This window comes from Ixodes scapularis, unplaced genomic scaffold (assembly GCF_016920785.2).
Source record: "Ixodes scapularis isolate PalLabHiFi unplaced genomic scaffold, ASM1692078v2 PGA_scaffold1__304_contigs__length_218370807, whole genome shotgun sequence".
In the NCBI taxonomy this organism is placed as follows: Eukaryota; Metazoa; Arthropoda; class Arachnida; order Ixodida; family Ixodidae; genus Ixodes; species Ixodes scapularis.
The window spans coordinates 2,722,741-2,854,300 of NW_024609846.1; the positions used below are offsets into that span (position 1 = coordinate 2,722,741).

Here is a 131,560-nt window from a genome sequence, read left to right on the forward strand (position 1 = left end):
CAGTTTGTTGAAGTTTGTAGGCTTGTCAGGTGAGATTGGATTGGAGTACTATTTTTTGTACCTGGAGAGGTTTCTTTTTAGTTTTCAAAAAACACTGCAATTGGTCTGAAAAGCTGGATTATAGCTTTGTCATTCCTGCCAAGCACGGATATTTTGATGTAATGCGACTAATATATTGAAGCAGGCAGAAGCAATAAATATGGTGCACCAGGCTAGTTTCAAATCAGTACTTATGGCAACATTACTGGCTTGTTACAAATCTTCACAATTTGTCGGGAGCATGTGATGAAGCACACAAGCCTTCTCCTATTAAAGCTTTTGTCGCAGTGTAATGAAGCCACTTACCTAATAACTTACTAGAATATAAATGATATAATTTGAGTAATATTCTAGCTGACAATTATCACGCAGTCTTTATCAGAAAAAGATTCACTGCTTCTTTAAACATTTTATTGACAAGCATTTGGAGCTGTACGTTTTGCATTTACGCAGAAGAAAAAAACGGTTTGAGTTTTAAGGATTTAGACCACTAGCCTTCAGTTGTAGCTTTTCACGTTTTAATTTCACGTATGGATGTGATTAATTCTCAGTCACTGCATCTCCTCAATTCATGATAATTACTTTTCAAAAAATTATTCATTTTCAAAGAATAATTACATCACTCGCAATATTGCTGCTTACAAATGACCTCAACATATCTTGTGACAATGTTAAACAAGTACAGCATTCTTCCATTTAAAGCGGGGGTGCAACGATTTTCGGACTTCGGTCAAAGATTTCTAGAAGTTGCCCCCTGACACTTCTGAAGTAAAGAACAGAAAACCGATTTCGCCTGCGTGTCCTAGTTGTTGCGTAAAAAAAAGATAAAGACTGGCATTTCGGGCACCCCTCAACTCACTCCCAGCCTTCAGGGTCACACCTGGTCCCCCTCCTAGTGACGTCATTCGGAGTGCCGTGTAGCTTTCCGTGTGCTCTCTCGGAGGACGCTTCCTCTCCCTCTCTCCGCTGACATTAGCGGGCGTTATGCTGCAGCTCAGAGCCGAGCGAGGTCACGTAATCTTCTCACCGTAGTTCCTTCGGCTGCCACTTGGGACTGCAGGTGGGGGAAAAAGCTCGACTTTTGCTTTGCGATTATGCAGCGGAATCGCGACATTTTTAATGAAGGAGGTGTTTTCTCTATCCTCCGGGACACGATAAACAACGTAAAATGACGAGATGCAAATTCTTTTAATTTTAAAATCGTTGCACCGCCCCTTTAACGTTGAAAATTCGACGCCGCAATACTTTGCCCCAGTAATAAAATTAGCTTCCGAGCTTACATTATGCGTGCAGTCGCAATTTAGCTGTTTAAACAAGCTTGTGTGGCTAAAAACGCCCAGCTAGTACGGCCGATCTACGTGCGTTGCCCTCGCTTCGTCGGTTCGACGCGCGCCCACAATGGCCTTCCTTTGCGACGTTACGAGGATAGCGCTACGGCCTTGTCTTCTAGGAGGTGTTGCGCAAGTGGAGAGGAAGGACACTGTAAGAGGGAACAAGTATTGGGACATTGGGAGGACGAAAGAAAAGAGAGGAGGAGGGAGGGACAGGGAGGAAGGAGGAAAAGGGGACAACTGCAGGTGGGTGAAGGGACGGATTGGGAGGGAGAGGAAAAAGGAAGATAGGAGAAAAGGAGGGTAAAGGGAGGGGTAGCGAGGGGAACGAAATATCGTATTTAAAATATTCTATTTTGGGGAAAGCGCGCGGCGCTCTGCCCAAAACGTGAGCTACAAGCCTTCTGGAGCGATTTAGATTTTAGGCGGTCGCGAGTGTTGAGCGAGAGAAACCTAGATTTTCAGTAAGACAGCGCTCGCTTGACAGGCCAGCTGCAATGCTCTCGGATTATGTGATAAGAAACATGGACCCAGGAGAGGGAAAGAGAGGAGAAAGGAGTGCTAGCCCGCGGCTTGCCGTGGCGCGGCGGTCAAGAGGAGAGGACGGACATGTACGAGGTTGAGGGGGCTATTGGAAGAAGGAGGGAGTAAAGCGAAGGAGAGGCAGAGCGGGAGCAAAATGCTCGACCCCTGGTCCTGACACAAAGAGGCTGACAACGAAGCGGCAACTAGAGCGTTGAGCCTGCGAGCATATGATCTGGGAAGAAGGCAGCAGTGCTACATACTTGCAATTAGCTTGCCCTCAACGCAACAGAAGCCGCTTCGAGAACGAAGGAAACAACGTGCTCTCGACAGAGACTTTCAAAGTGACAACGAACCAGCTAATTTATTTTTTATGAATTTCTGTTTGTGAAAACAAGTGTGGCATCTAGGCTTTTCAAGAACTGATTTTGTTTTTCATTTCAGTCTCGTCAAGGATTTTCTACGATTTTGCAAAAAGTACCATATATTTCTAGATTCCTTTATCACAAAAAAAAATGCTATGATGTCTTTTTTTTTAGGTAGAACTCTAATAGGTATGAACATCAATCAAAATTTTTAGACTCTAACGTTCATCCAACAAAAAGCTTCATTACAACCTCATGATGATAAACTGATATGAAACACTTACCGATGTAGCACATCGCCAAGAGGCAGAAAATAAAACTGGAACGCATTTTCAGGTGGCTCTAAAATCGCAAATGCTACTGGTACACGTTAAACAATTCCTTTATATACCTTATGCATGCCTTTTTTTCTTTCATTTATCTCAATAAACTAAAAAAGACGGATCCCGTGTGCGTGTGCTTTGTGAGCATATGCATTTTTTTTTTCTTCGACTTCACTTTTGTGTCTCGTGCTTCCAGTTTTTTTAAGTAGACGACTCACGCACTCGGATTCAGTTTGCTCTTTTTATTTGAGTACCTGTTTTCTTTCTGTAGAAGATGTGCTTCTCTTTCTGCTCTGTTTCTGGGATTACTGCCATGCTGTATGAATAGCATGTCAAAACACGAAGCTTTTTCAACGGTTTCTTCGCAGTTGTAGTGTTTCTTTTTGTAATAGATTTTATGAGATCGTTTATCGACTTAACATACTCATAAAAACATTTCCCACGCCTGTGTACTTTGCAACCACGTAGAATGGTTGTCTTTATTATCAGCAGATATATTTTAATCTTTCAACCACATATGAAATATTTGCTTTGATACTCTTTTGAACATTGAGAAAGGGTGGGTATACCTTACGATGATATTGAACTATTGTGACGGTGGTGTTATTTCCTTCCTACATCGGATGTCTTTTTTACACCTAAAATAATGAAAAATGGCACTTGAAATAGATGATTCACCCAATCATCTCTTTCAAATGGCGTTAGATCGCCTTTTGCTTCCTCAGCCTAGGTGCAAAGTCTGAATAAACATATTGTTAATATTATTATCAAAAAAATATTTCTTTACCAGTAGCAACATCCCTCAGTGAGAAGTGTGACGTCTGTCTCGTAATGAATATCAAAATTTAGCTGCGTGACTTCGGCACACTTCAGAGATTTGAAGCCCCAAGTAAATATATGTAAAATCAGTTGTTATATTTTGGAAAACTAAATTCTACTGTGTGCCACTTACGGGCGAATTTAAGGTGTGTGGAGCTACCCTCCTCCGCGCTGAGCCTCGGCGCTCAACATTCCAGCTACTTGGATTCTGTCGTTGGCCTGACAGAAGCCTAACGTGCTCAAAACCTCCGAGATGTGTCATTCCTCAGGGCAGCTCCGATGGCCTCCCGCACCTGAAAATCCGGCTTCACCATACCGCAAATCCAACTGACGTCACGTGACTGGCTTCTCGAAACAAAGAGGCCAAGGCTTGGAAAGGGACGCGGGACAAAGGGGAGGGTCTCTCGAAAGGCGGAAAGCAAGGAGCGCGCAGCAATGACCGGAGAGAAGGAAGGTTGGCGCGGGAATCGACGGGAGACGGACGCTGGCGCGGGGAGTGCGGCCGCGACGTCGAGCTGCGGACTAGACGGAGGACCGGACAGCGACCCTGGACGACGACGTCCCCCTGACGCGGTGTGGACGACCATCGCTGGGATATGGAGCAGCTGCAGTGGCAGCGGACCTCCCCCCGGCCTCGCTGTTTACTGTTCCCCGATCCGGAAACTCCCTAGGAAATAAGTGAGTAAATAAACCCTTTTGCCGAGAGCAAAGTACTGCGGTGTCATGCTCATCCGGCGACAGGGTCTGAGGGAATCGGAGTTAGAAGCCCGCAGGTGGAAGGGCCCACGGCACCAAAAACTAAGGCGTACGAAAAAGACAAATGTCATGTTCAAAAGAGACGTCGGTGACCACTGCGAAAGTGAGTAACAAGTAATTGTGAGCAAATCTTGCTGCGGCGCAATCTCTCTCGGTTTATTGGCCGATTTAATGGCTCCTCACAGCATTGACGTCACTTCAGATTCAGAGATATTGGTGTCTTATTTATCTTAGCTTTGGTTATAGGAACTTTCGCCTACGTACAGCCTAGAGCGAAATTTATTTTTGGAATACCTAAAACCTGCTGTGTGGACAGTTGTCACGACTACCGTAGCTAGAATTTAAATAGGTCAGCAAAGGTAAATTGTCCAAACGTTACTCAACCAATTTAAGCGGTTTGTCTTCTTATTATGCCATATCACTGAATTGCCGCTATTCATGCCTTTAATCAGACGGAATCATTTGTTTTTCTTTTCAAATTTTCTATTCTAACGATTTACACTCTGGACGCATTGCGAGTATCCTTGAGCCTAGTATGTCTGTTTAGAAATGACGAAAAAAATAATACAAAATTGTCCATGATTCTCCAAATTGTCCAAATTGCCGCGTGGCTCTTGACCTTTGTTGATGTTCATACTGAACTTCAGAGCCTATAAAAGAGATTGCATTCGTGTACACTAGGCTGGAAGTACGATGGGAGATAGAAAGCACCGAAAGAAAAGGCGGAGTGTTCTAGTGATTAGCATACTTCGCCGATAATGAGGAGTCCTGGAGTTCAATTCCCGAAATTGCCAAACAATTTGACTTTCGGCGGCTATCTAATCCTCATGTGATTTGATTGGTGCGGTTAATTCATTTACATATTGCCGCGACCAGGGCTGAGAAAGCAACGCTCGGTAACGGACCTCCAGAAAGTTCTCGTTTATTCATGTACCGCATGTAACTTCTATCATTTATTCCTGCTTTTGTTTTCTAGAAAGTGCGTGTTCATTCTCGCCCGATCACGCGACGCTCGAGCCGCTTTCGCCGAATCTTCGAGATAGCGACGCACTCTAGATAAGAGGCCGCCCGCGACCTTGTCGAGTCAGTTTCGCCTCAGCGTTCGACCTTGCTGCTTCGCCGCCTTCGACGCCCGCGACGCTCTGTTGTTATTTTTCTATTTCCTTTTATTTTTGGCACAAGTTCGCCACATTAAACGTCTATTTCTTTCTGTGTATTTATTGTTTCTTTTGGTCACCACCCGTGACATTTTGGTGGAGGTGCTGGGTACCGCATGCCCCTGCCGCGTACCCATCCGAGGGCCCGCAGTCCAAGTCCGACGCCTAGCCCACGAAGAACCAACGAAAGCACTTCCGAGATCCCGTTCAGTCGTCGCACCCAAGGCCTACACCCGGAATTCGGACCTCTGCCGCCCAAGACTAAGCAGCCAACGAGACCAACGATGGACAGCCAGTCGTCGCAGAACCCGTCCACCGCCAGCGTCGTCGTCCTGCCCGTCGCACCCCGGACTCCGACGCCTTTCCACGGGGAGATCCACGAAGACATCGAAGACTGGCTGCGACACTACGAACGTGTAGCCCGCCACAACGGATGGACGACTGAGCAGTGCCTCCACAACCTTTACTTCTCGCTTGAAGGCACTGCGAGGCACTGGTTTGAAAACCACGAAGCCTCCTTCCCCACATGGGAGTCCTGCGTCGCCGAACTCAAACGAACATTCATTAACCACCATCGTCGCCAGCGAGCAGAGGACCTGCTTCAAACAAGGGTGCAGGGCCCCAATGAAAGCCTGACCAGCTTTGTAGAGGATGTTCTCCGTCTAAGTGCCCGAGCAGACCCGGAGGCCGCTGAGGAAAAGAAACTTCGAATCCTCATGCGAGGCGTCAAGGCAGAAATTTTTGGAGGCCTGGTTCGCAATCCCCCGACGACCGTCGATGCATTTGTGAGTGAAGCCACGAACATCGAGCGCGCACTGACGGCCCGAGCAAGCCACTACCACCGACTCGCCGGCGCGCCTACTTCTCCAACCGTCGCAGCTACACTTCCGGACCTGAGCACCACCGGTGTCGACAGCCTTCGGGATATCGTCCGGGATATCGTCCGGGAAGAGCTCCGGAAGATTCTACCTGCTGCAGATCGCCCAGCCTCACTCTCACTCGCCGACGTCGTCCGAGAGGAAGTTCACCGAGCTTTCCATCCCGAGGTTGCCGTCACCGCAACAGCACAGCAGGAGCCAGCCGTAAGCTACGCCGAAATGCTCCGCCGAGCACCATCTGCACCGCGTCCGTACATGGCGCCTCCCCGATGTGTGCTTCCAGAGCCGCAGCATTCCCGACGCCAGGAAGATCGGGCACACGTTCGTCCAGAACAAGTTGCGCCAAGGAAGACCGACGTGTGGAGGACGGCTGATCGACGCCCGTTGTGCTACCACTGCGGGGAAGCCGACCATATCTACCGACGATGCCCCTACCGCCAGCTCGGATTACGAGGGTTCGCGCCCAACGACCCTCGACCACGTCTTGGAGAGCGACCTCGGGACATCGAGGACTACCTCCGCCGCTCTTCAACTCCTGAGTCGTCTCCCCGCCGAGTATTCCGTTCGCCATCTCCCCGACGCTCGCCATCGCCCTTCCGCCGGTCTCGCCGAGACAGCCTGTCACCCATTGCGTCCCGTCGGGAAAACTAGGCGCGGCAATGCCGGGAGGTGGTGTTGCCAAAGACGAACGATGCCAAGATCCTCCAAGATCGTCGGAGCTCTCCCACTCTAACGCCGCAACGCCCCGAAACGACGTTTCTGTAAGAGTGTCGAATAACCTCAACGTTATCATCGACGGCCACGACGCGACAGCACTCGTCGACACCGGAGCGGATTACTCCGTTTTGAGTGGGAGACTCTCTCGTCGCCTTCGGAAAGTTACGACGTCGTGGGATGGACCACAGATACGAACCGCCGGCGGACACCTCATCACGCCTGTCGGCAGGTGCACTGCTCGCGTTGAGATCCACGGTGAAACCTGCCCTGTCAAGTTCGTCGTTCTGCAAGACTGTTCGAGAGACGTCATTCTCGGAATGGACTTTTTGTGTGAATACGGCGCCATCATCGACCTTGGGGAGAACAAGCTGACGCTTCGGAAACCTGTTCCCTCGGCGGAAGATCCCAAAGCGACGTTAGCTGCAGTGCGAGTCCTTACCAGCCACGTAAACCTGCCGCCGCTGTCCAGTGTCTTTGTCCCCGTCGGGACCGACGAAGCCACCTGCGGGATAGCACTGTTGGAAGGAAGCGTCCAACTTCTCCTTGGACGAGGGATTGGTATTGCAAGAGGCGTAACCGAGCTCCAGGACGGGCGTACCGTAGCCCTTGTCACCAACTTCCGGCAAGAGTCGCAGCACCTTACAAAGGGTACAGCTGTGGGCTACGTCGAGGAAATTCAGGACTCGGCCGCCATCGCCGTGATCTCAGAAGACGCCTCTCCGACGCACCACAAGGGAACCACGCCCTCAAAGCTCGACATCGACCCATCCCTCCCAGGCCCACAACGACGACAGCTGACTGACGTTCTCGCTGAGTTCAGTGAGTGCTTCGCCACATCGTCAAGGCTACGCCAAACAGCGGTTGCGAAGCATCGAATTGTTACTGACGATGACGTGCCCCCTATTCATCAGTCGCCGTACCGAGTTTCGGTGAAGGAGAGGGAAACCATCCAGAAACAAGTTCAAGAAATGCTTGACGACGATATTATTCAGCCTTCAAGCAGTCCGTGGGCCTCTCCAGTCGTGCTGGTGAAGAAGAAAGACGGAACCCTTAGGTTCTGAGTGGACTACAGGCGGCTGAACGCTGTTACAAAGAAAGATGTCTATCCGCTTCCCCGCATAGATGACACCCTCGACCGTTTACGCCACACCCGGTACTTTTCATCGATGGACTTGAAGAGTGGCTACTGGCAGATTGAGGTCGATGAACGGGACCGCGAGAAGACTGCCTTTGTCACGCCCGATGGACTTTACGAGTTCAAGGTGATGCCCTTCGGACTCTGTACGGCGCCGGCGACTTTCCAGCGGGTCATGGATACTGTACTAACGGGACTGAAGTGGCAGAGCTGCCTCGTTTACCTGGATGACGTCGTCGTTTTTTCGCACGACTTCGACGAGCACTTGAAACGGCTTAGGGCCGTGCTCCAAGCCATCAAGACCGCAGGGCTCACACTCAAGCCAACGAAGTGCCGCTTCGCCTACGCCGAACTTAAGTTCCTTGGTCATGTCGTTAGTAGCGAAGGAGTACGCCCTGACCCCGCGAAGACATCCGCCGTAGCCGAATTCCCTCGACCATCGGACAAGAAGGCCATCCGCAGATTCCTGGGGCTGTGCGCGTACTACAGGCGCTTCGTTCAAGATTTCGCAAAAATTTCGGCGCCCCTCACACATCTTACGAAAGACGCCGTGAAGTTTCACTGGGCAGAAGAACAAGAACGGGCGTTCGACGAACTGAAACAAAGACTTCAGACACCTCCGATCCTCGGACATTTCGACCAGCACGCCGAAACCGAAATTCACACGGACGCAAGTAACTCCGGCCTTGGTGCGGTATTGGTACAGCTACAGGAAGGCACGGAGCGAGTTATTGCCTACGCAAGTCGGACACTGTCAAAAGCGGAGAAAGATTACTCCACGACGGAAAAAGAATGTCTCGCGGTTGTATGGGCGATCACAAAGTTTCGTCCGTACATATACGGGAACCCGTTCCGGGTGGTCACAGACCACCACTCGCTCTGTTGGCTTGCAAACCTCAAAGACCCTTCAGGACGCCTGGCTCGATGGAGTCTTCGACTGCAAGAATTTGACATGACCGTAGTCTACAAGTCAGGACGGAAACATAGCGACGCCGACTGCTTGTCCAGAGCCCCCGTCGAAACGCCAGACTGTACCGACGTGGATGATGACGAGTGTTTCCTAGGTGCCGTGGACACCAACGACATGGCAGGACTTCAACGAGACGATCCGGAGCTCCGCGCCCTGATTGAGCATTTAGAAGGACGAGGAAGTACCGTTTCTCGTGTCTTTTCACGAGTCCTGCCGACCTTCGCTATTCGAAGAGGTGTACTTTATAAGAAAAATTTTGGAACCAGTAATTCGTCGTGGCTTCTGGTAGTCCCCACCAGCCTTCGAGAAGAGATTCTTCAAGCCTGCCACGACGACCCAACTTCAGGACACCTCGGTTACAGCCGAACACTAGCCCGAATACGTGAAAAATACTACTGGCCCAAGCTGCCGAAAACCGTCCATCTCTACACGCGATCGTGCCATGAGTGCCAGCGACGCAAGAAACCGCCGTCAAAGCCAGCAGGTCGCCTTCAGCCGATTCCCCCTCCAACCAAACCGTTCCAGCAAATTGGAATGGATTTGCTGGGCCCTTTTCCACCGTCGACCCTGGGAAACCGCTGGATAATCGTCGCCACAGATTATCTTACGCGTTACGCCGAGGCGAAAGCCCTTCCTTCGGGGACTGCTGTCGAAGTCGCGAAGTTCTTCATCGAGTCCATCGTCCTCCGGCATGGCGCCCCCGAAGTCCTGATCACAGACCGAGGGTCATCGTTCATGGCGCAGTTAACCCAGGAGATCCTTCGTCTAAGCCAGACGGACCACCGTCGGACAACTGCATACCATCCGCAGACAAACGGGTTGACGGAGCGGCTCAACAAGACCATCGCCGACATGATCTCCATGTACGTCGACGTGGAGCACAAGACATGGGACGAGGTATTGCCATACGTCACATTTGCCTACAATACGGCCGTACAAGAGACCACAAGAGTGACGCCCTTCCAGCTGGTGTATGGCCGGAAGGTGACGACTATGCTAGACTCTATGTTGCCGCACGATCCAGTCGACGACGGAAGCGATGACGCCCAGGTGGTTGCTCAACGGGCAGAAGAGGTAAGCCAACTGGCAAGACTACGAATTCAAGACCAGCAAAATGTCGACGCCGGCCGATACAATCTTCGCCGGCGTGACGCCCACTATCAACCCGGAGACCGGGTATGGGTGTGGACACCAATACGGCGCCGCGGTCTCAGCGAGAAGCTTCTCAAGCGCTACTTTGGACCCTACAAGGTGCTTCGCCGTCTCGGGGACTTAAACTACGAAGTCCTTCCCGACGGAACCCGCCCATCTGCAAGACGTCAGCCGCGACCCGAGGTAGTGCACGTCGTCCGGCTGAAGCCGTATTACGAACGATAGGACTCTCCACTCTCGTCGACGAGTGAACTGTGGACTGTGAACTCCGGCTAGCAATTCTGCTGTCCTTTTGTTTTTTTGTTTTCCGTTTTTGTGCTGCATCGGGACGATGCACTTTTAAAGGGGGGGATAATGCCGCGACCAGGGCTGAGAAAGCAACGCTCGGTAACGGACCTCCAGAAAGTTCTCGTTTATTCATGTATCGCACGTAACTTCTATCATTTATTCCTGCTTTTGTTTTCTAGAAAGTGCGTGTTCATTCTCGCCCGATCACGCGACGCTCGAGCCGCTTTCGCCGAATCTTCGAGATAGCGACGCACTCTAGATAAGAGGCCGCCCGCGACCTTGTCGAGTCAGTTTCGCCTCAGCGTTCGACCTTGCTGCTTCGCCGCCTTCGACGCCCGCGACGCTCTGTTGTTATTTTTCTATTTCCTTTTATTTTTGGCACAAGTTCGCCACATTAAACGTCTATTTCTTTCTGTGTATTTATTGTTTCTTTTGGTCACCACCCGTGACAATATTCCGTCTAGTTGAGCCAAGAGTATCTAGGTACAAGAGACCCGGTTGAGTCAATCAAAATTTTGCTATGAGGGGGCATTCAAGCTAAGCGATATTTAGTTCCAAAAATTTGTAACTAAAGGAGAGTGTTTCAAGGGAAAAAAGTGTTTGCTTCGATGTTTTCAGAGGCGTAAAAAAAGCGCTGGTTAATACCACTATTATATAACAGCACACGACAAAAACAGCACCTAACGGAACAAACAAGACTGGTACTTCATACGACAACTAAACACGAAGTCATAAAAGCGCAACAACAAGCACGGGCAAACTTTAGGTAAGTACTTTTAGCGACAAAACTGAATAACGCATACAAACAGGTTCTCAAAAAGAAACGGATTTCTTAAGTGTACAAAATTGGCTGGCACCACTATTGCATAGTTCCTAAGAAGATACAAGAAACGAAACTTGGGACGGTTACAAAAATTACAGATCTAAGTTATACGAGTAAAGAGCACATTTGTGGATGTGTATTGTTCTTATCTTGAAGTTAAACCGTCCCGCTGTGCCGAGTGCGTCCGCATGGACCCTTTAGGTTATCTGCTTATTATATATATATATATATATGTATATTTAAAAAAAAAAGACGCCGCGTTGAAGTGAACCAGAATTCTACGGAAAGAGAGTCAACATGTGTAATGTTCACGTACTCGGTGCGCGAATACATCAGTAGAGGTGTCATGGAAACATCCAGTTCACAAGCCAGAAAGTTCACTTTAGACAGGTGTGAAACACAATTCCTTGAACACTACAAGCACCTTGAATTGACAATTGCAAAACTTCGACTTTTTTGTTCGAAGAGCGGCAGAGGAACCTTTATATGTGCCCGCCAAAGCGATCTACTAGACTGTTTCTAGCATCGTCCATATTATCCAGTGAAGCCGGGGTCGGTATTTTAGCTTTTTAATTGCCCATTTTTATATTTGCATTTGAAACACAAAATAAAGACAATAGGTGCAATTGGAATATATCGGTGCGGCAGATATCTACACATATTTAATTTTTCAAGTCTCACAATCAGTCATGTTTATCATCGTAACACTCGAAAATGTCTTTCTTGCGAGTAAACCATCCGCTTAATGAAAGTAACTCGTATGTCTACAATAAATTATGTATATAAAGTCATGTATTATATAAGTGCATGTTTTTGCCGCAATGTGCCGGTACGCCATCCAATGTGTGTTGGTTAAAATTTATAGGGCAATGCTGCAGAGTTCTTGAAATGGAAGGATGCTGATGTGACAGAGGGTTTTGTATTTATAGCAAGTTATTAATACAATGCTAAAGAAGATTTGAGCAACAACCCAGTTTTAAAAGTCTCATCAAATAATTCTTTTTTTTTTTCTTTTTTACCCGAAACATTAGTATTTTCTTGTCAAACTTGTTTTTGCGTTGAGTACTGATTGAGCTGGAGACAGCAAGACCCTAAATCCACAGCTTACCCGGTATAAAAGAAGTCTCCAATGAAATGAGACATTACGGTCCCTTCGTACAACGCTGTTGCGAAGCGGAGCACAACAATTCCAATCGCTATTGTTAACGCGCTCGCGTATTACGTTAAAACTGTACGATGCACAAAGACGCGAACCAGAAACATACGGTAACAGCAACGCCGAGCCGACAATCCTTGCCATCGTCTCGACCGCCGTCCCCGCTGCTTTGGTTTATCCTTCGTCCGTGAGAGGCTGGGCGGTCGGCTGGGGTTGCGAATATTCCGCCTATAAAATTATGACGACCCGTATGCACGAGAAACAGAGGGAGAGGAGTAGACGAGAGGGGACGTCGGAACGCCGAATTCTGATTGGAATGAATAGAGGGTAGACCTAAAGCGAGCTGCCTTTGTCTCCTCCAGTGCACCCATCGAACACGTTCGAACGCTGAACGCCGGCCCCCGGCCGTTGGCTTTCAAATTCCAACGCACTGTAAGAGTATAGGGGAGACAAAGGAAGCTAACTTTCGGTCTACCCACTAATCATTCTAACCAGAGCTTCGCGTTCTGACGCCCCCACGCGTTTTCGTTTCCTCATCTCCATCAGCTTCTTGACGCATAGCGGATAGCAAAACATCAAACATCCCTACATTTCGGTTCAAGAAAGATGATCATTCTCACCACTTGCGTTCGGATTCCTCCTGTTCAATCCAATCCTTCCTTTTGAAAGGCATTGTGAAGGCTACGGCCGACTGCCTCAAAAAACAACGTAGAAAGTTTAATGGTATTACAGAAAAAAGCAGTTCAATGTATCGAGTGTTGTATTTATGATTAACATACCGCGGCTCATATAAAAAAAAATCCCGCATTATCTATGCATCAGCTAATAACTTTCCACAATACCAAAGTCAATTTTCATATCCACAAAACACACAGGCCACTTAATAGTCAAATATAAAAAAGTCATACTACACGTAACTTTCCACGTGTACGATTCACTATAGCAAAAACACGTACATATTATGATGAACAAAGTCTATCGCACAAAGTCTCCAAACTACTAAACATACATCGACACATTTTTTTTATCTTGTTTGAAAACAGAGTACGCCGTACGCCGGTTTAAAAAGAAGATAAAAAATATTTGTTTTGATAATGAGAATGCTGCGTAAAAGTTAAATTTATTTTTTATTTTTTATTATTCTAAATAGTTTTGTACGTCCTGTGCCCTGCGGAACCCTTTATGAGGTACGGGGCCTTTAATTGCCAGGCGTTTTTCCGCCGACGAGATAAATGGACAAGTATGACAGACCACTTTGAACTGGGTGACCATTTCGCGTCACCTATCCCAGGGACTTCGTGAGGAGCCACAGGTTAGTGGAAAAGGGGAATCAAATGCCGGTGCCTATTGTGTCTCGATAATAATTTTTCACATGACGGACGCCAGAACCACGCGTGTATATCACGCGTTACTAGTAATTCGAGTTACTTCTACCTTATTACTTTTTTCGGTAACTCGTAACCTATTTAGTTTCATTTCTAGGAAAGGAGCGATGAACGCACTTGGTTACGTTTAAGGCCAAGTAATGACTAGCGGTATTTCGCTACTTTTGGGGAGTGACATGTGCAACACCTTTTAAACAGCCTCGTTTAAAATCAAAACTTGAGGCTGCGTCTATTGCCACAAAGGCAAAAGGCGCAACTCGAAAAAAAAACTGTGAACAGTATGATAGTACAGACCCCTTTAAAAAATCTGACAACAGTGAAAACAAAGTAACATCTGGCTGGGTACACTGGGCAGTGGCCGGCATTTTGAAGAGAGCTCTCAGTGTGTTTACGTCGCCCAATAAGTTACGTGGTGTGGTGAGGAGTTCGTGGGTGAAATATAACTGCCGTTTCTTTATCGCGCGCTGATAAATACTTTATTTTTCCGCTCAAAGTAAGAACAAGAAACTAGGTAGCACCATTAACCGCCGTTTATGTTAACTTTACGTGTTTTGGTGATGAGCTCGCAGCTACCTTGTTGTGAAAGATAAGTGTTCAGACGGCTACGTGAGTTGAAAGGCTTGCTTTTGCCTTATACTGTTGTTCTAGAGTCTATTCCCGATCAGTCGCAAGCTTATGTACCACGCAGTGCACAGTTGTCGGGGATGTGGTGACTACGGGCCCAACGACTCCTAGTCGCTGCGTTCGTAATCACTCCGACTGCCAAACTCACCAGATCGAGGCGCAACGGACGCTACGATCTGTTTTGACCAATCAAACAGCGTACAAAGTGCACTATCATGGTATTTGTCATGTTTCTGTACGTATTCTATCATAACTGAACCAATCCTAAACAAGAAAGGCACGGTAACTTGCGCTTTTGGCACTCATTCATTGGTCCCTTTTCCTCGAAGCATCGGCTGCGTCTGTATAAAAGCTGAAACGCAGACTAGAAGCAGTTTTGCGAAAGAAGTGTCCCTTTCCGTTTACTTGGATAGCGCTAGCACATCACATGGGAAAGACTGGTGGTGTAAAAGTCAAATTTAAACGTAGCGCGATTTTCACTTGGCTGTTTCACCTCGCACAAAAAAGTACCTACCTCAAAATTTGGTGCGTAGAATTAGTGTTAATTTATTGTTTAGGTAGTGTTCCCGGCCGAATAATTACCTCCGTGCCTAGCCCAACGTAGTTGTTAAAACCACCCCTTGAAAAATAATTAATACACGTATTAAATACGAGGATATTGTGATAACGTCACTTTTAATAGTACTCCGCAGTTTGAACGCTGTAATTAATCAGCTGCTGAAACTTGTCAGACAAGTACGCGAGGCCGTAGTTTTACCTATCTTCAACGTTTACGAACGCAACTTCCAACGTGAATAAAGCCGTATTCAAAACTGCTAGCCGCACACTTTTATTGAATAACCATAGTAACTATATCTGTAGTGTATCAGGCCCGCTTGCAAATCTCTACGTCAAACAGGCATCGCCACGTCGACAGGGAAGCCACCACTCCGATCGTGACTGACGTTTAGTCGACATCCCGGCAGAAGTAGGCAAATACAGTTTCTTTACTAATTCCGGCAACCAAACCACTTTTCGCCTGACTTTGCACCACAAAACGCAAATATGTGTAGGTTACTACTAAAGTTCACCGACTGGCATGAGCAGTGCCGTATCGTTCAAAATGACGCTGAGGCTACTGTCCTTTCTGTGCGACAGATGGCGCTCTTTTATCCTGAACACATCAGTTGAACTCTACAGAATGTCCTTCACCCGTCAAACAAAACATGGTTCGTTGTTTCAACCTTCTAGAATCGTGTACAGAGCGAATGTGAACCCGGAGTTCAACAACATGGGAAGGCAAAAACCATTTGTCAACTTCAAACTTTAGAAACAAAGAGAACGAAAGAGAAAAGGAAGTTCCGACAACTCTTCCCGAAGCACAACACTGCCGTTCCTTCGAGGGCGTCAGCAGCATCGCCGGTGATGTGCTCTCAAGGAAACGGGGAAACATAACTGCTCAACACTTCGAGAGGCAGCTAGTGCTAAGTGCAATGAATACTGAAAAGAAAACGATAAACCACGAAACAAAATCAGTTGTGTACTTGGTTATTCAAGAAACGAGAAAATTTACTGGTTACATTTGAGTAAAGTAGCGCATTCCTTTTTCGACTCGATAACGACTAACGTAGTTACATTTTTCAGCCAGTAAGAAGTAACGGTATGTAGTTACTTTTTTGGAGTAACATTCATATATTTGTGCAGAACGGAGGTTTTGTTTATTGAGCGCAAAGCTGGCTGCAGCTGAAGAAAGATCCTTGAAGACAAAATGGCGACGTACGTGAGTTACAAATTCTCGTCGAGCACATCCTGTTGAAGCTGAGGGTATGACTGCTTTGTTCCAGAAACAAAAGAATTGAAACATATTCTGTGCAAATGGTTTGTTAGTCAAGGCTTCTGAATGCAGACTTAATTTAGATCGAACACGTGAGGATTATTTTACCGTATGAACAGTGGAAATAAAACCGGATTTTTTTTCTAGCAGTATTGATATTCGCTCAATTAAATTGTTCAACCCTTATTATACTCAGATTCCGAAAATTGAATAAAATTATACGGAGAACCATTAATCGATTCAAATTCAATATTCAAATATTCGAACACCGCAATTTGGTATATGTTCTTCAATGAAAGCACAATAAAAGCATGTATGTAAAATTTTGATTTAAGTTATTTAAACATCGGGATTCAGACTCCAGTGAGCGCGTCTCTAAGAAAAGTAATTCGTTGTAGCATTTCTTTCGTCAGGCTTAGGTGCAGCTTATTCCCTGACGACAGAAAAACGAACACGTCTCATTGGCACACAATAGCCATTGTCGAAACGAAACTACAGCTGGAAAATTGAGCGGCAAAGGCGGTTTATTCTCCGAAGGGGATGCATAAAGCGAGGTTTATATATACAAAAAAATAAAAAAGACAAGTAAAAATAAGAGTGCTGCTGCGATCACATTTGACAATACCTAGGTTACGCAGCAGTTCAAAGCATTATGTGCGCGGGTGGAAACAAGAAACAACCTTATTCTAGAGGGTGTCCAGAAATATGTTCTCAGTCGAAGCTGCATTTACGTGGATAAAATGCGTCTAAAGCATAAGTAAAACTTATTTTACAACAGAACGTAATTCCTGTGAGATTGGCAAACTAACAACCCATCTAGGTGGGAAAATTAAAAACAATTACCTCGTCAGCTTCATTAGCGCACACGAAAAAAGCACAGAATAAAGGAATTCGTAAAAAGTTTACATTTCTGCCCATTTCACAAATCGGATATGCAATTTTTAATAATGCTTGTTAGTACTCACAGTGAGTGACAGGTTAAGAATGTTGAGGAAGCTCCTCCCACCTCTTTCCACTTGAGCGGTGGGAACGCTGGAGAGTAGGCGACTTCCTCTCCAATGTTCGCCCTTCTAAAGTATAAAGAGATGGAAGGAGCTTTTCCTGAACGCTTAAAATAACAGCGGTTAATACTACTACTAAGTGCCACCACACTAAAACAAAACAACACCCGGCGTCACAAACAAGAATAGTACTTCACACGATAACAACACACGAAGTCATAAAAGCGCAGCAACAAGCAAATTAGGTATGTACTTCTGTCAACAAAACTGAATAACACATACAAGCATGTTCTCAAAAAGAAACTGATTTATTAAGTGTACAAAATTGAGTGACACCACCATTGCCTAGTTCCTAAGAAGATGTGTGAAACTAAACTTGGGACGGTTACAAAATAACACATCTAAGTTATAAGGATTAAACATAAACATTTGTGGGTGTGTATTGTTCTTATCTTGATTTTAGAGCGTCACCTTGTGCCGTGTCGCAGCGCATAAACTCGTTAGGTTATCCGTCTATTTTTTTTTTTATTTGAAAAGAAAGAAAAAAAACGACGTTGCGTTGAAGTAAACCAGAATTCACAGGAAAGAGAGTCAACGTGTGTAATGTTCTCGTACTCGGTGCGCAAATATATGAGTTCAGGTGTTACAGAAACATCAAATCACCAGCCAGAAAGTTCACTTTAGACAGGTATGAAACACAGTTCTTTGAACACTGCAGGGCATCCTTAACAGCACTGAATGGCCACTTTCAAAACTTCGACACTTTTGTTCGAAGAGCGGCAGAGGAACCTCCATACACGCCCGTCAAAGCGATCCACTAGATTTCTTGTAGCATCGTTAATATTATACAGTGAAACATAAAGTCAGGGTCTTTACCCTAGCTGTTTATTCGCCCATTTTTATATTTCCATTTTAAACCCAAAATAAAAACAATAGGTGGAATTGGAATATACCGGTGCGGTAGATATTTGCACATATTTAATGTTTTGTAGTTTCATAATCATTCATATTTATCCTCATAACACTCAAAAATGCTGCGCTTGTGAGCAAAGCATACGCTTAATAAAATTTGCTTTTATTTTGACAATAGATGCTGTATATAAGTTTATATACTATATAAGCGCATGTTTTAGCCGCAAAGTACCAGAACGCCATCCAATATGCGTTGGTTAAAATTTATAAGGCAATCTTTTAAAGCCTTTGATATGGCAGCATACTTAAGTTAGATCATTTTTGAATTTAATAGAGATATCCCAATAGAATGCTGAACACAATTTGCGCAGCATACCAATTTTCAAAGACTCATGATAAAAAAAAAATATTTAACTGAAGCATAAGGTTTCCCCTGCCAAACTTGTTCTTGCGTTGAGTACAAATTGAGCTGGAGACAACAGGACCCTAAATTCACAGCTTATGCGGTATAGTAAAAATCCCCAATAAAATGAGTCATTACGGTCCCTTCGCACAACGCTGTTGCAAGGTGGAGCACAACAATTCCTATTTTAACGTACTTGCTTTTTGCATTAAAACTTCACGATCGACCAGAACCATGCGGTAACAGCAGCGCCAGGGCCGACAATCAATTCCATCGTCTTCACCGCCGTCGCCGATGCGTTGGTTTATCATTCGTCCTTGAGAGGGCAAGCGACAGGCTGGAGTTTCGAATATTGCCCTCATTAAATTATGACGATCTCTATACGCGAGAAAGTGAGGGAGAGCTGGAGACGAGAGCGCCCGGATGTCAGAACGCCAAGCTTTGGTTCGAATGATAAGTTGGTCGACCTAAAGCTAGCTGCATTTGTCCCCAGTGCAGTCGTCGACCGAGTTAGAACGCGGAACGTCGGTGTCGGGAGTTTTGCTCTCGTATTCTAACGCAAGCAAAGCATCAAAAGTCCCTACATTGTCCTTCAAGAAAGATGGTCATACTCAGCACGTCACCGCATCCGTTCAGTTACCCCCTCTTCAATCCAATCCTTCCTTATGAAAGCTATTGTGAAGACTACGGCCGACTACCTAAAAAAACAATGTAGAAAGGTTGATAGTATTACAGCAAAAATCAATTCGATGTACAGGTTGTTTGATTTATAATTTAAATACAGTGGCTTATTTCTAGAAAAATGGGCTATCATCTATGCATCAGCTAATAACTTTAAACTCTACTAAAGTCATTTTTCATCGTCACAGGACAGACGTGTCATTCAATAGTCAAATATTAAGCCATAATACATGTAAGTTACGAAATGTCCGATACACCACAGCAAGACTACGTACATTTTAAGGTTAACAAAGTCGATCGCACTAAATCTCCCAACTACTAAAACCACATCGACACATTTTTTATTTTGTTTAATAACAGAGTTAGGCGTAGACCGCTTTAAAATAGGATGAAAAATATATCCTTTGAATTTTTTTTAGTTTGATTTTTAATTGAGTTCCGCGTAGACTGTTTTGAAAAGAGGATAAAAGCTATATGCTTTGAATACTAAGTTAGACTTCGTTTTTATTTTTTTTTTATTCAAAGTATTTTCGTAAGTGATGTGCATTGCGGAAACATTTATTGGGTACTGGACTATTGGCAGGTGTTTTTCCGCAGACGAGAGAAATGCACAAATATGACAGGCCCGTTTGAACTGGGGGACGTGTTGCGCTACCTATCCCTGACACTTCGTAAAGAGCCACAGGTTAGCGGAAGAGGGGGATCAAACGCCGGTGCCTATTGTATTGTGATAATAATTTGTCACATGACGGCCGCCAGAAAAAGAAATGTACGTAACGCGTTACTATTAACGACTAATTCCTTTTTTCAGTAACGAGTAACCTATTTAGTTACATTTTTAGGAAAGGAGCGGATAACGTTCTTAGTTAAGTTTGAGGCCAAGTAACGAGTAACGGTATTTTGTTAGTTTTGAAAAGTAACGTGCACAACGACGTTTATCAGCCTCCTTTCAATTCCATCCCGAGTCTGCGTCTATTGCCACAAAGGCAAATGGGCAACCCGAAAAACAACTGAACAGTATGGCAGTACAGACCCATTTAAAACAGTCTTGCAACAGTGAAAGGAAAAGTTACATCTGGCTAAATACACTAGGCAGCGGCCGTCATTTTGAAGAAAGCTCGAAGTTTGTTTACGTCGCCCCAAGTTCCGTGGTGTGGTGAGGAGTTCGTGGGTGAAACACAAATGCCGTTCCTTCATCGCGCGCTGATAAATACTTTCTTTTTCTGCTCACAGAGGCTGGGTAGTACCATTCATTTATTAAAAATGAGTGGATTAGCACCCTGAACGCCCTTTAGGTTCACTTCGCGTGTTTCGGGGATGAGCTCGCAGCTACCTTGTTGTGAAAGATAAGCAAGTGTTCGCGACTACACGAGCTGAAATTCTCGCTGTTTTATTATCCTGTTGTTCTACAGTCTATTCCCGATCAGTCGCGAGCTTATGCAACACGCAGTGCGCAGTTGACGGCGATCTGGTGTCCACGGGCCCACCGATTGCTAGTCGCTGCGCAGAGGACGCTACGAGCTGTCAACAATGAAACCGCGTCGAAAGTGCACTATTATATATGGTGTTCGTCATGTTTCCGCACGTATTCTATCATCGCTAAACCAATCACAAATAAGAAAGGCCCAGTGTTTTGCACTTTTGGCACTGATTTATTGGTATTATTTTCTCGAAGCGTCGGCTGCGTCTGAGTTAAAGCTGAAGCGCAGTATAGAAGCAGTTTTCCGAGAGCACTGTCCTTTTCCGCTTGCTTGGATGGCGCTAGCACCTTATATGGGAAAGACTGGTACTGTAAAAGCCAAATTCAAATATACTGCAATTCTCACTAGGCTGTTGTTAAGTTATGCAGTAGGTCCTAACGTTTGCACGCACGCAAATAAAGTGCATACTATAAATTTGGTGCGTGGAATTAATCTTATTTTATTCTTTAAAGCGTATCGACGGCCGAATAATTTTCCCGCGCTCTGTCGAACGTAGTTACTAAAACAACCAATCCTAGCTAAGTAATTAATACGCATATTAAATATGAGAATATTGTGCTAACGTTACTTTTATCGGTGCTTAGCAGTCTCAACGCTTTAATTAATCTGCTGTTTAAACCTGTAAGACAAGCACGCGAGGCCGTAGTTTTACTTAACTCCCACGTCTACAAACGCAACTTCCTGCACGAATAAAGCCGCATTCAGAATGGTTAGCGGCACACTTTTATTCAATAACAATAGTAACTATATCTGTAGCATATCAGGCCGGTTTGCAAATCTCCGCGTCAAACGAGCCTTGCCACATAGGCAGGTTAGTCGCCACTCCGATCGTTGCTGACCTTTAGTCTTGACATTACGGCAGAACAAGGCAAATACAGTTTCTGTATTTGTCTTGTGGCAACCAGACCACTTTTTATTTTACTTCGCACAACAAAACACGAATATATTGAGATTAGAACTGAAACATTGGAACGGAACATGCGCCGAATGGCATGACTGACGCCGTATCCTTAAAGATGGCGCCGGGTTCTATTGTCCTTTCCGTGCGACAGATGGCGCTCTTTTATCTAATTGGATTATAGCCACGTTTATCGCTGAACACGGCAGTCGAACTCTATAGATGGTCTTTCACCCATCAAACGAAACATGGTTCGTTGGTTGAACCTTCTACAATCATCTACAGACCGAATGTCAACCCGGAGGCTGACAACACGGGAAGGCACAAAACCCAATGTGAAGTATGATTATAATGCAATTAAATACAAAGGTTCCGGCGAGCGTGACAGGAATGACAGAAATAATCTCTTGAGAAGGGGCGCGACAGGGACAAAGGACAGACACGAATCTACAAACAAACCTAGGTGACTTGTTGGCGACCGAAAAAAGATCCGCGTGGTCCGGGTATCGAGCACGGAACCTGTCCATTTCCAGTGGAGCGCTCTATTAACTGAGCTAACGAGGGGTTAGACATCATTAGAGCGTGCAGGTTTTATTAACTGCTACCAGTCTAACACCAACATGGGCGAAAGGCTTGCATTTTAAGGTTATGATTATAATGCAATTCCATGCAAAGGTTCAAGCGAGCTATACAAGAATGACGAAAATAATCCCTGGAGAAGGGGGAAAAGAGGCGCGAAGGACAAACACAAATCTCCAAACATAACTAGGTTATTGGTGCGCAACAGAAAAAAATTCGTATGGTCCGGGTATCGAACCCGGTACCTCTCCATTTCCACTTGAGCGCTCTACCAACTGAGCTAACCAAGGGTTAGAAGGTTGTAGAGCAAACAGGTATTATCAGCTGCCACCAGTCTAACATCAACAAGGGTGAAAGGCTTGCATTTTAAGGTTATGATTATAATGCAATTAAATACAAAGATGCAAGCAAGCTGGGCATCAGTTACCTATCTGTGTTTGGAGATTTGTGCTTGTCCTTCGTCCGTCTTGTTCCCCCTTCTTCGGGGATTATTTTAGTCATTCTTGTCCAGCTGACTTTCCCTTTGCATTTAATTGCATTATAACAATAACATTAAAATGCAAGCATTTCAATATTGTTGGTGTTACACTGGTGGCAGCTGATAAAACCTCTTTGCTCTACTCAAGTCGTGCCTCTAATTAGCTCAGTTGCTAGAGCGCTCCTCTGGAAATGGAAAGGTCCCTGGTTCGATAACCGGACCAAGCTCACTTGTTCGGTCGCGCGCCAGTCACCTAGCAGTGTTCGGAGGTTTTTGTTTTTCCTTTGTCCCTCTTGTTCTTCTCCAGGTATTATTCTTGCAATTATCAACTTCGAATTTTAGGAACAGAGAGACGAAAAGAAAGACGGAAATCCCAGTTCACCATCTCTTCCTGAAGCACAACACTGCCGTTCTTTTGAGCGCATCAGCAGAACGACTTGTCAGCGTCGCTGGAGATGAACTCTCAAGAAAGCGGGGAAACATATCTGATCCAAATTTGGAGAGGCAGCTGCTGCTTAAGCAGAATGACTACTGAAAAGAAAACTGAAAAGAAAACAATAAACAACGAAACAAAATCAGTTTTGTATTTGGTCGTGAAAGCAGCGAGAAAAATATGCCGTCACATTTGAGTAAAGTAACGCATTCCTTTTTAGACTCCATAACAGCTAACGTAGTTGAATTTTTTTAGCGTGTAACGATTTATGGTATTTTCTACTTTTTGAGAGCAGCGTTCACATGTCTGGGCAGAACAGAGGTTTTGTTTATGGTGCACAGAGCTGGCTGCAGCTGATGAAAGGAATACAAAATGGCGACGTGCCTGGTGTACGGATTCTCATCGAACACATTCAATTGAAGATGAGAGTATGACTACTTTGTTCCAGAAAAAAAATAAGTGAAATATATTAATGTTTACATGGTCTCTTAGTCAAGGCTTCTAAATGCAGACTTGATTTAAATCCAACACGTGAGGACTATTTAACCGTATGAACAGTGGAAATAAGCCCGGACTTTTTCCTAGCAGTATTGATATTCGATTTATTGAATTATTCAAAACTTATGTTACTAAGAATCCGCAAGTCGAATAGAAATATACGGACAATCATTAATCGATTCAAATTCAATATTCAAATACTTTCACACCGCAATTTGATATGTTCATCAATAAAAGCACAATAAAAGCACGTTTGTAAAATTCTGATTGAAGTTATTTGAACATCGGGATTCAGACTCCAACGAGCGCGTCTCTAAGGAAAGTAATTCGTTGTAGCATTTCTTTCGTTAGGCTGAAGTGCAGCTTATCCTTGACGACAGAAAAACGAACACGTCTCTTTGGTACACAATAGCCATTGTCGAAACGAAAGTACAGGTGAAAAGTTGAACAGCAGAGGCGATATTTTGTCCGAAGGGGATGCATAAAGCGAGGTTTATATGTAAAAAAAGAATGAAAAAGACAAAAAAAAAAAAATAAGAGTGCTGCTGCCATCACGTTTGACAATACCTAGGTTACGCAGCAGTTCAAAGCATTATGTGCGCAGGTGGAAACAAGAAACAACCTTATTCTAGAGGGTGTCCAGAAATATATTTTCAGTCGAAGCTGTATCTACGTGGATAAAATGCCTCTAAAGCAAAAGTAAAAAATAATCAGCAACACACCGTAATTTCTGTGAGATTGGCAAAGTGACAACCCATTTAGGCGGGAAAATTAATAACAATTGGCTCGTCAGCCTCATTAGCGCACACAAAAAAAGCAAACAATAAAGGAATTCATAAAAAAATTACATTCCTACCCATTTCGAAACTTGGACATGCAATTTGTAATAATGCTTGTGAGTACTTATGGTGAATGACAGGATAAGAGTATCGGGGAAGCTCCTCGCACCTCTTTCCACTTTGGCGGTGCGAACGTTGGTCCAATGTTCGCCCTTCTAAAGTGTAAACAGATGGGACGAGCTTCTCTTGAACACCTACAAAAGAAACAGTGGTTAATACCACTATTAAGTAACAGCACACGACAGAACGGCACCCGACGTCACAAACAAGAATGGAACTTAACTGAATGACAAACCATGAAGTCAAGAAAGCTCAGCAACAAGAACGGGTAAACTAGGTAGCTACTTTTAGCAACAAGACAGAATAACACACGTAAGCATGTTCTCAAAAAGAAACGGATTTCTTAAATGTACAAAATTGAGTGACACCACTCTTGCGTAGTTCGATCCTAAGAAGATATGTGAAACTAAACTTGGGACGGTTACAGAAATAACACATCTAAGTTAAAGGGATTTTGGAGCACATTTGTGGGTGTGTATTGTTCTTATCTTGAATTTAAAGCGCCACCTTGTGCCGTGTTGGAGCGCATAAACTCCTTAGCTTATCTGTCTATTTTTTTCGACTTGCAAAAAAAAAAAAATAAATAAAAAAAAGAAACGAGGTTGCGTTGAAGTGAATTAGAATTCATCGCAAAGAGCGACACCGTGTGTAATGTTCTCGTACTCTGTGCGCAAATATATCAGTTCAGGTGTTATGGGAACATCAAATCACGAGGCAGAAAGGACACTTTAAACAGGTATGAAGCACAATTTTTTTTAAAACTACAGGGCATCCTTCACAGCACTGATTTGGCACTTTGAAAATTTCGACTCTTTCGTTCGAAGAGCATCATAGGAACCTCTATATATGCCCGTTAAAGCAATCTACTAGATTTGTTTCTGGCATCGGTTCATATAATACAGTGAATTATATAGCCGGGGTCTGCACCGTAGCTTTTTAATCGCCCATTTTTTATATTTGCATTTTAAACTCAAAATAAAGACAATAGATGTATTGGGAATATATCGGTGCAGGGAGATATTTGCACTTAAGTAATCTTTTGAGTGTCACAATCAAATAAATATATCATCACGACACTCAAAAATGCTTTTCTTGGGAGGAAAACATCCGCTTAATAAAATTAGCTTTTCTTCTGACAATAACTTATGTATATGAAATCATATACTATATAAGCGCATGTTTTCGCCGCAAAGTACGAGTACGCCATGCAATATGTTGGCTAAAATTTATAAGGCAATGCTTCAGAACCCTTGAAATGGCAGCATACTGAAGAGATAGAAAAGTTTGCATTTGCTAGCAAGTTATTAATACAATGTTGAACATGATTTGCGCAATAAACCAGTTTTAGAAGTTTCATGAAACAATTTTTTTTTAACAGAAGCAATACGCTTCCATCGTCAAACTTGTTTTTTGCGTTGAGTATACAGATTGAGCTCGTGGCAGCAGGGCCCTAAATCCACCCCTTACGCGATATATAAAAAAATTCCCAATGAAATGAGACACTACGGTCCTTTCGTGCAACGCGGTTGCGAAGGGGATCAAAGAATTCTTATTTTAACGCACTGGCTTTTTGACATTCAAACCGCACGATGGCCAAAGACGCGAATCAGAACCGTGCGGTAACCGCAGCGCCAGGGCCGACAATCCTTGCCGTCGTCTCCACCGCCGTCCCCGCTGCTTTGGTTTATCACTCGCTCGTGAGACGGCGAGCGATGGGTTGGAGTTGCGAATAATCCGCTTATTCAATTATGACGATCCCATTGCTCCAAGAAATCCAGGGAGAGGAGGAGGCAAGAGTGCGCGGTGACGTCAGGACGCCGAGCTCTGATTGGAGCGATTAGGGGGGAGTCCTGAAGCTACCTGCATTTGTCTCCACTGCAGTCGTCGAACGAGTTAGAACGGGTAACGCCGGCGTCCAGAGTTTGGCTCTCGTATTCGAACGCGTTGAACAAGCACGGTGGGGACAATAGCCGCTAACTTTAGGTAAACCCAATAGTCATTCGAACCAGAAATCGGCATTCTAACGTCCCCGCACGCTTTTGTCTCCTCCTCTCCCTTGGTTTCTCGGCTCACAGCGAGTGGCAAAGAAAGAAGCGTCCGTACAATTTTATTCAAGAAGATGGTCATACTCAGCACGTCATCGCTTCCGTTCGGTTACCTCCTCTACATTTCAATCCTTCCTTTTGAGAGGCATCGTCAAGATTGCGGCCGACCACCTCAAAAAAGAATGTAGAAATGCTAATAGTATTACAGAAAAAAGCAATTCGATGTAACAGGTGTTTGATTTATGAATAGCATACGACGGCTTATTTCTAGAAAAATCGAGTATTACCTATGCATCAGCTAATAACTTTTAACCCTACCAAAGTCATGTTTCATCTCGCAGAACAGACATGCCATTTAATAGTAAAATATTAAAAAGTCGTACTAAATGTAACTTACGACATCTTCGATAGACTATGGCGAAAATAATTACACAATATGGTGAACAAAGTCCTATCGCACTAAGTCTCCCACCACTAAACACACACACACACAGACAAAAAAATATATATAGAGAGAGAGAGAGACAGAGAGAGAGAGAGACGTAGATCATTTTAAAAAGAGGACGAAGATATATATGCTTTGAATATGCTGCGTAAATGCAGCATAAAAGTTAGACTTCATTTTTATTTTTTTATTATTCTAAGTGTTTTTGTGCTTTATACGGTATGGGACATTTGTCAGGTGTTTTTGCGCAGGCTAGGGAGATGTACATATATGACAGACCCGTCGGAACTGGGTGACGTCTTGCGCGACCTATCCCTGGCACTTCGCGAAGAGCCACAGCTTAGCGGAAGAGGGGGATCAAACGCCGGTGCCTATTGGGTGATTCCACGTCAGTTTATGCAATGATGGTCCGGGTCATAAATTAGATAGTCTTGGTTAAAAATATATATGAAAACTATGTTCTCGGGAGGAACATTAAGCTATATATGAACGCCGTAACAATTGTTTTCGCTGAGATATAAGATTGAGAAGCTCGAGGCGTAGAGATTGAGACAATTTCACAATGCTACTTTGCAGGGTCGACATTTTCTCATCTAAGCTTTCACGTCACCATAATTTTTTTAACACGTTTTGCAAAAAATATGCAACAAATGCACAAAAATTAAAAATATGTATAAAATAATTCTATGCAATCAAAAAATCAAACGTGGCACAAAAACGCGTTTAAGAGACATATTCAATCATTATTTTTTTGCACATAAACCATCTCTCACAGTACTTCACTAATATATCAAAATGTGCGTCTTTAACTATTCTTTACGAATATCTAAAGATAATATGCCCGCCCCCTAATTATATTTTTGTTATTAGCGCGGAAATGCGGCCGATTTGTCAAAATGTTGCAAGATTGGGCGTCGATATTTATTAAACTCCATCTTTCGTTTTCTTTAAATTTCTCTTGGCACTTTGAAGTGACTTGAAATAACCTGTGACGGCGAAAGACTGAGTAGCATATGACCTCTGAACGGGAAAAGCTACGAGAAACCTTCACTCGGAGCGAGCCGACGTCTTCGTCATAGCCGGCTTTGCCGCACAGAACTAAACATTTTGAGCGTTAGTTATGGCACGTATTTTATATTACTAATTTTTTTTATCATAAGGGGTGCGTATTAGTGACGCTAAAAGGGACCTTGAGCTGGAATACCATTAATTAGCTTACAATTCACAGGAACAAAAGGGCCCCACTCTGCAAATTCGCTAACTATGCATACATAAGCTTAAAACTCTCAGTTGCGCGAGTGTCCATGTGTACATTCGGGCTCTCGGCCTATGATCACTACCACAGATGAGATGCCTGGATTCCTCTCATAGGTTTTACGGTGGTCCACTCTGCTTGCTTCGCCGCACGAAACTCTTGAACTCGAAGACAGTTGTGGGCATTGCGCGCAGTGGTTTGACGCGTTCCGCGAAGCGCTGGAGGCATGCAGTTCCCACCAGGAACACAAGCGATTGTACACGCTTCTGCCACCAAGCATCTCGCAGAAAAAAATATTGCGTCTTGTGCCGGAAGCAACTGCCTACATGATTGGTCAAAGAAGAAAACTAAAGCGTAAAGGTGGTGTATGGGCAACCCCTGATCCCTACATGGGGAAAAAGGCGAATGCCGAAGACGTGGGGGTTGCAATTAAGTAATACACACGCGACGACCTCGCATGCTCTGTTCAAAGCCCCAACAAAACGAACGTCGTTAAAGCCATGACCAACGACATGTCCAAAGTCGTAAAAAAGGTTTATGACCAACTCTATTAAGGAAGTTTACCAGCTGTTTAGGAAGGGCCATCCCCATCCAGAATTAGGCATCTCCAAATTTCATTACCTACGACCAAAATGGGTTAAAAGAAAAAAAAGTGCCGAGCACGAGGTGTGCTGCGCGTGCATATATTGCGTCCATTTTCAGTTGCTTTTAACGGAAATAACAAATGACCCAAAGAAGACATTTACTGAAGACGACATGCCATAACTAGCGCTCGAAATGTTTGGTGCTGCGCGGCAAAGCCGCTATGACGAAGACGTTGGCTTGCTCCGACTGAACGTTTGTCGTAGCTTTTCCCGTTTGGAGGTCATATATTACTTAATCTTTTTCCATCACAGACCAGTTCAAGTCACTGCAAAGTGCAAAGGGGATTTTAAAGGATATAAAAGATGGAGTTTTTTTTTTTTTTAAATATCGACGCCCAATTTTGCCACATTTTGACAAATCAGCCGCATTTCCGCGCTAATAGCAAAAACTATAATTAAAGGTGGGCATATCATGTTTATATATTCGTAAAGAAAATTTAAAAACGCGCATTGTGATGTGTTTTGTGAAGTATTATGAAAGATAGTTTATTTGCAAAAAAAAAAATATTGAATATGTCTCTAAAACGCGTTTTTATGTCATGATTGATTTTTTTCCTTGCATAAAAATATTTTATTTATATTTTTAATTTGTTTGTGTATGTGTTGTCTATCTTTTGTAAAACGTACTAAAAAGTTATGGTGACGTCAAAGTTTCGATGAGGAAATGACGACAGTGCAAAGTAGCATTGTGAAATCTTCTCAGTTTCCACGCCTCGAGCTTCTCTATTTTATATCTCTGCGAAAACAATTGTTACGGCGTTTATATATAGCTGAATGTTCCTCCCGAAAACATGGCTTTCATATATATTTTTAAGAACACTATCTAAATTATGACCCGAACCATCATTGCATGAACTGACGTGGAATCACCCTATGGTATTTTGATAATAATTTCTCACATTACGGACACCAGAACCAGACACGTATGCAACGCGTTACTACCAACGAGTTACTTCTACTTACTCTTTCGGAAACGAGTAGCCTATTTAGGTACGTTTGTAAAACAATACCGAGTAAAGTACTTAGTTAAGTTTGAGGCCAAGTAACGAGTAACGGTATTTTGTTACTTTTGAGAAGTAACGTGTACAACAACGTTTAAACAGCCTCACTTCAATTCCAACCCGAGTATGTGTCTATTGTCGCAAAGAAAAATGGGCAACCCCGAAAAACAACTGAACAGTATGACAGTACAGACCCATCTGAAAAGTCTGACAGCACTGAAAAAACGATAGGCCTGGCTGGGTACACGGGGCAGCGGCCGCCATCTTGAAGGATGCTCCCGGTTTGTTCACCTTGCCCCGGTACGAGTTTCGTTGTGTGATAAGGAGGTTGTGGGTAAAATGCAACTGTCGTTTCGCTATCGCGCGCTGGTAAATACTTCATTTTTCTGCCGAGAGTAAAAACAAGAGGCTGGGTGGTATCGTTAATTTATTAAAAGTGAATGGGTCTGTTTTTGAACGCCCTTTGTTTTAACTTGACGTGTAACGGTGATGCGCTCGCAGCCACCTTGTTTTGAAAGATAAGTGAGCGTTCGTGCCAACGCGAGTTGAAAGGCTTGCTGTTGCCTCATCCTATTGTTCTAGAGTCTATTCCCGATCAGTCGCGAACTTATGTAGCACACAGTGCATAGTTGTCGTCGATCTGGTGACTACGGGTCCTCCGATTGCTAGTCGCTGCGCTCGCACTCCTCTGGCTGACCCAAACTCGCTGGGAGGATGAAGACAGCATGCGGTGCACGTAAGCTTCACGTCTATAAGCAGTCTTACGAAATCAGTGCCGCTTTCCACTTGCTTGGATGGCGCTATCACACCACATGGGAAGACTTGTGTAAAAGCCAAATTTTAATATATCGCAATTCTCACTGGGTTGTGTTTCATTTATGTCGTAGATTCTAACCTTTGCAAACACACAAATAAAGTACCTACTTAAAGATTTATTGCATATAATTAATTTTAATATGTCTAATTCGCATCTCCGGCCGGATAATTTTCTCCCTTCTTGTCGAACGTAGTTGCTAAAACGACGAGCATTTGGAAAACAATTGGTACATGTATTAATATATTGTGATAACGCCAATTTTAATAGTACTTATCAGTCTGAACGCTGTAATTAATCAGCTGTTCAAGCTTGTCAGACAAGCACTCGAGGCCGTAGTTTTACCTATCTTCCAGGTCTACGAACACAACTGCCAAAACGAATAAAGCCGTATTGCAAACTGTTAGCCGCACATTTTTATTGAATAACAGTAGTAACGTTATCTCTAGTGTATCAGGCCCGCTTGCAAATCTCCGCGTTTAATGGGCCTCGCCACGTCGAACGGGCAGTCGCCACGCCGATCGTGGCTGACTTTTAGTCTGAACATCACGGCAGAACAAGACAATTACAGTCTTTACTAATTCGAGCAACCAAGCCACTGTCCATCTGACTTTACACAACAAAACTCTAACATATTATGATTAGTACTGCAACATTGAAATGTGCGCACACTGGCATGAGCGACGTGGTATCCTTCAAGATGACGCGTCGGGGGCTAGTGTTATTTCCGTGTGACAGATGGCGCTCTTTTACCTAAAGGGTTTATAGCCACGTTTATCGCTGAAGACGTCAGTCGAACTCTACAGCTGGGGATGTTCTTCACCCAGCGAGAACAATAAGGTTCGTTGATTGACCCTTCTGGAATCGTGTACCCACTGAATGTATACCGGGAGTTGCCGACGCGGGAAGGCACAGAACCCATTGTCAGCTTCGAATTTTAGAAGCAGAAAAAACAAAATAGAAAGAGGAATCCCTGATTAATCGACCCTTCTTGAAGTACAACACTAGCGTTCCTTCGAGCGCGTCAGTATAGAACGACTCTTAGCGTCGCCGGGGATGTACTCTGAACTGAAGGAAGCGGGAAAACATATCTGCTAAAAACTTCCAAAGGTAGCTACTGCTTAAGTGCATTGAATTCTGAAAAGAAGACAATAAACCACGAAAAAAATACCGTTTTGTAATCCGTTGTCAAAGCAACGAGAAAAATAACTCGTTACATTTGATTAATTTAACGCGTTCCTTTTGAGAATCGGTAACAACTATAACGTAGTTGATTTTTTTTAGCGAGTAACCAGTAATGACATTTAGTTACTTTTTGGAGTAACGTGCACAAGTCTAGACAGAACGGAGGTTTTTTTTTTTTATATTACAGAGAGCTGGCTGGTAGCTGAAGAAAGATCCTTGCATAACAAATGGCGGCGTGCGTGGTTTACACATTCTCGTGGAGCAAATCCAATTGAAGTTGAGAGTATGACTAGTTTGTTAGAGAAACAGAAGAATTGAAATTTATTCTGTGCAAATGGTTTGTTAGTCAAGGCTTCTGAATGCAGACTTGATTTAAATCCAACGCCTGAGGACTATTAAAACATATATGATTAGTAGACATTTACTCGGATTTTTGTTTTTTCTAGCTGTCTTGATATTCGATATATTGAACTATTCAGAGTCGGATACTAAAAATTCGAAAATCAAATCGAATTATACGGACAATCATTAATCGATTCAAATTCAAATATTCGCACTCCGCAATTTGATATGTTTTTCAATGGAAGCACATGGAAAGCAGGTTTGTAAAATTTTTATATAAGTTATTTTGATAGAGCATCGGAATTCGCTCTCCAGTGAGCGGGTCTCTAAGGAAAGTAATTACTTTTAGCAATTCTTTCGTTAGGCAAGGTGCAGCTTGTTCCCTTACCACAGAAAAACGAACACGTCTCCTTGCCACACAATAGCAATTGTGGAAACGAAACTACAGCTGAAAAATTGAGCGGCAAAGGCGGTTTATTCTCCGAAGGGGATGCGTAAAGCGAGGTTTATAGATTAAAAACAAAATTCACAGTGTCTCTTATATTATTCCTAAGACGGCTTGAAGGCGAAAGCCCAAGCGGCGATGTATCAAAGACAAACACATGGAGCAGGCGCGGAACGCAGCTGCGCCATCCGCGATGACTCCCCACGAGGCACGCCGGACATGGCACGCTACTCGGTAGACGTCCGCGTCGCCCACTACTTATAAAGCAACTGGCACCGGCAGCAGCTGATGCACCAGCCTATGCGCCAGCAGCAGCCGTCGCATCAAAAACAGACATGATTTACTGATGTGGTGGTGCTCCTTCGCCCACGAAGGGGTACCGCATTAGGCTGTTGAACGAAAAGTCGCTGGTTCGACGCCTGCCGAGAGACAACGAAAATTCGTTTTGGAGGGCCGATTCTGGCACAAGTAACGCCATCTCGTGCTTCAGTGGCGAACCGTGGGTTTTGCTACCTTCTGTATTGCCGGTTTTAGTACATTTCGCGTCTCGAAGTTCTTTCGCTCAAGGACTTTGAAGGTCGACTGAATGATGAGACATACAAATCGTTCGCCTTAATAAAATGCAGAAGAAAAGAAGAAGAATGCTGCTGTCATCACACTTGACTTGACAGTGCCTACGTTACGCAGCAGTTGCTAGCATTATGTGCGCAAGTGGAGACAAGAAACAACCGTTTTCTAGACGGCGCCCCGTACTCTATTCTAAATTCAAGCTGAATTTGCGTGGATAAAATGTTTGTAAAGCATAGGTAAAAAGTATTCAACAACAAAACGTAATTCCTGCGAGATTGGCATACTAACTACCCGGCTATGTGGGGAAAATAAAAACAATGACCGCGTCGGCTCCATTGGCGCTCCCACAAAAAGCAAACAATAAAGGGATTCTTTATTTTATAGATATTAAAATATTACATTCCAGCAATTACAAGAATTTGACATGCAATTTATATTAATGCTTGTGAGTACATTTAGTCAGTGACCGGTTGAGAGTTCAGGGAAAGCTCCTCCCACCTCTTCTAGCTTTAGCAGAGCGAACGCTGGAGGGGAGGCGACCTCCTCTGCAATGTTCGCACTGCTCAAGTGTGAAGGGATGGGAGGAGCTTCCCTTGAACTCTTAACGTGTTGGCAACTAAAGGCTCTGTTCAGATAAGATGATGCTAGCGAGTCCGGACTTTTTTTTCTATATGTTACTCCTCAATATGTGTCTGGAACGTAATCAAAAGGATTTTGAAAAAGAAAACATTATTTAAAGAGAAAAAAATATTTTGAGTACGCAAATACCGTATATTTGATTTTTGAATTTTTCATTTACGTCATGTTTGGTGACACATACTCAGACTTGTACGTAGTTCAACTACTCTACTCAAGTTACTGTAATTTAACTACTAATCTGAGTAGTTTAGTAACTTTCAATTATATTTTTATTTCGGTAATTAGTAGTTTACCTTAATTACTTTTTTGCGTAACTTCTATTTAAGTTACAAATTACTTTCGAATTTTAGTGGTTCTTTTGCGTATCAACAAACATTCCTGCACAAAAGAGATAAGATGTTCGAAGATCAGCTGATATTTGCAAAGAGGCGGAATCATGTGGCGCAGGAAAAGGGGGGGGGAGAAAATGGATTGAAATATTCGAACCCCGCCAAAAGAAAACATTCACAAGCCCTCCTTTTTTCACTCCCCCCCCCCCCCCCCCCCCCCCCCCCCCACACACACACACTGCAACAACACTGCTACGAGGCGCTGGGAGCGAACAGACACAACGCAAGGGAGGCCGAGTAACTGCGGGATTTGCGCCTAAGACTGGCGTTTCTCTGTGTCCCGAAGCTCAAGGAGATTTGACACATTTAAAAAGAGGGGTTTGTCTCCACTTCTCCCCAACGTAGAAACTCTCGCCCACTACAGGATGTGCGCACACTGCAACCTCGCTCAAAAGAGGCAATAAAATGAAGCACCTGCTCTGAAACTCATCTGGTGCTCCCGTAGTTTCTGCTGTACTCGAAGAATCGCGTGCTAAAAGGCAACGCAAAGATTACCCTTTTGCGTTGCCTTTGCTCCCAAAACTCAGAATATGCAGATCTCCAAAGATTCATACATCGTTCGAGAAACCTGCAGTAATTCCCCCAATATTTTTATATAAAAAAAATAAACAATCAGTGTTGGGAAGTACCTGATGTACCTGGTACTTAAAGTACCACTGCTTAGAAAAATTACTTTACTTCAAGTAAATTTTCTGAAGATGTACTTGCATTTTCCGAGAACAGTAAAGCTCTCGACTTCAATGTACATTCCCCGAATTCGAAAACAAAAAATGGCGTTATCGTCGTGTGAAAACGGGCTCTTTCGAGACGTCATTTGGTCATTTCTCTGAGTGAACTAATGGCGGTAATAGTGTCTTTAAGTTTATTGTGTCAAATAGCTCGTCAGCGAGAGTAAAACAACTACTCTGCGGCGACTTGACCTTATACAATATTTCCTCTCATTTCGGTAAAACAACTGATGCACCTCCGATTGCCCCTGGAGCAATGCGTACCAGTTAAAAAAGCACAGTATAGAGAATAAACGGGCATCATACGAGGGGGGACCCAAAAGAAACCGAACTAATTCTTTTAGAGCGCAGCTCTTAGGGGCCCGTTTCCGGCTTGAGCGGCGTCGCCGTCGCCGTCGCCGTCGGCGTCGCCGTCGGCGTAACCGCGCGGTGCATCATGGGAAATGTCCCATAATGCACCGCGCGAGCCCCCCACCGGGGTCACATGACCTCGTGGGGGGGTCACGTGACCTCCCGAAGTCACGTGACTCCACTGAGGTCACGTGACCCCCTCCTCGAGGTCACGTGACCCCCGCCGATGTCGCGTGACCCCCCGATGACGTCATCGTCACTGATGACGTCACCGGCATCCACATCGTCATCGTCATCATCACTGATGACGTCACCGGCATCCACATCGTCATCGTCATCATCACTGATGACGTCACCGGCATCCACATCGTCACCGTCATCATCACTGATGACGTCACCGGCATCCGCATCGTCATCGTCATCATCACTGATGACGTCACCGGAATCCACATCGTCATCGTCATCATCACTGATGACGTCACCGGCATCCACATCGTCATCGTCATCATCACTGATGACGTCACCGGCATCCGCATCGTCATCGTCATCATCACTGATGACGTCGCCGGCATCCACATCGTCATCGTCATCATCACGGATGACGTCACCGGCATCCACATCGTCATCGTCATCATCACGGATGACGTCACCGGCATCCACATCGTCATCGTCATCACTGATGACGTCACCGGCATCCACATCGTCATCGTCATCATCACTGATGACGTCACCGGCATCCGCATCGCCATCATCACTGATGACGTTACCGACATCCGCATTGTCATCGTCATCATCACTGATGACGTCATCAGTGACGTCACTGATGTCGTCACCGGCATCCGCATCGTCATCGTCATCATCACTGATGACGTCATCAGCGACGTCACTGATGACGTCACCGACATTCGCATCGTCATCGTCATCATCACTGGTGAAGTCATCAGTGACGTCACTGATGACGTCATCGGTACCCGCATCGTCATCGTCACTGATGACGTCATCAGTGACGTCAGTGATGACATCATCGGCATTGGGGGTCACGTGACCCCCAAGGTCACGTGACCCCCCCTGGTTAGTTTAACCCCCCCCCAGTGCCCTTCCCTCCTCCTCCTCAAGAGCTGCGCTCTAATTCGGAGTTACAGGGAGTTGTAAGCGGCTTTCATTTTTTTTAAGCAGAGCTTTTGCAGTACCGCGTTTTGCCGCCAGGAGTTGATAGAGCGAACATTGCTGAGTCATTAGGCCTAATTCCGTCCTCGAAGAAGGTTAGGACTAGTTGCGGCTGGGTTTATAGTGACAGGTGTTTCGTGTGGGCGTCGTTTTTGCAATGTCTGATTTCTGTGAACAGCGTGCGGCGGTTAAATTCTGTTTTTTGCTCGGAAAAAGTGGAACAGAAACTATTGAACTGTTAAAAAAGTGAAAGCCGTTTACAAATCCCTGTAACGCCGAATTGGAGCGCAGCTCTTGAGGTGGAGGAGTGAAGGGTACTGAGGGGAGGGTAGACCCCTCCTCCTCCCCTCATTCTTTAATATGCTCCGGGGGGGCCGTCACGTGACCTCGGGGGGGGGGGGGGTGTCACGTGACTTCGGGGAGGGAGGTCACGTGACCTCGGGGGGTCACGTGACCTCAGAGGGGTCACGTGACCTCAGAGGGGTCACGTGACCTGGGGGTCACGTGGGGGTCACCTTGGGGTCACGTGACCTTGAGATGACCTTGGGAGGGGTCACGTGACCATGGGGGTCACGTGACCTTGGGGAGGAGACCACGTGACCTCGGGGGTCACAAGACCTCAGAGGGGTCACGTGACTTGGGGGTCACGTGACCTTCAAAGGGTCACGTGGGGTCTTGGGGTCACGTGACCTTGAGATGACCTTGGGAGGGGTCACGTGACCTCGAGGGGTCACGTGACCTTGGGAGTCACGTGGGGTCACGTGACCTTGAGATGACCTTGGGAGGGGTCACGTGACCTGGAGGGGTCACGTGACCTTGGGATGACCTTGGTTACGCCGACGCCGACGGCGACGGCGACGGCGACGCCGCTCAAGCCGGGAACGGGCCCCTAAGAGCTGCGCTCTAAAACGGCGTACAAGGACAATTCCATGGGGAAAACTCAAGTGTTTGAGTGGTTTTCCCGTCTTAAGAATGGCGACATGTCAATTGATGACAAACCTCGTTCCGTTCGTCCTTCCACGGCACGAACACATGAAAACGTTGAAAAAATTCGTGCAATCATCAATGAAGATCGACGACGGACCATTGACGAAATTGTGGAGCTGTCGGGAGTGAGTTGGAGTTCATTGCAGCGAATTCTGGCAGAAGATTTGGGAATGAAAAGGGTGGCTGCCAAATTCGTGCCACGACTGCTGACTGCTGAACAAAAGCAAGGTCGCGTGGAAGCATGCTGCGCTTTGAAAGAAGAGTCCCGAAGTGACCCAAACTTTTTTTCAAAAGTTATTACAGGTGACGAAACTTGGTGCTATGGTTACGATCCTGAATCAAAGCAACAATCAAGCCAGTGGAAGACTTCAGGTTCGCCTCGCCCCAAGAAAGCTCGTCAGGTGAAATCAAACATCAAAACAATGCTGATTAGTTTTTTCGATGTGAAAGGAGTCGTCCATTCAGAGTTTGTTCCGCAGGGTCAGACAGTTAACCAGGCTTTCTACTTGGAGGTTTTGAAACGATTGCGCAACAGTGTGCGGCGGAAGCGGCCCGATTTGTGGAAGTCGGGTGACTGGTTTTTCCATCATGACAATGCCCCGGCTCACACTGCCTTGTCTGTACGACAATTCTTGACCAAAAATGGTATGACCCCTGTTCCTCACCCCTCATACTCACCCGACCTTGCCCCGTGCGACTTTTGTTTTGTTTCCTAGAATGAAAAGAGAAATGAAAGGAAAGCGTTGTGCTGACGTTGCTGAGGTGAAGAAAAAAACGACGGTGGCGCTGTCAAGCATCACAAAAGATGAATTTAAACAATATTTCGACACATGGATTAAAAGATTAGACAAGTGTATTAGTGCAAGTGGACAGTACTTTGAAGGGGATTGAACGTTTGTACTTGAAATTGGAATAAATAAGTACAAAAAAATTTAGTTCGGTTTCTTTTGGGTCCCCCCTCGTATAAGATTTTGTTAAAAGTGATTGTGCTTTACCTTGACATATATTGTATCTACATAGGTTACTTCAAGTACATTGCACCCGGTGAACTCACTACTTTGCTTGAAGTACATAACCTCTCATTTACTTTGTAGATTATTTCAAGTACTTTTATATCTACTTTATGCAACTCTGTACACGAGCAAACACTGTCTAAAAGATCAAGCTCAGACAGTGCTAAACCTCAATGTACAAATGACACATTCGCAGTACATCATTCACCAAACAAACAAGAAAGTACAAAACCATCAGGGACGCAGAAGCAGAACCAGCTATTAAAGCAATTCTGTGCAAAAAAAAATACAAGCCGATTCATATATGACTAGCACAATTTCGCCAACGGACCAAAACATCCTGTGCTTTCTTTTTATCATAAAAAACATAAAATTAACTTCACAAGTAACTTCAAAAGTAATTCGCTACTTTTTTACGGTGATCAGTAATTTTCTCAAATACTTTCTATTTCAGTAATTTTTACTTTTTTCAAATTACTTTTGACGTCAATACTCAGTAACTTTACAATTCGTTTTTTTTAGTAACTTGTGCATGTCTGCACATACCACACAAACTAGAAACCACTGCTTTATCTCAAAGATAGGAATGTTTATGTCGCTCCAAACTTGTCCTAAATTACAAATTTAAGAAATTTAAAGGGGGAACTAAAAAACATAATCGATTTTCCTGGAATTCATAATGATAGTTCTTAACCATACTATTGTGAGTATTCATGAAAAACATGTTGCATAATTTTGTTTCCCTCAAAGTTACAGCGCTGCAAATTGTACCTTCCACATCGATCGACATCTCTTCCCAAAGCAACGAACAGGATTATTGGTTAAACTAATAAAATTAACGAGCAACGAGGGTATTGCTTTAATTAGTAGAATACTTGAACTAGTGCCAGTACCCGAATACAGCACAAAAATATATCTAGCCATAAAAAACACAGGATCAAACCTTCTCTTGTCTTACCGAGATGCCGAGTCACTGAAGCAGATGTTGACGAGCCTCCACAAGGGCCAATGCGGTAGCACCTAAAGTGGCAATAACCTGTCCTGCAGCGGCAATGATGAAGTGAAGCGAACGGAAAAAGAGGGAACAAAACTTGAAGGTCCGTTGTGGTGGCGCCCATGCACAGCTGCCTGAATGCGTCTATAGGCGGTGAACCCAGGTATCGAATCAAGCGTGAGGTAGCATTGCGTGAAAGCTAGAAGGTAACTGGCCTCCTACATTGATTCCATGAGCGTGTGGTCTCTGCACGAGCGTCTCAACGATACAAAAGCCTCATCCGGTCCTTCGAGAAAAAACAAAAACAAAAACAAAAAAACTGTGCGAAAGAATATTTTAAAATAAAAACCCAGACATACACACCATATAAATACAAAAGTAAAAGAGAAGAAGGAAACATGTCGTGACAGCTGTTCCCATGCTTCATCATTATAGTTAATTGTTTCAATCTGGATGAGCATCGTACCGGCATGCGGTCGTATATCACTACTGCGTGGTGCTCGTTAAAGAGGCCAGGCTAGCGGTTACACTGCACTGGTTAAATTGCTCAGCTGGATATGAGAGACAACTCGCCCGTTGAGGCAGGCGAACGTCACGTTCTATAAACACACACCCAACTCAATTCCTTATAGTTTACCGGCTGCCGAGGAGTTGTTGGTTTAGCATCGACGCATCGGTGCTGTATGGCAGCTCAACATTGTGGAACAGCACGTCTGCGATACGTCCCGTGCACCATTGTAGATCCACATTGGCGACAAGTCACATGCAAGTCACAGTTACATCAGCGCCATTTTCCAGCGCCGATTCGACGCTGCGCTGTATCCGTTTACCGGCCTTTAAGGTCGGCTCACACAGGGGCGCTGTCTTACGTTACGCTACGTTACGACCGCTTACGTCGCGAATCACAGGGACGTCCGTGCTTCGAATGAAGCGTGGCGACCGATTTGAGGAGCTGCTTTGCACGCCACATACCAAACACGAATGTCCCTATGACTCCTCACGTAACGTAAGAAATCGTAAGCAAACCCCCCTTTTGAATCGACTTGTAGTCGATGAGGCGAACGTCTTTTCGAGGCGATCTTCTAAGTGTTGAAGTTTCAGCCCTCTGAGCTGCATTCCATACTGTGAATGAAACTGGGGAACGACTGGTCCAGTTTAGAGTCACTTGAAGTCGGCTGCTCCATGTCTTGCACGTCTTTCTAGTGCGACGAGGGGAAACGACGACGAAGTGCTCTGGTGAAAAGACGCTGATTGTTCTACTCTAGCTGATTCAGGAAAATATAAAAGATTACAAGCAGGAGAGTGCTACCGAGATCAACACTTGACAACTTTATGATGCCCATGACTGGCCCGGGTCCGGACACGGCTGAATGTCCAATAAACGACAACCAGATGGAAGATCTTACGGCCACATCGAGCTCCGATTTATGCTACGACGAAGTTCCTGGTGAACTTGACTCATCGGAAGCCTTCCAACTTCCAAAGCGCAGCAAGAGGTTAAGCGACGCCATCAGTTCTGTATCATCTAGCGTGACCGTAATCGCAACAGCACCACCAGTCATAAGTTATGGCGAACATTCCAGGAATAGGAAAGAAAGCAGAGACAACAATCGCCGTTATTACACAAATACTCCCCACAAAAATATATATTGAACCTATTCATTATCTATGCATATTGATACAGACGGGTCTACCACTTTAACCTCCGCATCTCTCGGCATACATATTTCATGGACCAAAACAACTATTAAAGCAAACTAAGTCATATGACGTCCTCGACTGCTGCAGAACTCGCGGCGATCAGAACAGCTATGCAGTATTTTATTCTCCGAAATCCACACCAATGGGTGATATTCGTCGACTCTAAGTCTGCTCTCTTAGCTCTCTTTTCGCTCAGTAAACAAAGTCGAAACATTCAACTAATTCACGCAGTCCTGGAGATACATCAAAAATGGTTTGGTTAAGGGCAAAATAAAGTTCTCCAGTGGGTGCCAGGGCATTGCGGGATTTCTAGAAATATTGGGCAGACAACGCAGCCAGAAAAGCTCCCAAAGAGACTGCTGCTATCCTCACTCCATCTTCAAGAACCGGTTCCAATAGACCTATTGCTATATTACCCAAGCATCAAGGAGAATGCAGGGATGAGTGTTCCACGCGACGCACCTGGTGGCCTAAGCAGCAGTAACCTTTCTAAAGCAAATACCTAAAACAAATGGCATCTTGCACGCACGTTAACACCGCTTTATTTTGTTTATTTACGTCGAATGTTTTGTACGGGAAAGGCATGCGCGTGTGGCGCGCGGAGCACCAACCCCTGCATTCTCCTTGATGCTTGGGTAATATAGCAAATAGTCCGTCACTTGAGCCACGGCCACTCGATTAGGACTCCCCTTGGGAGCGACCTGCCGTATGCTTCACTCCGCCGGTGAGAGCGATAGTTCTACTTTACCCTGCAGCGCCAGCCGTGGCGCTCGTTATCGGTGAGAGATTGAGTACCTTTCGGGGGAGCATATCGAGGAACTCTATACTTCGTTTCACGTTAGTATGTACTTCTTAGCCGCGCGTGCTAAAAGCGCGAGATAGTTGCTTCGAAGTAAGCCTCGGCGGCTGCATGAGCGCTCGTGCAGCGAGTGCTCCAGTCAAGGCAGTAAAGGCTAGCCGCTCGCGCTAGTGCAGCGCTCGCGGTTAGTCCATGCTAAGGTAAGGCGAAATATAGTGAGAGAGGATCAGTACACCCGGCCCGGCCCGGTGTGGCTATTTAGATTTTTTTTTTCGTGAAGACGCAAGTCTCAGTTGAAACGAGTGCCAGATCGCATGAATGATGTGACAAATCTGTGCAGAGTAAAAGCACATGATTCTTTCTGCGAAAAGCTCACTCCGCTGCAGGCTGCGCGTTAAAGCTGCATTCTGCTGGCAGTATGAGCGAATTTTCGTTTTCTTGTTCCCGTAACTGTTGCCCCATTTTTATTACCACTGTAATATAGGAGTTATAGTTGGATATATCTAGGCCGTATGATTTCCGGTTTTAACCGACGCTCGAGCACGCGCGAGCTGTGACGTTTATTCATCTGTGAAGGACAATATAAAATCGGATTCCGCGTGCATACTTCAGGAATATAAACTTCATTGTTCACAAAAAACAGACCAAGGGAGTCATATAGTTCACAAGCGGAGTACCTTTCGGGAAAAAGGCTTCCGCGAAAGCCTCAATATTATCTCTAGTGGGCTGTTTAGGTCACCAGCCCAGTCTGCCAAAAAAAGGTCTGAGGAGTTTTCTCAGAAAGAGCTCGCAGAGCTCTTCGCTGTGGTAGGGGTCTCGGCAGTTAACACACCACATCAGCAGGCAGTCCTTAAGGTGTGGAAGCACGGCGCTCGAGAGGACCTTGCAAATCCTTCCACAACCACGAATCCCTGCCGACTGTAGAGCCCTCTCGACAAAGGTGTAGACGAGCTTGCACAGCCATGACAGCTTCAGGTCCTGGATAGCTGAGTCCTCCTTGGTCAAGGCTGAACATGGACTGATATGCTCCGTCATTTGATGCATTTCCCTTAAGTTGCGCTTGCATTCAGGACACGTCACCTGCAAAGTTTAGCGGGTTCTACACATCAGCCTTCCTCGCTTTCACTGAGAATTTCTTATTGCTTTTCTAGGTTGAATGTTTCAGCTGATTACTTTGAAATTACGACAATTTCTACAAACAAAAATGGCCACCTTTTGTTCGCAAACGAAGGCCAAGTAGCCAGCCATGCAAGTCAGCGGTGCGAACTCAAGTTCGGAAGAGACTTCATTGTACTTCTTCAATTGCAGGATTTCCTGTTTCACGAGTGGAGTTGGCACATTTCATCGCCGTCTGGCACTCAGAACTAGAACGCGCATTTACATTTCCGGCAGCTTCCACAATATCAACACAAACCACACACGCGAGCGCAGAGTGACACTACGATATTTTCGCCGAGCACAACGGCGCATTGGGGGGGGGGGGGGGGGGGGGGGAGGGGAGGGGAGGGGAGGGGGGAGCGAGTTTTACTGCCTTCTGCAACCGCGGCAGCGCCTCGGTATCGCCGAAGCCAATGACAGGCAGATATTTTATCTGGGTAGCGGAGCAAGAGCGCGTTGGACGCCTTTTCTATTCTCCGTTTCACCTTATAGTTGTACCGCGGCGAAGGCTGGAAGCGCGAGCTCATAGCGTTGGCAGCTGCCCTTACTGCACGAGAGCTTCTGCCACCGAGATTTGCCCCAGAGGAAGGAGCTCGCGCTTACAGCTTTTCCTGCGGTACAACATAAGGTGAAACAGGGTATAGCTTTCAGCTCACAAGACCGCTCACTAGAGTGCCTTCATACACACGCGCTACCGCTCACCGATGTGGTGAGCTGTAGCGCCGATGTGGTGAGCGGAAAATGGGAGAAGTTCTCCTCTCACGCACGCTCCTTTATTTTCGGTAAGACATCGGCAGGCCGCACCAACAGGGGGGATCGAGTGGCCATGCTTGAGCAATCGGCAGTGAAATAACATCGTCGTTATACAGGGTGATTCAAGGAGACGCTAGGCTCTTTAAATCGACCGCAAAATTCGGTTTCTTAACCTATCGCGCTACGACTTTGTGCAGCGCTGCCCACAGAGAGTGTTTTTTTTTTTTTTTTTGTGTAAAATTTGCAAAGAGCGAAGTTACCTAGGAAAAAGTAAAAAAAGAAAAAGGCTTAGCTCCTATGAAAACGTAGCGACGCCACCGGTCTTCAAACAACACGGCGCCGTTTCGCACGGGAGAAAAGAGATGGCGCAACGAACGCCGCCAACGCAGTGCGCCAACGAACGAGCATACGGCGCCGAGAGCCAGCGTCTTTAGCTGACAATCTTTTCGACTAAAAAGCGGCGCACGTTCCGCAGGTGGCGACAGTCGCAGAAACAAAAACAGTCCCAGTAACAACAAAGAACTGCAGTTCCTTGTCTGCTAAATACGCCGGCTCTCGGCGTCGTATGCTCGTTCGTTGGCGGCAGTTGGCGTCGCGACCGCTCGCGCCATCTCTTGTTTCCCGTGCGAAACGGTGCCGTGTTGTTTGAAGACCGGTGGCTTCGCTGCGTTTCCATAGGAGCTAAGCCTTTTTCTTTCTTTACTCTTTCCTCAGGTAAAATCACTCTTTGCAAATTTTACAAAAAAAAAATGCACCATCTGTGGGCAACGCTGCACAAAGTCGTAGCGCGATAGGTTAAGAAACCGAATTTTGTGGTCGATTTAAAGAGCCTGGCGTCTCCTTGAAACACCCTGTAGACAAACCAACATGATTCATAAAAATGCGTAAAGCATATTGACCACAAATTAGGATTTCGCATGCCACGAGGAATCTCAAGAGCTCACGAGACAACACTTCATCGACTGCGTCTCAACGTATACCATATACGAGGAAATACCTACATCTTATTGGCAAAAAAGAATCACCCATGTACCCTTCATGTTCTTCACCCGAAAATAGTGACCATTTATTGTGTATATTTAAAAAAAACATCGATTCTCAAGAAGAAAGGCGTAAAAATACAGCTGGGACTAGGACCAAATGTAACTGCACCACCCTCTTGGGTCTTGGTCAACTTCTGTAGACGCCCATAAGGCCACGAAGGCACTAATTTATTTTCTCACTCACACTCGATTATTCAAGCTGCAATAGAAGTTTGATGTATATAATGTAAATATGTATTATTTTATACAATAACATTGCCTTTTTTGTTCTTTTCTTTCTTGTCCCGTGCGAAGTAGCAAATCAGCTTTTAAGAAGGTGTACCTCTTCTTGACTGTAAATAAACCAGTATTTCTCTCGGTGTCATGAGATTGTGTCATCATCCAAGTCGGTAAATGCCACGGGCGTTCTCAACAAATGGCAGACGTTCCTCCTGTAATTGTTGTTATGTTCTGTCTGCACGTTGTAGGAGCGTGGCCCTCAACAGTCCGCGACCCTCACTTTCTCGAACCAGCCGCCCTTACCACATAAGCGACCACATCACTGTTCTTGAGTTGGTTCAGCGATACCCAGCGGTCTCGTTCTGCTGCTGCTTGATTACAGGGACCCCTGGATGAGATGAAAAACCTGGAGGTTGTGTTCGCAGCTTTTTCCAGCACAGTATTATCCCCCCGAAGATTCACTACGTAGCAAAGACGAAGATCCATAACCCAAAATACTACGGTAAAAATAATCTCCCACGTTGTCGCATTTTGTTTTCAAGATTGGCTCATCAATCTACCATTTTTTCAACAAGACTGCTGGATTGAAGGAAGGGCGGGCTTGAAGATTCGTGATTCATGTCATAAGGTCTCTATAAATGTTCACACTCCTGCGATAAAAATCTTGGACCATCATGAGCGGAAACATCTACCGGTATTTCGTGTCTTGTACAGCAGTATAGTAATTCGCACGTTATTGCTTGCGAAGGAGTGTTTTAAATCCTGCCAACTTGTAAGAAGTTTCAGTCGGCATCAAGTTCCACTAAGTAAGAGTTTCCCCCAAAGGAAAATTGTAAACACAAATTAGGCATTCAGACAAAACGTATGCATCCGGACGATGCCGAACATTGCCAATGTAAATATAGGGTGTCCCAAGTCACCAGGCTTGATTTAAAATGGACCGTAAGAATCGACACCTGCACGTAGCAATCTAAATTTTTCGTCAAAGGTGTATTTCACAGGTCGAGTTTTTTTTGTAAAATTACAAAGCGTAGCTTCCTTTCTGTAACAAATAGAGCCAAGAAATTTGCCAGGATCAACGACCGGCGGCGACGCAGACTGCCAAGTCAAGTGGCGGGCGCGTTTGGCACTCGTATTTATAGATGGCACTACCTCTTCATAGAGACTGCACGCGACCACCGTGGTTTATTAAAATGAACATAATATTTTGTCATTTTTATTTGGTTTCAAAACAAATGCGCACGCTAAAATGAAAACTTAAAGCTAAAAAAACGCGTTCGCATAACGACGGCGCTTTTTGCTGCAAACGGATTTCGTCTGAGCGTCGTCTGCTTTCGCTGGTCGGCTACACCTTCGGACGCTGCTCCCGACGTCATCTATCAATACACGCGCCAAACACACCCCGCAACTCGACTTGGTCGTCTGCGTCGCCGCCAGCCATTGACGCTGGCAAGTTTCTTGGCCCTATTTTTTTACAGAAAAGGAACTACGCTATGTAATTTTTCAAGAAAAAAAAAACCGACCTGTGAAATACACTTTTGACGGAAAGTTTAGATTGCTACCGGCAGGCGCCGATTTTTACGGTCCATCGGTCTATTTTAGATCGAGCCTGGTGACTTGGGATACCCTATAGATGTATATAAACGTTATTGACGGTAAGTCAGCCGTTCTTGCAATACTTACCGTAAAACCTTTCCGCAAGGACAAAAAATAGTTTCTGTGCTAACCGTGAACACAGAACTTATTCCGTAAGTATATGCATATGCTAATATTCAACTCAAGAACCACAATAAATAAAGTCAGGCTCCTTGCGGAACGTTTTTAAGTTCTCCATTTCTCCGTTAAATTAAGACATATGTAGGTACAGCTTCTATTCGTTTTGCTATTTCATCAAGACGTAAACGTTTCAAAAGCCAAAACCATCGTTTCTTTTGTGTGTGTGTTTTATTCCTTCGACTACCAAATCTTGTAAGGACTCCTTCGCGCATCTCATAAACTATGCGCAAAGCTTTTTTTTTTTTTTTGTCTTCATGTCGCAACGAGCATAGATGTGCACTATCTTTTGGCTTGCCGGCGTTGCCCTCTAAAAGCGTCTTTGTTATAATTTATTGGATGCCTGTGATTGATGACAGGTAAAGAACTCTACTAAAGGCCTGTTCACACATGTAGCGGAGCGCTCCAAGCGGAGCGCTGACCTCGCGCTAAGCGCGTGCTGACGGGAGCGTTCACCAGCTTTGTGTCGCAACGTCAATACCGTTGTTCATGGCAGACAATAGGGAGTTTTCGTAGACCGCGCTGCCTCCTCCGCTAAGCGTTCCGCAACGAAGAAGTTGCTACTGCGCCTGCGCGTCGATAGCCTTGACTGTGGAGTTCCCGCTATCGTAGCGGGTTGCGGGGGGGCTTGCGGGACGGCGAAAACGATCTACGAAAACACCCTAATAAGTAGCAGACGACACGTGCGAAGCGCTACATTAGCGTTTCGCTGCATGTGTCAACCGGCCTTAACGCTCCGCCTCCACCACGCGCGCATCGACTTCCTTCGGTCCTTGTCTGCGTATGCGGCGAAGTGATATCAAAGGCAGAAAGCTGCTCATGCGTTCGGGGTGGGGCATCTCCTGGGTTCTTGACCTGTCACCGACGACATTCCGCTCTGCACAATGGAAGTGAGTTCCATTGTGTGTTGGCCCTTTTATTTTATTTCGGCGGGCGCATTCCTCAATTCGCCTACGAAGCTCAGAGGGCACGAAGGTTGTGTTCTCGGGGGAAGCTTGTGTTGGCACTGACCCCTCGGCATCACGGGTCTCACTCGTGATTCCTGCGCCCTGAAGACGCGACTAGATGGCGTGAGACCGCATGCGCCATCTGGTAACAGCCTGGCAACACGAAGAAGCGTGAGAGGACAACGATGCGGCAGTCTACCTGTGGGACTCAAAGCGAGAGCGTTGTGCGATGGTGGTAGGAAACCACCACAGTTTTCATCATGTAACCATTGTACTTCCGACTATATTATACACAGTGTTTGTTTTTTGTGTATTTGCTTTTACCAAAACCCCAGCTGTCAAGACCTTTTTTTTTTATTTTCAAGGTTATATTTTATTTTAGACTTGTTTAACAACAAGTGCTCTCGGTTATATCGCCGTGCATTGCCAAAATAGGCTTGCTAACGAACGAAAGATAATGTAGTACGCCTAAATATAGCTCGCCTAAAACGGGAAGTGTCCATAAACAGTCAGTATATGTACACTCCCATTTCTCTTCAAAAATATGTATATCAGTGAAATACCACGTTTATTTACAAAACAGCAGGTGTTTGGTCTGAACCTCTTTTGTATCGCCAGTGGCACGCGCAAAAAATGCGTGATTTACTTCATATTTCCCTTCGAAAAGGGTAAAAAACGCGCGGGTGCGGTAAAGAACCCGGTAAAAAGCTCCACTGGTGTGCTAGATTGAACCCAGCAATAGACCGATCCCACAACAACCGAACTGGACGCACGCTCGCTATCTTACGACCTCTTCAGTGAGCCATGACAACACATATGGTTGCATTGCAGTACTGCTATTCACAACAAGCAAAAACTTGCGGACGAGCTTGTTAGAAAACATTGTAATCTAACCCCTGAGACACGGAAGGATAAACTAACTAACCAAACGACACAAATTCGCCTTGTCGTTCGTGTCTTTTCTACTTTTATTTCTTTGGTCGCCCGTGTTGTTCGCTATTTATTTTATTTCACATTGTCACTGGGATTAGGTTATGACGACTGTTATTTAATTAGTTGGAATCGCACATGGGCGATCGCGAGATGTGCCGCAGCGCTACCACAGGAAGAGTGACTACTATATTCGAGGACAACCTTCTCTGGCACTGCAGTCAAAGGTACGTGAGCGCGTGCTTGAGAAACGTTTAGTTCGTCTTGTTAAATCTGCTCAAAATCCCCTCAATCTTGTAAGGACTTTTTCGCGCAGCAGCTATGGTACCGTCACCAATAAATCTGCCCTTTTCATTCTGCTCTTCGGCAGAAATTCCGACTGCTTTAAACGAGGCGCTATTTGGCCTCTCTTATGTGCAGGCATTAGGTCTTTCGAAGATCCATCGGAAAACGTGGACACAGCACCAGGGACTAGCTTCTTTATGTGGTATCCCAGTGCATAGTTCTCCGGTTTAAAGTGCTGCTGCACACAACCGTAGATGAACATCTATTGTTCACAACGAAGTCCTTTTTTGTAACTTTTTCTTTCACATAGTGCTTGGCAATTCATCGTTCAGCATCTGGTGTGAAAACACCCCAGAAACCTTCCCCCATGTCGACTTGCGATCAGGGGTATGACAGTGAACCGGTGCCAGTGCCTCGATGCTGAGGGGAACTGTATGGCGTCACGACGCGCCGTGGTATTGTGATTCTGCCGACCAATAGCCGTGTCGGCCCGGAATTCTACTAATTGTTATATAAGCGCCCGTCCGCTGTGCTCTGATGTACTCCGGTTTACATACGCTACCAAGTAAATAAACCAGTTTTTACGAATTTCACCAACGTCTCCCATCTCCACCTCGTTCAAAGGGAGCCCGACAGCGGGGAAGGAACGCCGGCCCGGAACCGGAAATCTTCTGACAGGCGACTCGAGACCCAACCTCGAACAAAGGCGATTTAGACCCAAAGGTGCCAGATGACAGCCAAACTACCACGGATAAAGTCTAACTTTGGAATGTTTTTTTTTTCTTAGAAATAAAGCCAAGATACATAATCTTTGGCTAAAGAAGGTCGATTGGATTTACATTGGTTGTTTAAGCATTTTGATGCCATAAATTCCCAGACAAAAGACAAGTGTTAGGCCAAACACATCTGATATATGGGAGCGAATATTTCTTGCTCTTGTGTTAATGTGTTTTCTTCGTTTGAAAAGGCAACTTCCTTTTTTTTATTTTTTTTTGCGGAAGCAGACCTTGTGAGGGCTTTTTATAAAAAAATCGTTTTCTAGCATCAGTAGTTTGTTTTAATACTTGAAATTTCATAGACGTAGAATTTCTTCCTAAGAAGTCTAAATGTGCACTATTTTTTATTGACGTTTAGAAAAAAAATGTAACTTGAAATACTGAGACACCAGAAAACGAGAGAAAGGAAGTCATAGGGAAGAGAAAGAAGTAATTACAATATTGGGTCTTTTGTTGAGGATTGATATTTAATAATATTAAAAAAATCACACTTTGTATAAGTAGTGTTATCATAACCTATAATAACATTGATGAAGCACCAAGCCCGGATGCAGAGGACATCATTGCAGTTTTAACGGAGAGCCCTCAATAGCTCCACCACTGGCATTTGCGTTGGTGGAGATCCAGCTTTTGTCCTAATTGCAAGAGCAACTATTTAACTATTTACTGGTACTAAAGCAAATCTTAGAGAAGAAATAATTAACTTTGTGATCAGGACGTCCTTACTACTCTCTCCTCTTCGATATAATTTTTAGGACGGCTCTTCAAGGACGTCTAGGCGTCCTGACCGTAAAAACACGCAGATGTGTTGACAGTGCCGTGGCTCGGCAACCGTCGTAGTATTACATTGAAGGATTTTAAACCTATTTTATATTCAGCTAAAACGAGCTAAAATTAGTAAATAATCCTTAGAATGAATTGTGCTGCGTTGAATTAAAAATAACGACAGTGACACTAGAAGGATGGCGCGACATACACAGACACCCACGTTTTGTCTGGGTGTGAACCTCTTACAATTGCGGCGATTCCTGCGTGTGAAAATATCTCGAGAGGGGAACGTTCTTTCTTAAAAGTATTTCTGCGACGTCCGTGGTGTCTACGGCATAGATCCACACTGAAAAGGTGGATCTATCATAACCTTTGGTATGACGGCAGGCTGACAGACGTCATTTTCGAGTGTAGAGATTTCAAAAATAAATGTTTTTGTAAAAATGCTAATCCAGAGAAGCTTCCGATTCTCGTTAAATATCGCAGATGAATTTAGTTCATCCATTCGTATATTTATTTATTGTTTTTTTAGGAATATTATTCACCCCTAAAGGAGCTGTGAGAGGTCTGGGTCACGAGGTCACAAAAATATACAAGACAACTTCACATAAAATATTCAGTGGAGGAGGAAAAAACGAAAAAAATACGGCTCATCCAGCCTATACTGAATCTGCGATCAGAAAGACAAAAACAAACAAACAAACAGATATTTGACGCACTTTATACTCAACAGTAAAAAAAGAAATCGAACTGGCAACACCTATCGCTTCCTGCGACTAGAAGAATAAAAACTGTATATTTAACGGTATATATTACATAAAATAGAAATAACACTTGAAAGTTCATCTAGACAGTTGATCAGTGCAATGTTCTGGGGACGGTGATTCTAATCATAGATTATACGAACTAACGTTTAATAAAATGTCTGAAGCATAATAAACCTGACACAATTTACAATTCGGGACCTGATACAATTTGCTCAAAAATACTGAAGAACACGAGAGACATCTCCTGTTTATTTCTTCAGCTAATTTTTAACCAGTCATTGTCAGACGGCTGTGTTCCAACGGACTGGAAGATTGGCCGGGTCATTCCTGTCTTCAAAAGCGGTGATCGATCCCTTCCTGATAACTATCGTCCCATATCGCTCACATGCATTGCATCGAAGCTTTTAGAGCATATCATCGTCTCTAACGTTATGAATCACCTAACCTGTAATAACTTTTTTTTTTTCCAAAACCAGCATGGTTTTCGCCAGGGTTATTCCTGCGACACCCAACTTTTTAAATTTTCTCACGACCTGCACACTAAACTTGACTCGCTCTCTTAAACGGATGCCATCTTCATAGACTTTTCCAAAGCTTTCGATCGGGTTTTTCACCTACGCCTACTCGCAAAACTATCGCGACTCAATATTGATCCCTTAATCGTATCTTGGATTCGCAGCTCTCTCTCATCCAGAGTCCAATATATAGTCGTCAACACTTTAGGATCAAACCTTACCGATGTTTTGTCTGGGGTCCCACAAGGCAGTGTCCTAGGTCCGCTTCTTTTCTTGATCTTAATTAACGGCCTTTCAAATTCTATCACCTCTAACATACGTTTATTTGCTGATGATTGTGTCATTTATCGCCAAATAAATTGCTCCTCGAATCACCTTCTTCTTCAGAAAGACCTGGATAATATAACCGAATGGTGTGATCAATGGCTAATGTTACTAAACCACTCTAAATGTATGGTTGTCTCTTTTTCTCGAAAACATTCCCCATCTCTTTTCAAATATTCCCTAGGCTCATCAACAATTGAGTGCGTTCAATTGTACAAATACCTTGGCGTTCATTTTTCTTCCCGTATGTCTTGGACCCTCCGCATTGACTCCATACACGCCGAAGCTTCCAGAACGCTTGGTTACATTCGACGTTGTCTGCACTCAGCCCCTCCAGCTTTGCGCCAGCTGGCCTACGAAACTTTTGTGCGTCCGAAGATTTAGTATGCTGCTGCCATTGGGTCCCCACACCAGATTTACCTCACTAACACCTTAGAATCTATTCAGAATCGTGCTGCCCGCTTCATTCTTTCTAATTACGAACGCACTAATGAGAAAATTAGCGCAAATACAAGGAAGGAAGAACGTTAGGACAGGAAAGAGCGCTACTTACAACTGGCTTTAATTATAAGGTGAAAAAAGAAGAAAAAGAAAACAAAACCCGGAGAGGGGAACAAAGTGCTGACAAAAAAGAAGTGATACAGAGAGCGAAAATAATTAAGGTGAAAATACAAATTAAAATAATAAAATAATAAAATAGAATAAAATGAAATTAAGGTAGATCTGCAGAATCGCATCGGCAAATGCGCAGGCAGCAGCACTAGCAGCACACACACGAGACACCGGCAAACCCTTTGCGAGCATGAAGAGGCGAACTGCTGCCGGTGACCATCCCGCAGATCTATTAGTCACACATGAGTCACCTGCAGTAGCCGCACACACACACACACGGGACACCGGCAAATTCTTCCAGCATGAAGTGGCGACACTGTTGCCGGTAACCAAGCAGCAGGACGCAAATATCAGGGGCACGTGTCGAGGTATCTCAGCTCTTTCTCTGAAAGGAAGACTGACGGGGCACTAACACATTTGTTTTCTTCTTTCTTGATCTTGTACGCTTCATAGATTTCTCTAGCTCTTTTGTCATTGAGATGTTTTAACACCTTCGTCTGATTAAACAAAGGGGTACAATGACAGTCACGAACATGCACCGCAAGATGTCCAGATGGAGAGGCTTTCAGTGAGAGGTCATGCTCTCTCAATCTAACATTGATGCAGCGACCCGACTGCCCCACATAGACCTTTCCACAGGAAAAAGGTACTTCATAAACGACATGACTCTTACAGTCCACGTACTTATGTTGGTGTCTTGTTTGGCATTGAACATTTTCTTCTTTTGTGTTGTTTATTCTTGGGCAAAGTTTTTTGAGCTTGTCCGGTGCTGAAAGTGCTACCTGTACATCATACTTGGAGGCTACTCTCTTGAGATTGTGTGCCAAGCAATGGATATAGGGAACAATAGCAGGACGCCGTGTCTTTTCTGATTTTCGTTGTCTTTTCTGTGACGTGAGCAGACGTTCTGCAACATCAAATAAGATTGAGTCAGGAAAACCTGAACACCTCAGTCGGTGAACTTGAGCGTCAAAGCTCTCCCCCGCTGAATGCGGACATGACTTTTTAAGAGCCGTGCTGAAGCATCCAGTGACAATAGCTCTCTTGATGAGTTTAGAATGAGCAGAGTCATACGGTAAAAGTCGTTTCTTGGAGCGTGGGGAATACATCCAACAGGTGTGGTCTTGCAGGAACGACAGTCTCAAATCCAGAAACTGGAGGGTGGCATTCTCCGGTGATTCATCAGTGAACTTAAGACCCTCTGCTTGCTCGATGAAGGTGGATCGTATGTGGCTCAAAAACTGCTTCTCGTTGCTAACAGGTCGTTGTTTAAGGAGGACAAGGTAATCGTCCACGTAGCGAAAAATGTGTGAGACATGTGCGTCAGTGAACCTGTCGGCTATAGCCCTATCACATTTGGCCAGAAAAATGTCGCAGAGGACAGGCGCCACGCACGACCCTATGCATATACCTTTCTTTTGCAGGTAAAATGCATCATTGAACGTGACAATTGTGGCTGACAAGTAGAACTTCAGTAGTTCTAAAAAAGATTCGACCTGAACGCCACATTGATTCTGAAAGGAGATGGTCCCGTTTTCTTCGATGGATTCCCTTACGGCTGTGAAGAGCTTGACGTGCGGAATGGAGTAGAACAAGTCTTCAACATCCAGGGAAAACCCATAGCGAACAGACGTGTTGTTTTGCTGCAGATATTGAACCAGCACGTCAGAATTTGAAATCAAAAAAGGGTCATTCAGTGGAAGGGTAGACAGATGACGGAGGAGGAATCGCGACATATTGGCCTGCCACGATCCTTTTTCTGTTACAATGACTCGGAAAGGACATCCTAGCTTGTGCGTTTTTGCAGTAAAAAACATGTCCAGTTGGTCTTTTTTTGATGTGGAGATAAGCTTCCTTAGAGGCACCAAGTCCAGGCGGCTGCACAACTGAATGGCCTTGGATTTGACAGCCTTCGCTCTGAAGCCTTGCAACTGGTTGAAACTCTTGTCTATGGCACACTGGGGTTTTTTCTAGGTAGATAGCTCTATTTGTTACAACGAACCCCCCTTCCTTGTCAGATATAATTAGGTTCAATTCATTTTTTCTGAAATAATCAACAATCGGATAAAACACTGTCTGGCTTCCTTCAGAGGCAGTAGCTTTTTGCAGGACTTCAACACAGTCTTCTATGCATCTGGATTTATTATTTTCATGAGTTTTGGAAGCTATGTCGTGCACAGTTGACAAGAGATGAACACCTTCCCTTTTTGGAGGAGTGCAAAATTTTGGACCTTTTCCAAGGACCTTCGTAAATTCTTCAGGTAAAGAAGGGACATCCAGCAATGTGACACACTCGCCTTTTTGCTGCTTGCTTTGGGCACGAAGGCTCTTGAGGTGAGGCACGTACGACAACCAGATAAACTCCGTCAGCCTGCTTGCTGCTTCCAGGAAGGCCTTGTGTCTTTGTCCTTGACCGCCATCGTGGTACCCGCAGCCAGCCATCACCCAGAGGCAAGTTCTGTAGTACCGGACTTGTCGCCACATCTCAGATCGAACAATTCTGCAAATCCTCTTGGAATGCTGAATAGACGGCCTTGCGCAGCCGAACAACCCATAGAGGTCGTGTGGGACGACTCCATTTCTGATGGCGAAGGAATAGAATCTCGCCTTGCAGGTGGACATGGCGATAACATTGATATAAAAAGAAACTGAATCCAGGGGAGAGCTACAGTACGAAAAAGGGCCCTTTGTAGAAGAAAGGAACTGCATTAAAATCATCTGGTGGGCTAGTTGGCTAAACATAATGAGAAAATTAGCGCAAATACAAGGAAGGAAGAACGTTAGGACAGGAAAGAGCGCTACTTACAACTGGCTTTAATTATAAGGTGAAAAAAGAAGAAAAAGAAAACAAAACCCGGAGAGGGGTTTTGTTTTCTTGGAGTAGAACAAGACTTGTTCTACTCCATTCTGCACGTCAAGCTCTTCACAGCCGTAAGGGAATCCATCGAAGAAAACGGGACCATCTCCTTTCAGAATCAATGTGGCGTTCAGGTCGAATCTTTTTTAGAACTACTGAAGTTCTACTTGTCAGCCACAATTGTCACGTTCAATGATGCATTTTACCTGCAAAAGAAAGGTATATGCACTATAGGGTCGTGCGTGGCGCCTGTCCTCTGCGACATTTTTCTGGCCAAATGTGATAGGGCTATAGCCGACAGGTTCACTGACGCACATGTCTCACACATTTTTCGCTACGTGGACGATTACCTTGTCCTCCTTAAACAACGACCTGTTAGAAACGAGAAGCAGTTTTTGAGCCACATACGATCCACCTTCATCGAGCAAGCAGAGGGTCTTAAGTTCACTGATGAATCACCGGAGAATGCCACCCTCCAGTTTCTGGATTTGAGACTGTCGTTCCTGCAAGACCACACCTGTTGGATGTATTCCCCATGCTCCAAGAAACGACTTTTACCGTATGACTCTGCTCATTCTAAACTCATCAAGAGAGCTATTGTCACTGGATGCTTCAGCACGGCTCTTAAAAAGTCATGTCCGCATTCAGCGGGGGAGAGCTTTGACGCTCAAGTTCACCGACTGAGGTGTTCAGGTTTTCCTGACTCAATCTTATTTGATGTTGCAGAACGTCTGCTCACGTCACAGAAAAGACAACGAAAATCAGAAAAGACACGGCGTCCTGCTATTGTTCCCTATATCCATTGCTTGGCACACAATCTCAAGAGAGTAGCCTCCAAGTATGATGTACAGGTAGCACTTTCAGCACCGGACAAGCTCAAAAAACTTTGCCCAAGAATAAACAACACAAAAGAAGAAAATGTTCAATGCCAAACAAGACACCAACATAAGTACGTGGACTGTAAGAGTCATGTCGTTTATGAAGTACCTTTTTCCTGTGGAAAGGTCTATGTGGGGCAGTCGGGTCGCTGCATCAATGTTAGATTGAGAGAGCATGACCTCTCACTGAAAGCCTCTTCATCTGGACATCTTGCGGTGCATGTTCGTGACTGTCATTGTACCCCTTTGTTTAATCAGACGAAGGTGTTAAAACATCTCAATGACAAAAGAGCCTTAGAAATCTATGAAGCGTACAAGATCAAGAAAGAAGAAAACAAATGTGTTAGTGCCCCGTCAGTCTTCCTTTCAGAGAAAGAGCTGAGATACCTCGACACGTGCCCCTGATATTTGCGTCCTGCTGCTTGGTTACCGGCAACAGTGTCGCCACTTCATGCTGGAAGAATTTGCCGGTGTCCCGTGTGTGTGTGTGTGCGGCTACTGCAGGTGACTCATGTGTGACTAATAGATCTGCGGGATGGTCACCGGCAGCAGTTCGCCTCTTCATGCTCGCAAAGGGTTTGCCGGTGTCTCGTGTGTGTGCTGCTAGTGCTGCTGCCTGCGCATTTGCCGATGCGATTCTGCAGATCTGCCTTTATTTCATTTTATTCTATTTTATTATTTTATTATTTTAATTTGTATTTTCACCTTAATTATTTTCGCTCTCTGTATCACTTCTTTTTTGTCAGTGCTTTGTTCCCCTCTCCGGGTTTTGTTTTCTTTTTCTTCTTTTTTCACCTTATAATTAAAGCCAGTTGTAAGTAGCGCTCTTTCCTGTCCTAACGTTCTTCCTTCCTTGTATTTGCGCTAATTTTCTCATTATGTTTAGCCAACTAGCCCACCAGATGATTTTAATACGAACGCACTGCCAGTGTGTCGGCCATGAAGGCTTCCTTATGCCTCCCCACTCTCATTTCTCGCCGAAGAATATCACGGATCTGTCTTTTCCAGAAGATTTTTTATTACCACCCTCTACTCAGACAGTCTCTACTGTTAGAACCACATCGTTCATCCTGACGACTTTTTAACTTCCTTAGTGTACGTCGCACCCATGGTTCCACTGTCACCTTGAACAGCTCATTTCTTCCCTTTGCCATAATAGAGTGGAACAATCTACCGGACCATGTAGTGCTCATCAGTGACCCCGACCTCTTCAGACATGCTGTATCGTCTATATTTGATATGTAATCAGTGCGATGCTCCTACCTATGGCCAGTGCTCAGCCACATCTTGTTTCTATGTTTTGTTTTTGTTTTTATTGTATAAAAGCTCTACTTGTGTGCGACTTTGTATTGCACCCCCCCCCCCCTTTATGTAATGCCCCTGGCGGGGCCTTTAAGGGATAATAAATGAAATGAAATGGAAATGAAACAATTTTCTTGTCCTTTGCTTCCAGATGGTCAAGCTTTAGGATTGAGCGGTCAAGCATTCACATGCCAATAATAAACCACAATAGACTTTTGATTATTTAATATTCAATTTGATTGCCTCCACGCAGAACCAGCGTCCATTGCAGATTCGTAGGGTTTATTTTTTAATTATTTTTGTTTACGGGTCGGCGCCGCGTCGGCACTGCTGTTTCCATTCGTTGTACCCAAATAATCTTCTGAATCAAATGATCCTTCACTTCCAGCGCCACTAGATGTGACGCATCTCCCTCGCCGACAGATTCCAGAGAAAACCGCAAACCGCTGCAAAAGTAGATAAAAAAACAAATATTTTTGTGAACACGTGAAAGAAAAAACCTAATCTCCCACGGTTTGTAGGATTTTATGTTTTAAATATGATAGTGACCTAAGTGGTTTCTATGTACAAAAAAAACATGCAAAAAGACATGTATAAAAGACAGGTAATTTGAGGAGCTACGAAAATGGTGAACTGTGTTTGACCATTGAGAAAACTTTACTTTTTAATAGAAAGCAATTTCTTTGAAGACGAAATTTAGCTACTTTTTTGTTGTCTTTTCCTACAATATCTTTACGCCGCCATTGTGTCACATGTTTTCGCTATTTTCGATATCTAAAAGTTTTGTATTATATCTAATCTAATTTTTATTCATTTTCGAACATTCTTGTAACATCGATTTGAGTTCTATTAGCATCGAAAGTTGTTAATGAACTTAAATATGGTCAATATATTTGAATGTTAGTGTAAGTCTTGGCCGAAGAAAAAACAACTAATTAACACAGAGCTTCAGCCATGTAAAGAACTGTTGGCAAACAGATAATAAAATATCTCACCTAGGAGCAATTATTCGTAGCATTTTCGTAGAAATTAAGGCCTGTTTATAGCTTTTTAACGTTACTTTGGAAATTTGTCACCATGTACAAGTGAATTCGCGAGAGATACGATATTGTTATGCATTGTCTCATACTCTTAGAAGGCCTTTATTTTTATTTCGCGCCCTTTGATATTAAGTGCAATAGTATTATTAATTCAACTATACCAGCTCTCTTGCTTAAATAACCAATTATTCGCTCTACTAGAAAATGGTATCGAAAAAATTCAATATTTTTTATTCACAAACTCGAAAAAACATAGGACTGAAATGCGCAAGCTATCAAGAACGTGTACTTCTTTTCCATTGAAATTTTAAAAAAATCGTTTGCAACTTTCTAGTAAAATAACGGTTAGTTCTGTAACCTCGGCATTTCTCCGCACTGCTAGGTGCATCAATTGGGTGTAGACTGATCGGTCTGCAAAACGTTGTTTTTTTGTTTTTTTGGTGGTGACAAACAAGTGTAATATCTTTTCTTTTTTTTTTTGGGGGGGGGGGGGGAAGGGGGGGGGGGAGGGGGGACACTTTCTGCTACGTATAATGCATGCATAACTATGTAAGTAGTTTTGAAATTCTCATAGTAGCCAAAATATGCCGAAGCATCCTCTTACGAAAATTGTCATCGTGCCATTTCGCGGCGCAATTTTTTTATTTGCACAAACACAACTGCCGTGACGATACTTAAGACAGGATCAAAAGCGATGGGGTGCAATCACTGCATTATGCCGTTGGTTGAGCTTTCTCAGTCCTGTGGTAGACTTCATTGACTCCCCTATTCATTCCAAAACAAAGTGCCCACAACATATTTTACTATGTAGCGAATACATTTAACCTTTTATTAACGTTTGCATTGTGTGTACCTTGCAGTGCGTTCCATCCGGCTTTTTTTCCAGGCTTAGAACCGGAAGAGAAAACTGAAGCAGAGACCCACGTTGGCAAACGTAGTAACAGGGGAAAAAAGGTACAGTCTGTAAATACGCGAAGCCAAGTATCAGATCCGATAGACATGCCCATATATCGAATCAAGCATTTCGTTCTCAGCAAGTTGCAAGCATGCTGCAAGTTTCTTCTTCCTTTGTTTATTTTCGTCATATTTAGTTAAACCTAAACGCTGTGCTCCGAGATACGTCTGAAAATATTAGTCTTCACATCTAACGAAGGTACAAGCATTATACAGTTATGTGCGTGTTGGTTGGCTTTAACTGATACCGTTAACATTTTCAGGTCTTGGCAGCTGATTATACGATCCTGAGCAATCGAGATAATTATGTTATTTAGTGCGAATGTTTGAGAAAAAAACTCGCCTGGCTTAGACATACCGTCAAATGCAGTGAAGTTATTACAGGACTTGATGAGTTTTTTGATGGGAACTGTTGACAACGTGTCAACAATTTGTCCGTTTAATTTAGAAGGTAATTGCAACGTCTTGTACCGTAGCACTGAGATGTCAAGTAACACCGTGGCGTCCAATGTCATTGTCACGTCACATGACACCACGACAACACGTGACATTACACAATTCTAATTGCCCCGCCAAATTTAGTGGTGAAATTTGAGTCACATTGAAATTGTGATGTCATGGGATGTCATTACGTAACGTGGTATTGTGACGTCATTCTTTCAAAACCACACGACCAAGAAAGTCCGTGGTGGGTTCCCATATGAAGATATTGCTTTAAAAGTCACCAATACACTACATGACAAACGGCGTTTACCTAGTATGTTTGGGTGTAATGTACAGCTAGCCTTTATTAGGGTCCTTAAAGACCGACGACCAGGTCGCGCTTTCCACTTTTCCCCCGCTTCTTCCTCTCCCCCCCCTACCCTGTCCACTGTTGCCTGTTTCCTCCTCCCCCATGGCGAGGAGGATCTTCTGCCTTGCAGAATCTCGGGTCTGGTCGTCGGCCTTTCAAGGGGCACTCCGGCGTTTTCAACATGGTCCCCGATTTGTATCCAGATTGACAAAACGGACCAAGAAACATCACTGAAATAGTAGCCAAAATATAAAGAAAAAATGTTTTACCGCAAAGTTATTGATTTTAGAATTTCGGGCAGCACATTTCTTTTTTAACTAAAGGTTTCTATACTGACCAATAAAAAAGTGACGCGAGCGGCAGGCAGCTGTTCACTCTTGGTACTTTAGAATTTGTTCCCGACTGATTACATGCACTTTCATAGTTTCATGTGAATGCTTTGGAAGCTTGTTACAGCACCCGCGCAGCAGCACGAAACAAATAGCCGGCAGACTGTTTATTAAACTACTTGCTAACCATACAAGCCTGCCTGCCTAGGGACGTCATGGCATTGAAAAGCGCGGGTATATTTTAATGTTTTGTGCTACAAAATAACATACCGGAAAGGATAAAGGCCGATAATTGAGACAATTGACGGCGTACCCCTTAACGGAAGAATAGGAAGACCTCTTGTCATTCTTTTCATTTTTACTGTTTCGAATAGAGGTGCGTTTAAATTTGAATAAAATGTTAAACTCGTTGCAATTACCTATATGCATATCGTGTCGCAAAAAATATCAAAGTTATTTTCCTCGTTCAGGTTCCTGTATTAGCATTTCTTTCCGCGATTGTGATATCTTAGCGAAATAGGAAGAGTTTCAACTTACCCAAACTCTTGAACATCTGCTTAAACCTGTCGAAATTGTGATATGAACTTCCTAAGTGGTGATTTATATTTAAGGGAGAGTTTCAGGTATATTTTCTTTAACGAAGTATATTTTCTTTATTGATTTTCTTTGCTAGCTTACCATGTACGGCTAAGAGAATATCTCAAATGAAGCAAAACATTAGGTCTTCACAAATAAAAAAAGCTTCAAACCTGCAAAAACCTGCCTGAAGCAAAATAAAACATCAATATTGTTTTCAACTTTTATTATTAATAAACTATCTTATATTGAAAATAGATCAGGTTGCTTACAAACCTAAGGACGACGAACAACTTTCACCAACTAAATCAACCTAATGCATTTTATAAAAAAATTCTCCGCTATGTCTTTCCAATGCCTTATACAGTGCTGTTCCTAAATTTTCCATTTAATTTGAAATGTAGTGTGACCCTGCTTCAACTAATGCTCCACTCGACAAATTGTAAAAAAAAAAAGAAAAATTAGAAGGCCGATATTTTCTCTATTTTACTTTAAGCATTTTGCGGCTGGCAAATCTCCATATCGTGTTCTACCCCGATCATTTCCATCATTCAAAACATTTTGGCAACTTCTTTCAATGAGTGGATACGAAATGTATCAAGTTGCGTAACTAACCGAAAACATGCTCCTACTAAGTGTGAAAGCTTGTAAGCTATTAGACACGAAACTTTATAGAATTGCAATTATGTGTCATGGCATTCTTTCTCAAAGAAACGCCTCAGAGTCACTATAAGCGTTTGGCATTTCGCAGAAGCGGCGAACGCAATAACTAATTTACTGCGATAAGAACCTAAGCCACGAATCTTGCTTTCTGACACATTTAGGGGTTATTCACATTTTCATTGCAATTAAATTTGCGAGAGATGCTCACTACAAAATATAGCTTCCATGATAAATCCATGCTAGTATGGAGTTAACACTATGCATTCCTGAATAATCCAAAACATAAATGTAAATGGGCTGCTTGCTCACAGTTATATAAAAAGCGTATACGAGAAATAAATTTTTCACGGGCTGTATCCACTGAAATTCTCGAAGCTCTGAAATCACCTTCGAATTATTACATTTTATATTGCAACGTATGATATTGTCTACTTGTTGGCTAAGAATGATGGCTTTGCCTTGAGAATCACAGGTTAAGAACATACCTAATTTTTACATATTATATTTCATATTCCTTGCTCATAAAAATTACAAACTTCTCTGCACGTTTGCGACTCACAATAATAACAGTCTGTTGGATTATAAAAATATGGAAACCGATGGAGCTAAAAATGCGGGAACGGAGCATTACGTTTTAAAATGAAAAATCTCAACCAGACAGTGATTTCAGCCCCAAGCTACGTTGAGTTCGAAAAAGAATCATAATCATCATAGACCTCCATAACTTTAAAACTGCAAGGTCTTCCATCTGCAAATATTGTTTGTGATTAATCTACCATAAGCTATTCCGCATGGAGAAACATGTACGACTAGATGCTACTCCGCGCGGAGTAACATGCAGTAGCAGACTTTTCTCAATGAGATGCGAGGAAGAACTAAGTTTGTTGCATAACAAAGAACTATAGTTTTAAATTAAAACATTGTAAAAAGCGCTTTGGTTTAGTAGTCCGGATTTCAAAATTCATTGAGCACCGTGCGAACCAAACGTGCACGATTTTGTACGTTCCGGCTGAATATAGAGAGCTATTAATTGTGAATAGTTTCCTATTTTGGACAGAGACTAATTTCTATACACACTAACTCCAATACGTGGGGACAGCGGACACCACAACATAAATACATAGGGTTAATTCAGTTATATTTTTGTATCACACTACACTACCTTGCCTGCATCAATAATATAATATTTTGTCTAATTTCTCTGTGTGCCATTTTTTGCCAGCCTTGACCTTTAGTACGCGGGGGGGGGGGGGGGGGGTATTCGTTTCCAATGGAACTTTGAGAATAACACGAGCCAACTTGAGATGCTAGAGACCTTTGACATACTGTGATGGCATACGCCAAAGGGTCCACGCTTTTTGTGCTAGCCTAATGTATTGGTGTAAATAAAAAAAGTCACACCAGGTCACCAGGATGCAGCTGGGTGGCTATATGTACATTCTTGTGCCCTGCCCTCTCAATTGTGAACAGTTTGTAAGTAAACTCACCTGCTACAGCCCCTGGCTGACTAATCAGCTGACGAAGAATCGGCAGGAGTAAGAGTGTGGTTGCGGTTGACAGGAGAATCAGTGTGCATGAACACGTCTCTAAAAGATTTATTTATTTAGTCACAATTGTATTGATCTAATAAATAACTATAAGGGGAATACCATGAAACAAAATATAAAACACCTTATGCACAGAAAGATAGCAAATAAGGTTTAGGTGACAGAAGGCATTGCCATCACCCGAGGTCAAGTAGCAGACCAAATTGAAATGAAAATTCGCCAAAATACACAAAATTACACGTGATACTGCCAAAAAAATGTTTTCACGCCAGTTGAATAACAGCTTTTGCTCACAGGTTCATACTTGTTTGTATGCTTATGAAGGCTGAATATAGTAGACAAAACAAGGTGAACTGAATACTTAATAAAAGCTGCCATTTAAACCTTTTGCGGTTTGTGTATGCTTCGTCCGTCTTAAGCGAAATCTAAGCCGATATATATAACGATTAAATGTCGCAACAGGAAAAAAAAAAGCTATGTTCCGGCGCAAGTAAACGGAACGAAAGTTTACGTTTAGATTCGAACGGCCATCCCGAAAACGCGAACGTACTTAGACTACGGGTGAAAGGGGCAAAGAATAGTCAGCGCGACGCAGGTACTTCTGCCACATGTGTATTGCGACCGCTCCTCTTTCGAGAAAATAGCGCGTCGTCTGCTCTGCGACATGGTGACATCGGCAGCGTCGCTCGGTTCCTGGCGCTACTGGGGGCGCGGAGTTCGGGAGCCCACGTCACAATACAGGCGCCGTAAAAATGAAAAATATTCAACTCTTAAAAAAGAAACCGGAACGCGTAAAACAGAGATAAGATGGCCGCAAAAGTCTTAAAGTGTTCGTTGTCAGAGCAACGTAGTAAGTGTTTGTTTGGACCGCGCATTACAGTGCGCAAGGTTCTGCACCAAGCTACTTCCATTTCGCTACATCTTGTTGATAAGTGGTTTTCAGCCCGCAACCGAATTGAAAGGTTGAAAGGTAAATATGCCAATTGCGTATCCAAGTACATGGTACACAGAAGGGCCGCTAGCTTTGAAGTGTTAATTTATGTTTCATAGGAACAGAGAGCAAGTTTATATCGGCACTTAGCATGCACTGCGGTCAGGTAAGCAATGAAGTCTAAATTGAAGTGTCGACGCGGTTTGAACTGCCCTGCCTACAAAACATGGTTTTGTTCAGTTAGAATTACGAAACGACCACTTAAAGACCGTATGTTCTTGTACATGTGTGTGTGTACGAGAGAGAGGGGCGTGAAAGCGTAAACAGCAAGAGAAGAGTAGCGGGCACCTCGCGATCCTGACAGCAGACGAATCTCATCATACGCAAATTAAGGCGACATCATTACTAGACAGTAGTAAAATAGATAAATGGGCTAGTTGGTACATCATTGAATGGAAAGCGCCGAATAAACAAGGACCAAGAAGGGGACAGAGACGAAGCGCTTCGTCTCTGTCCCCTTCTTGGTCCTTGTTTATTCGGCGCTTTCCATTCAATACTAGATAGTATTGTCCAAAACGCGCCTGTGCTTTAAGGTCACTGGAACATGGCTGTTACTGGCGCGTCTAATGTTTTAAAAGCTCATGCGTCGGACTGTTTCCGAAACAAAAATAAGATACGTCACAGACACTCTCAGGGAATCGTAAACATTCTCGCGATCCTGACGGACAGTTGTACAAACGTCGGGTAGGACGATTATTTAGCTTATGTGTGTCCTATAGTTAAACGTGAGCGCGTTGGTTTTGATGACTTATTACAGAAGCAGCCAAAAGAACTAACCTTACGCTGAAATGAAGTGTTTTGACTGTGTTATTTATTGACTGTTCTGCAGTTTCTAAATTATTATTTGCTGTAGCTATTTAATTATTCCCCCTTACTTTATGACGTGCTTTTGTTATTTGAAGGACAGTTTTGAGGCTGGTTATTTTACTTCTCTCTCGCAACAGTAGCAAACCGTGGTGATGGATAGCACTAATTATGGAATATTTCCTTTCCAATTTATTAAAATTAAACCACGATTTATATAAATCATGCTTCGTTTCTATGTTCTGCATTGCCTGCAATCTGCGTTACGTGTAACATTAATCGCAATTTCGAATCGTGATCAAGCAGAATATTTGGCGAGCTAAGCACTGCATATGAAAGGTCAGTTGGGGCCATTCACTTTTCCTTCCTCTGTTTTTGCTATTTCATATCTAAACAGTGCCTTTGTTAGTCACGCCTTTAAAGTACAAGAAACATCGCCGCGGCTGCTGTTTGCGACGACTTCTCTCATCCCTTAGTGCCTTACAAGAGAAGTACGTTAGCTCATCGCCGGCTGTTTATTAAAAAGTACGCATAGCAAGACGGTAATCATTATTAGCCAATTACAAAATTTTTATCTTCAGTTCTAACTAATTTTTGTTTTCCAAATCAGTCAAATACAAACAAGAGCTCAGGGTCAAATCACGACTTCTTTTTTTTTTTAATTAATGCTTCACATTTAATTATCGTGGCTGAAAGTTAATCACTTAATATGCTAGTTGCAAACATACTAGGTTTATGAATGCGGTTCACGAAAGCCGCTATCATTACGTGAGATTTATTTTCGCTTACCTACCGAACGGCACTTTTTGTTAACAGTACTATTTCCCTTCTTCTTTTTTTTTTTTGGGGGGGGGGGGGGGGGGGGCAGAGCTAAAAAGTTATTTTTTTCACGTTATAAAAGTTCAACGTTTTCTAGAAGATTTTCGTAAAACATGATCTCTTAAATTATTTTTATCTTAATGTCTGACATAATAAATCATGTTGCTAGGTCCCATGTGGTCATTTCTATACGCCCATTAAGTATTTAAGCTTTTCTTGTTTTTAGTAAACTACGTGCGACAGTACATTCGGCATACACATCAAACTATTGAATATTTCATGAAGAGCCCCGTATTCTCGCAACTATTGAATAATAAATAACATAAAAATAATAATAGTTGCGACTTCCCCAGGAATGTTATTTCTATAACCGTATACATCTTTATGTTCAATCGACGTTCATGACATGACATGTATTTAGATAGTCGTTGGGAATGTAGATTCCGTTGAGATAATATTTTTACAACGTCTAAACTCGGTACTCCCATAGGTAGTTGAAGACTGATCAAACTTACCAATTATCCACAAAACTAAAAGGCCACTAACGAATATTCGAGGAATGTTCATTTCTACAACTTCCAGTGACTGCCACCAGGATTCTCTAAACGAGTGAAGACTAAATCAAAGTTTGGGTTTATATAAAGATCTGCCTGTAAGATCTGGCTTTATATAAAGATCCGCTATATGAAAAGTGATTCAGATGCCCACGAACAGTTTTGGTTCTCCTTGACTCATGATAATGTATTCATGTTATATATATTTTTTTTTCTAACTATTGTTCGCTTCGTGTGAGTTCTATGTTGAAACCGGTTGCTTTCGACGGCTCAGGGACATGCTTCTCTATTTCGATTGTTGTAGCGCTGACTTGGGATAACCTCAGAAGCAAAGTTGAAGCCTTAAAAAAAAAGCAAAAGGCCCCGGTACATTGTGTGTTCGTAGCCACTGTTGGTACAATAAACTTTGTACACCTACGCATTCTTCGCGTTGTTTGCTTCTTTCTTCTCGGAAAGCCAGCCCGCAGCAAAATCCGCATAGCAACATAACTGCTGTAACTCTACTGCTTTTGTATTGTCCGTTACGTTTCTCTCGGTCCACAACCTGCGTCATAGCGGTACTATTCATATCATGTATCTCTTATGCTACAAAGTATTTCACTGAAAACTACGCATTTATAAGTTGGACGGAGCCAAATTCTCACAGGATAAAAAAAAAAGAATAAAATTGTAAGGCACTGACCAAACATCGATGGTAATAAAATGGGCCTAACTTTGTCTCACGTCAAGTTCGACCTCAGCCGTCGGTAAAATCCGATGGAGCCTGTTAAGCAGCACCGAAATTGCATCGTCACGCCACTCATTACCTTCGTGCGTCTGCTATTATCGAAAAAAAAAACAATCGCACGCAGTGAATGGGCCGCGATCCTGCGCTTTCTTCTGTGCGTGATTAGTTGAGCCGGTGGCAACTAACGGACAGAGACGACGAGCGCGTGACGATGCACTTCTCGCGCTGTTTGATAGACTTTATGCCGCTGTATCGCCGGCCGGCTGCGGTCGGACTTATGGTGAGTTTACACTTTCGAATGCAGAGCGCAAGTTCGTCTGCTTCTTGCACAGGGGTTGCGATGACGATGATGTCAGAACGCCGAGTTCTTATTGGCTGGTTTTAAAAAACAAATACGTATAGTGGTTAGACGTCGAGGTCGAGGCATCTTGTGCGTTCTGGAAGTTCAGTAACTTTTAAAAAGTGATCATGCAGTACCTCGAATGCTATAAAAAAACAATTTTTCTTAATAGTAGCTTTTTATAAACATTGTCAAATGCTTTCTTGAAATACAGGATTATGCCCAGTGTAAAAATGTTTTTCTCAAGGTTTTTATTTTTTTATTCCTATTTTTAATAAAACCGCATTGTGCATTTGGTATTATGCTATTCGCGGTGTAAAATCCGAGAAGTGTTTTGGTTATGACATGCTCAACTATTTTAGCAAATATTCAAAGTACTGAAATTAGCCTGTAGTTGTTTAAACGATCAAGCTGGCTACCCGTATGAATAGAAGCTACGCGTGTCATCTTAATTTTGTTCTGAGAAAACGCCCCGTAGAAAGACTAGGTTGCATATCTGTGTAAGCGGTGTGCTCGCTTGCAAACAGATGTCTTTTAACGCTCGAGGTCTTATATCACCTGCGCCAGAGGCACTTATAGTCTTTAAGAATAAGATAACATTTATTACTCTATGCTCATCGATAGGATACAAGTACACTACTCCCAAAGAGGGAGATAAATGCTTTCCAGCAGTATGTGGCATGGAACGTTTTCCACGTTGGTTATGGGATTCAGCTTCCGCGTATTGACTGATCAGAAGCCTCTAGTGAACAGCCTGGAAAACCTAAGATCATCACCGTCTGCCCGCGTACAGTGCCTTGCTCTCCAAATCCAGCAGTATTTGTTTGACGTAAAACACAAGGCAGGAATCAACAATTCATCGGAATACCTCTCAAGACATCCAGTGCCACTCTAGAGATGCATACTCGAATTGAAAAAGTTCCAGATGAGTATATCAGCTACATTCAATGACATTGCATTCCAAAAGTCTACCAAGTGGTTGTTGAAAAGACGAAGACATACAGACAACTACAGCTACTCGTAGGAGCTATACAAGATACTTGGCAAAATGACTGGATGCAACCAGAGCTAAATTATGTTTATTCGTCAGGACAGAACTCATCCAGGCACCAGGGTCCATTTACTCGAAGCCGGTTAAGTTTAAATGTGGCAAGAACTTAAACACCCTTCCCTACTAGGTTCCTACAAGTACCTAGCCAAGTTTGACGAGGGCTGGATGCGCGATAGCTCCGTGTTTTATTGTAAAGTGGTAGCTCGTGTCACCTATTGGTCGTTGCAAAAATAAAGTGGCTTTCGCAGAAAACTTTCTGACGAAGGGGGGACCCAGGGGCGCGTGCTGCGGGTTTTTTTCAACGCAGCACGGCATACATTTGAGCTTGAGAAACAGTTTTTTTTTGCTCGGGGTGCAAATAATGGGTAAGGCAAACCCGAATAAACCCGTGTTTCGTAACTTGTTTAATGCTTGGCTGTCTGAAGTCCAGACATGCCTCGTTTAAATATACTTCACAGTGAGAAAGAGGAGGACGAAGTTCAGTTATAGAAACGATAAAAAAGAAGTTAGCGGTGAATGTCGGGCGGCTCACCGGCACCATGTTTGGCCAGCATGTAAGAACTGTACAGAAAACCTTCTTCATAAAATGAAAATCGCGTACTTCGGCTTCCACAGGAATTGATACGTGGTCTGCTTTGCTGGCGCGATCAATGCCCGGTCGATCGAGTCAAGTCAATCCAATAGAATTCGGAAGACATTGCCACGTCGACAATTACTGCGTCCCTTTAGGCTTAGGAATGGCCTGGCTCGAAAGACGATCTAAAGCATGGGGCGGAATAACTGCTCATACTTTGCAGCTTAAGTGGGACAAAGCAAGGCGAAAGCCTCCTGCACCATTCATTGCAGACAAACGTGCCCTATTGTGCAGCAACTATGACATATTAGGCATGGTCCGATCCAACATGTATTCCGGATTCGTGTACGAGGACACGTAAAAAATACGTGTCCCGGAGCATGAATACGTAGCGAAATTTTACATTTTCGTTAGGACGGCTTTCCGGAAAACATGAGCATATACATTCAGAATACGGGCGAAGAAGAGCGAGGACACCTAGCGCGGGCGGAGGCTGGCAGAGGTACTTCGCGGCTACGGGAATCGATTTTTTGCGAAATCCCCCAAGCGCCCCGGCCCGCGCGCGAGGAATTATGGGAGAGATTGTCCTTCGCCTGGCCGCTCTGCCTTGAGATCGCTTTGCCTTGTCGCTTGTCTCCTCTTAATCCTCTGTTTTTCGATTCTATTACCTATTCTTATCTATTCCAGTGTATTTGTTATTGCCTCTAAGTGTTTCTATTTTCTTCGGCGCGCGATATTTCATGTAGATTATAGTATTTGTGCCTTTATTTTGCCTTTTTCGAAAGGAGTGCCGACTAGCAACACGCCGCTTCACGCGTCGTTCCCCGGGTGTGAACTACCGTTGCTACCGATTCCTATCGCGCTGTTAGCTGTTCATTTTTGGTTCATTTGACCCGCGTGCAGTCGAGAGGAGCCGTTTATGAACATCCGCGCACATGTCATAGGGGTAGGCAGAGCTTTGAATCAACAATCGCTACGCGAGAGCCGAGTGCGCTGTTATTTGGCCGCCCGCGCTCGCTCCGTTGACTCGCACTGCAGCGTATGCCTTCGAGTTCCGCTTACTTGACCAAGACACAACACGCCGCTTTGTCGCCACGAACCCTTTGTCCGAATGTGTGCGAAGCTGAGGCATATGCAACGCTGCGGCGCGCCTGACAACTAAAAGATCTTCCAGCAAAAAGTTGAGTGTTTCTATTTTTACGGAATCCATACTGAGACTCATTTATTAAACAGAACTTCTCGCAATACGATGTCATTGTGTTAAAAACAATTTTTTTCATAATGTGCGCTATGACTGGCAATATTGATATGGGTCTATAATTTATAAATCTTTTTTTACTGCCATTTTGGTATCATGGTTTCACAACAGCTGTTTTCAATTCAATAGGAACTTTCCTTGGTGAAAGTGATTCATTTACTATTTTTATTAGTTGTTCTAGTGACCGCCCCTACAAAAAATCGTGTTTTCATTTCGGCTATTCTCCCCTACATGATGTTTTCTATTTAGTTAAACTTGCTTTCTATGCTGCTGAATGTTCTGCTCATATTGCTACAGTTCCGTATTATTTTCATACTTTCAAAAAGTAACGAGAAATTAGAGTAATCCGTTACCAATATTTTGTAACGAAATTGCATTAAAAATTAGCTCCGAAAAAAAGTAACGTGGAAATAACAAAATTGCTTGAAAAAGTAATGGATTACTAGCAATCCGTTACTTGTAACGGATTACTTCCCAAGTCTGATTTCTCGCCAAAGTGGAGACGAAAGACGCGGAAGGCATGCGAACATTCGTGAAAGGGCGCAGGTTTTTCATGCGAGAACGCCAGAACCCTAGAACGTTTTCCGTCTTCATCTGGGAGTCACGGCGGCTCTGCCGGGGTCGGATGGTCGGATCTCCGCGCTGTGTAGCTCTTTTCTTGCTTATGTGTACCGGCGTCTCGCGGGAGTGCCGGCGCCTAGCGGCATTCCGTCTCTCGCGGGAGTGGCGCGCGGGGATTCTCGTCGAATTTTCCAGGTCTTTCCCCGCCGGCGTGCGCGTGCCGGAGGTGGATGCATTTGATCGGAGGCCTGCGGTTTAGAGAGCTCGTTTTAGTAAACGCCGTTTTACGGAGCCCAGTTTATCGAATCGCCTAACAGAGAAGATCAGTTCAGAGAAAAAGGCGATGAGCCTCCTTTTAGCGACTTTTGCCGCCGCGAAGTGGGGTGTACGAGTGGGCCAGGTGCGTTAATATTTTCGCAATGAGCCGCCGCAGACTGTCGCCAAGAAGCCACGTTAACCAGGGGGGGAAGGGGGGGGGGGGGGGCGGTACCACGCGCTTTAGTGATACACGCGCGAAGTAGGGGAGCCTTTTTCTTAACACCATCCCCTTTTTGGATAAACGGTACTTTCTCTTGTTCTGGTGAAATGACGTTCGATCAACCATACTAAACCCGAATTCGATGCTGCATTACTGTTTCCGCGGAGGCTCGGTGCGTCATCCCGTCGGGGCGTGGCGGCGGAGCGGTGACTTTGAGAGGGTCAGGCCGATTTTGTGACAGTCAGTAAGAGCAGTTATTGGCCTTCGTGTTTGTAAAATATGCTTACAAATATATTTACGCAAGTGGAAACACCTTGCTCCGCAGCGCGAAGCCTCTCACAATTTCCGGCGCACAGCGAACGGAATAGTAGCGCGAACACGCGCCCGATTGAAGACCGGTTCGGAAGGTTCTTTTGTTTTGCTCCGGTGCAAATTCAGCTCCAAAATGGCGGTGAACATTTCGGTTCAGGCTCTGTTCCGGTTCGGGCAAAATAAGCGGCTCAGTTCCGGTTACGGTTCAGTTCCGGTTGCGGTTCAGTTGCGGTTATGGCTCGCCACCCTTGGTCAGACTGGTCCGGGCATGGTTTCGGCGATGTCCCAGAAGCGCTCCCGGCCAGAGTGAGCGAGAGCCTAAGCTCGACCGCCCCTACTCAGGGAACGGAATCTATTACATGTCCGCAAGAAAATCAATTCCTGCCCTCCTCCCCTTCCCAACTCCACCAGAGATTTCGACCTGCCCAGTGCACTCTGGCTCGGAATAAAATGGTACTTGGTGCTGGTGTACGTGGTGACAATACTTCAAGAACTCGCATAGCGCTTGTGCCGCCTGCATCTCAACGCCGGATTCTACGACCAAGAGGCTCCCACTACGCCTTCTTCATCGGTTTCCACTGCTTCCCTTCAGTCGCTCGAGGTTGCGGCTCCATCCGCTACCGCGATGTCGGCTTCGCCGAATAACCACGCCTCTTCACTTCCATATGTTTTTCGTCCATTAGCTGTCATCCCTTTCTCCCCTCCCCCCAACCAATGATGACCGTTAGGCCTCTGGCTATGACATACGTGTTATCATTTTCGATTAAAAGGTTAAAAGGCGCGAACAAACAGGACGAAAAAAGAGACACGTACGACACGGACATGCGCCAACTTCCCACTGATTTATTGAAACACGAATGATCGTCAAACTCGATCCAAAACGCCTCAACACATGCAACTGATAAAAATTCCTATCGGTCATTACACACATCCTTGAAGAAACACAATTTTTTTGGTTAACAGATAAAGAAACGGCATGCTTACGCATCTGTCAGCCGCTTTGTGTATACAGAAAGCTTTGATTAGTTCTCTTTCAATTTTTTTCATTCGCTTTCTTGATAAACCTTGTGCGCTCAAACAAAGGTTCGCACCCACATCGTTTGCAGTGATCCGCAAGATGCACGCCCGAATTATTGCGTACAGCAAGCTTATGTTCGCGCGCTCTTTCATTAAAGCATCGGCCGGTCTGACCGATGTAAACTTGGCCGCAACTAAAAGGAAACTCATAAACCACCTTAGTCACGCATTCCGTGTATCTTGTTACATGTTTCTTTGAGCACACTACATGCTTTCGTTTTGTCATCGCGGAGCATATCTTTGAATGTCCGTGTCGTACGTGTCTCTTTTTTCGTCCTGTTTGTTCGCGCCTTTTAACCATTTAATCGATATGAACCACCGAGCCCCAACCAAAGTTTTATTATTATTTTCTCTTTGTCAAGCCTTCTTCCTCTCTCTCCCACTGAGCGAGATCTTGGGCGATATATGAAACAAAAACGTAAACATCTACCAACAACGGATTTGGCAGTGACCTGATGCGAGGCGGCCCCAGCGCGCCGTCAGCTTACTTGGTGGCGTCCCTAATATAGCGGCCGAATCACCATTCCCGTTTTCGGTGGTATTCCTAAGTGGGTAAAGGCAATCAAAAGGACCTAACAAAGAGACGAGGGAACTTAGCAGCAGTAACTTAAGGTAAAAACACTGTGAAGGTAGACTTAAAAATTTGTATGTTTTTGCCTCAAATTATTTTTTTTAATAAATCCCATTTTACTTTATAAGCGGTGTTTCTAGTTTCCTCTATTGGCGGTTTGATCGGAACACAGCCTCGTAGATGAGAATGTGAGCGTTCTCGCAAAGATCGGCACTTACCAAAATAATGAAAGCTGCACAAAAAAAATACGAAAGAAAACGGCACATTATGGCGCATTTAGAGTTGCTTCGTAGGGTGCGTCAAGCTCATACAATGGATAAAATGAACGTCACGTGAGAAATACTGCACATGTCGGGGAGTATATATTAACCGCAATGAGACTGTCTGAAGTCGGTTCTACTGCAAAATAGTTACCTTGCGCAAACTCTGAAGTGCACTTTCACCAAATGGCTTTGAAAATCCAGAGGCTGCAGTTTGTCTGGGCGATCCTCTTTGGTAATATTACATTATTTATGTCACACGGTTTTTCTCTTTGCGAGAATATTTGTGAAAACTGCTTTTTTGGTTTTCATGCTCTTACATTGGTGACCTTCTGGGTTAACATAGTTGGCAGTCTCCAACGAAGTATTTCTACTTTCTTTAATCTATTGCTTTAAATCAGATGGTTGAAATAGTTGCAAGGTACAAAATTCACTAAGTTGATGTTTTAAATATACACTAAATTCAGTTATAACTAATATTCGAACGTAGAAAATAGCTTTATTTTCACAAGTAAAAATGCGCAATGTACAATATCGAGGCGGTATAAGCCTCTCATGGGCTTGTGTACCTAGCTCGGCAGGTGGCGAAGTCGAGTATATTTAGATTGGGTGTGCCTAGTACGGGCCCGCAGCCTTTGAGTAAAGCCTACTTCTGAAAAAAAAAAACGTTAGAACATGCTAATTATATGGAAGTATGTAATTTTTGTTTGCAACTTTAGGTTGCGATAACTGTTGTTTTCTAATTATAAACGTGTTGCCTATAGGCCTATAGATTTTTTAGCTTAATCAGTTATCCAGACTGTATTCTAGTATTTCCAATTAAAACAGAAATGCTTTTAACCCTCTTGAAGGTAGTCAAAACAATGCATACCCACACGAAACTAACATGCTACACTAGAACACGAGCTGGCGTTACTTTTATGTGTCTTACTTACTGAATGTATTATCTCCTCATTTTACCCCATGAATAACACCGAAAGGCAATTTGGAGAACCCGCTCCGGAATTTTCACTAACATAATGTGGGTGCAGATTGTTTCTGAAGCAGACTTGTACGTAGTTCAACTACTCTACTCAAGTTGCTGTAGTTTAACTACTTTCCTGAGTAGTTTAGTAACTTTAAATTACATTTTTATTTCGGTAATTAGTAGTTTGCTTTAATTACTTTTTTGAGTAACTTCTACTCAAGTTACAAATTACTTTCGAATTTTAGTGCTTGTTTTGCTTATCAAAAAACATTCCTGCACAAAGGAGATTAGATGTTCGAAGATCAGCTGATATTTGGAAAGAGGGGGAAGCATGTGGCGTAAGAAAGGGGGGAGAAAATTGTTTGTAGAGTTCGAAACTCTCCCAAAAGTTTCACAGTTTCACGTAGCAGTGCTGTTGCAGGGGGGTCCTGCAACAGCACTGCTACGAGGCGCGGTGAGCGAACAGACACGACGCAAGAGAGGCCGAGTAACTGTGAAACTTGCGCCGAAGACTGGCGTTCCTTTGTATCCCGAAGCTCAAGGAGACTCGACCCTTTTGAAGAAAGGGCTGGTCCCCGCTTCTCCCCAACATAGAAACTCTCGCCCACTACACGAGGCGCACACACTGCATCCTCACTCAAAGGAGGCAACAAAGTTCAGCACCTGCTCTGAAACTCATCTTGTGCTCCCGTAGTTTGTGCTGTACTCGAAGAATCGCGTGCTCAAGGGCAACACAAAGATTGCCTTTTTGCGTTGTCTTTCCTGCCAAAACTCAGACTATGGGGATCCTCAAAGATTCATCGATCGTTCGACAAACCTGTAGTAATTCCGCACCATTTTCATATAAAATATAATAAACAAGCAGTGTTGGGAAGTACTTTACGTACATGGTACTTAAAGTACTACTCTTTAGAAAAATTGTACTTTATTGAAGTAATTTTTCGAAGAATGTACTTCTATTTTTCGAGGAATATAAAGCTCCCAACTTCAATGCACATACCTCAAATTTGAAAAAAATAAAAGATGACGGTATTGTTGTGTGAAAACGCGCTCTGTCGAGACGCTATCTGGTCATTTCTCTGAGTGAAGTAATGGCGGCTGTAAGACCGAAACGAATAAGTGCCTTATAAGTTTACTGTGTCAAATAGCTCGTCAGCGAGAGTAAAACAACTACTCTTTCGGCGACTTGACCTTATACTATATTTGCTTCCATTTCTGTAAAAACTGATGCGCCTCCGATTACCCCTGGATCAATGCATACCAGTTAAAAAAAAAACTTTATAGAGAATAAAAGAGCATCATGAAAGATTGTGTTAAAAGTGCTTATACTTTGCCGTGAAATATATTGTATTTATATATGTTACTTCAAGTACATTGCACCCGGTGTACTTGCTACTTTACTTGAAGTACATAACCTCTCATTTACTTTGTACCTTACTTCAAGTCCTTTTCAGGTGTACTTTTTGCAACACTGTAAACAAGCAAACTCTGTCTAAAAAATCAAGCTCAGACAGTGCTAAACCTCAAAGTACAAATGACACATTCGCAGTAAATCATTGACCAAACAAACAAGAAAGTAAAAAACAATTAGGCACGCAGACGCAGGACCAGTTATTAAAGCATTTCTGTTAAAAAAAAAAAAAAACATTCATATTTGGCGAGCACAATTTCGCTAACGGATCAAAACCTCCTGTACTTTCTTTTTACCATAAAAAGCATATAAAAGTAACTTCAAAGTAACTTCAAAAGTAATTCGCTACTTTCTTGCGGTAATTAGTAATTTATTTAATTACTTTCTATTTAAGTAATTTCTACTCTACTCAAACTACTTTTGACGTCAATACTCAGTAACGTAACTTAATTACTTTTTTGAGTAACTTGTACATGCATCTGTTCTGGAGTAAGGTAACTCTGTCAAGCGGTTTACGCATAGCATCTGTATCTTGCAAGAACCGAATAAATTTAGCGGAAAAATTTCCCCGCGAAATCTAGCGAAACAAATACCCGCTAAATTTAGTGGGTACTTGCCCGCTTAATTCCCCGCTAAATTTAGCGGAAACATTTCCCCGCTAAATTTGGCAGGAAAATGTCCCCGCTAAATGTTTCCTCTAAATAAAGCGGAAAAGTTTCTTGGTAAATTTAGCGGAAACTTTTTTCCGCTAAATTTAGCGGGGAATGTTTTTCGGTTAAGTTAAGCAGATCGCTTTTCCTCTAGATTTAGATTGGAAAATTTTCCGCTAGGTTTAGCGGGGAACTTTTTCCGCTAAATGCAGCGGGTAATTGTGTCCGCTGAATATAGCGGAGAAATCTTTCCTCAAACTTTAGCGGAAACATTTTCCACTAAATTTAGCGGGAAATGTTTACCGTTAAATTAAGTCGGTAACTTTTTCCGCTAAATTTAAAGGAAAATTTCCTTCTAACTTTATCGGTCAATTTTTTCCCTCGGGAAGTCACATGTGACATCATTATGGGAAACGTCCCATAACGCAACGCCTGCGACGGCGACGCCGACGGCGTCGCCACTCAAGCCGGGAACGGGCGCCTAAGTGCAGCGCTTTCAAATATAATATCATTAAAAAGCATTGTTTCGAGCATGCGGTCTGGAAATATTTCAGCAGAATTTTAGTATTCACAAGAGATGCTACAAGTAATTTGTATTTGTTCCTATACAAGCAGACAATAGCTGAAAGAAGCCCGGGTGAAAAGACAATTTACGTTGAGTTTGTTTTACTTAACTTCACATCTATGAATGTAATATTTCATGCATTCGTACCATTACACGACTACCTACTTGAAAGAGGTAGTAATTTTATGTTTCTAATCTCTTTACTTTTCTTTATATCCGGGGCGAAGAGTATCTTAAATGCAAGTATTCAAAACGTTTATTTAAATTGCTTTTAATATTTCCTAATTCTGCACTTAACTACAATTTACAAAAGGCGGTTGCCGACTCTATTTAAATCTATAAATATGTATTTCAAATACAGTTGTAACTAACTACATTTTGAAGCAACATCGCTTTGTGAAAGCAAATAACACGTCTGGATGTAAAGGCAGTCAGAGGCCTGTCTGCCTTTGAGGTATTTCGGAAGCGGTGTTTTTTTTTTAGATAAGCAATTTGCATTTGCAATACAACTGTTAACCCGTGGTTTTCGACGAGCGTCTGACAATAGTAATAACATGACCGCACGTTAGTACTACGGTCATAAATATTGAAGCTGGCTGGAAATCTTGTTCCTTGGGTCAGCTGCGCGACTTCTCCCTCCATGTTTCCAATGCCTGTTGTAGACAAACCAGTGTTCCCAACCTCGTTACACAAAAAACGCAGTCTGAGTTGTGACATTAAGCAATGCAAGCGTGGCGTTTTGCATTGCCTAATGTCAACTCAGAGTGCGTTATTTGGTCTAAACATATGTTTCCGCATCGTCATTCGCTGTGCTGCCTCCGTAAGTTGCGGTGATTGGCTCTCCGAGTGTTGTGCGTGAAAGTAGACGCATAGACTTTTTTAGAGTGATATTGTGGCTACCTCCGCTTTTTTGCCTGCTATCTTGCAACGCGTAATCGTCAAACAACAGCCGGTTGCCGTTCACACGAACCTGCAGCTAACAAATGGTGGCTGCACATGTGGCAACCGAAATGAACAAGCTCATGATTTGAGATAAAAATATAAAAATAAGCAGAATATTTATTAGGTGTCTTCCTTTAGTGCTCGCCAGCTTACCGCCAAGTTATTCAAAACAGGATTCATTGCTACGCGTCATAAATGTGAATTTTCAAGTACCTAAGATTGCTCGTATTTCGTCGATAGTCACTCATACGTGAAGCCGAGCGGAGCATCAAAACACAAACAAGCAAAATGTACAAACTAGAAGATATGCGATGACCAGACTTGTGCCCGTTACTCCAAAAAAGTAATTAATTACATTTATATTTACTTGGCCTAAAAAGTAGTGGATTACCGTTACAAATTGTTCCCCGCAAAAAGTAACAGATTAATTACTTCGTTACTTTACTCAATTACTTTTGCGTTACTTTAAAGAAACGCGAAATACCTGCAATATCTACTGCGTCTTTGGGGGGGGGGGGGGGGGGGATTTCGGGCCCCATCAAAAATGAAACAGGTTCAGTACTATATCTACCGATTATTTTAGGATAATAATTTTACGACGATGGATCTATAAAGCTCTAAAGAACTGCAACAGGTGTTCGATATAAACGAATCTAGCGCCGTCCACCGAGGACAGAACTCAATCCCATGAACATGCGACGAATGCACATGGGTGGCGGAGGCACGCACACAATTCCAAATATGGCAACGGCAAACTTTAGAACACGACTCTCCTGAAGATGTGGTTTTTCTACGGTTGCTATATATTGCCTCAATTGGTGCTGGTTTGGCCACTAAAATCAACTGGCTGTAAGACCTAGATGCGGTACTTGCGTTTGGGCAGATTTCAGAGTACCGCTTGTTGAAGGTTGTTATCTGGCCTTGACCCACCTGATCTTTTTTCTTGATCATCAAACTAGTAAAAACTGAAACTTCACATGAAATATTCACCCACAATCTTTCAGCTAGGCTGATTTTTTCGTTTAGAAAATTTTAAAAAGAGCACGATTTTCAGTAAACAGCAGGCTTCAATGTATCTCACGCGTTTACAGTCGCCTTGCGCTCCTGTGTAGGCACCCTACACTGTCCAAGTCAGCCACTGTTTATTCTCAGAAAACTCGGGCTGGTGTTCCCTTTCCCTAAAATGTCGGAGTAAGTTCCCGTAGGTAACCGTAGACACAATCCGCTGACGAGAACCCCAACATTCTCGTTTCTAGGAATATGGGTTCAGCTTCGAAGTCCAAGCCATTTTGACTGTGCTGCCCGGCCACCTTATCGCCTGCTGTCTAAAGTTGCTGTTTGAGCTGACAGTAGTGTTGATGCTACTTTTTTTTCTGTTCCAATGAGCTGCAGCCATCGCTTCCCTTATGTTTGTGCCTTACGCATCCGCTAGTGTGAAGTCAAGTGACAGAAACCACAAAGCTGGTTGGTCCAGCCAGTATTTAGCTTTCACAGCGCTGTCAAAGATGAACAAAGTCAAGATCTCGTTACAATTTTTTTTTGTCTGCGGGATGGGTGTGTGTAGGCAGAACATCGACAAGCAAAGGACGGTCTCGTGTGACAAAAAAAAAACTGATTTGTTTTTGGGGGACAACACGCAGGGTGTGGGGCGGAAAGGAGGGGGGGGGGGGGAGGGGTCGAGCGGACATCTGCACCACGGTCACAGTGTCCATGTTCGTACTCTTCACGACTCCCACTCGTTGGTTTTATGGGCCATTAGTGTTCTGCTCTTTTGTGCGCTCGAAGCAGTTCGTTCGTTTTCCAAGTCGAAGCTTGTTGCCTTCATGTAGACAGTCGAATCCTCCCAGCCTGACTCCCGTACGAACAAGTCCAGAAACGGGCCCTGGCTGGGCTGTCGCGTTTTCCGTGAATTCCTTTCCTTCGCCTGCACTAGATCTCTTCGCGAGCGAACCCCCGTCTTGTGCTACCATGCTAAAAGCGCGAAGGCCGTTGCATCGCCCTTCTTCCACTCTATTTTTCCCTTTGACGGGGCGGAAGAATTGTAACGAGTAATTTCAGTAGCACGTTACTGAAAAAGTAATGAAATTAGATTACAAATTACATTTTCAGAAAAGTAACGGATTAAATACAGAATTACTAGAAAAGTAATTAATTACAAGTACTTCCGTTACTTGTAACGGATTACTTCCAAATCTGGCGATGACCACACCCGCACCCGTGGAACTACTTGGCATCGGCCGCTCCCGAGGAAATAAAAGCAGCCGTACAGTCTCTTAGAACTGCAATTAGGGCCAGATGGTTCATGACCACCTAATAAAGCGCCAAAATATACAAAAGGATAAGGGGTGCGCCCTGTATGGTTCATTCTCTTGCCCTTGTATGTTTTGGCGCTTTATTTGGTGCGCAGTGCGATAGGTGTCATTGAGGTGAACCAAATGGCGGTGGGAAAGAATATGAAAGAGGGGAAGCTTGGGCAGTTGGCAGAACAACTAAGCAAAGGGCACATGAATGCACCTTCATACCTAACGCATTTCCGTGCCACTAACAAGGTGAATTCACACTAGCGTTCGAATAGCAACCGCAAAACGGATTCGCTTCTTTCCACAATCGAACCCGCATGCAATTGTATTGGATCTTTAAGCAATCGCATTCGCAATCGCTTTGCGAACGCTATTCCACCGACAGTGTGAATAAGGCGCTAGAGAGTCATTCGTATGTTAAGGGCCCGATTTTTGGCAGGTTCGATCGCAACAAATATAGAAGGAGAAAAAATGAAATATTAAATAGATAATTCACGGGCCGATCTGAGTCATTTTGTTTTTCGTTTGGGTTGCAACTATGTTTCTTATAAAATGCGTTGAGGCGATTATGGGAGAGAAGCCTTTTAAGCTGGAGCTCTTCGACACTGCGACCCACTTGTTGTTATCTTTTTTCGTAGTTTCTGCACTATCAAACATATGAGTGATAAGCAGCTCGTGGCACTCTCGCCTTTTGGAAGTAGTACTTTTATGCACATTTTATTTCAAGTTGAAGAAGGATTCCTTGCCCTACACAAATTGTTATCTCCGGCCCAAGATTCGATCATTCGGCGTGATTTCCTAGTTTAAGCCAAATACGTTTTATTGGTAGATATTTGATTTCCATTTTATACACTTAGTTATCGTAGCGTATATTCTCCATTCTTTACTCGAGCATTAGTGTTTTTCTTCCGAGGGGTAAAATTTAACGTGCAAGTATCAAAATGCGAGTACCAAATATACTTGAAAAATATTTGAAGAGGTTTAAAAAATTAAGTACAAAACATGCGTCTTTGTAACAATATTCACGATAATGGAGGTTACCTTCCTTGTGGTGGGATTAAATAATTATTCCTTTAATTATATTTTTAACATATTTTAATGCGATTTAACATGCAATTTAATTTATTTTTGTAAAATCATTTTGTGCTTTTATTTTTATTCGTTTTTTGCGAGTATTTTGCCCATCCCAGCCCTGCACATTGATGTATCATCATCAACTGATTTCAGTAGTTCAGCAGCGCGCCTGATGTCTATTTAAAAATATTATCAGTTTAGACATATGCAACGAGTTCTCATTTTGCGACAACAATAGGTCACTACTCTGAATTAATAGATATAGTCATATACAAGACATTGAAGTGCATCCGAAAGCTGTCTCTTTCGGATCCACAGCTCCCAGCACGCGCTTGTTCACATGTGAAGCAGGACACCTGGAAGTCCTTCGAGGCGTTCTCGTTCTGACGGTGACTGTAAAATACAGTTATTTTGATTTAAGGAATGGATCGGCATAATGCGATATTCTACTGCTTTGAAAAAGAAAACGAAAAGACATGACAGTGCATATCAGTTCTTAATATTCCGGCTCCCTCTCAAATGATAATATTCACTAAATTCAGCCAAATATTTCTTTTTTGATGCAGCCGTGCAAGAAAATGTTCCAGCAATGTCCGGTGGAATGGGTGAGAATTAACTTTAATATTACGCATGTTAGAACATTTTATCGCATCTTATTTACATTTTAAAACGAATTAATTGTCATAAGGCCGATAGAAAACAATCTTAAAAGCAGGGTTGGGTAGAAATACTCAAAAATGTATTTGTAAATAGTAATACTGGGATACGTTAAAATGGTAGCTAAAATACCAATACTAAGATACATCTGTAAAAATGTATCGCGATACGTATCGGAAATACATTTTAAAGATAGGCAAAAAGTATTTGGAAATACAAATACAGGAATACATTTTAGGGAGGGCAGAAATACAAATACAGAAATACCGATACTGCAATACATTTCTAACTTTTTTGAGACGCCAACTGAGATGAAGCTTGAAGTTTGAAGTGGATGTTTTTGATCCCGAAATTACTTTCCTGTAGGCCTGGCACTTTGCCTTGAAGGTAGTGGTTTCGGACGACAAGGAGTCTTCAATGGGCCCAAAAAACGTTCCGTCAAGGGCTGACCGCAGTCCCTTCCATGGCATCCTGTCTATCTTACGAGGGAACCCTGTCAATCTTGATCACATGATGTCACTGTGGAATGAACTCGTATTTTTTATCTGTACGTGTGGCCTTGAACATGAAACTTTACCACGCTGCTGTATTAAAGGACAATACGTACTTTCGTTTTAGGTTACCTAGTTGAAGATCGTGCATGCAGTGTCATTTGGAATTTTTGATAATAGTGGACCACCTGAAGCATTCTGGAGTACATGTCTTATCTTCTGTTATGGTTGAAAAAACGATACGGTAGCATCCCTGTTCTGAAGGTCCTTACTACCGACCCTCCACCACCGACGCACGGATTGCAGTCCTCAAGTTTTGCCTAGCATTATCCAAACAGTGACCTCGTGGATTGCGAGCTGATATTGCCGGCACAGGTGCGAGCTGTCCGAGAAACGGCGGTCTCGAGACGAGTCGCGGGAACGTAGTCTGGGATGGCACAGCGAGGTCACTTCTGGTCTCCTTCTGGGTTTCGGATCACCAGAGCAGCAGGTCACGTTCACGTCGGCTGATGACGTACCCTTGAGCCGTGCAATGTTACGGGGACAGCCCAAGATTCATTCGAATATGTGTTGAAGTTCACGGCGTGAGTCTTCCTGCTACTTAAAGTCAACCACCGCCAGGCTCGTGCTGCAACGGAATGTGACTCAGCTTTGCCGGCTGTGTGTACTCTGTATGCTAAGGCAAGAGAGACGGTTAGCAGCGGGCATTGGATGCCAGCAAACAATGACTCAAGAAATCCCTACCTAAGGACCTGCGGCTGAAGATACTCTGACTCCACTCCTGGCATGCCACTTGGTTCGAGTTTCCGACTACGCAACACTTCTCAGAAGAGAGAAGAGGACACATAAAAAAATAGTTTGCAGAATCAAACGGAACCTTGATCAGCATAGTAACAATGCCCCAGCATTTCCTTGATTTGGGTGCCCTCAGAAGTAAAAAAAATTAAAAAAAGAAATGCGTTCGCCCTTGTTTTTCTTTTTTCTTGTTTTTTTCGGGGGGGGGGGGGGAGTATTTCTCAAGAAATGTAACGAAATACATTTCATCCTGATTATATCGCGATCCATAGAAACATTCCAAATGTATTTTGACACAGGAATACAGATACTAGTGCAAAAAAAGTATCGCGATACAGAAATACAGATACGAAATGTATTTCTGAAATACTATCGCGATACATTTGTGTCGCGATACTACCCAACCCTGCTTAAAAGCCACCGTATTCACTGACAGCTTAAAAAACGCAGGATGTTGCAAGTGTCGACCATTACATTATCTGCTTGATGCGAAAAAAATTGTGGTATCAGCAGAAAATAATTCCGGCCCATGAATCACCAAGCAAGAGGCGCGACTCTAAGAAGCCATGCTCCCTCCCTACTAAAAGTGTCGCGGTCTATATTACAAAATATAGAGCACATTCGCACAATTTAACGTGAAAACACAAGAACTCAGTACATGTCTCACATAAAGGTATTTCTTACAGTGTATGGCTAATTGTTGTTACTCCTTGCGCGCAGCACCCTTCTTTCCTCGGCCACCAGAACTTGGGGTAACTATGGCATGCATAACGGGCCACACATTTGGCAGTGGGGTACGTATTCCATACATTATTGCGAATATAAACTAGAAATAACTATGTTTAACTCCTTAACAATGCATATAGTACGATGTATAAAAATGTATTATAGTTGTCATCAATTCAAATACCTCATTGCAATTTAAGCCAAGTGCTATCGAGCCCATATAATAGTTTTGAATAATCTCGGAGACAAATAACGTGCAACATAACGCCCCTAGTTGAGGAATCATTTTAATGCTGGAGGTAGAGGCATGCTTGGTACGTACATGACGTATCCGGCAAAGATTATGTAGAGAAAGGGAACTCGAATTAAACAGGTGACTCTTTTTGGATAGCTCTATCGATCACGGAGGCTGTTGCAAAACTAGTTTGACGCGCTTATTAGCAAATGAATAAGGTTTCCCGACATGTTTTTCACAGCTAACAGCCTCCAATCAAAAATAGCCTGCAGTAAAAAAAAAAAAACTATCAGACTTTAGAAATTCATTTTGCTTAGCAATATTCTGGGAACAATTTTAAAATTCGTTTGCATACGAGCGGGTATTCTCATTCGAAAAAGATGTATCTAGCTGCTGTACGGTGAGTGGGAATGATACGGATCTTGTGGGTGTGCGTTGATGCCTCAGTTACGCAGCCAAAAAAATATGTGTTACACTTTTTAAGATCCTTCAAATACTGAGCTTTCGTTGTTTTTTTCCTAGTTTTGGTGTGGCGGCACCACACAGTGATCTGCAAAATAAACGTAAAAATGAGTTAAGGAAACACTAGCCTCCCGCTCCTTCCCTTTCCACAAAATAATCAAATGCATAGATAACTTACTGATGCAAAAACAAAAACCTTGCCAATGAAAACAGCGCAATATTTAGGTATTGAGACGCATCTTTAGTATTGCTTAGCGCTTCTTCTGCCTGTTGCGAATAAAACGCACCAAAATAGAAGCAAGTTTAGATAATCGATTTTCACTAAACAATTTGTATCACTATGTAAATTTGACAATATTTTGTTCGCGAAAAATAATTTTTGTGACATACGTCCAGTCCTAGGTGGTAACGCGTTACTAGTAAGGCGTCACTGTAAGTTCGTTACTTTTTACGTAACTTGTAACTGTCACGAGTTACTTTTTAAAAATGTAACTTGTAACTGTACTTCTATTACTTTTTAGTTAACAAGAAAAGTAACAACGTTACTTTTGTCGTTACTTTCCAGTTTTTTTTATGAATAACATGTAATAGAACTAGTACAATCTAGGTATTTCTTGCAATTTCCCAATTATCTGTTCCGACGTTTCGAGTGTCAAGTTGACCTTGCACAAGTTGTAAATAGGTTCTTTCTCACCAGTCACAACCCGAATATAGTCAGGTGTAGATGCGATAAAAAAAATTTAGTTATCTTTACGCTCGCCCTTGTACTTTGTGACTGAACATTTAATCTTATAGTACCTTAAAAACTATCTATGTTGAGGATGTTCGTTTTTCTGCGCAAACGCTTTTTAATCAAGTGGATCAACCGTAAAAAAACAATACACACGAAGGCCACTCCGAATGTTTCGTATTTTAATTTGCGCCACTACTCCGGCTTGGTGTCAGCAGTCGAGGCAAAATCTACTGCTGTTTGCGCAGGGTTTGCTTGTTGCTCTGGTTGTTCGGGGTCTGTTCAGCAGGGGGCGGCGACGTGTTCGCCATCAAACAAGGGAAACTTTTAGACACTAATTTCGAGAAACAACTGCTGCTAAGTTACAATATGAAGTAAAAAGCGTACCTTTTAATTTTATGCTATAAAGCTTGGTTATGAGGTTTTCTAATTTTTCCTAAATTTTTCGTGTCAAAGAAAAGTAACTGAAAAGTAATATCGTTACCTTTTAAAAGTAACTAACTGTAACGAGTTACTTTTTTGTTGCAATAGCTGTAACGGTAACTTTGCTACTTTTTTCTGAAAGTAAATGTAACTTTAGCAAGTTACTTTTTAAAGTAACTTACCCAAGACTACGTACGTCTGGCGCTTAAAATGTTTCTGGGAGTTCAGCGTTGGTAGGATCGATAAAGCGACACACATCCATTTCAGTTTTACATTCTAAAATACATGGCCTTCCCATACAGACATTGGAATCATTTTTATTTTAGTTCTATGTTGTAGCTGTTGTTGTTGTTTGATAGAAGAGAAAGGTTTTACGAAATGTTAAAGGGTACTCCGGCGCTCTTTTGTGCTACCCAAACAAACTATATTTTCGTAATCTCCGCCGTTTACCCTTTCCGGTATGTTATTTAGTATCGCGAAATTCATAATAGTTATTAAATCGGAAAATTAAAATGATGTCAAAACCAGCATTCATATATACCCGGACTTTTCAGTACTGAGACGTCAGTGGAAGACGGGCTTGCCAGTCAAGCAAACAGACGAAAAAGCAAAATTTTGCTCCGTGCTTGCGCCCGGGTATTACAACAAGCTTGCACAGAATTCATTTCACACCATAAAACTGGTTCTAAACAGTTGGGAACCAAATCTACTTCACAAAGTGAACCCATGCCTTCCACTGGCGTCACTTTTTCATTCTTCCCAGTAGAGACTTTAAGCTTGAAAAACGGTGAGGACTAAAATTGTAAATTCAATAACTTCGCAAAAGAAAGAAACAAATAGTTCAATCCAATCTTTGGGATACTATTACAGCGATGTTCGTCGCTATGTTTAGCAAAGTTTCAGGCAAATCGAGGACCATGAAGCAATCTCCAGAGTGCCCTTTAACTGTTATTTAAAGACGATAGCAGTTTCAGTAAGGTCAGATATATTAAAATTTCAATGTTAATTTTTTTTTAAACGTGGGAATTATTTATGTGCTATTAGGTAAAAAATTAACAATTGTCAGAATATTCTTGACAGGAGTTTGTATTTCTTGATCTACAGGACAGTACAATTAAGCTGAAACCACATTGTGGAAAAGGGTGCAGCGGGGAAGAACCAAAGGATGGCGACAAATGTGTTGTAAGTCGATCGAAAAAGTGTTATTAAGTGTATTTGTTTTAATTAATTTCGCGTGCTTATTTAATAAATTGTTTAACCGCTCCACTAATGGCAACGCTAACACAATTGTTCATGTGTATTCCCGAAAACTCTTGCGGGAGTTTGAAATATCTCTCCTTCCAGGTGGAATCTGGAACATCAGGTTCAACTTTCATTATTCTCTCTGGAGTGTGCCAAAACATGACGTGTAAAGTAAATAACAAAAGTGAGATATATAAACAAGAAATGAATGACTCACTCGATACTAATGAATCCAGTAAGTATATTTTAGTTCTGTAAAAATATTTTTTTTTTTTGTGAAAATAAACTGTAATTTCTATACAGTCATGTCTCGTTAAAATGGACGCCTCTGTTCCCCATAATAAAAATCGTTCGTAACCCGAGTCGTCCATAAGAGCGAATAAAAAGAAAAACAAAAAATAGACAACAAGCATAGCCACGGAATATCCATTCTTTTTAGCCACTTTAGTTTAGCCTTTAGGCCACGATTTTATGCCCAAAAGCGTTATAGGTCCCTTTCCTGTGGGACATGTATTCTGTCCGTTTCAGATTGACGCCTGAAATATTTTACTGTCTTTTAAGCAGGGACTCAAACCGAAAATAATAACGGTTCGGTTACGGTTATGGTTACCATTATATGAATGAAATCGGTTTAGTTCCGATTTCTGCGGTTTCTGGTTTCATATATCTGTTACCGGTAAATGCTTTCCTCAAAGCTAGTTTTTATCGGTTCGGGAAAAAAGAAGTAGTGAAATATATATGTTAGAATTTTGGAGGTTACTAGGAACGATATTACTCTCTAACTTTAGATCATCTTTCTTCTCAAGGGTTTATTTTATTGAAGGAAAGATCATTTCCTTCAATTTCTATAACGTCACATTCATGCAAATTATTGGAACATATAGTCTACAGGCATGTAATAGAGTTTCTCGATACTAACAATATTTTATGCGATTTCCAACATGGTTTTCGACGCGGTTATAGTACTATGACACAACTAACAGAGTTTGTTCATGATATCGGTCTGTCTCTTGACATCCGTAACCAAGTTGATGCGATATTTATAGATTTGTCAAAGGCTTTCGACACCGTTCCTCATTCTAAACTCCTACACAAGCTTAACCTAATTCTAAATAATCATCACCTTGTGAACTGGATATCCAGTTTTCTTTCCCAACGGTCTCAGTTTGTCTACTTTAACTCATCCAAGTCTAGTACAGTTGACGTATCATCAGGTGTTCCACAAGGGTCAGTTCTTGGACCGCTACTTTTCTTGTTATATATCAATGATTTGCCACGCTGTATTTCCACTAAGGTCCGACTTTACGCTGACGACTGCGTACTATATCATGTGATAAACTCCTCAGATGACCATATAACTCTTAACAATTCTTTCGTGAATTTTTGTACGTGGTGTAAAACCTGGCAAATGAACCTGAATTTTAGTAAAACGGTTTTTATGACCTTTTCTAGGCGTTCATCACCTTCTGTGTTTAATTATTCATTTGACGGGTTATGCCTAGAAAGAGTTTTTGAATATAAATATCTTGGCCTCCTTTTCACGCCTGATTTATCTTGGTCTAAGCACATTGATACGACATGTAACAAATCTCTTAAAAGACTTGGATACCTGCGGCGTACCTTACGTGTGGCACCACAAGATACTAAGCTTTTAACTTATAAAACTTTGATTCGCCCAATCCTCGAATATGGTTCTATTATTTGGTTTCCCTACAAAGAGTCCGATATAAAAAAGGTCGAATCAGTACAAAAGAAATCGGTACGTTTTATTTGTCGTCGGTATGACAGAAACTTTTCTCCTTCTTCTAATCTTTCCGTGTTAGGTCTAAGATTTCTTTCTGAGCGTCGTGGTATCGAGCGCCTAAAGTCTCTGTATTTCATGGTTAACTCATCACGTTTTGACTCGTTACATAACTACATAAAGTTTCTCGAGCCAACTGCAACTAGGAGCCACCATGAATTAAACATTTTACCTTTTCATCCTCGTACTGATATGTTTAAATACAGTTTTTTTCCTCACACCATTGAACGCTGGAATTTATTACCAGGAAACATCCGATCACTACAACCAGATGAATTTCTGTGTGCCGTTGACAGTGGTCCACAGTGATGTCCGGACCGTCTGTGTTTACCTCCCACTCCTGCCATAGCCCCAGTGGGGCTGCAGTATGTATAAATAAATAAAATAAATAAAATACTTCATTCATAATAATTGGTTTCAAGTAGCCGTGAAATCTGACAATGGGTCGGCGAGGCAAAATTAACCGTGGCGGATCAGAGTCTTAAGAATTTGAAAATGTGTTCACCCCTCCTGATTGAGTAGCAGCCCCAAATATTTTTACTTCTAAAAATTTCGTAACCATTATTATTTTCTATTTCTTGTTTTTCTTTTGTTACGGACGAATATACTGCATACAGTACAATACGTTGCAACCATAGTCTTCCACAGAAAAAACAAATGATCAGCCTCTCGGTGGTGCGGGGGCTTTTTCTTAAACATTCCGATTACCAGTTCGCTGTTCTAGGGACTTTTTATTACATTATCTTTATTGCTAGTCTAGAAGTAGTACAATTGAAGGATTTTATCGCATAAAATATGATATAGAATGCAGAACGCTAGAAATCATTGACAAAGAACTTCGTACATAGTATTCAGCCACCACCAAGAGCGTGTCGACAACGTTTGTCGCCTCCAAAGAAAGTCGGCAGTTTCCCTGAAACATCAGGAACGAACCCACTGACCCCCTATCGCTCTGATCACTCCGGCTAGGCGTTTTTCAGTTTTGTTAGCTTGCCGTTAATCTGGAATCAGAATGGCGTCGACGACGTTTATTTCTACTTGAAGTCACGAGTGGGGTTCACTTTGAACAGCTTGTAACGTCTCTTACCAGACTAGCAACTAGCTCTGGGTACTAAAGCCACCCGTATAACCTTGGCATTGGGCTAGAGATAAGCATTATGGCCCCATGTGAGCCAATACGAGCATGAGGAGGACAACACACTGGAGTCGCCTCCTGCGGTGTATTTTCTGATTCCTCGCTGCGGTTTTCGTACTCACTGGCCCCGTAGCATCTGGTGCTGGCCAGGTTATGCTAAAACTAAGTCGAGTGTAGCTTGACCCCGGTGCCTGCCATGACAGACGCCATAGGCCATTTTCCATCGCCTGTGCAGCACCTGATCCTCACACCAGCTGAATTGGAAATGATAGCACCGCCAGCCGAGAAAGGACAGGTAGAATAAATAGAGACTATTGGTAAAAAGCAATACCCTAAAAGTATATTTGGTATGCTAAAGGTATACCTTGAGAAGGGCAGCCTACTGAAAGTGTACTTGAAGTGTACACAAATGTGTACTCGTACGCTGTGCTAAAGTACACTTGTAAATACAACACTTGTGCAAGTACTTGGACAGACTTGAATGGTAATTAGACTACTATCTTTGTGGTTGAAATCTGACTATTGAAGCATGCTTCTAGTATGGTACTGTAAGTATACTATAAATGTCCATTAAGCTCTCCTTAATTTCATGTTAAGTTTATTTAAAGTGCACGGAATAGGTATACTACAAGTAGTCATAGGTTGTTTTCCCGGACCTCCATGGGCACCTTGAGGTGTCTCCCGTCGGGGGCCGCGGGACCGTGGATCGTTACTGTATGTTTGAGGGCTGTTCGTCGGTGGCGATAACTCGGGAGAGGGACGGCCAACAAAGCTCCTGTTCAATTCAAAAACAAAAAGTTTACTGGAACTTTCGATGAGTACAATGAGTTCAAGAGCACCTTGCATGAAGGTTCTCTGTTTCGAGGCCCCATGGGCCCAGGCTGCCTGAACTGCAGCGCTTCGTGCAGAAGCTCTTTTCCGTTCCTCTGCAGAGTAGCTTCTACAAATCAGTGCCTCCCGAGTACCCCGCCACGTATTTTTCTGAACAAGGCGCCTAAGCTGTAGAAAAAATATAGGCTAGCTCGATTGTGAAACAAAGAAGGTAATTATTTAGATGGTGGGCCCAAAAACACCTCTTCCCCTTTATTTATTTTTTCTTTCGTGCCAAAGTAGTAAAATTATGCCAGAAAGAGATAAGTAAACACGCTTAATAAAGGCCGCAAACTCCGGAGAGGAAACACAAAAAAAGAAAAGAACTCAAACCCCGGGCTGGCGGGAGGGAAAGGGGGCATTATCCAGTTTTTCTCTCGCAACTGCATGATTCTGGACACCTGTAGAAAATCACTAAGCAATTTAGACTCGTTTTTCTCGGGAGATAATACTCGACTCCCGAAGAACCGGCCCTTGTCCGAAAGACTGCGTTCAGGCGCCTTGTCTACTAATGTGGACTAGATCTTTGCTCGGTGCCGGGCCAACCCGAACACCCAGGTCTGGCCCGGCGCGCGGGTCGGGCCCGGGACGGGTAGCACAAATTGTTCCCGGCCCGGGACCGGCCGGGCTCGGGCCGGGCCTGGGCCGGGTAGCACGGGTTGTTTCCATGCCCGAGCCTGGCTCGGGCATTGGTGTAGAACACTTTCTGAAAACCTTGAGAAAAAAATGCACACGCCTTGATCATTTACCTTTGAAAAAAACGAAAATGCCGAAGTGCGAACTCGCTACGTCGATGCTAAAAAAATATTAAATACACACAAAGCTGTCTTGGACTAAAAAACCCAACAATAAGATATGGAGAACAATCCTGGGGATTCCATTAGCATAGAGGGACAGCTGCCAGCAGGCAAAAAAAATCAAAGTCAAAGAGTTTTTGGTACAGATGGTTTTAGTAAAAATACAAACTATATTCAGGCGAGGGTCCCAAAGTTAAAGAAAAAAACTGTTTAAGGGTACCCGTTTTTCTAAGAAAGTGAGTAGGTGATTCACTGATTAACGCTACATATAGCTAATTAATTCTAAAAGACAAGGCGAGGGCAATCCTGCAACAGGGGACCTTGGATAGTACGATTGTCTTTCCCTTTCCTTTTAGAACTTTTGGACAAAAACAGAAATAGCCCTCTGGCTACTAAATATAAGCTATGTTTGTGTAAGTTTTCGCAAGTTTTCCTCGTGACTGTGATATGACAGCGTCTTTCATGCAAATTAGGCTAAACCAATCAAATGTACCGACACCTTCCCAGGGCAGCTTTGAATTTAAGAGACGACGTGCACGCATTGGGGGGCCTCTCACCCGGCCGGGCCCTGGCCAGGCCTGATAAGGTAGGCATCCCATCGGTCCGTGTCCTGGCCGGGTAAGACTAAGAGCCACCAGGCCCAGGCCGGGCCTGGCCTAAAAAAGTAGGCCTGTGCAGTGCTCTATTCTGGGCACAAAACTACAATAGCCCTGTCAAGTGCTTTTACTCCAACTGCGACAACTAAAATCAGCATAGCATGTCCAGTGTATCTTAAATACAACTACTTTTTAGGTTGTAAAAGGCATGCCACGTTATAAATTAAGACCGCAAAAAAACATAGAGGAAGATCTATTGGTTAATCCTTAGGGAATCCGTTAGCATGACTCTTGGGAAACGTAACACGCGTCCCCTTTTGGAAAGCGCTAACTCTGACTCCTTCACTTTTCTGTTTTGGCTTACTTTTTTGCTTCCTCTATTTTTTGCTGCCTCTTTTTGGTTTTGTTACGAGGTCAGTGCTAGCGTTTCCCAAAGGGGGACGTGTGTGGCGTGTCTCAAGGGTCATGCTAACACATTCCCTAAGGATCCACAAAGGGATCTTCCTGTGATTTGTTTGCCTTCTACTTGGACCAGCGCTAGTACATGTGATTTACACTCCATTTTGTAGCACAAACCAAGGCATACGCGTTCCGCACATCTGCAAGTTCAGACAGGCCCCAGCATCCGCGCGCATTGGCTTCCACCCCGTGACGTCGCCTCCCTCTCGCTTTTGTCCTTCACTGCTTTTCTCTTCTCGACGCGGCGCGCTTCCCGTTCCACTGTTTTGTCCATAGACGGATGCCGTCAGCCTTTCTCTGTAATGTGGGTACAAATGCAAACGGATTAAAGAGGAGTCACTTACTCGCCCCGCAATAGAACGTCGAGGCGTCCATCTTCTCACGTGGTTTTCAATAATATTTTGCCGAGGTTCCCTGAGATGGCGCCACAGATCTAGAGAGCAGCGTCCTCAAAGTTAAACGGCGCGCTTCAAAGATTTCTTTCCATACTAGATTTTATTTTAACGCGTAAACGTGGCGTGCACATGTGTGGACGTGTAACCCGACGGGGCCTGGTAACGATAAAATGTTTAAATATTTAATATTATAATTTTAATTATGTTTCGTTTTATTTCAAGGAGTTATTTTTGCTAAAGTGATACCTAATGCCACATTTATTGTCCACCGGACCTGCGAAAAGATTAATTTACCTCGTTCTTTTATAGTTTGCGTCGGGAACCTTGGGAGTTGGGAAGTCGACGTTGACCTAACATTTCAAAATTATACAGCGTGTAGACCAGACATGTATGTACGTAACGCGTTACTAGTAGCGAGTTAGTTCTACCTGATTACGTTTTCCGGTAACGAGTAAGTAACGAGTATTTCAGGCAAAGTAATGAGTAACGGTATTTCGTTATTTTTGTGGAGTATTGTGTACAACATTGTTTATACAGCCGCGTTTTGATTCTAACCCCAGTATGCGTCTATTGCGACAAAAGTAGATTGGCAACCCGAAAGAAAAAAAACTAAACAGTGTAGGAACGCTTATCGCTGAAAATGTCAGTCCAACTTTACAGCTGGGAATGTCCTTCGCCCGACGAACACAACAGGTTTCGTAAGTTGAACCTTTTAGAATCGTGTACAGATTGAAGGTAAACCCTTTAGGTTGCCAACACGGGAAAACACAGAACCCATCCTCAACTTCAAACTTTCCAAACACAGCGAACAAAATAGATCGGGGAATCCCAGATTCACCAGCTCATCCTGAAGCACAACACTGCCGTGCCTTCGAGAGCGTCAGTAGAACGACTCATTAGCGTCGCCGGAGATGTATTCTCAAGGAAGCGGGGAAACACAACTGATGAATACGTGGAGAGGCAGCTACTGCTTATATGCAGCAACATCTTTAAAGAAACACTAAACCATAGCACAAAAGCAGTTGTGTATTTTGTTTTCAAAGTAACGAGCATAGTAACTCCTTACATTTGAGGTAAAGTAAAGCGTTCCTGATGAAAATCGGTAACGAGTAACGAGTATTTAGTTACTTTTGGGGCAAGTAACGAGTACCGGTATATAGTTACTTTTTGGGGTAACGTGTAGATGTCTGTGTACACTAGCGCTTCGATCCCACTTTGGACAGTCCGAATGAATTGGGTTCTTAATGTACCGCGCTAGGATTTGCTACAGAGGTGCCTGAAGGTGGTGTATGCTTTCACTAAAATTATAGGTTGACCTACTTGAGTACATCGCAAAAAATCAAGAACTGCTTTTTTCTATACTTTACATGTACATTTACATAATATTTTGTGGCACTCTGGCGCTTATTTCGGCCGAATGAAGTGACGAATAGGTAAGCCTATTGTAATTTTTTTTTTCGATTTCATCGATTTCTCAGTCGTACTAAGTGCCACAATAGACCAGAACGATTGTTTGAGGATTTTTGAAAAATAAGGCTTCGCGGTAACTGTTCCATAGAAAAACCCTCTTTTATTTTGATTATTCTGACTCCGAATGTTTCATATATTCATACTATCAATTAATGAACGCACCACATTTGGTCACTTCTGTAGTAAATGCCAGCATGGCACGTAGAGAAACTGATTTCCGAGGACCGTCCAAAGTGGGATCCTCCCGCTAGTGTGCATGTGGTAGCCTACAAGTTGATACTTTGGAAAAGACCAAACGAAAAGGCATACAATTTATTCAACTTTAACTTTTATATATAACAGGAAGCTCTACTTGCCGACGCCCTCGGCGTTTACGAATACCAATGTCAGTTGAAGACCCAGCTAGAGGTTTCAGTTTGTTATTAAAACTTTGACAAACTATGTTAATATATGAATTACTAGTTTATTTCAAACGGTCTCGGTTACCGTTGATGTCAATTGAAAATATCGGTTCCGTTCGAATTACGGTTGCCCGGTTACGGTTACATTTTGAGTCCCACCTTTTAAGTGTCCTGGGAAGTGCCCTCCCTTGCCGTTTATGCATAAGGAGTGAACATGACAAGCAAATGTCCTTCTGGTTTTTCATCCATAAAAATAGAAACTAATAGGAAAGAAGTGGCAATTTACAGATTTTGACTTAAAGCCTGGAAGATCAAACCATTTTTGGGTATGAAGGTCTTGTTTTAAATGCGACAGAATTTCTGACGTTGTGAAAATAAGTGACGTCACAGACGTATTGAAAATAAGAGATTGGCTGTCGGGGTGATATAAACCATTGCAACTGAAGTCATGAATTGACAGTAACTGTTTTTTTATTCCCACAATTCTCTCGATTATAGGGATCACTTTATTTATAAAAAAAGAAGTTCAGTACTTTGTCCTTACAGCAATGTCGCTGGTTTGCGTCAGCTGTCCACCGTAGCCACCGCACTCGTGTCGAGCTTTTTATTTAAGCTCTTCGGATCCTTCGTATGTCTACACACAACGTCACGTTGTGGAGATGTCGTGACACGACACTCCGTCTTCGATACACCGCTGCCGGTGTTGAAGCACCCAAGTCGCGGCGTTACACCGCCGCGACTTGGATACTATCACCTGGACTTCAATAACGCGAATCCTAATTCTACATGTCCAGATAAGTTATACTTAATCTAAAAGGGCCCGTGTGTCATTTTACCCGTTGTGGGATATTTATTTACCCCAAAGTCCTCAGTGAGGAAAAGACCCACTCCGTAACTCGTCGGTTGCAAAAATATGGGTTTCGACTTACCTTGCCGATCGCTGTGAGGCAACAGCCACTCTGTAGTCCGCTGCCATGGCGGCTACGGCCGGGACCGTCCGTTGACTGCCGTTAGGCTCCGGTGGACGGGAGACCACACCAGACACAGGGATACCGTAGAAACGTGTTTATTGGGCTTGCGCCACACGCTTGCGCCCGTAGGCGGAACAAAAGAGGAATAAAGTTGGCGCTGCCTTAATCAGGTGGTGGCCGGATTATGTAGCCTGCTGGAAATGAACGCGCCCGGGGAGGCCGGTAGAAGGTCACTCGAAAACGGGACGCGTCCATAGTTACTCCCAAGGGTGTGCCGAAGGCAACATTTACCCAAATGGGCAAGGGAGAGCCGGCCCCTTCGGGGAATTCGGCCTCGTGGTTCCTTGTATCCGGGAGGCCGACGCCATTGGTGACGACGGCTCCCACGGCCTGCGTGAAGCTAGGCCTAGATAGGGATAGAGGGAACCCCATGGTTCCCAAACCGTAGAGCATCCGGTGAGCCAATCACTGTGAATGAGCGAGCTCAGCGAACGACCTGATGGAAAACAATGTTGAACATACCAAGTTGAGTTTGCTATGTTACATTGGGCGTGACACTGCATAGCCATGTCACGCTTAGTGTAAGAGAGCAGACTTCATCTTCAAGACTATACGCATTTCCGGCCTCGTTATTTCTCCAGCTATTTCCGTATGTCTGCGATCGGCTCTCAGAGTGCTTTGCAGAAAAGCTGACAGGAATTTTTAGACTATATGCAGCCGTTTTCGGATGACTATAAGCTTTTTCGCTGTATTCGCCTTCTTTCTGAGCTTCTCTTGGAAGACGCTTTAACAGCGTCTAAAACCCTTGTCAGACGGGCACGTTAAAGTCCTTCAGAACAAACTTACTTAAGAACCGGCGAATCAGCTCACGATTTCGCGCTTATCGCCGTGCGCTGGTTCCTTGACCCTTTAAAGGAGCTCTAAAGGCTTTTAACGTTCTCGTCCGACAGGGGTACATAAGTGGTGTACTCGTAGCTCTCTTGTTCTGAACGATCTGAAAACAAAGACAATGTCGCTCAGCAGGAAGCGTGGCTAATCTGTGTTTACTTCCACCTTGGACTCCACTGTCGTTGCCCGCGTGTATGTAATTCGCAACTCTGGAAGTCTTGTTAACTCAGCATTGAACTTTAATCACTATGTATATAAATACAAGATTTCCCCCCCCCCCAAAAAAAAACAATTTGCGTGTTCTTTTGTTGTTGTTTTTTCATCTCAAAAATAATCTACGCACCGTCGAACGCTCCTTCTCCACCTAGATGTAGCGCTCGAAGTACAAACCAGATGCCAAAGTTTCACCACTAACCTTTATCTAATTCAAACGTTATGTGATTTTCTAGAAGTTTCAATGGCAAAATGGTGGCCGACCTCCGTCGGCCGCCATTTTGCCATTGAAGTTATTAGAAGCTGCATTAATGGAGATAAAAATACGATTTCAGTTCGTGCTGAAACTTTCGTGTCTAATTCGGATCTCTTGTGCTACATTTGGGCGTTCAATGGGCGTTCGACAATACATATTTTATTTTCGCAATTAAAAGAAGAAGGTGATTTTTTTTTTTAGCGTGGAGGGAGGGAGGGGGGGGGGGGTACTTGATTATTTTAGGGTCTCGCTGATGCCTCTTTGCGCCATATCTCCCTTTGCACAGCAATTTTCTTCACCTGCAAATTTCGTGCTGATATTTTGTTGTTTGTATCGTTTGGAATGGGCATTTTCCGCAAATGTTTGGCGCCATCTATCGGCAAGATGGAGAGGCGTTTTTGATGGAATGCCTTGCTTCCGGTTCTGCACTCTCCAAGCTATGTTGGCTCTCTGAACGCGGTCGGGAAATGCGCTCACTGCTCAGCGTTTGTTCTTCCTCTATCCAACACAATCGACGAGCAGATTTGTTTTCAATTAATGCGTTAACTACGGACGACTTCGTCCGTTTGTACATTTTTTTTTTTTTTTTTTTCTGAATGAATGGACGACTGACTTTGCTGTGGCGCCCGTGGTAACTGAAGACACAGTTGAAGCTCTCTTAGACCTATGAGAAAGTACAAACGGTTACATTAAACTAGGATTCATGTCATATACAGTACCGGCAGTAAATTCAGAAAATATTCGAAACAAAGTTACAGTTAAGGAAAGCCTTTTTTTTAATTGCAAGCTATTTGTTTAATTTGCTCAAAAATTTCAATTGGAAAGATGTATTCGCATAAATGTGAAAGCTTACTGTAAAGCGTCCGAAAAACACCTGCGCCTGAACGTACCAATATAATTCTCATCAAAGGTGTATTTTAGTGGTGGATTTCACCTTGTGAAATTTCAACGCGTAGCTCCATTTCTTATATAAAATGAGAGCAACAAACTTGGCCAGGTCAACGGCAGACTTGTTCACCGACTATAGGCCCGTAGCTCTCAAGTTTTGAACAGCGCTCCAAGCGAGCAAAATAGAATATTTGGCTCGCGTTTACAACGGGCGTCATTACGCTTCCCGGCTACAGTTTTTTATACTCCGCTCCATTCTAAGTGCCAGCGAAGCAGAGGCTACAAGAGCGAGCTCTGAGCTTGCAGTGTTCCTTCCAAGCACGCGCGCTCGTGCAGAGCGAGCATCGTTCAGGGGAACATGTTTTTGCAAGTAGCTTCAGCTTCTATCACGTAAACTGAAACATACAGGGTGTCACAAAAGAAAATTTACACGGTCTTTTTTACCGCAAAAATAAACTAGGCATCGCCGAACGCTCATTCTCTGCCCAAAGGTAGAGCTAGAGGTCACAACCAGATGCCAAAGTTTCAGCCCGATCCGATAACTTAATCAAAAGTTATAAGTGATTCTCTGAAAAGTTCAAGGGGAAAATGGCGGCAGACGGAGTTTTCAAACACATGGGGCTCTATGGCACCAGAAACCGAAAACGGGCAAAAATGGGCTCCATTTTCCCATTCAAATTTTCAGAAAATCAGTTATAACTTTTGGTTAAGTAATCGGATCGGGCTGAAACTTTGGCATCTGGTTGTGACCTCTAGCTCTACCTTTGGGCGGAGAATGAGCGCTCGGTGATGCCTAGTTTATTTTTGCGGTAAAAAAGACCGCGTAAATTTTCTTTTGTGACACCCTGTATATACGGGCTCACGGAAGCTATGAAAGAACACAATAAAATAATAAAGCTGGATGGGACACTGAAACCGCAAGCTGCATATTTTTTTTTTTTTTTTTTAGTTTCTTTTTTAGACGTTTTATTACCGAGCGTCTACAGATGCTGACAGATGCTTGCATTCGAACGTGGCACGTGCAAAATCGAACGTTACAGCGCCGCCTGGATAGTGCTGCCAGCGTAACATAGTCGCGTCTTGCGGACGCGCTCGCGCCCCCTGCCCGAGAGCAACGGGTCTATACTAAATGTCGCTTGCGAGCGCCGCTGGCCCTCGCGAGTTTGTTTTTCTCGTTTTTTACTGGGAAAAAGCCACTTTGAAATTTCACAAGGTCAAATTAATCACTAAAACACTTCCTTAATAAATATTTAAAATGTATACGTGCAGCCACCGATTTCTGAGCGAGCCTCGTCATTATGTCACCCCACTTCAGGCTACAGCTGTGTGTGACTGTAAGTCATCAAGAAAAAAACACAAAATCGGCCACACCTGTTTTCATTTTTTTTATTTTTAGTTTAGCGCCTGTAGACTATGTTGCAAACGTAATTTTTGCTTACTCGATACATACACGAGGACAACACATCAAGATGATTGTTTCCTCTTTCTTATTTAACCACAGGACCAGCACATGCGGTCGTGGTAGCGATAGATCTGCTCCCATTTCACTTTCTGGGTAAGCACGTAGCAACAAACTGTGCAGCATAGCCACTTTACCTCAATGATTTATAAATATATGAAAACTGTGGGTTATTCCAATGTTGACAACAACCAAAAAGCAGACGGGCAGTTCGCGTAGCAACGCGAGACCGTCCCTTTGGTAAAAAACAAAGCGTGCCAGTGAAACGCACCATCGCAGAAACGCCAACTCCGAGGCGCTCGCTCTGCGTGGCACATAAGTGACACGACAGCACACCTAACCAATCTGTTGACTTGTATTCACACACAAATAAAAAATGAAGGAGCAAAAACATGAACCTTCCTTGAAGTGGAAACTGCAAACGCGGTAGTGCTTTGAAGGCTGACTTTACGAGCTGTTTCGCTGGATCGCCCGAATCCAGAGCTGCCGCTTCGTCGAGTGCAGGCTACTAGAGAATGAAACCCAAAAAACCTTAAGCCGCGACAACGCTGGCTGTCGTTGCTGCAGCCAGCAACAAAACAGCATTAGGTCCTGTCGGAGAGCTTCGAAACGCGCGACCAGAGCTGATTCTTGCAGCAGCCCCGAGCCGGACGTACCACGCTACCAAAAATGGCGGACCCCTGTCTGCTGCTGCCGCGCATGCGCCGTGGAAACCCCGGAAAAGGCCCATTGTATTCACCATACCGCGTCAACCCCTTTTGAATGTGTTAAAAGTCAGTTTATAGGAATTATCTACTACAGATATTTTGGGGGCAAGTGTTGCTACAGCTATGACAGATTACTTCAGGGACTGGAATTATGTTATTTGCTTAATAAACGCCGTTTATATGATTTATTGTCTTTACATAAGGTTGTCACGCATCTGTTGACACATCACTTTTAAACCCTGTTTGCTTTCACGCCTCCTCTCGGATCAGTCGCTCTCAATTCTATTTTTATCCCTTGATTTTGTTCGATTTGCGGCCAATTACAAGAATGCAACTCGAATATAACAAGCTAGTCTAATCTGCAAAATATATTTTTTTGACATGAACACGTTTCGACGAGCGATCGACTGCTTGACTTTTCTATTTTTCTGCTTGTACGTTTTTTTCTGTTTTTTTTTTTTTTCCTATTAGCGAGTACCACTTTTTAAACTTTGTGCTGTTTGTGGAAAGACGCCAAAAAGATAATTATCAACTTTCTGTGCACGTTGCATTACGGTATGCCATAACTAAGTCTTTATAGAATACGACTGAGACCGGCACAGCAAGGCGAAAGTTCATTTCCACACCTTAGCAGAACTGATCTGAAAGTCTTTTTTAGAGCGCAGCTCTTAGGCGCGCGTTTCCGGCTTGAGCGGCGTCGGCGTCACCGTCGGCGTAACCGCGCGGTGCATTATGGGAAATGTCCCTTAATGCAAAATCACGTCACGTGTTGCATTATGAGAAACGTCCCATGATGCAACGGGCGGGGAGGAGGAGGAGGGGGATGAGGGAGGAGGAGGTGGTGGGGAAGGGGAGGAGGAGGAGGGAAGGAGGGGAAGGAGTAGGGAGGAGGGGAGGAGAAGGAAAGAGGTAAGGAAAAGGGATAAGGAGGAGGAGAGAAGGGAGAAGGACAGGAGGAGGGGAGGATACGGATGAGGAGGAGGGTCATACCCTCCCCTCAGCACCCTCCCCTTCTCCTCCACCTCAAGAGCTGCGCTCTAATTCGGCGTTACAGGAAGTTGTAAACGTCTTTATTGTTAGAGCGCAGCTCTTAGGCGCCCGTTTCCGGCTTGAGCGGCGTAGGCCGTCGCCGTCGGCGTAACCGCGCGGTGCATTATGGGTAAATTTCCCCGCTAAATCAAGCGGAAAAATTTCCCCTAAATGGACGGCGAGCAGGAGGGGAGGGGCATAGCCTCCTCTCCGTACCTTCCCCTCCTCCTTTTCAAGAGCTGTGCTCTAATTCGGCGTTACAGGGAGTTGAAAACGGCTTTCATTTTTTTTTAATATATATTATCTTCCCCCAGATGTTAAAAAATAGCATTACGTATACCTTAAACTTCAGTGTAATTGTTTGCTTGTCTAAGCCGCAATGCGATGCACAAAGAGTTGACCCTAAAATAGTTGCCCATATCTTCCTTCGTAGTTCAGAAAGTTTCTTCACAGACCTACGTGTTTTTTTTTTATTCTGCATTAAGCCCATACCTTGTGTATCATTGGTCATATATTTGGCGCATCACTAGTAGTTATTTTGTATTTCACTGCTCTAGCTTATTTTAGAAGCGGAAAATTTCATTTTAAGATAATTATTTTAATCATTCTTTCATCGCTACCTTTTAGGAATTAAGAGGCATGTTTCTTTACGATACTCCATTCACGCGACACTAGACATAATCGGTATTGTTAAATATATTGAGAAGAGAGCGAGGTTTAATAAACAAAATGAGGAAATTATCATTCTGCTTTCCTGAGACGAATATTTATTGAACTTCGTTACTTTTCTTTTTCGTGAGACTGATTTGTTGCAGTTTTATTGTTTCAAGGGCTGTCTCAAACCTGCAGGCTATATAAAAAAAAAACTTCCGTTTCTGTTTTGTTTTTTTTTTTGTTATAGGTAAGGAACGAATTCCACAGCTGCTCGGTTGTGGGTTCACAAATGTTCAAGACAAAATGAGGGGGGTAAGTAGACTACTGAAACGCCCACGCCAGCCCGTTTGCGAAGTTCCTTTTTTTTATTTCTATCAATTTTTTAACCGTAATACTGCGTCTAATTTGAATTGCTTATTCCTCTTGTAATGTGTTTTTTCACAATTTATTTTATATAACTTTAGTATACTTTCACTTTATTGGTACTTTTATTTTTACTCTGCTTATTGGCGACGAGCTGTTTCGGTGGCGCCACCTTGCTGGCGTCCTCCTGTGACGGAGCAGGTAGGGTGCGAGCAGGCGACGCGCTATGTCAATGCACGGAGTGGCTATGTCAGTTCGGATGTATACCGATTAAAAACGGTCTGTTTATTAAAGAAACGCGTACGACATTTTTTGTGAGTGATCTTTCTAAACAATAATAGCGGGGGAGGGCCTCGAATTTGCTTTTTATATTAGAAAAATGTAAAATGTTAAAAAAAAAGTCTCGAGCTCAACATTACAGATTGCACTGCGTGCATGAGGGCTATTCACAGCCTCCCTGATTCTTGTTTTTGTCGGATCTGCGGAGGCTACTGTAGAAAAAGGTTTTGCATTCACCACGAAGAGTAAGTGACGTGCTGTCTTCTTAGCTGTGCACGCGCGCACAATTGTGTTGCAAAGCGCCGCACACTAATTTTAGCTACATTCAGCTTACTGATACAGACGCTTCTATCCAGATGTGACTCGAATGTTGCTGACGAACAAATGCTCGTCAGCAACTGACGCTTAGCCCCTCCCGGATCAAATACGAGGCAAAGTTTGTCACATCGCGACTTCTGCTCGGAAAAAAAACATATTTTTTATAAATTCTTAAATTGTCGGATCGCCCGGCGAATTTAAACGATTGATTAATTCGTTCTATCCAATTTTTACTTGAATTATTTACAAATTTAAAATCGCTCCCCGAGAAGCGCATCACGCACTCTGCACATCTGGGTACGTAAACTTGAACATACAAACGGCAGTAATTCATAGCTGCATACCTCATTTTTTGGGACGCTGAAGAGTCTTCAACTTAATTACTGGATTTAGGGCCTCAATCGCGAGGGGGCCTCGCACGTTTCGCGTCGAGCGGTAGAATAAGCAGGCATTTGATTGAAACGACACTGGAAGCTAGCCACCGCTTCTTCCTCTCAGTTATTGTGAGGAAATCGTTGTTTACTGGTTTACAAAATTCAAAAAGGAATCAATTCGGAAATAGTGAGAGACCGGTACTCACAGAACACATTGAAATCGACAGGATACACGGAGTCGCTTCCGATGAAGTGTTTGCTGCACACGCGAGTGGCTCTCAAATTTTGCTTTCTTATTTTCAGTTTGATGAGACATTCCTTTCTCAGTTTTCTTTTGTCCAAATCATAAAACGAATACACTCTATTCGCCGGGGTAGATGATGTAGTGGGGTGTAGCACTGAATATTCTATTTTTATTATCTAGCTTTGGTCGTTAAATAAATACGTTTCAAAGCAAAATGTCATCCAGCTTTTTGTGTTGGGGTACAAAACAGCACACCACCATCCCATCGCTTCGACACCTCAGCGCCAAAAGTATTTGTTAGCACGACTAGGCGTGCCACGGTTTAAGCTTTTGTAAAATGTCCTACTGCAAATATGGCTTCACCAAATAAACTCAAGACGTGAAACAGGCTTTGCCGCGCGCTATCCAAAACGCGCATGACGCGACCTGACGAGCCGAGGGGTCCAAGATCTGCGCGGTCTGTCGCAGTCTGTCCTACCCGTGACGTCAGAAACGATGGTGATGGTAGCTAGAAAAGCGCCCCCTGCAGTTCGCGCACGCCGCCAATAGCATTAAATGTTGCTTATTCTTTTCACTTCCTTTTCCTCGGTGACAGCGCACTCCATTTTCGTACCCATAGAAAAGCATGCGTTAACCTTTTGGGGGTTGGTACATACTGCTTGCCACAAGGACGACCAACCAGACTTAGTACAAAAGCAGTCCTGTCATAAGGAGCGTCCATACCACTTCAGTTCTGGCTATGAGTTATTTAATCAAACGTGAAAACAGCGCAAAACATTGAACAAAGGACAAGTGAAAGAAGTGCACGGACAAAGCGCTGACTGTCAACTAAAGTTTAATTTTCAGGCGAACCAGAAAAATAAACACAGAGCATAGGAAAGAACCAATAAAGACACAAAAAATTATACAACCCAACCGACAGGATTTTTACAACGTCATCACCCTCACACATGCCTGCTATTCTCCCTGATAAAAAGGACCTCATCATCCCCCAAGTGCACCGACGGTGCGCTCACACATTGCCCTTCCCCTTTATGTAAAATGAAAAATGCCTCTTGAATCTCCCTGGCGGTCTTACTTTTATTGCGCGCCAAGATCGTCAAGTCATGAAAAACAGGTACGCAGCCGCACCTACTGCAATGTACCGCTAAGTGGCCAGCGGGGGAGGAACGGAGGGAAAGGGAATGCTCCCTCGCCCTCTCGTTCACGCACCTCCCCGTTTGTCCAATGTACACCCTATCACATGTGAAGGGGATCTGATACTCCTTTTGTACCATGCGCAGTGGGGGTTGTGTATCAGATCCCCTTCACATGTGGTAGGGTGTACATTGGACAAACGGGGAGGTGCGTGAACGAGAGGGCGAGGGAACATTCCCTTTCCCTCCGTTCCTCCCCCGCTGGCCACTTAGCGGTACATTGCAGTAGGTGCGGCTGCGAACCTGTTTTTCATGACTTGACGATCTTGGCGCGCAATAAAAGTAAGACCTCCAGGGAGATTAAAGAGGCATTTTTCATTTTATCTAAAGGGGAAGGGCAATGTGTGAGCGCACCGTCGGTGCACTTGGGGGATGATGAGGTCCTTTTTATCAGGGAGAATGGCAGGCATGTGTGAGGGTGATGACGTGTAGAAATCCTGCGGGTTGGGTTGTATAATTTTTTGTGTCTTTATTGGTTCTTTCCTATGCTCTGTGTTTATTTTTCTGGTTCGCCTGAAAATTAAACTTTAGTTGACAGTCAGCGCTTTGTCCGTGCACTTCTTTCACTTGTCCTTTGTTCAATTTTTTGCGCTGTTTTCACGTTTGACGATGTTAAACCAACTATACTTCGTCTCACCCTACGATGGACTAAAGGCAAAAGCTAAGGACCACCAGATCCAATCACGATCCACTTAGAAATTTCGTATTGCGCTTTGATGCACGTGTCAGTGCCCGCGTCTCGGATCACTGATTGGGATTGGCGGACAGTGGTTCGAATCGAAATAGCACTGAGTGAATAAACAATTTTACATTTCAAAAAAAAAAAAAGGCTGTTTGCAGTGTCGAAGCTATAGAAATGATGCTGTGTTTTTGGGTTTGGAGCATTATTCGTCCACCCCTAATCAATGCTAGGCATGTCATAGTGTAGCGTGGAATGCGATTGGACCTGGCGGCCCGTGGCTTTGGCCTTTAGTCCATTCTAGGATGAGACAAAGTATAGCCCAACTTACCGCCTTGTTGAGTGACTTAACACCGCCACGAGGCTTGCAGATTTCGCAACGTCGACGTCCGTGTAGTCGAACTCCAGTACCCCGATCGACGCCTCCTTCTTTTTCTGTGTAGCCTGCAGACGTCTATAGATGATTGTAAGCAAGGTGACTGACCGCCGCCATGTCTCTGCTCGTGCGGTAAAACCCGTGCAATTGCAAGCTTCCCAAAGCTATGTTCACGTGCATTCTGCACGTGCATGCAGGCATGGGGCATCAGTCGGGCACCATGCTTGCAATTTTCTAAAACGACTGGGCGTGTCTTTCGGATGCCCGGCCTCCAGCACGCGCTTGTTGCCTTTCAAGACGCCAAAGCATTCTCGAAGGTATACGAAGCTTGCGCTTGAGGGTGGGACAACTGAAACATTTCCCCCTCACTAGAGTTTTAGTAGATCGTTCCGATACCTCCGATAGCCCCGATAACGATACTATGCATGCGCAAGGGAGGCGGTGGCGGAGTATCGGGTATCGTTATCGGAGCCATGGGAACGATCTACTAAAACTCTCTACTATCTTCTTCTAATTAAAGGGGCGATGCAACAAATTTTGTACTTTGCTCAAGTACCGCTTAAAACGGATCCCTGACGTTAATTACCAATCAAACGCGCGTTCGTTTTTCACCCCACGCAATAGAAGTCCCAGAAAAAAAAAATTAAAGAAAAACGAGCACCATTCACCCCCTCAACTCGCAGCCAGAACAAGCGGCCACATGATCTGTAGCCGATTATATGCCGCCAATGTTGATCATAGCCACGCGGTGGGCCCGGTTGGCAAAGCGCAGGACACGCGCTGAGTTTCAGGCATTGTTATGGCTCGGCTATTGTCGTCGTTGCAGCGATTGGACACGGGCCACTACCCGAATGCTTCTCGAGCTATCGATTATCACGAGCCCAAATCAAGTGCCCACGCAATGCTCGCGTCCAATCTATGAACCACATTCAAATATCGTCGCTTCGTCATTCCGAAGCGACGAACCGCGTTCTGGGTTTGAGGAAATCGCACGCTGGGCTGACGACACGTAAATATTAGAATAGTGTATAGTTAACGGATATTATGGTCGTCGCCCTTTTATTCGGTGTCAATGGTTAAATGGTCCGGGTCGGGAGGCGGAAAAAAAAAAAACAGGGTGCAAAAGTTGGACGTTTGCCATGTCGTGAACAGCGCACTGCTCGACCATAGCTGCTTCGTTTTAAAATGTACCTTTTTCCAGTAAGCCTCTCTGCATGCATTCACGCCCTCCCCTGACTCCTGCTTACAGCTGTCTCCATTTTCGGAAGGCACCGTTCCGCACCCATCTCTGCTCCTATTTCGTTTTTTTGTAACAATGTTTTTAGCATATGTAGTACAGTACGGGGTGTGAAAAGCAATAAAAAACCGATTCAACGGCAGGATGCCAACGTGTTGTGGCAAGGGAAGGAACTCTGGGCTCTCCCTAATCTTTACTTCGCGGGCGACCTCTCAGACGGTGCTCGTGGCTTGAAAATGGTCCACTATTCCCTGGCGACCGCTGCCGGCAGATTATTGGACACGATCTTGGGGGCCCGCCCTCCGTATCGTTCGATGGATTTCGGGGACCCCGCAGAGTGGGCGGAAAAGCTCGCACTCCTCGTCATCTTAACTTGGAGAGTGCTCAATCGGGTGACGATCCTACAGAGAGAATCCCCCGAAGAGATCCGGGATTGGCGATGTCAGGCGTGAGTAGCGTGGGCGAGTCAGCCCCCGGTGCCTGCGTTCGTGTAAGGTCCCATGAGCCGATTAAGGGTAGCTTGTGAGTCGCCCAAGGCAATATTTTATTTGAGCTGATAACAAAATGTGCGGAAATATTTCATGGCAAATTTAGAAACAGAAACGACGCAGAGGAGCTTTTCACGTAATAGTGTTTTAGGACTCTACATAGTTTAAGTTTATGGGCTGGAGACGTCGAGTAAATGCTTAATTGAAAGAAAATGACCGTGTTAACAACGTTTCATTTTGTGCAGAAAAAAATGTTTGTAAGATAAGTTACCAGACACATCCTCCCCAAAGCATCAACAGCTCTTAGAGAAGCCAGCTTAGCTACTGTTGCAATAAAAGCCTCGACTTACGAAAGCCACAAACACCGACCTCTCTCCCCTGACACTGAGTCAGCATTTGAGTGACCCGGGCAATATTTCGCACTATCATTCAATCATGACCATATTCTTTACTGTCCAGTTGTGGGAGCTCGAATAAATAAAAATATCCCTAGGAGGACTTTTATGAAGTGTCTCTGAATAATGTCTAGAGTTGGTCGAAGTTCTAAAGACAATGAAGTACTGTACATATTCACAAGAGAGTAGGATATTTTTTAATGTTTTTTTTTAGTTTAAGATAAACGTTTTGACGCAATTGGAAAGAGAAATCAGTCGAGTGGAAATTAGTCACGTTCACTATTTCACGCGAACGAGCACAACCGCATGAAAAGAACCACTCTAGAAACTGTTTTTTTTTTTTATTTGTCACCTACAGGGATTGAATTAGATGGGTTACGAACTGAAACTCTTAATCAGCTGAGTTGGCAAAATATCAATTGCAGCATCAGTGATCATCTTACAGGAATTGTTTACTTCAAACCAAATTGCCTACAATAATTTATGATTGTATTGAGTTTCTTTTGTTTTTAATGTGCTTCTTGCAATCTGGGTTTGAATGTACTGAATGTATTCATGATTCTGTGGATTGTTTAATTGTGCTATTGCTTTAGTATAGTGGTGTGTCTTTCGTGTGGTAGTTCACTCGCGTTTTGAATTTCTCATTTTATTATTATTGTCTAAGTTCCTAGCATTTTCTTATCATTGTATAAATTCCTTTCATGCCTGCATACAACTCCTGGTTTGGGAGGCTAGGCTCTAGCAAAACTGCTTTCACAGCTTTTTTCACTTGTCACCTTTTAACATTTTGTTTTGTTAAAAAATAAGGTAAAATTATTATCGAACTCGATCAACATTTTAAACGAAGTCAGTTCTCCTTATACACGACAAAAGTAAGCGCAATTACAGCGTTGTTTATTTTAAATACGTTATGGGCCGTGCCCACCGCATAATTTATGCAGTATGTATATGATTTAAGTAGGGCTTCGCATCAACTAATAAATTTAACTAATTAATCGATTACCTTTAAATAAATAATTATTTGCAACAGTAAACCTGTTGCCGTCTATGTGTCCTAATTAACAACACATATGACTTCCCCGTTTCTTTTTAACATCTTTAGCTTTCTTTTATTTTTTTATGTTGGCACTCTTCTGAAACCTTACACTTAAATATAGAAATCGACGGGGTGTTCTTGCCTAGGATGTTATTGACACCAGAACCTGCATAAAAGAAGCTGCGGTTGGAAGCAGCGAGTCAATCGTCCCCCCGTTGGAGGCGAAGAATGCGCAATAACTTTTCCGAGCTACAGATAAAAATCTACCACATTCGGTACTCCGATTTAGCTTTTACATGCGTTCATTTGTTTTAGTTATAAAAATATGACATTATATATCTGTGGATGCAATATGAGAGTTTGTACACCTGTAGCATTGACTGCAGAAAGAATGCATTTCAAGGGGGTCAATAAATTGAATTTATCGGTTTGTTTGACATGCATTTGTATGCTATCGGCTGTTAGAAGAAGATCCTTCTTAGAATGGATGCTTGGGTGAGTTGGATATTCATATTGTGGGAAAAGCGCAAAAGTAAACTCACTCACGCAGAAAATGCACGCACACCAGAAAAACAGTCACTCACGTCGCGCTGACTTACAACTCAAATTGTATTTTCGTCTTCTTTCTTTTTCTTTTACCCGTATTAAACTTCGTTCTCTTCTGTACAAACAAATAGCAATGTCTATAATCCGTTTCAACTTATGTTGTACCGCAGCGAAGGCTGCGCGAGCTCATACCGTTGGCAGCTGCCCTTGGTGCACGGGAGCTTGTGCCGCCGAGATGTGCCCTAGAGCAAGGAGCTCGCGCATGTAGCCTTTCCTGCGGTACAACACAAGGCGAAACAGAGTATAGACGCTTTGCAGCAGCTGTGCATGGGCGCCGCCATAACTGACCTTCCGTTTTTGTTTCATCTTATTCCCTTTACTTCACTTCATGATTACCACAGCAAGACAGGTTATTGCCATTTTAGTTTGCACTGTGTCCTTCTCCGTAGCATTGGCGTTTGTGTAGGCTCGTCAGCGCCTGCTTCAGTGGATCGGCATATCGGTAAGGCAAGAGAAGGTCAGCTATGGCGGCTGTAATCTGGCGCGTGTGCAAAGCATCTATAGCGCACACAACCTTCGAGAGTCAAGATATAATAATTCTTTTTTAGTTAGCGTTATGGATGAACTGCTAACACAAGTATCACTCCTTTTATGATGTTAGCTGCCTCTATTATTTCACGTGTTAATTGGTGATGGTTCTTTCCAATTATGGTGCTATTTTTGATGTCCGCAGTGCATCCACAGTCACGGCAGTGAATGCCCAAAAGTCCTGAGTTTGCTAATCGTGTGCTGTTTTTATGTTGCTTTAATCTGTCATTTATACACTTTCCAGTTAGTCCTATGTACTGTTTGCCGCATGAAAGGGGAAAGGAATAAATCACTCCTTCTGAGCTAGATATGTATGGGGCTCTATGCTTTTTAGTGCAGCCGGGATTAGTTTTTGGTATGGCGTTAACTTTTTTACATACGCCTGAGAGTTTGATGGGGGCGGAATAGACTAAATCTATATTTGCGCGATTACCAATCTTCTTCAGGTTATGAGAAATGCTATGAATGTAGGGGATGACTACCGGTCTTTGGTCACTGTATCTGTCGCGTGGCTTGCGGGATGTGATTTGACCCTTTTAGATCTGTTTAAGGAGACTTTCGGCGACTGAAGTTAATAGATATGAGGGATATCCCGCATTTAGTATCCTAAATACTTGTCCTGCGAAGCTTGTTAGGCTTGAATGCGGGCGGGACTTCAAAATAGAGTATTTTAAGCCCTGATTGACTATGCCTCTTTTTACCAATTTAGAATGCGCCGAATTATAATTTAGGAGTGTTTTTTTCTTTCTCGGCTCATACGACCAACAGACATGACGGGGCTGAAGATAGTCTTAGATCCAGAAATCTTAAGGATCCTAGCTCTGGTAGCTCGTGTGTAATCTCCAAAGGGTTTAGACATCTTTTAAACTTGACGAGCACATTGGGCACATGAGTCGGGAAGTCTTTTTCGTTGGTGTTCAGGAGTACCAAATAGTCATAAACGTAGCAAAACACCTTTACCACAGTCGAGAAACCTAAACTCTTTTGAAGCAGTCTGTCGTGGTATGCTGGGAATAAATCACTGAGAATTGGCGCAACGCAGGATCCGATGCAGACTTCCTTCTTCTGAAGGTAGGCGTTACCGTTCCAACACGCAAAAGTAGACCTGAGGTAAAACCTAAGCAAATCAAGAAAGTTGCTTTGGGAAAGTCCTGAGGTGTTCTGGGAAGCTATGGCACCATACGAGTCAATGCTGTCTTCCTGAGGTAAAGCATAGTATAGGTCCTTGATGTCAATCGAGAAAGCCTGGTATTGGTTGGCACTGTGTTCTTGTAGGAAGCTGATGACTTCATGTGAGTTTTTTACCAAAAAGGGGTCATCAACTGTTAATAAATTAAGTCTTCTTTGTAAAAATATATCCAAAGACTTTTGCGCTTCTCCCACAATATGTTAGAAGAAGTTAAGAATTGACCTAAAAGGATATATGCACACCTTACTACTAACGTCAAGTTCCCAGCTGATAAGCAATATATCAGTAAATAAAAACAAAATTGAAGTACAATATAAAAAGCTGTAATTTATAATTAACTTAAAGTTCATATGAATTATACGGGAATGATCGTCCCTAGGGATGATCATAAATAACAGTTCATATGAGCCAGGCATAACATTCACTTCCATCGGTGATTCGATTGCGTTTTCTTCTACCAGCCGCGTTAAAGAACTATTTATTTACGTTCGCCAGATAGATCTATCTTGGTATACAAACGCAAGTGGAGACAAGGGACACAATAAACACGTGTTTCTGTGTGTCTTTTGTGTTCTTTTGAGTTCGCATACCAAGATGTTTAACCAACACGCTCTCCTAATTCTATCCAAGATAAATGTACTTTCGCTGTTCGTTAAGAACAATTCATGGTGTGCTACACACCCTTTCACTGGTCACCAAAATGCCCGCCACATATAGGATTCGCCTGGCTAATGAAGTAAAAAACAGAGAATTCCGGGGGTGGAAAAGTCTCGCTAGTTAATAAATTCTCGACATTGAATTTAAAGGCGACGAGGATGAAGCACAAAGTGGCGCGCGACACTCATATAAAAGAGTGCATTTTTAACCCATTATTTATTACGAAATTATGAGCATTCGTTAATTTCGGAGTTCTACTTTCCAGCGCTGTTACCAAAAACTTGAAACGCTATATCAGCGGTTGTTTTTCTTCTACTTTAGATAAGCAAACAAAAATGTATTTTTATAATTTTTACAATTTTCGATTTTAATTACGTGTTTACGTGTTCGTGATTTCTTTTTTTATTTCAGTATTTACTTAGTACAAGTTGTGTGTCCTGTCAATCACAGGCAAATGAAACTAAACGCCCAGACTGCATAAAGTGCGTGGTATGTAAACCTTTTTATAAAACTAATTTACTTGAAGATTGGAAAACTGAAGAGTTATGCTAGAGGCCGTCCTTCTAAAAGTCGCGATTCTAAAAACTCAAAAGGTGGTTATGACGACGTGGTTTGGGTAACTAAGGTACTTTCGTACGTTGGTTAGAGGGCACAAATCAGTAAATACTGACCGTCCACCTCACCGAACAATATTGCGGCATCCCTCAACCTACACTTCTCCCCTTTTTCGCTAAAAATTAAAACCAACATTCTCATGACGATGGTAAAATGAAGACGCTGTTTTTATTTCCCAAACATAATCAACGCACGTAATATGAATTGCGTGTTTGCGCATGAGCGTATAATTGTAAACAATTTTCCTGGGTGGTCAAAGTTTTTTTCTTGTCAAGTTGTCAACAGGCAAGGCGCGTAATTCATTTTCTGTAAAAAAAAAAAAAACGGGTAGTCGTAATGCTCGTAGTTTCTGGACCATGTATGTCAAGGAATAATTATTAAAGTGACAAACGGTTACACAATACATTTTATTTGCTGTTATTTTGAAAATCAACAAATATAAATATAAAAAATTGCAGGAAACCGGCTGTGTTAATAGAAAGCCGCATTTTAAGTTTAGATGACGTCTCATTTGAAATATGGACTAGTTTACGATCTAACTATGTCTGACAGTACTAAACATAACACAACCCCGAGGATCCAGGAATCAATAACGACACCAACCCACAAAGACCAGCCAGTGTAACTTTTCACAACTGCTATTTCGTTCCTCGTGTTTTTTCGGTAGCTATTGTCTTCGTTTCTGGTCACCAGCTATGAAGACCTTGTAAATTCTTGCATGAAATTAACAATTTTATTCTCCTGCTTGCAATAACGCATATCTCCATTGACTGGGGGTTGCAATGCAAACCCGTCAAAAGAGCCATAAAGTACATATGGCGAACCAAACACAAGCTTGATATTTCTTTTTCTTTCTTTTCTTGTCTAAGCTTTCTAAGAGTTACTGCAAACTTTTTGCAATCGTGAGAATAGTAACGTTCTCTAACGGGGAAGTACGGGCTTACATGTTTTATTTAGCAGTGACGTCGTAGTGTTTCTAGTTTCTTTGTATAAATGTCTTAATACAACCTGCTGATTCTTATATTATCTGTTGTATAATACAATATGTTCTCTGCTGTTGTAATTTGTTATATTCCTAGGTTGTTCAACTATTACTCCTTCAGCCCCAAATGTTTTCCCCCTACTGTAATGCCTCAAGGCACTATGGGTACACGAATATATATAAGAACAAGCCATGCCCTTTGTTTATCACAGTGTTAGTAACAATACCTGTGGGATACGTTCTTCGGTATTTTTATCGGCTAATTCCGCAATTTTCTTGGCTACAGAGCGCTAATAAGATGCTCGAAATTCGCCACCTTTCTGCCTATCCGAATTTGTGAGTGACTATTCTACGTTGCAAAATAGGCACTGCGACAGAGGAAACGTTTCTACCCACTAAAAGTCTCAGAAAGCGTTGGCGTTACTACGCCACTTCTCACAAACGCACGGATTTTCTTACATCCCAGAGAGCAAGAAGTGCTTCCCTGATGCTTTTTTTTTTATCAATATGAGCGCCTGTTAATATAAAAACAAAAAACGCGTAATGTTAATTTCACCCCACAATGAGCTGGGCTCTGTTCCTTGTACTCCTTATACTGCGAAGCGATAATGAATGCTCGAAGACTACCATATCCTGCGTTTCTTAAAGCATCAGTGACGAGTGTAATTCACCATTAGTCCTGGCTCCTGCTCTTGTAGCAACGTTGTTTACCTATCATCTTTAGGAACGAGGGCTACTTCACCGTGACTCATATTCTATTTTCTGTTTCAAAACATTTTCCAAGTTTTACCTCTAGACGGTGGTTTTGAAAGCGCAAAAGACTGAGAAGAGAAGGCGGGGACAGGACAGAGCGCTTACTTACAACTGTCAAATTTAATAGAGCATCTAGATGCTCTAATAAATTTGGCAGTTGTAAGTAAGCGCTCTGTCCTGTCCCCTCCTTCTCTTCTTAGTCCTTTGCGCTTTTAAAACCACCGTCTAGATGTACAACCAACTAGCCCGCCAATTAATTCTGATCCATGTTTTAAATCTCATAAATAAAGTTTTGAAGTTTAGCACAAAAAAAAGTAGCTCACACGTGTAAGATTGACTTTGTATTTAACCCAGGCATATCACAACAATATGGACTCCGAAAAGACGGAACTTACAGTGGGGCAGTGTATAAACGGAACGTGTGTTCCCCTTGGTTCAAACGAAACCGTAGTTGTAAGCAAAACATTAATTGGCCTTTGAGTCCAAGAAACTCAGGTATGAATCATACCAAAGGATAAATTTTACCGCATGTTGTTCATTTTGCATTGTTATTGTTTACAGTGACGTAGTAAAAAGGTACGTTTTGAGTAAAAATTCTAATGAAAAAATTAAAATATTTTGATTAGACCCAATAAACTCCAGTCCGTCTACTTCCTTGAAACGCAGTTGTGAGAACCGATCACTACAATGTACGGAGGAGGCTGTGCGAATAAAGAGGATAAAAATATTAAGGTTGCGCGAATATTCAAGTTTCGAATTCGAGTCGAATATTGATTAACTGAATATCTCTATTAGAATTTGGCATTCTTAGTTTTCAATTTTTCGAGCAATTCGTAACATCGAATGCTAGACAAAATCTGCATTCATAAAAGAGCGCCTCTCCGTGTCGCGGCGCTGCTATTACTAGTAAAAAGGAAATCGCATGATATTTATAGACTTGATTTGAAATATGTTGACCTAAAGAGATAGTCGGTCTTTTGCTTTGTAGTTCATATGCAAGTTTTTTTGTTGTTGTTTTTTATAGGATCAGGATGTTTTCAAAAAAGAACTTGTGCGTCGGTTTTTTTCTTTTTTTTTTTTAGCCTCGGGGCTAGGATTGTGGTCATGGGGGCCACTATATAGGATGTAAACAAACGCTTCAAAGCGCTTTTAGACGGCCCACAAAATTAAATTTCTCAACGTTTCGCGCTGCGGTTTACTGCAGAGGTGCAACCAGCTGATGGAAGCATGGGATGAAATTATCAACGAATGAGCTTACCTTGTTCAAAAAATAAAAAAAAATAAAAAACTGTTTCGGGCTATCTACTGCGGCATTCGCAGAGGACGTTATTACGGGGCTCGCGTAGTTAAAGGAAGGGACACTGACACCCCTGAAAGCTTTTTTTTTCTTTTTTTTTTGGCGATTATGGCGTCAGGGGACTAACAAACAACATTTGTTACAATGTCACGTATATTTTTAATAAGTAAAAAAAACACGACTGCTCGAAACCAAAACCGAAACTGGACTGGGGAGGAAGAAGAACTATAGAGGAGGAGAAAAATATTGGAAGTCACGTAGCCTTGCAACTTTTGTTTTCTTAATCAACGTATTTGCAGATTTTTAGGAGCCACAAAAAGGGGGTCAATGAAAAAACGAGTGAAGCGCAGGCGAGCTGGTGTGAGTTATACATGATGATTGAAACCTGAGACTGTGGCTTGAAAAACGGAAACTCGTGAAAGAGGAAGAAAAAGTGACATACAACTTATCAAACTCAGCTAAAAACTTTATTGCCTCTACGCCTCACATACCCCTCCCCCGAACGTCGCAGCCACCGCAACGGATGATCACCGAACCAAAAACAATACACTAGAACCACAATACACCAAATTGCAAAGCAAAGCAAATTGTTGTGTGCATGTTTATACAGACGGAAGTCGGTCTGCCTCATTACGCGTCTGGTGCCAATTGAGGCAGATTAACTTACGGCTGTATAAACATACACACAACAATTTGCTTTGCTGTTCGGTGTATTGTTTGTGGTTCGGTGATCATCCGTTGTGGTGGTGGCAAGCAATATATATTAAAAAAAAAGGGAAGTGTGCCCTATCGCTTCCATCTTCACCCAGAACACAAGTTCAAACCTAAATAGAAACACAAGGTCGTCACCACCGCACCCGGAAGGGACTGTGGTTTTTAAAACCTGAGACTGTGGTTTCAAACCTGAAACTGTGGTCTGAAAAACCACAGTCTCAGGTTTCAATCATCATGTAAAAAATAGGTATCATGTTTTCTGCGTATTTTTAGTATTGAGTGTGTGCCTTCGATGGCCCACGACTTTGATTATCTCTGGTGGTTGTGTCTAAAGCATAAAAAACGGCACGTGATCAAGGAGAAGAGAGGGAGCGCGACTGGAAACCGGTCAGCTCTCGATTGGCGGTTCTCGGGCGGAAACAAAAGGAATTTCGAGCCGCAAATTGTAGCCTGTGTAGTTGGGCTCTCATATGTCATGTACAGATAAAAACCTTGACGAGCATAAATACCTTGTAGGTGTCCCTCTAAATCTGCCCCAGACAGATGTCGGAAGCGTCGAGCGCGCCGGTGCCGAGCTTAATAATCTTTGGAAACGTTTCACTAAGCCGGCACACGTCTTCGGAAACTGTTCACTATGCCCGGCGCGTGCCTCTCTAACGTATACTTCTAATTGTGCGATAATTTATTAAGAAAAAATAAACTTAAGAAGAAAACAAGGATTTAAATCCTTCATGGATTCCTATTTTTGGTAGGATGATGATTGGCCGAGGCACTGCATTACTCTCGTGTCTCCCGTTGCGCCATCTTTCGGTAGCACATACAACTAAGTGAGCAAGCTCATCATGTCGTCTCCGAACGCCGCGGTAGATAGCCCGAAGAAGGTTTTTAGAGCACAGCTCTTAGGCGCCCGTTTCCAGTTTGAGCGGCGTCGCCGTCGCCGTCGGCGTAACTGCGCGCGTTACATTAGGGGAATAATGCAAGCGGGCATAACCGCGCGTTCCATTATGGGAACTCTTCCCCGCCAAATATAGCGTGAAAATTCTCGCAAAATTTCTGCGCTAAATTCAGCATGAAAATTTTCGCTGAATTTCCCCGCTAAATTTACCGCAACTCTTTTCCCGCTATATCTTGCGGGGAAACGCTACCGCTAAATTTAGCGGGAAATTTTATTGCTAAATATGACGGAAAAATTTTCTCGCTAATGTTAGCGGAAGCCTTTTTTCGCCAAATTTAGCGGGAAATTTATAAAAATATTTTTCTGCTAAATTTAGTGTGGAAGTTTTCCTGCTAAATTCAACGGGAAATTTAGCGGAAATTTTCCCACTCTGCTAACTTTAGCGGGGAAATTTAGCGTAAATTTCCCGCTAAATGGGAGGGCAGCAGGCCAGGACGAGGGGAGGGTACGGAAGGGAGGAAGAGCATACTCTCCCCTCCATACCGTCCCTATCTCCTCCTCATTAGCAGCGCTCGGCACTACAGAGAATTGTAAACGTCTTTCATTTTTATTCTTTTTTTTAACAATGCAAGTTCAATCGTTGATATTTTTATTCCATGCTTCCACCGCCCTGCCGCACCTCTGCGGTGAATCTCAGCGTGATACGTAGAGAAGCCGATTTTTATGGGTGCCTAGAAGCGTTAGTTTACATGCTGTAGAACAGGCTAAATTGGTTAAAAAATTGTCTCACAGAGCTGGGAAAATGAAGAACGTGGCTATTACGTTGCCAATGTCTGCGTCGTAATTTCTATAATCGCCGTCCTTATCGGCCAATGCGGCGAGCTCATTGGCTGCGAAGACATAATAAAATGCTCAATATTCGGCACGCTCTGCGACTCTTAACCTTCTTAACATCTCGGAGAATATAGCTAGCTAATAAATAGAAAAGAAAACTTTACTTGCCTTCTTTTCTTTATTGGGGGAGGGGAGAGGAATAAGGCAGTTGAAGAGTTGACGATCGATTTCATTATAGTAGTTTAACCCTTATGTGAAATTTTTATAAAAACAAAATTCATAGCGAGCGTTACGGGGCGACCGATTTCATCCTTGTGCACAGATTCATACAGGAAAAATAAATAAACGCCTTTGTGACGTCGATCTCTCCACTCTGCGCTTGCCTCGCGCTGCAGACTCTACCTGCGGTGCAGACAGATGGTTTGCGGAGTGGGCGCAGGGCAAAAGAATCGACGTCACGGGCGCGCTCTACCTGCGCAGTTTCCGTTTGAAGTCGTGCAATGACATCTGTCGCCCCGTAGCGCCCACTGTGAAATTTAACCGACACTTCACCTCATGGCTAGACTATAATTAAGTCCAGCGACAATTTTTCAACTACATTATGCCGTCATCATAAAAATTTTAAAAAATAATTTGAGGTATTTATTCGTTATCTACCTAATCAACCCCTTTCGTCTTTTTTCTATTGACTCTCGTGGCCTCCAACTTAGCGTCAGGGATAAATGATACTCTAACACATTTTCCCAGTATTTTGTTGATTCTGGTTTCTAAAATTATCACCCTGTCTAATCGGAGCATTTTATACCAAATAATGAATTATTGTTTCTGGCTACGCTGCCCTTGTACATTACCGAATGTTCATTTAGTAGTGCATTTGGAGTATATGTACAGTTATCAGTTTTAAATGTCATTTTTTATCGTCCCCTTTCTAGCGAAGGCCTTCGAGAAAGATAAGTCGAAGAATGCCCTTCAAGTCTTTTGCACTACAAATACTATAAGGACCACCCACAGGATGGATGACATCAAAATACTTCATTGCAAAATACCGCGATAACTATAAATGAGTAAATGTTCATCTTACTAACCTGGTACATTGCGGTATTTTATGACAAACAATAAATTTTCTTATTTGATTCGAATATGATATGAACCACGCCAAACCGAGGAACAATTGACAAGTTAAAAAATCAAATTTCTGCGTTACCATAACACTTTACCTATAAAGAAACCATCAATACACCTGGCACTCACATATCCTATTTACTAAAACGCAAAAACGTTAACGTCGAAGATAAGGCTGAATATTGCAGCAGGTACTCGTTTGTTGGTTTCAAACATATCATATAATGATTTAGACTATGGTGGAAGATATATGCTTCTTTTTTATGTTTTTCGTATACAAGAGCGAGTGCACCACAACCAGTTCTATAAAGTAAAAGATCATCACAAATAGCACTTTTTCGAAAATGTGTTTCAATATTCATAATTCTGAACCTGAAAAACATGTTTCTCTGTCGCAGACAAATGTATTTCTGTATTTGTGTTCCCAAATACGTTTATATGTCCAAATGTATTCCTGATACGTAACCTTACTGTAAATGTAATTCAAGGTCTGTATTGTAGCAGTCTTTGTCATATATCCCAGTATTTGTACAAATTCTTTTGAAGGGTATTTCTTCCTAACCCTGAAACTGTGCATATTACAAAAATAATAATAGTATTAATATTTATTGTAAAACGTACCATCAACTCAAGAGTATAAGCATAATGAGCGAGCACTCACGGCAGCAACAACCTAGCTACAAAGATAAGTAAACGGGCAGCAGTATATTATGTAGGATACAAGAGCTTTGGTTTAAACACAGTGAGGGCGCAGGCGGGCTGGTGTAAGTTTCCCATTATGTTAAAACACCTGAGAGTGGTGTTTTAACATAATGGTACACCAAGAGACACAAAGATCTCAGTCTGACAACGTCTCTCTTGAGACGTCGTCTGACTGACTTCTTTCCGTGTCTCTTCTAGTTTTGCTTGTTTCAAGTTCGTTTGTTTTTTCCCACCCAGTCTCAGGTGTTTTAACATAATGGTAAGCTTTGATGCATTTTATTGGGCTGCTTTAGACTTCCAATTATATCTAGATTGGCAGCTTTAGTATAACATATTGCTAGATTCAGAACAACTATATGCAACTCACGTACAAAATACAATTAAAAAAACGCGACCTTAGGAGGACTATCAATTCTGATTCTGTATTTCTGCCTGCGCTTGGTTCCGCCGACTAGGCCCGTCAAAATATTACATTGAACGTGTTAAATCCTAAAATTTCTAAATCAGCTAGTCGTCCTCTAAGCATCAGTGTATAATACGGATCAAAACTGGCATGGTTTCTGTCAATAGTAATTCAAGGTGACTTTTCCACGGCATGTGGTGTTGTATGTTGGCTGGTGGGTGATACGGGCTGGACCGTTGACTCCGAAGGGGACTGAACGCAGGTGCCATTGCGACAGGATCCAATCTCCAGCACTCCAAACGCAGACTGAAGGAAAAACATAAAAAAAGCACGTGTCAGACTCAATCGAGCTTGGAACAACGTCGCTCTTATTCGTTTTTACATTTTAAGAGCATTGAAATAAATTAAATATAAACCAGATTGATAATGCAACCTCTCTGAGTTGCGTCTGTCTGAAAATAAAGCAACATGCTAGAAATGTGTATTATGAATCAAGTATATTAACATATTTCTTTGTCTAAAATACGCCTCTTTTTTGTCGATCTCTCGTGTTATTTGTGCTTTTTCTTTGGAGATATAAACGGGAAGCATGTTGGCAAATACAAATACTTGAATCATCACTGTTGAATAGCAATCAAGGCAGTTCAAATCAGATCAAATGAAATCATTTATTTGCATCTGCAAGTACAGATGCCGGAACCACGAAGTCAATCTTTGTTGGGTTGACAGAGAAACAGGAAAAAAAATTTAGAGTACCAGATATGCAGAAATTACGTTAACTAAAAGGTTAACATAACTTAATACATAGTATACAAAAAGTATGCACTGTGATTTACGATATAAACTATAAATGTCACGATTCTATACGGATATTTATTATGTAATGTGGATAGGTTACAATATTTATTTTGTCTATTTCGAGCATGAATATCCCGGTGCATTCACAGTTTATTGCATAGCCGAGATTAAAGTTCTTGCTCAAGTAGGCACAAATAGTAGGCGGAGGTAGTAAACTATTTTTTCACAGATTTCAATGCAATATAATACAATTCTGCTTGGTAGAAGAGCGTGTTGGTTTAAGTCATGGAAGAGGAAAGAATAAAACAATTAAAACAGGGACAACACAACCACATCTTTCAACTAGCAACAGACGAGTAAACTTTCAACAGCGAGCAGCTGACTATATCCAGGAGGAGAAGGCGGGAGAAGGGAAGATAAGAAAACGCGAAGTGCAAGTCAGAGTGGTGGGCCTATATCAGATTTTAAAAATTCATCCTCAGTTTTCGTCAGCAGGAGGGAAGGGTTTGACACGTTGTTTTTGTTGTCGTCATGGCGAATGATTCTATGATCTCCCTGCCGAATCTGCAGCCTTCCCTCCTGCTGACGAAAACTGAGGTTGAATTTCTAAAATCCGAGATAAGCCCACCACTCTGACTTGCATTTCGCGTTTTCTTATCTTCCCTTCTCCCGCCTTCTGCTCATGGGTATAGTCGGCTGCTCGCTGTTGAAAGTTTACTCGTCTGTTTTATTCTTTCTTCATCCATGACATAATACAATTGTAGCGCACTTTCCGCATGCCATCTGAGACAGTATCAAACTGACGCTATAACTGCGCCATGGTGTGAATGTCGTCAATCTGAAAAAGGTGTTATGATGGGGTTTGTTAGTGAAGCTCCTTATTTTAACCAGTCTGTCTGGGCAGCTTTAACTTACCGTGCACAACGTGCCGTCGGGATGCGTCCTCACCGAGATGCTGGGAAGCAGCAGCCTCTCAAAGCAGACATATTGGCATGGATTCAGAAACTGAAACAATACCCGTTTCTGTCGTCATATGAAACAAGTACATAAGAACGAAACTTAGGGTAAGATGATTTGAGATAGGCATAATAAGTCACCCAGGATCATAGGGAAAAAAATGCCAGGGACAACACAAAACGTGAATCCGAGGAAATGGGCAGAGAATTATTCTGTCCGTCCCCTTTCTACTGTCTGCTCCTAAGTTGTTGTTGTTGTTGTTGTTTGCTAAGGTATTATATTTTTTTTTTGTTTTTTGCAGTTACTCGTGTTTTTTCAAATGCCCCCTGAACGTTTCGCATCTCTAAACGACACGTTCCCTTCACGTTTTCACCTTTCTATGACTTTTTCTTTTTCCTTTGCAATTGGAAAACTGCACAAACAACAGAACATGCCTTGCTTTATCTCAAAATCAGCGCTATTTAGAAATGCATGCTATAATTTCAAAACTGCACGGACGACTAACGAGGCGTCCGTAGCCAGGTGCTGCAATGCACCTGGTCAATCTTTTGTAGAAATATACTGTAAACAAAATTTTAAAACATCTGTAGGGTTACGCAGATCAAACCTGCTTTTTTTTAACGTTCGGAGCTTTATTTGCATCAAGTACGATGCTCCGGAACTTTAGCCCCGCATGCTCCGGATCTAACACGCGCATGAACGGTGTTGCAGCCTGAGAGCTTCAGAACTGGCCACTGGTGGATAAACACCAGTTCAACTGGAAATATACACCCCACTGAAGGACATGTTGATGATGTGTTCATAAGTCCAAGCCAAGTCGTAAGCACGTCCCGCATCCTGTGCAACTACGCAAAATATGATTGCATTAGGAAGAATCCACCTCGACTATGCAAACTGAACAAGTCCAGCATATGCTATGATGTCACAGGTTCGCTCTCGGCAGAAGAGGGGCCACATGTAACGCAATCGTTCATGATGATGACAATTGCTTACCAACATAGCTGTGCGACCTTTCGAACCGCTAAAATGGGCCAAACGCCCCAGATATTCTTCACTAAGTCTCTTGGTTGCTCTAATCCCGTCAAAAACAAATGGCTGATAACACCAAAATACTAATAAGGTGATCTAAATTCTGAAACATTGAATGACATGGCTACAACGTCATAGATTGCAGACATGAATCACATACAGCAGACGAAGCATGCTTCATGCGAGAAGTTGCAGCATTCTTCATGTTTTTCTGCGCTACCTCTCCGTTCCAGCACAACTTGACAAAGTGCGAATGCTACGGCTTGCTTGAGTCAATGTGGACGACAGAGATAATCACTAACAGCTCTCCACCGAAAGAGTGCACACTCCCGTGAAATTCGCAATGTTTCACTTGCCTCGCTGCGATTCTGCTCGTTGCGACCAGAGCATTTGTCGTTTGCCAAGTTATTACATATAGGTATATTATATACAGTATAAGTATGAATAGCCAACTTCGCCCAATCATTAATCTTCAGTCGCTTGCCAAGTTCTGCTAAGGCCCGCTTCAGACGGAGCAATTTCACCCAGCAACTTGACGTTGCTATACCAGCAACACAGGCCGCCCGCGTTCACACGCAGCAACCGAATTGCTCCGACTTGCCATCATCATCATTAAATTTGATTTTTCTTTCAGTATTTAGACGCCCAGCTACGCGCTAAAAACGTGTTCTTATATGTTTGAACAGCGTTGAGAATACTAACTCCTTTTTCTGAAAATGTTTATTTACAAAAACGATCGATTTCAAACCAGCACTAGGTCTCTAGCTGTCATCATCACCACCACAGGGGTGTCACGTGAAGTCATCATCACCACCACAGGGGTGTCACGTGAAAATATCGCGTCCCTGATTGGCTGCAGCCGCTTCAAACGTCTTCGAATTGTTCCGAGTTGCTCGCTTGTTCGAGCCGGACCCGATCTCAGCAATTCGCGTCGATCTACGGAAAGCTAGGGAACAAACCGCCAGCAACCTCAAAATTGCTGGGCAAGTTGCCCCGCCTGAAGCGGGCCTAAACGAAGTGCTTGCTGCTCTCTATGGAACACTGCAGCGTGGAAAGCTGGCGCCATCTCTGGAGCTCATCCACAAACACAAAAGCCGCGGAGGTCGCGGAATATTTGGATTGCGTTATAGTCTTTTGTAATTGCCTGAAGAATGTGGTTCAGAAATACGTCGACCTCTAGGTATATAGATCCTGCTCTTCTATTTCCACGTAGACTACTGGGACATCTTATTCAAACCTACCCAACATATTGGGTACAGCGAAATATTTAAAAAAAAAAGGATCGAGGTACATTAAGCATTCCTTATGAGTTGTGAGTGCGAAAGCATGCAAGCCGCTCGTCCACTCCCTTTTACGTCTGTTGCGTACTTTTCGTCGCTAGTCAGCGCGTGTGATCCCCTGGGCACGAAGCGCCCAAGGTCACCGTGCCCAGGGAAGCAACGGCGCGCTGGTGGACACGCAGCGCCATGGCGTGAGCCGTCGTGGAAACTGACGAGCGCAGAGGCCACTGGGAGCCCCGTCGACGCGTATCAGCCAATTTGGAACCGAAGCATCGGGGAAACTATGTGACGTTTTCCGCTTCAAACTGATGACGTCAGCTCGCTTCACGAGACAGTTTATGCTTTCGCATTAATATACGCGGCACGCGAGCCTCAAATTATGAAGAAAAACGGCGCACGGTGGTCTAATGTGGAGGTTCATATATAGCCTGACTTTAGGCGGCGCCTCCAGTAGAGCACTTTGAAGTTCCCAGTTCTCACATTCTATTTTATTCCGCGTCTTTATTGGCAACAGTGAGCCATTGTTGCCAATTAAGACGGGCTTATATGGATCAACCGATTTGTATTAACCAAAAACGCTGGTGTTTTTTGTTTTTTCTTAAGTTTGGGAGTCTACAACTGCCACAACTTCAAGCTTTATCGTATTCAAGTATTCGTGCTACTCACCAGAATGCTCGGAAACACCAGAGAACATTTTGGAGGTGTGACCCGAGCGCAGTCTTGGGCTGGCAGGGTCGTGGACAGCACTGCAACTTCCCCCCAAGAAATGCGATTTCAACATTTTAGCACTGCCCATGCGTAATTCACCGGGTTTTAATAATCTTGAAAGTGCTTTGGCAAGATCCTCTTCCTTGTCACTGGGAAACTTTTATTTGTCTCTTTCTTTTTTGTCATAAAGGTGCAGTGGCTAATAGTTTAATCGTCGCTTCGCGTTGTGTGTTCGCGCGGAAAGTGGACATATATAAAATACTTCATTAAATACTATTGCCCCTTTCCTGCCTGATATTCTCATTAGTCCGTCAACTATAGTTTATAGAAAGAAGCGTTCTGGGGAAACGTTTATTGCGAAAACTTATGTCAAAGCGGCCTTTTGAAACAACACTAAAAAATACAATTTTGGGATTATATTTTGCAAGTCGAACTAGGTTAGCCTGTTTGGTGTGAGACCGCCTGCCGATATAATTATTACAAAAAAGAATAGGTCATTTTTGTGTTCGTTTTTACGCTCCGCAGTCAGTTTCAATATCTCCGAGTGACTAAACCAATGACAAGCTTTATCTTCCTTCATGTTTTCAAATTGTTTGTTGTAAGGTGGTAAGCTGGGCGAGTTGGTACTGGTTGAACATGATGAAACAATAGCGCAAAACATTTTTTTTTAATTTTTACGTTTATAAGGTAGAAAGAATAGTTACAGAGATCGGGCGTGTGCGTAGGATCATGTAGCTTACCAGAATGGAATGTTGGGCGAGTTGGTATGAATCGATTTTGAAAAACTGCGCGAATAACACACTGACAAGAAGGAGAGAACACAGCGCGTCGTCCTGTGTGTTCTCTCCTTGTCCGTGTGTTATTCGTGCTGTTTTTCAAGATAGGATCCTGTGTTACCGCGATACTTATTAAAATCTTTCTTTCAAAGGTTGACCGAACTATTGGAGTGTTCCCTAATTCCACGCTAGTTACAAATCTCTTTCGATATACAGATGAAGTCCTACTAATCTACTAAGGATCCATAAAGACGATATTTTTGCTAATTTTATGGACTGTTTTCTAAAGTGTGGTTGTGAACTTTCATTTACTTTTGAAAGTCCCCAAAAAATGCATTGGCAATTTTTTGACCTTTCGTTCTCTTTCCAATCCAATCACCTCCCATGTTCCTTCTCACTCCGTTCGGAGAAATCTATCTTACCATGACACATCTTCACGTTCTAAAGTTGTAAAAGGGGCATTTGTGCTTGCTGCTTATCATTTGCCCTAAATAAATCCTATTTCCATGCTATCAAGCCCAGTTCTTGCGTTCAGATTGAAAAACTAAAATTATCAGGTTATCCCTCCCAAGTTCTAACAGAAGTGGTGGGATCTTTAATTAAAAAAACTTAAAGAGGCCGCAAAAGCCAGGCAAGATGTCTAGAAAAAAACTGGTGGTTGTTATGCCGTACTCATTTAAAATTTCACATAATGGTGGGAAATCGGTATGGTGTCCCCCTAGTGCTCTCTGTCCCTCAAAAGATGAGCCAGAATTGCTCTAAAATACAAGCTAAAGCAGCAAACATTTCAAAACACACACGCCTAAAGAAACATGCCATTCACTCTGTGCCCTGTTCGTTCAAGTTGGTCTACACCATTCCCCTTTTCTGGGGTAGATCTTACGTCGGCCAAACTGGACGGTGTTTGAATGATCGGCTTAGGGCACATAATCTCTCTCTAAGGTCTATGGTGGGGGTCACCTACCATTGCACTCTAAAACCTGCTCTTTTGTACCTTACTTAAATCAAACTACTACATTAAGTCTATACAGAGACATACACACTAGAGATATATTTGAAGCGCTTATTATCTCCGGTTTGGGAGACCCCTTTGTCAGCCTCACTGATCTCTATCGTAATAGGCTGGATCGCGGACCGCGGCCTCGGCAGCTGGGGCCGAGTGTCGCCACCGGCGGCCATTGATTGACACCAGCCAATGCATGGGACCAGACTTGGACGTAGTTCAACTACTCTACTCAAACTACTGTAGTTTAACTACTTTTCCGAGTAACTTGGTAACTTTCAATTACAACTCTATTTGGGTAATTAGTAGTTTAATTTAACTACATTTTTCAGGTAACTTCTACTCAAACTACTAACTACTTTCGAAATGTAATCCTATTTTTTTTTTTTTTTCATCAGAAAAGTTTGAGTGCAGAAATAAATAAGGCGCTGGCAGCTTAAGTGGTATTCACGAACAAGGGGCCCCCTCACATTCCGTTCCCACGCACTTACGCTCGGCAGTCCTAGAAACTGCATCACAGGCGTCCTTGGGCCAAGGTGGCGACGACGAGCAGCCAAAACATAACACCGGAGCGCACGAGCGCAGTCAGAGATGCTTGACAAGCCTTGGTCGGGTGTTGACCTAATCCGATAATGCACGCAAGCGCCGCGTTTTCAGCTGCAAACGTGAAAGACGGGGACACTCCGAGGGTTGTTGTTGTTTTCATGGTGTGCCTTTAGAGAGTTCTGACTCTAGTGGTAGGTTCCACGGTAGGCGCCACTGGGATGACCTCGAAGCTGGGCGCCTGTTCTCATGGTCGTCTCGTCGTCAGCGCATACTTTTTTGCAAAGCCGGAATACCCCGCGCATAAACGCAGACACGGATAATCCGTTCATTGGAGCACGTTCTCCCTTCCAGCTGCAACTGTACGAGCGCCGATGCTTGTTCACGTAATCCTTCGTGTCCTTCCGACCTTCCACGCCAGGGAGACCTCCTCTTTGCTGAAAACGTTTTACTTGTCAGGCGCGTCAGGATACCGTAGTCGCCGGCGAGGATTTCGAGTCACCCTTGGGAGATCCTTTTGTTGGACCCAACCCAACGTTTTTAGGTGGCGTAGCTATAACATTGCAACTAGGCGCGCAGTCGTCCGGATGATCTCATCGTCGTGGCGCGAGACTTGATCCCTTGACGGTCAGGTGCACTCGCTCGGCGAAATCTCCGAACGTCGTGAGAATAAAGAGGGGACAGTCATAACAATCACAACTTTCCGAAGAAAAAAAGAAAAAAAAAGGAGAGTTTGTTATAAAAAGAACCTCTAGCCGAGGCAAGCCTCACATGTTTCGTCATGGACACCAAAGATGCCGACACTCGCTTACCCGACCCTGCACAGCCTGCTTCTGAAATTGAACGCTGTCTTTGCATCCAGCGCCACGGTGGAACGTCTTTTTAGCTTGACCGAGGACGTCATTAGAAGGAAAAGAAGAAAACTCTCCGATAACAACTTTGAAAGACAATTGCTTCGCCGAGCGAATAAACTATATTGGAAGTCATAAAATGACGGCATTTATTTCCGGCTCGCAGGGTTTTTCACTGATCAAAACTTCTGTTCATTTTGCTGCCACAAAAACATAAAAAGTAACTTCGAAAGTAACTTCAAAGTAATTCGCTACTTTTTTAGAGTAGTTAGTAGTTTACTCAATTACTATTACAAATGCGTAATTTCTACTCTACTTCAACTACTTTTGGCGTCGATACTCAGTAACTTAACTTAACTACCTTTTTTGAGTAATTTGTACATGTCTGCATGATGGGACTCTATGGGAAGAACGAGGAAAAGTGTCGTTTTCCCCTGTTTCTAAGTTGTTGTCGGCACTGAAACTTTTTGGATGCTTTTTGATAAGCCCGTCCAATAGCTTGCGTACAAACATTAAAACTGACAGCCCTTGCAATTCTTATAAATAATTATTTTGTGGTCGAGAGTGACTCCGCTGCAGTGCAGCTCAATGAGGCGAGAGTTACCTAGAGTTACCGCGGAGTCGGTGGCGGTTTCGTTGAGTTGGGTTAGCAGACGACTAACGAAAAGCCGCTGTCGAGATGGAACTTTTTTGTCCCTCATCAACTTCTGGGCTTCCCCGAGGACAGTCTCATTGACGGCAAGTTCCTTTGTTTACCCCACTACTAGAGCAAGCTTGCCAGCTCAGCCGTAGGTGCTCCGGTACGTTTGATTTTTTTGTTCGGCGACCGAACGTTTGACAAATACCGATTCAATCTCCAAACACCCGACATAAGGATCGCAGCGCACCATAAAATACTCGCCTCCGAGAACAGCGTACATGCTTCAATATTCTTGCTTTTGTGCGTTTCTCCCATAGACTTGCGTGTATTGCCTGGTGTCAAGCAATGGCCGCCGGTGGCGACACCGACGGGCTCCCGATCCGCGATCCAGCCTACTAAAATAGAGATCAGTGGTCAGCCTACCTTCCGTTTTCTTAACTGACAAGGATATTTTTTTGTGTTTTTTTTTTTTTTGTTTTTTTTTTTTTGTTTTTAATAGTAGCGGGCATGGTTGAAGTCATTGCCGCGCCCCTCGTGCCGGTGAGTTTTCTTCTGATCCTTGAGCACGTTCGTTTCTACTTCATCCTTTCAACCTTGGTGAATGTATTTGATTAAAGCGCTGGATATTCTGACTTATCCAAGTACCGCCATCGTTTGGTCGTGCCGCGGGCGCTGCTATTGGATGCCGACGACGCGTCGCCATTTTTGACTCATGGCGCATCCCACATCCAGACACAACCGCTTCGATTGATCTGCCGGTGACGCGCCGTAGTTTGCAAGCATGGTGCTATTGGTCTACTGTAGATGTCGGCGCCGCGACGCCGCAAAAAACTATAGATTGACGGTGACGCTCCGCCCTTTTTGGCTCAAGTGCGTCCCAGCATGCACCAGCTTGGCGGCACTTGTTTATAAAATCCATCCAGCGTTTTATACACCTTCTCCAAAAGGGCGCAGCCATCTTGAATGTCGTCACTTATGGTATGCGGTAAAACATTGTTGTAATCTCTCCAAGCCGCTGGAAGGTTTTTACGAAAAATGCGTGATTGTCACACATTCTTGTTTTGCCTCACTTATAGTTTCTCGTATATTCCAGGTTGAAACGTTACATTATCTTTCCTTCCGCATAACAGATACGGAACCCACGTGACTGAGAACGACAGGATACAGAAAATATCTTGTGCCCTCTTTTTTTCTGTTTCTTCCGTTCAACGTACAATACATTCGAGTTGTGAGTTGGCACTCGTCTGTCTTCTGTGTTCTGTTCCTGCCCCGGTCCTCGCCTTTTTTGTGCTATTTTTTCATCGTGTTATCTAATTTCCTCCACTTTGCAATGAGACAATCGACTTCCCTTTTTTTATCGATAGGCACATCTAATTATCAGCGTCCAAAAATCTCGTGACTAGCCGTGCTGCACTGCCAAGAACTTGCAACGTAGAATTTATTATCGCCGACTTGAAGTTTAATAAGACCATTGTTTCGGAGTTGACATTTTTCCTAGATAGTTTGTAGATGTCTAGGAGCAATACTTCGACGAAACCACTCTATGGCTTTAATACATGCACCTTCAAAGGAGATACATGGAGCCGCATCGTTGTTCTCTGTGTTTGACTCTTTCGAAGTTTCCTTCTCAAATAATTTAGTTGAAAAATATTTAAAACAAAACCGCACTTCCGCGCTACATTACACTCTAAAAAATATTCTGTGTCTAATTTCCCAGAACGTTTTCGGGAGAACCAGTCGCTGCCATCTGCGGACGAAGTTCGGAAAATGAAGTGGCTGAAAATACGTTAAGACCTAAAACATCGGTCTGCGCTATGT

General features: G+C 43.3%; 2 protein-coding genes across 2 annotated transcripts; one reads left to right on the top strand and one right to left on the bottom strand.

Moving 5' to 3' along the window:
* Window positions 1-58,230: 58,230 nt before the first annotated feature.
* LOC8035802 lies at window positions 58,231-67,020 on the bottom strand. The gene is made up of 5 exons (XM_002400651.3): window positions 66,969-67,020; window positions 63,780-63,878; window positions 61,591-61,616; window positions 59,831-59,938; window positions 58,231-58,383 (listed from the first exon to the last, which is right to left on the bottom strand). Exons 1-5 carry the CDS (start codon window positions 67,018-67,020, stop codon window positions 58,231-58,233), a joined length of 438 nt encoding a protein of 145 aa, XP_002400695.3.
* Window positions 67,021-74,342: 7,322 nt separating this feature from the next.
* On the top strand, window positions 74,343-119,972 carry LOC120838229. The gene is made up of 8 exons (XM_040208057.1): window positions 74,343-74,451; window positions 82,692-82,730; window positions 84,789-84,862; window positions 87,749-87,826; window positions 87,989-88,121; window positions 103,123-103,187; window positions 113,252-113,329; window positions 119,863-119,972. Exons 1-8 carry the CDS (start codon window positions 74,403-74,405, stop codon window positions 119,926-119,928), a joined length of 582 nt encoding a protein of 193 aa, XP_040063991.1. The 5' UTR covers window positions 74,343-74,402; the 3' UTR covers window positions 119,929-119,972.
* The last annotated feature ends 11,588 nt before the right edge of the window (window positions 119,973-131,560 follow it).

Coding starts and splice junctions, on each gene's coding strand:
- LOC8035802 (XM_002400651.3), bottom strand. CDS start 67,020: ATGAACATTCCTCGAATATTCGTTAGTGGCCTTTTAGTTTTGTGGATA. Junction 63,879..66,968: donor TTTAGTTTTGTGGATAATTG/GTAAGTTTGATC, acceptor TAAATCTTTTAG/AGACGTGTTCATGCACACTG. Junction 58,384..59,830: donor CGGATGGAACGCACTGCAAG/GTACACACAATG, acceptor CTACTTTTGCAG/CGGTTTGCGGTTTTCTCTGG.
- LOC120838229 (XM_040208057.1), top strand. CDS start 74,403: ATGGCTTTGAAAATCCAGAGGCTGCAGTTTGTCTGGGCGATCCTCTTT. Junction 82,731..84,788: donor AGCAATGTCCGGTGGAATGG/GTGAGAATTAAC, acceptor CCTTGCGCGCAG/CACCCTTCTTTCCTCGGCCA. Junction 87,827..87,988: donor AGGATGGCGACAAATGTGTT/GTAAGTCGATCG, acceptor CTCTCCTTCCAG/GTGGAATCTGGAACATCAGG.